Source organism: Ictidomys tridecemlineatus, chromosome X (genome assembly GCF_052094955.1).
Source record: "Ictidomys tridecemlineatus isolate mIctTri1 chromosome X, mIctTri1.hap1, whole genome shotgun sequence".
NCBI lineage: Eukaryota > Metazoa > Chordata > Mammalia > Rodentia > Sciuridae > Ictidomys > Ictidomys tridecemlineatus.
The window spans coordinates 61,299,358-61,443,536 of record NC_135493.1 but is presented as its reverse complement, the minus strand read 5'-3'; the positions used below and the strand labels follow the sequence as shown (position 1 = coordinate 61,443,536).

Here is a 144,179-nt window from a genome sequence, read left to right as displayed (position 1 = left end):
TAATTATCATTTCAATCTCATTGCTTGTTATTAATCTATTTAGGTTTTCTCTATCCTCATGTTTCAATTTGGATAGCTCATATGTTTTTAGAAATTTGTTAATATCTTCTACAGTTTCCAGTTTATTGGAGTTTAAATTTTTAAAAGATTTCCCAATGATTCTCTGGATTTCAAAATTTATCCATGGTGATGTCTCCTTCTTTATTTCAATTTTTGTTGAGCTTGGTCTTCTCTTTCTTTTGATTAGTTTGGCTAAGGATTTATCAATTGTGTTTATCTTTTCAAAGAACCAACTCTTTGTCACATGGATCCTTTATATTGATTTTTTTTATTATCAATTTCATTAACTATATAGCTCTGATATTAATTATTTTTTGTATTCTACTTATTTTAGAATTATTTGTTCTTGCTTTTCTAAGGCCTTGAATTATAACATTAGATTATATATTGAGAAATTTTTGTTTTTTTTAAATGTAGCCACGCAGTGCTCTAAACGTTCGTCATAGAACTGCCTTCATACTGTCTCAGTGTTATGTATATTGTATTCTCATTTGTTTCTAAGAATTTTTTATTTCTTCCTATGACTACAAATTTTTCTGTGACTCATTCATCATTCAAAAGTGTATTATTTAATCTCCAAGTGTTAAAATGTTTTCTATTTATCTTGTCAGTGATTTCTAATTTCATTAAGATCTGATCAGATACAAGAAATGATCTATATTTTTGGTATTGACTAAGACTTACTTTGTATCCTAAAATATGGTCTATTTTAGAAAATTTCCATGTGCAGCTGAAAAGAAAGACTGAATTCAGTTGCTGATATATGAAATTTTCACTAGATGCCTTGATCTGATATTTATTTTTCCTTTCTTCTATTTGAAATATTTTATTGAGTATGTTTGTAGTGCTAGCTTAGTGGTGTTGAATTCTTTTAGTTTCTGTTTATCATAGAAGGTTTATATTTCTTCTTTAAGGATAGTTTTTCTGGATATAGCAATCTTGGTTGGCACCTGTTTTGTTTCAGGGTGTGATATGTACTAATTCAAGTGCTCCTGAATTTTAGAGTATAGGCTGAGAAATCATTTGAAATATTAATTATTTTACATCTAAACGTAGCCAACCATTTTTATTTTGCAGCTTTCAAAATTCCATTCTTGCTCTGTATATTAGGCATTTTAAATAAAATGTGTCTTGGAGAGGATCTGTTATGATCTTACCTATTCATGATTCTTAATGCCTCTTTTGTTTGGATATCCGTCATATTCCTAAGGTTTGGAAAACTTTCTGACATTATTTCATTGAAAAGGTTGTGCATTCCTTTATTTTGTATATCCATGTTTCCATCTATGCCAATGATATTTAGATTTGATCTGTTAAAATTGTAACAGATTTCTTGACTATTCTGATCATGATCTCTTAACATCTTTTCTTTATTTTCAAATCATATACTTTTTCTTTGAGGCTGAGAATTTGTCTTCTTTATGTTCTAATCTAGTTTAATGCTTTCAACTGAATTTTTGATTTGATTTGCTGAGTCATGCCTTTCTAGGATTTCTGTTTGGTTACTTTTTGGAATCTTTCTTTATTGAAATGGTCTTTCCCTTCCTATATTTTCACTCTTATTTCATTTTTTACATCTGTTTTATTTCATTGAACATTTTAAATTTGAACTTTCTAAATTCTTTTTCCAACATTTCCTCCACAGTGATGTCAATGGGATCAGTTGTTGAGGTGTTGAGGGCTCTTTGGGGTGGCTTACACCCTTCTTTTTTGAAATATTATTTTGTATATCTACCCATCTGCTGTGATGATTATCTCTTCTATCTTTATGCAAGGGACTATTTAGTCTTAAGCTCCCCAGGCTGGGGAAATATTGGAGTATTGTTACTCCCACCCAATGTTTACCCTCTGTTAGGCCCAGGATCCAGCACCATTTTGAGAAACTAAAACCTATTAACTACAATTACTTCAGGTCAAAGCCATAGACTAAAAAACCTTAGGGGAAAATACTTATTAAAAATATTTTACATAAATCCTCTAAACCAGGTACAAAAGTGTAGTAATATTTATGAATAGGTTGAGAAAGAATGTATGAAATATAGTAGAGTTGCTGTTACAATATATATGGGTTCAAAAGGAGAGAATATAAAAATGGGCAAAGAAAAACTAGAAAAGAAAGCATAGAAAAAAAATGAGATACAATGAAGAAAAGGGGGAGGGGATGAGACAGGAGCAGGTAATGGAAGAGGAAAAACAGACTAAGATGAGCAAGTATAAACCTGAACTAGGAAATCAAAGGTAGAAAGAATGATACCAGTTATTTCTTTAAAACACTAGAAGAAATATTGGGATGAGGGATATATTATCAAATAATAAGGGAATATCCATTGATCCAATAAGAAAAGTAACATCTGTAAGATCCAAACTGACATTACAGCTAATTCTATTCCCTGCCAATATAAGGAGATTTCCTATTGAATCTTCCTGATTTAGATTTCATCAGAATTTGGACCTTTAGAAGATGCCCACTACTCTTTGGATTTACCTCTAAGTTTCCTTGGGTGTGGAGATAGTTTTTACACAGATTCACCTCTGATGCAATCTAGGAAGTACCCCTTAATCTTTGGCATGCTACACATCTCCTGGCTTTTTGGTAGATCAGAGGATATGGTCCCTTAATTGTCTGTGACTTATACTCCCTGTTGAGGAGGTATGGTCTTGTGTTCCTCTCTGAATAAAAGCTTCACATATCAAGCACTGACAAATCCACTGTGGTCTTCTCCATGTATATTTCAAAGCATGTGGGGTTGTGACAGTCTAAGTAGAGGTATTGTAGTCTGATGTGGTGCTGGGTGACTCCTGGGATAAATATAGGGCTACTGCCCTCTCAGGTGTGCACAGGCTGCAGGTAGGAGGGCTTGTTTCGTGGGCACACTGGGTGGTAGTTGGTGTCTGTGGGATCCTCCTTTGTAAGACTCTTTCAGAGGTGTACTATCATTGTGTATGCAGAAGGTTCTCTGCTGACTGCTTGGAAATAGTGTAATGCCAGATTCATGGGACCCTAATAGACCTACAGGAGCCAAATCCAATGCAATCACACCAGAGTCTTTATTGCAAGCTTGAGCCTGGACTCACAACTGTTTCCAATGTAGCAGTCCTGAGGAGTGAGTCCCCCGGTCCTTTGTTCAGTAAGATTTTATGGGTTTTGGGGGATCCTCTATGAGTCACAACATCACACAGCAAATCATTTCACACCGTGGGAAAATCAAACAACAACTCTTAATATTGATTAGCACATTCACTGGTGGGAACAATTTGGGCAAGGGTGATTGGTTAGTACAAGAGGAGGATTCCTTTGAACTGATTGGTTTAATCTGTGAGGGGGTGTATGTACTAAACTACATGGTTTCCTAACTTGTTACCAATCACCGAGACTACTGGGGCGGGGGCTCATGTGGCATCCCAGGTATTTTCCCTGTCTCATGCTGATTGGTGGTTGCTAGGGGATTGCTATGGGTCCTCACCTAGCAACTGAGTCAGGGACACCTGGCGTGCAGATCTCCCCTGTTATTTACAGACAAACAACTCAGCAGGGTTTGTATGTGCCTAAGAGCATTTTGTGGGTTTTTTCAAGGACAAGGGTCACCCTCCTCCCCTTGGACAGGCTTTGCTCTGAGGTAGAGGCTGGTTTCTCAAAAATGGAGTCACATCAGTCTCAATAGCCTGAGGAAATTATAGTTTTTTTTTAATTGGTTGTTCAAAACATTACAAAGCTTTTGACATATCCTGTTTCATACATTAGATTCAAGTTGGTTATGAACTCCCATTTTTACCCCAAATACAGATTGCAGAATCACATCTGTTACATATCCACATTTTTACATCATGCCCTATTAGTAACTGTTGTATTCTGCTCCCTTTGGAAATTATAGTTTTGGATGTGTTCATCTTAATCAGAAGTGAGTTAACTGGCAAATCTGAACCTTCCAACTGTGGACCCTCCTAGAGGTGGTTGGGCACAGGAGCTACGTCATGGTTACTGTGGTTTTCTTTCTAATTGGTGTTTATTAGTTCACCCAGAGGCTGAAGTTTGGAGGAAGTTGTATCTGTCTCTGTTGGGTATAGGAGTGTGAGGTATAGGGCTCAGGGTCTTCAGTGACTGCAGTTCAAAACTGAGTGCAGGCTCCCCTGCTGGGGCTTGTTAGTAATGGCCCTATTTAAGGGCTTGGTGCCTACCTACAACAGTGGAGCCAATGATTACGAGTTCTCTGGGCAGTCTGTGGCACAAAACCTCCACTCTGGCTGCTGCTGATCACTGGGTTTTACACATCACCATGATGAGGGCAGGATATCAGTTGGTCAGTCTTTACCTGAGCTCTTGTAGACACTGTGGGGAACACTGGGTTATGGACATCACTCACTGGTAATGATTTGCTCTTGGATAAGCTCCACCTGACACCCCTTGTCTGAGGTGAAGTGGAGGGGTTTTGGAAACCTTCAGCTAGAAGTACCCTCTAGAGGAGTTATTGAGAGAACCTGCTTCAGAAGCATTCTTTATTGTTGTATTTGTTACTATCTGTAGGTGGGTAGAAGCTGTATTGATTAAATTTCTTCTAGGGAGGTTGTTTAGCTGTGGACTCTACAAAGTGTTTACCCTACCTGGCATAGCTTTCTCCCAACAATTTCGGCTGAATTGTTTGATCTCCTGCACTGTCTTTTTTGTTCCTGTCCTATTTTAACTCGGTTTGCTTTTCTGTCCAACTGTTGTCAAGGAAATAAGCTTATGTGCTTTTCCTCTCCTTATTTTTATTTTTGTTATCTCTCACCCATGACCCCACACTGGTCAGAGTTCAGGGTCAAGGAATTCTGTCCCTTATTTTCTGTCCCAAGCATCAAATTCCAAGTCCTTCCAAGTCTCAAGCTGTCCAATATTCAGTTTTAGGGTGTTTACTCTGTTACCCATTTCTCTGGTCAGCTGTTTTTTGTTGTTTTATTTCTAGGTAGTGGAGGATTCAAGGGTTACATCCAAGATATGCTTGGCCATTTTCCGAGACCTTGACATATTTCTGAAAGTTTCCAAATGAATATATTGTTAAATGCACTTTCCACAAAAAATGAGTATGTGAGATAACTCATGTGTTAATTAGCTTAATTTAGCCATTCTATTTTTTATATATTTCAAAATGGAAGTTTTCTTACAATATTCAACAAATATTTGTTAAATACCGGTTGGTATTTAACAATATGCCAATATGCCACATTGTTCAAGGTGCTGTTGAACATTTATAAAGGGCCAAGCCTTATGGCAATCGTTTAATGTTCATGGTCCCATTTAGTACTCACAATGAGATAGACATAAAGATGCCAATACAATAGATAATAAAACTGAACCTTAGAGAAGTTAATCTTCCTATTATCTCACAACTTGTAAATAGGTGAGGATAAAAATATAGGACTAATGTGACCCCATAGCCCACTACTCAGAATCAGATCCTGAGTCACTTCATGGTTTAATTATTTGTTTTTATTTATTTATCCAATCCCACCTTTGATATATACTTTGTTTCCAGTTTCATGGTATCAATGTTCAAGTGAACATATTTATACAAAAGTATTTAAATAAATATCACTGTAAAGATTTATGGGAAATCCTGGAGACTTTTGGAAAAATAGAAGTTGCCAAAGTTCAGAGAAAAGACCTATTTAACATGTTTAAATAATTTGTATTTGCTATGTGGGATACTTTGATAAAAGACCTCCCTCTATCTGTAAATTTTAGCACACAACATGAGAGTTTCAAGTTAGAACATTCTTCTCTTATTTTAAAAATCTGTATTACTTCTAAAATACTTTAAAGGGAACTGGAGGAAATTAATACATAAGAGCTATTCTTACAAGGAGATTTATATATCATTAGTAGCAATTAATGATATTTTAAATTTCTAGGGTTTTTCCATTTTATGTTAATGATAAAAAGGTAAACTATGTTTAGTGTATGTTTTAATTAAGTGAATAAAGAACAAAAAGGAAAAAATTCAAGGTCTAGAATAGAGTAATTCAGAAACACTAATGAAATCATCCAGTTTGATTATTCATAAGAAAATGAATGTAATTTAAATACTATTCTTCCTCCTTCAAATCGTCTTCTTTCAAAATGGTCTTAAAACTCAGCTAGTATTATCATATTCTTGTTTTTATAGTCTCTTCAAATATCCCTATTCCAGTGTTCCAACTATAGGAAAGCTTGATTTACAGGGTATGGTCGAAGGGAGACAGGAGACAGATAATGTAGCTGTGACCAGATCGAAATTTTATATTCACTTCCCATTATTTCTACTCACTAATCTTACCAACATTTCGCCATTTATGTATTATTTTTCTGAAATATCAAAGCTCCACAAGGGGAATAATGCCAGTCTTTCTTTACCTCCTGTCAAAAAAGTATACTCTTGATGAAAATAAGCTCTTCAGAGGAACATAATTCTGGGAAAGGGAAGATTAAAAAGACTAACAAGGTTGACATTGAGTATGATTTACTTTGGGATTATCAGGAAATACCCAAGAATGAAGGAACCAAAGTTGTAGGAAGAACATTACCATAAGCTCAGTTTATGTCAATGGTATTGATGAGAGAGTTCTACTTCATTTGAACTTTGGAACTAAAAAAAATCATAGCAATAAACTAACTCCTGTAATATCTTGGACTGTTATGGAATAGGTTATTACCATGAATGTTGTGCTTATCTAACAAGTACTCACCAGAGGCTAGTAATTTTGCAATACAAACTTTAAGACAAGTTTTTCATTTTCTTCTATGAATCTATTACAAAAAATTTAGAGTTGTCCATCATACAGAGGGAATGACGACAAATGAGTTCTGTTTAAGTGGCCCATGGATCAATTACAGATTTGATGATGACACTCTCAACTTTGAGTGATCTGGAGTATACAGAACCTTGGAAGTGAATCTCACAATTCAAAATGCCCTTAAATATGGAAAAAGATAGTAGAAGAACACTGAATTGGACATTTTAAAAAGCAAACATAAAAAAATTCTACTTCAAGAATAAGTTCTGTGGCAAGTGAAATGGCAGATTAGAAGAGCACAGCATATTATAGATGCCTTCTGAGATCAAATCAAAAGAATAGACCTGGACACTTCCCACCAATCTTCCCCAGAACACAATCTGAAGCTCTTGGAAGAAGGAGTTTAGTGCAATCTGCATTGTTCCCAGGTTTTGTGAATGAGATGGCTGGCCAACAGCTCTGCCAAAGTTATATGCCTATCCCTGGTCACAATAAAATGGATGGAACGCTACTGGGAAAGGGACGATCTTCCCCCAATACTTGCTGCAAGAGCTCAGCATCTAGACTTCCTGACCAAGTCCCACAAACTTCTCACAAGTGAATAATTCTAAAATCAAAACAACACTGGAAAGAATGTCACCATTTTAAAAAAAACATCAGTGAGGGGGCTAGGGTTGTGGCTCAGTCGTAGTGTACTTGCCTGGCATGCATTAGGCACTGGGTTTGATTCACAGCACCACATACAAATAAATAAAATAAACGTCCATCAACCACTTTAAAATATTTTTAAAAAATCAGTGAGAAGAAAACTAAATGTATTCATAATTGTTGTTGGATTGACTGATCTATGTAAAGTCATTTCCGATTTTTCCCTAATTTTGTGCTTTTACAGAGTCCTGTATAATTATATGTGTCTTGTAAATTAATTGAATTATTTCCCAATACTTCTTTTCTTTACACCTGTCCCTAATCCTTTTCCCCTCCTTCATCCTTCTTTCTCTCCTCAATTTATCTCCTATTTTCCTCCCCTCCCTTACATTTTCCTTTTTTCTCTCTTTTAAATTTTAACCCATCTTCCAATTCAATTTAGCATACTATAATTAACCCTGAATGCTTACTATTCTCAGCCTATACTATTTTATTTCTCACCTACTTTTCTCATTAACTGAGTTGTAGTATAAGTTCATGTATGGTTTGCTTTTAAATTTGCTTTTAAACTGCCACTGTTACTGGGGATGGTTCTTCTTATTCAATGTGTAGCAGCTAACATATACATACAGCACAGAATTTATCATAAAAAGATAACTGGTCATTAAATGGCCTTCATATGAAAAAGGAAGAAGAGGAATCCACTGCATCAGATACACAAATATATAATCTCAGAAAACATAAGGAAACAAGAGAATAAGATACTCCCCAAAGTGTATAACCCTGCAATAATGATCCACAAGAAGGAAAGTGGATGAAATTTTGGATGGATAATTTAAAAAGTTGATTGTTAAATGATTAATCAATTTTAAAAAGATCTAAAGAATGAACTAAGGGAGAAAACACAGGATGTGAAAGAATATTTAAATAAAGAGATAAAGATACTAAAAAATAGAAATCTTGAAATGTAAGGCTTGATAATTAAGGCTTGGGGTTGTAGCTCAGTGGATGAGTGCTTGCCTAGCATGAGTGAGGCATTGGGTTCAATCTTCAGCGCTGCATAAAATAAAGAAAAAAAAGACTTGATAATCAATAATTTAATTCAAATCACTCCAATGGATTAGACCAAGTAAAAGAGAATATCAGAGGTTGAAGACAAGGTGGTTATTAATAATTTCTTTAATACTCTATGAATATTAATCATAGAGTATTAAAGAAAAAAGAAAATGAAACCATGATCAGAATATACAAGAACTGGTGGGGGAAAAAAGATCATGGACAAGACTCAAATAGAGACTCTTCTCTCTGAGGTGGATGACAAAGAGACTTCACTGGTACTCAATATTGGACAGAGAGCCTTGAGAGTTGTAAACTTTGGGTACATTAAACAAGGGAAAGGAACAAAATTGGAGCTGGGTTCCTGGCAGGAACATGGGGATTAGTACTCAGTGTTAGAAAAGGCTGAGAAGCATGGATAGTCTTGGTGTGGAGAATCCCAGGATCAGATGGAAGGGAAAACCTAAAGGATCACAAAAAGATCATAGATAGAAGCTCTGCTGCCTCAAATTCATTTAGATAGATGGGTAGACACACAAATAATATGAAAAAACTAGGGAACAAACCAGAATGACTCAACAATAGATTCCATCAATATCACAATTTAGAAAATGTCAGAGGAGGAATTTAGAAAGTTTATAGTAAAACTAACCTACAAGACAAAAGATGATGTAATTATAAAAATCAAATGAAAATTCAAGAAGTGAACAATTACTTCAATAAGGAGAGAAATTCTGAGGAATAATCAATTAGAAATTCTCAAAATGAAGGAATCAATGATCCAAATTAAAAACTCAATGGAAAACATCACCAATAGACTAGACCATATGGAATATGGATTTTCAGACAATGAAGACAAAGTGCATAATCTTGAATATAAAGTTGACCATGGAAAAATGATGTTAAGAAACCAGGAAAAGAATTTTCAAAAAATATGGAATAGCATTAAAAGGTCAAATCTAAGATTCATGGGGATACATGAAGGCTCTGAATAACAAAGTAAATGAATGCACAATCTTTCCAATGAAATAATAACAGTAAATTTCCCAAGTCTTAAGAATGAAATGGAAAATCAAATACAGGAGTCACAAAGGACTCCAAATATACAAAATTACAACAGACCCACTTTAATGCACTATTTTGTGAAAATAACTAACATACATAATAAGGGTAGAATTTTAAAAGTGGCTATAGAAAACAAAACTGGTCACATTTAGGGTAAACCAATTCAGATCTCAGCTGATTTTTCAACCTAGACTCTAAAAGCTAGGTAGTCCTGAAACAATATATACCAAGCTCTGAACTAAAATTTATGCCAACCAAGCATTCTAAACCCAGCAAGATATAGCTTCAGAATTAAAGATGAAATAAAAAAGTTCCACAATAAAGTAAAGTTAATAGAATTCACAACTAGAAAGCTGCCACTACAATACATACTCAGTAAAATATTTTATGAAAGAAATGGAAAGCACAAATGAAAATTGGCAGAGAATGAAAGTACACTAGAAATTTCTTGGACACTAATAAGGCAATTATAAGATCATCTGTAATTATGAGTGCCTACATGAAAAACTTAGAAAGATACAAATAAATAACCTAATGATACATCTCAACATCTTAGAAAAACTAAAACAAACTGTTTTGAAATCAGTAAAATAAAAGGAAATAATTGAGATCAAAGCCAAAATTAATGAAATAGAGAATAAAAGAATAAAAAGGCATCTAGATGCCCTTCAATAGATGAATGGATAAAAAAAATGTGGCATCTATACACAATGGTGTATTACACAGCACTAAAAAATGACAAAATCATAGAATTTGCAGGGAAATGGATGGCATTAGAACAGATTATGCTAAGCAAAGCTAGCCAATCCGTATAAAACAAATGCCAAATGTCTTCTTTGATATAAAGAGAGCAACTAAGAACAGAACAGGGAGGAAGAGCATGAGGAAAAGATTAACATTAATCAGAGATGAGTGGGGGGAGAGAAAGGGAGAGAGAAGGGAAAGCATATGGAAATGGTAGGAGACCCTCAATGTAACACAAAATTACATATAAGAGGTTGTGAGGGGAAAGGGGGGGGGACAAGGGAGAGACTTGAACAATAGCAGATGAGGTAGAGAGGGAAGAGGGGAGGGGAGGGGAGGGGGGATAGTAGGGGATAGGAAAGGCAGCAGAATACAACAGTCACTAATATGGCATTATGTAAAAATGTGGATGTGTAACTGATGTGATTCTGCAATCTGTATACGGGGTAAAAATGGGAGTTCATAACCCACTTCAATCTAATGTATGAAATATGATATATCAAGAGCTTTGTAATGGTTTGAACAACCAATAAAAAAAAGAATAAAAAGGATCAATGTGACAAATATTTGGTTCTTTGAAAAGAGATACAAGATTTATAATTCCGTAGCTAAACCATGAACTGAAAAAAGCGAGAGAAGAGCCAAATTTTTAAAATTAGAGATGAAAAAAGAAGATATCACAACAGATATCACTGAAATACAGAGGATAACTAGGAACAATTTTGAAAATTTATAATCCATTAATTTCTCAAATCTTGAAGAAATGGATAAATTTCTAGATACCCATAACCTATCAAAATTGAACCAAGAGGATGTAAATTATAAACAGACCAAGAACAATCAATGATATTAAAGCAGTAATATAAATCCTTCCACCAAAATAAGCCCCTGGACCAGATGGCATCTCAGTTGAATTATTCCAGACCTTTAAAGAAGAACTGAGGCCAATTCTCCTCAAATTATTCTATGAAATAGAAATGGATGGAACTTTTCCAAATTTATTTTACAAAGCCAGTATCACTGACACCAAACCCAGATAAGGATACCTCAATGAAAGAAAACTCCAATATCCTTGATAAAATCTTTGCAACAACCTTGCAAAATTCCTTAACAGAATATTATCAAATTGTATTTGACAACATAATAACAAGATTATACATAATGATCAAGTTGGCTTCATCCCAGCAATGCAAAACTGGTTCATCATATCCAAATCAATAAACATAACACACCACATGAAGACAATCAAGGGCAAGACTCACATGATCATCTCAATAGATGAGGTGAAAGCCTTCAATGAAATACAGCACCCTTTCATAAGAAGAACCCTGAAGAAACTGGGGATAGAAGGAATTTACCTCAATATAAAAAAACTATACATGGCAAATTAAAAGCCAATCTCATATTGAATAGGGAAAAATGAAAATAGTTCCTCTAAAATAGAGAATAAGACAAGAATGTGCATACTCACCACTCCTACTCAATACATATTTAAAATTTTATCCAGGAAATTAGTCAAGAGAAGGAAATAAATGGAATACAAGTGGGCAAGGAAGAAGACAAATTATTCCTATTTGCAGATGTTATCCTATACGTAGAAGATCCTAAACATTTCACCAGAAGACATGTAGACCTAATAAGCAAATTGAGTAAAGTGGTTAAGTTACAAAATCAAAATTTTTGTACATCAATAATGAACCCACAGTGAAATAAACTTAAAAATTCCATTTATAATACCATCAACCAAAAATACTTAGAAATAAAGTATAAAGAGGTAAAGGACCTCCACAATGAAAATTATAGAACAATGAAGAAAAACTTGGGATAGACCTTAGAATATGGAAAGACCTCCCATATTTCATGGATAGGTAGAATATTGTTAAAATGGCTTTATTACCAAAAGTGATCTACAGATTCAGTGCAATCCCCATCAAAACACAAATATCATTCTTCACAGAACTGAAAAGAAAGCTACCTAAAATTCATATGGAAGAATTAAATACCAACAATAGCCAAAGCAATTCTAAGAAAAACAATCAATACTGGAAATATAATGATACTCAACTTGAAATTATACTATAGAGGTATAGTAATGAAAATAGCATGATAGTGGTACAAAAGCAGATATGAAGACTAACGGAATAAAATAGAAGACATAGGGACAAATGTAGACATATACCTCAGATTTGTTGTGATGATCATTCAGATGACAAAAAACTATGAGAAAATACAAACAAAAGAGGCCATTAACATATTTAGTAACAATGATTATGTGTGTGTGTGTGTAAAACACGAAATATCTAATTGATCAAGAATATAACAGAAAACTGAATGGCCTTATTAATCATCTTAACCTTCTCACCTGAACCTTCCCTTAAATCTAATGATCCCTATGATTAACTGCTTTGGTTACTATCTGAAGTTACCCATTCCATGTTGGTGGTGTCTTATTCTCTTACCATTCCTTTACACATCTTAAACTACAAGGGAATGTTGATTAAGAGATACAAAATTTCAGTTAGACCAATTGCATAATTTCTAGAAATCTGTTGTACAACATGGTGACTATAATTATCTAAGGTGTGTAGTAATAATAATAGTGCATTTGAAATCACCAAGAAAGTAGATTTAAAATGTTGTCACCATGCAAAAAATAAGACATAGTTATATTATTTAATTAGATTTAATCAATGCATACATACATAAAACAACATGTATATCATAGGTGTACACAATTTGCATATATCAATTAAAAATAAATAACAAAAATAATAGATCTACTATTTAGACATATTAAAATTCTTTTACTTCCTAAATACAGACTTTCTCCTGCTCAAATTCAGTGAAGTCTCTCTTCTTGTTACTCTCTTACCCACATTCCGATGCCCAACTTCCACTAGCTTAGTTAATTCTCACTCATTGTTCAAGTATTAATCTAGACACATTTTTTTGCAGAAGTCATCATTGATCCCTTTAAATAAAATTTCCTTTAATTCACTATCCCATTGCACCTTTTTCTTTCTACATATTGCCAACAGAATACACCCATATCAACAAACTTGAGGAGCTTATTAAAATGGAGATTACTGGGATCATTCAGAGTCATCTGATTCAGTAAGTATTGTGTAAGGCCAGTCTACGGAATTTAGCAAGCATCCCAAATGATTTTGATCACACATTAAAGTTTAAGAACCACATTCTGGGGGCTGGGGTTGTGGCTCAGCGGTAGAACACTGGCCTAGCATGAGCAAGGCCCTGGGTTTGTTCCTCAGCACCACATAACAATAAATAAAGATTTTTTTTTTAAAAAAAGAACCACATTCTGGCATATGGTTCTTCAAAATGAGTTAAAATTGTGTGCTTATATTTCCCCTCTAACTTGCAATGAGATCTGGGACTATATGTTTCTCTTGCTCACCATTATATTTCCAGTGTCTTATATATGATAAGCACTCAGTTTTGGAATAGAGGGGGTGGAGAAGAAAAGAAGGAGAAAAGAAAAGCAAAAGATAAAAGGAAAGGAAAGAATTTCCCTAAAGTAAGAACCAATGAACTTTACATGGCCTTTGATCCTTGCATATCAATGATTAAAAAATTCATGCTTTCAAAATATACATATTAATACATAATGTTTATCTACCTATAATTTGACTTTCACAATAACTGCCAACTACTGTTTCATAATTTTAATAGAAATTGTAGGAAGTTTTTCAACATAGCAAACTGTTAACTCTAGTTACTACTGGATCATAGGACTCAGAGGAGGACAAATGATTTTTTAAAAAATTTCTATATATCTAAAAATAGGATTGTATATTACATTTGAAATTTTAAATATTATAAAAATATTGTTTTTAAAAGTCAAGGTCTATAATAGTAACTCCATGATTTATAAAAATGTTATTCTACAAATTTGTACTTAATATATTTTGCAATTCAACTTTCCCTGTGATGTTTAGATATTAGGGATTGATATAGACCTATTTATCTTTGAACTTAAATAAATTTTGCAATCCAATTTTCTTCTTCTTCTTTTTTCCCCTGGGGATTGAACTCGACCACTGAGCCACATCCACAGCCCTATTTTGCATTTTATTTAGAGACAGAGTCTCACTGACTTGTTTAGTGTCTCTGCTTTTGATGAGGCTGTGTTGAAGTCAAGATCCTCCTGCCTCAGCCTCCTGAGCCTCTGGGATTACAGGTGTGTGCCACCTCACCTGGCTGCAATCCAATTTTCTCTGTGATATCTAGATATTAGGGATTGATATGGACCTATTTATGTTTGAATATTTTTATTCACTTCTTCTGTCACTTTTCAATATGACCTCAGAGTACATTCTTTTTTTAAAATATTTTTTTATTTTTTTAGTTGGACACAATATCTTTATTTTATTTATTTATTTTTATGTGGTGCTGAGGATAGAACCCAGGGTCTCGCACAAGCTAGGCGAGTGCTCTACCACTGAGCCACAACCCCAGCCCCTCAGAGTACATTCTTTACCTCACAATGAAGTCACATTAAGCAGATACTGAAACAATGAGATAGAGTGAAGAACACTAGCTTTGAAGTTCAACAGTCATTAGTTTGAATTTTGGCACTGTCATTTAAAGATTCTGTAATGTTAAAACCATTTTTTCAATGTCTATGAAGTTCAGGTTCCTCATCTATAAAAAAGTGCTAGTAATACTTTCCTCACAGAACTGTTGTAAAGAATGAATGTAGTTTATGTGTAAAGTATCTAGCATGGAACTAGGTGTCAATTAATGCTAGTTAGTTCTCTTCATTACTTTTCTCATTAAACAAATATGTACTGAGCACCCGTGTGATGTAAAGAAGGTCCACTAATATCTGCCCTAAGAGAGCACTCCCACCATGTACAGGATAGCAAAAACAATGACCATGCAATCACCCATCAGGAATAGGAATCCAAACATTTCTACATACTTCATTTTGGGCCACACTTTTACCAATTGCCTGAATTGGTGAGACAGGACATACTCATATGCAACAAGTAATATTAAGTGGATTTATCATTTATGGATAGGCATCCAGGGACTGAAAGGGTATAAGATGCATTATGAGCCAGGATCCTGAGGCTCAATAAAACTATTTGATGGTTTCTTGACTGCCTTACTTTATTTGAATCACAGCTCAGGAACCCTGAAAAGCAGCTTGCCATGAGTTTTATAACTCAGGAGAAATGTTATTCACTGGGACAAGCTTTGAAGGGCTTACTGCTTCCAGGGGAGAGGGGAACAAAGCCTGGCCTAGCTTTCACAATATCTTCCTAACTCTAGATATTAACTTCCCTATAAGGGGCAGGAACAAAGCTGACTGTTTCAGGCAGTTCCACCATGTCTCAGGATATTGTATTTGCAGTACATTCTATAAATTATTCTGAGAATTACAGGCAAGAAGACAGGAAAGAGAATGGGTCATACAAGGCTACATGGAGACAATCCAGCATGTGTCAGATCCATCCATTGGAGATACACTGGTGCACAAAAATCAACACAGTAACACAATTAGAGGTAGGAGTACAAGGAGATGACAAATTATATCTTATCTACCTATTGAATGAAGAAAGGCATGATAAATACTATGAATAAGAACCATGAAATGCACTGGTGAATAAAATAGAGGTATCTAATTTGATTTTTTTGTTTTGTTTTAACGTGGAAATTTGGGTATCTTTTCTTTAGAAGTTACAAACTGAGAATCAAGGCAAAATATGAAGGTGAAAGCAAGAATACATTTTAATATTTTCTTTCTTATTTTTTATTTTGTGACAGGGTCTTGCAAAGTTACTGAGGCTAGTCTCAAACTTGAGATCTTCCTTTCTCAGCCTCCTGAGGCTCTGGGATTATAGATGTGTGTCACTGTACCCAGCTTCACTTTCACCTTGTCTCTTCTTGCAACTTGAAGGTAAAAAAAAAATCTAGGAAAATGTGTGTGTGTGTGTGTGTGTGTGTGTGTGTGTGTATACACACACATGTGAAGAGGAGTTGTAGGATAATTGTACACTGCTTTATATAAATGTATTTTATCACTTCTGAACATATCTCGATCAGTAAAAATACTATAGGATTTGGCTTAACCAAACATCCATAGTACCAAATTATTCACTGCACAGATTTCAGAGGAAAGCAACAATATTTTTTCTAAAATATAATATATATTGAAAATCAAATTAGATACCTCTGTTATATTTTCCCATAGCACTCCATGATTGGTCCTCACAGTATTTATTATATATTTTTGAATAGATATATTATATATATGTTATATATACATATATACTATCTAATATATAATATAGATTAGAAAAAAACTTGATTTCTCAAGACTTTAAAATATTTTATTAGCAAATTATTTTCTTTAAAGACATCAATGTCATGAAACTTGCAATAATAAAATTGTCCACCTGTAATACAGTTAGTTCATTTTTGAAGACCTCACCAAGTATGTAATTCTTTGCTAAGAAGTCTAATTCCAATGTCTATTTTTTTTTAATTGTGAATTGCCTATTTGGGTAAGTAATTGCCCCGTGATGGAGCTCAAGAGATTGAAATATGCCTCACATATTATTATCCTGTGTTACCTCTGGTCCAGAAGATCTCTTCAGGACCAAAAAAAGGTTTTGGTCTGTTTCAGTACAGAGAGCCAGAGAGCCCTAAGTGATTTCAAAAGTCCCAGAATTGACCTAACCTCCTAAGAGTTAATATAAGGATCAATCCATGATCATGGTAGATTTCAGGCTCTCTCTCCCCTTCATTATATCCAATCCCTCATCAAAGCATCCCAGTCTTTCAATTTTATATCTGTGAAAGTCCCCCCATCCTGTATCACCATAGCTTGGATTACTATAACAGCTTCCCATTTTGTCTCATTAGCTTCCGCCTTTCTCACTGTAGTCTACCCTTCCCACAAATCTAGGTTATTAATTATTTTATTCACGTATAAAGCATTGGATGTCTGGGATTATTCTAATAATTATAAATATATTAATTCATTTAACTCTACCAATCATAAGATACAGGTAACATTGCTATCTTCATTTTAATGGTGAGGACCTGTGGCATTATAAAGTTAATTTTTCTCAAAGTTACACAGAAAGTGGTGGAATTGGGACTGAAATTTAGACAGTCTAGATCCAGAGTCTATGCTATTACCCACTACCTTGTACTTCTGCTCTCAGTATATAGAGACTTTCTCTGACTATTCTGGTTTTACCATTCCTCTCTTCTGTGCATTATAAATGGCACCACATTAGAACTTGGATTTTATGTAAATTTTTATAAAGCCTATTGATTTGGACAGCCCAAAGAGGGTGTAAAATTCTCAAAGATCAGCAACCACATCTCATCTAGTTTCTAAAGCTCTCACAAATTCCTCAAGACTTGGACCAGCTTCCAGGAGTGGAACTACCCAACAGCGGCCTTTGTTCCTTTCATCACAAGTTCAATGTCATGTTTTAGATAAGATAATGTATACCATTATAAGAAATTTATTCACTGTAATTAAGATGACACATGAATCAAAGTTCAAAGTTATTTTGAAACATTGAAAAATGACTCAGAGAGTATTTTAAATTATCCACTCAACTTCCTCAAAATATTCTGTAATACATATTAATGAACTCTTTTGCAAAAGGGAAAAGATAAAATAAAATAAAAAGCCAAGCATTGTAACGCCCTTGGTGGTTCAGATTAGTACACAGCATATTTTGATTCAATATACAATTTAGAATCAGAAGAGTAGAATCCAATTCTCAGCTCTGAAACTGCTAGTTATATGACATTAGGGGTTTGTTTACTTAATATCTCTGAGCCCTGCCCACCTTCATCTCACCCTACCACCTGTAAATTAGGGATAATATTTACTTGATCTCAAAGATGATTTTGAGGATCAAAGAAGATAATGCATCTGTAAGTACTTTTTAAACTCTAAAGCAATATAAAAATGTAGTTTGCCATTATTATTTATATAACATGAGATCTTAGAACGGAGAGATATTAGATTTTAGATCTTTCACTAATCCAAACTGTGAGATCTCAGTGAAAGCATTAACTTATCTGAACTTCGTTTTCTCCATATGTAAAACAGAGGAGTTTACACTTTTAAAATTTTTTAATCCATTGACATTAATTTCCTCCAAATTCTGTTGGTAAATAACAAAAAATCTGATGAAGAATATGAATTGCTAATGATTTTTCAAACCAAATGATTACCAATGCTATGAAGCAAATTATTTTATATCATTGCCTTGTATTACCACTTAGGACTTACATAAATCTTTCACATTATTAAATTATTTAAATTCCTTCTGTTTTCTATTATTATAAATGATATGGAAAATGCTATACTCACATTTTCTAACATGGTTAAGAGTAAATTACTCTCTGAATTTTTCAAAAGTAAACAGAAAGAAATACATACTTAGAGAGCTCTTGAACTAAAGAAATTTTGTATCATGAGGCAGAGTATTTATTATCCATTCAGAAATAAAACTTAAAAAGTTTATGTACTCTAATGAGTATTTTTCCATTAATAATAGCATAAAGCATCTACAAGTATTCATCTTTATGTACACACACACACACACACACACACACACACACAACCTACACACTGTCAATGGAAAACTTCAATATGGAAGTCTTTAAGACACATTAAACTAAAAATGAGAAATATTTGAAACATGAGAAAGGGAAGCCTGAATGAAAGAGAACACAGACATTTGGAAATTGGGCTGAAGGAAGGGGAAAACATTCATTCAGTTAGGCATTCATTCAGAAAACTGTTCATCACCTACAATGGGGAGACTAAAATGAACAGATGAACTTCTGTTCTCAAAAATTTCAATGTCACACCAGTTATAATGGCAGATTAGAGAAAACATTCATCATTTTTTTTGAGATTGGCTAACTTCACTTAACATTATATTCTCAAACTCCATCCATTTACCTGCAAATGGGCCAAGGAACTGAACAGACACTTCTCAGAAGAGGATATACAATCAATCAACAAACATAAGAAAAAATATTCAACATCTCTAGCAATATAGAGAAATGCAAATCAAAACTACTCCAAGATTTCACCTCACTCCTGTCAGAATAGCAGCTTTCAAGAATACAGACAACAATAAATGTTGACAAGGATATGGGGGGAAAGGCACCTTTATACATTGCTGGAAGGACTACAAATCGGAGAAACCAATCTGGAAAGCAATATGGAGATTTCTTAGAAAATTTAGTATGGAACCACCTTTTGACCCAGCTATTCTACTCTTTAGTCTATACCCAAAGTACTTAAAATCAGCATACTAAAGTAATGCAGCCACATCAATTGTTCATAGCAGCTCAATTTGCAATAGCTAAACTGTAGAAGCAACCTAGATGCTCTTCAATAGATGAATGGATAAAGAAACTGTGGTATATATTCACAATGGAATATTACTATGCATTAAAAGAGAATAAAATTATGGCATTTGCAGGTAAATGGGTGGAGTTGGAGAATATCATGCTAAGTGAAGTAAGCCAATCCTAAAAAACCAAAGGCCAAATGTTATCTCTGATAAGTGGATGCTGATCCATAATGGGGGACGTGGGGAAAATGGAAGAGCTTCAATGGAGCAAAGGGGAGGGAGGGGTAGGGAGGGGCCATGGGGGCAGTAAAGATGGTGAAATGAGATGGACATCATTATCCTAGGTACATGTATGACGGCACGTATGGTATGATGCTACATCATGTACAACCAGAAAAAATGAAAAGTTGTGCTGAAATTGTGTACAATTAGTCAAAATGCATTCTGCTGTTATATATACCTAATTAAAATTAATTAATTAATCAATTTAAAATTTCAGTATCACTGGAGAGATGGTGTATGTATGAATATATTACAAGCAAAGTAAGTATTTTGATCCAAAGTTTGGTAAAGGAGCAGACAAAAAGAAAGTCTATCTTGAGCTGTAGGGTCAAGTAAAATTTTCTGGGAGAGGTGACAGTCTGAGCTGAGTTTAAAGTAGGAAAAAGGAGTTCCTCATGTAAAAGGGGAGTAAAGTATATTCAAGAAAAAAGAAAAAACTTTTATGAATGTCTGTAAATAACAAAATGCAAGGAGGATTCTAGTCATCTGTTAAGTTTATCAAATGCTTAGAATGTTAGTTAAGGAGTACTCATTAATGAAACTAAAGACGTAGACAGGAGCTAGATTTTGGAAGGACTTAGTATCCCATACTAAGGAGTTTGGATTTATCATAAAGGTGACTGAGAACCATCAGAGAAATCTAAGCAAAACAGTGACATGAGAAGTTTTTTTGTTGTTGTTGTTTTGTTTAGATAGATAAATTTAATGAATAGGAGAATATATAGGTAAATAATGATAATAGCTGAGCATGATGGTACACACTTATAATTCAGGCCACTCTGGAGATTGAGATGGAAGACCACTTGAACCCAGAATTTTGAGACAGCCTGGGCACAATAGTGAGACTCTTAGAAGAAGAAGGAGGAAGAAAAAACAGGAGAAAGAGGAGGTGATGGAGTGGAGTTAGGGAACAAAAGGGACACATTCAAGAATTATTTAGGAGGTGTAAGTGCAGATGTGTGGTGGCTGTCTACATTTAGGTTGAGAGAGATAGGTGGTAGGACATAGGAAAACTCTTAGATATTAAGTTTTAGGGGATAGAAAGATGAGTGCAATTTAATAAAACAACATATAAGAGAAAGATCAGGTAAGGAAGCAAGATTATGAGGTTAGTTTCAGTCACATAAAATTTGAGGTGGCTTTGAAATTTCCAAGCAAAGATGTTCATTGAGTTGTTGGATATCTGGACTGGAGACAGATTTAAGCATACTTTCATAGAGATGATAAATGACACAATCACTAAGAGGTTACTCAACAGAGAGAACAATAAGTAAGATCAGAACTGCCAAGGATAGAATCCTAATAAATACCAATGCTTGTGGAATAAATGGAAAAACAGGAGTAATTGAAGAAGACTGGAAAGCATTGCTCACAGCAATATTGAGAAAGTCAGAAAGAGAATCATGTCGAAGACAAGGGAGCAAAGTTTCAAGAAGGAAATGGTTACCAGTGTCAAATGCTGCAAATGTTTACTGAAGATAAAGGTGGAAAAGTGCCCAGTGAGTTTAAAAATTAACAAATTCTAGACAACCTTGTGAGCAGATTCAATTTCAGTTGAGTGAAGGAAATAGAATCAAACTGCTATAGGCTGAGGAATAGATAAGAAGTGAGGGACTCCAGGGATATTTCCTTGTGGCAGCCTCACAAATATTTTCTTTCATGAGCCCAAAGGAAATATTAGAGTATAACTGCATTATATATATATAATTTCTTACCATTGCTTTTATTAAAGGATTTCACCAAAAACAAATGAGAGAGGAGGCAATGAGTGAGTAATATTCTTCCAACTAGCGGTGCTATGAAGAAAGAAACAGTGCTAATCGAAGGGGCAGTGAGCTCAATGGAGGGGTTTGAATTTAGTTTGTCTCTCCACCCCCCCCCCCGCTTCTGAAAAATCTTAAACATGTTTAAATACTGATGGGAAAGACCAACAGAAGGGAAGACAATGAAGATTCAAGAGACAGAGAGAATAAAAAATGAAACAGAGACCATAAGGAGGCAAAAAGAACTGGATCAGCAACAGAAATGAAAGCATGAGATTTGTTAAGATTGAGAAACATCTCCCTACTGAAAAGAGAATGAAGGAAAGAAGGATGAAAGCCAATGCAGAGATGTTTATAGTGAGGACTGAGTGGTAAGGTCTAGGTAGTGGAGTAGTTCTAACATCATAATGCAATTTTATCTATGAAATTTTTTATTAATGTAAACAAAAAATTACAATTTGTTGTAGAAAACACAAATAGTTATAATGAAGAGAACCAAAATTATTTGTAAATATACCACACAGAAAAATCTGTTAAAATTGAATTGCACCTGTTAAAGTAAGGATAGAAATAGTAGTATGCTTTCTCCATTCAACATTATTTTGTTTCTATAAAAAATAAATCTAAATTATTTCTTCTATTTTTAAAATTTTTATTGGTTCTTTTTAGTTATACATGACAATAGAATATACTATGGCATAATTATAATTTTTTTTCATTTGGATTAGTGAATGTCTGAAATAGTAGGTAAAGATAATGGTTGAAGGAGACTATGGTTAAGAACCCTTGATGACTCTGATGTTAGGGGCCATGAATATATTATCCTCTTTACCTCTATTAACTCTTAATTCAATTTTCATTGCTTCAGAAATTTTTATAAAATTTATCTTCAAAATATACTTCAAAACCAACAATTTTTCTCCACCTCCATTGCCATTGGCCTAGTCTGAGCCATCATCATCTCTATATTTAATTATTTTAATAGCTCCCCTCCACTCCTACCCTACTCTGTCTTCTTTCATGATTTTTAAATTTTAATCCCCACAGTTTGAATATGAGATAGACCTAAATGTAGAGTTTTTGGTATTCACTCTACTTAGTGTTCTCTGAGATTCCTGGATTTGTGGCTTACTGTCTGCCATTAATCATGGAATATTCTCAGCCATTATTACTTCAAATAGTTATTTTACTCCTTTCTCTGTTCTCCTGATATTCCTCTTATACATATATTACATTTTTTATAATTATCTCATAATTCTTGGATATTCTTTCCAGGTTGTGTTTATTCTCTTTTTTCCTCTTTGTTTTTCATTTGGAAAAATTGCTGTAAATATATTTTTCAGCTTAGACTATTTCCTCAGCCATGTTCAATATAATAAGTTCACCAAAGACATTATTCATTTCTGTTCCATTGTTTTGATATGTAGAACCTCATTTTTTACTCTTTCTTAAGATTTTCATCTCTCTGCTTACATTACCCACCTGTGCCTTCATGTTGTCCACTTTGTCCATGAGAACCTTTGGTATATTAATCATAATTACTTTAAATTTTGAATCTGATAATTCTAAAATCTCTAACATATCTTAATCTTGTTCTGGTGATTTTTTTCCCTTTAAACTATTTTTTAAGCCTTTTAGCATGGCTTTTAAATTAGTGTTGAAATATGGACATGATGTGTCAGGTAAAAAGAGAAAGTGTGTGATTTTTTTGTTTATCTCTTTGGGGATTAGGTGTTTAATGTTTGCTGTTATGGTGGTGCCAAGAGTCAAAATTTCCTCTATTATTCTTGGCTCTTTCTCTTTCTCCTGTTATGAGTTTTCCTAAAGACTCCCTGAATAGAGTCTGTGTCTTTTATCTCTCTCTCTCTTAGTTTAGTCCATTTGATTATACATCAATATTCAGCACTTAGTAGATGCTGTTCAAGTATTATCTATTATAAACTCATGTTATTTTTACAATAACTCAGTGAGGTAAATGCTATTGTTATTCCCATTTTACAAATAAGGAAAGTGAGTTATACAGCTTATATATGGGAAAACCAAAATATGAAGCTAAAGTGTTGAATATTGTAGTCTACACAGCTCCCCCTGCCTTTTGAGAAAAAATTCACTTAAGGCACTGGTAACCATCTCAAAGTTCACAGAGCTTAATTCAGTAAGCTTAATTCAGTAAGCTCTGTAAAAAGAAGATATCAAGGTAAATTCCTTATTATAGTTTCTTGTACTCTTTTTGCAAATCTCAGAAAGACCTCTCAGATTATTTTTTTCTTATGACTTATTATTTATAAATTTACCTTTGTTCATAAATAAGTAAAGTCAAATGTGTACTACGTTTTTCATAGTAAAGGATCGGAATTTAATTTACATAAACGTGTACATTTTCCTTGAGCAACCTTAGCCCCCTTTTTAAAATGACATTTTATTGAAGTATTACATTGAGAAAACTAAATAAATCTTAAGAGTAAATCAAATTGTCACAAACTAAGAAACTGTTACCAAGCCACTTGTTAACTTTGTGACCTTGGGAAAGTTACCTAACCTCTCTGTGCTTAAGTTTCCTCTTGGTAGACTCAATTAAAAGTAGTTTAAACAATAGAGGTTTGTTAATAAATCTCACATAACAAGAAGTATGGAGTTAGGCAATGCCAGGGTTGATTAATTAGTTCAATGAGGTTTTCAAGGACTATTTTTTTCATCTTTTCACTCTGTACCCTCCAGGGTGTTAAGATGGTTTCACTCATGGTGATAAAATGACTACAGCTATACCATCATCACATAGCTGTATGCAAAGGCGGAAGAAAGGGAGATGCCAAAGGAAGCAGCCTTTTTCTTTTTATCAAGGACGGAAACTCTGAGAATCCCCACCAGATTTCTGATAGGTCTCATTAATGAAATTTGTGCCATATGGCAATGTTTAGATACAGGCAGTCTGACATAGTAATAACCAATACTTCTAGACTCTGTTTGGGGGGAAAAATTTGTTGGACTGGTGAGGGGCAATTTGTTTTTAAGAATGTACCCACCATTGTTTGCTTCATATAGGTAATTTATAGCTAACATTAGCGTCCTAAAAAGGATTAAATGAAGAAGGGAGATATTAACTACACCTGTAATAAATTTAGGTATGTGAGCTATAAATATTACTTTCCCATGACTTCTATATCTTATTAGCTTAATGCTGCTATGTTTCCAAAGTATACCTTATGGCAGGAGTTTCAAAGTGAGCCACAGTGGATTTGTTCCATATTTGCTAGATATTTCAGAAAAGTAGACTTTGGTTTATTAGAAGAAAGGATATTTCTGACAGCTATCAGATAACTTCTTACAGAGATCTGAATTACTTGTCACTAGAATATTTAAGCACAAGTTTAGTGACAACAATAACCTATCAATTCTAAATTAAGAGACATGAGAATCTCAAAATTCAGTGGAGTTTTGTAGAGGAAATTCATGTAGAAGTCAGGGAGAGATTTAGACATTGATTTATAATACTTTGTATCTTATTTATTGCTAAAACTCAAATAAAGTCTTGGCTATCCCCATAATGGAAACAAAGAAAAACTGCCAATTTTTCAAAAATATTATACTAATTTTGTATGCATATTTTCATAATATTGTGCTAATGCCATTAAGCATAAATTTCACTACTACATTCTAAAACAAGGAAACTATTTTTAAAATTAAATATGATTATTTAAAACTAATAAATTGGGGCTAGGGATGTGGCTCAAGCGGTAGTGCGTTCGCCTGGCATGCGTGCGGCCCGGGTTCGATCCTCAGTACGACATACAAACAGAGCTGTTGTGTCCACCAAAAACTAAAAAATAAATATTAAAAACTTCTCTCTAAATAAATAAATAAATAAATAAAACTAATAAATTATGCTAAGTCAAAGTGAGCCAGGTAGGGAAAAAAATTATCTGTATTAGCATGTGGTATGAAGGTTCAGCCTGGAATTCTCATGAAGTGAATTCTGCCATTTAATTGATGTCCATAAAGGAGTGGAGAAAAAAAATACAATAACAAATAATAATCAGGAAATAGGAACATAAAATATACTTGCCAGTAGGAGGGGAAATAGTGGATTTTGATATATACGAGGTGCACAAATTTAAACATGCCTTGTCAAGATGATCTAGGTGGAAAATGTATAGCAGATATGATTAGTATAATGTGAACTTACATTCTGACAAATGTGAACTTGAGGGGGGATTGAGAGATAAAAAACAAGAGTGAGGAAAATGCATGCATAAATGAAAATATCCTAGTAAAACAGATGAAAAGGTGTAATGTCCCAATTAAATTGCATCTTATTTGTTCTGACACTTTCCTCTTTATCGTCTCTTTATTTTCTCTTTCTGGAAACTGACCTTACTTCTGTTTTCTCCTTCTTCCATCTTCCACTTCTTTTTTACTTTATCTATTTTCCTTGCTAAGTATACCTAATGATGTCCTGAGATTATTTCTTAGCAACACTAGTTGTTGTAAGGTCAGAAATCTCTGTTTTTTTAGAGATCTCTGATTTTGAGCAGGGTTGAAAACTGTATTTGTAGCAGTATATTTCAAGCAATGATTTGTCTTCCTTTGACAAATAATAAAATATTATGAAAGCTGGTATAAATATAAATAATTAAAAGAAATACAAATAGCTATGACTAAATTCTAGCAATATATGATTCATAGATAAATCTTGCTTTCTATTTATGGGAACTCGGGATATGGGAAACTAACAAGTATATGACCCCAAATATTAACTAGTAATTTACACAGGTTGGAAGGGAAAAGTTCAAAATCCATTCTCACTTATCTCCTATATAAACCACTCAAACAATTTCAGCTCACCAGCTGCCTCTCATAAATGCAGTAGTCTTTAAGTGCAATTGGCAGACTGCATAGATTTCTACTTTCCTCACAAAATGGTGGATTGCATATTTATATTTACAAGAATTCTGTTCATCTCCTGCTGTTTTCTGACTATACATTGTGCACAACGTAAGAAACTCTTAATTGCTTTATTTTTATAGATATAAATGTAAAAATTAAGTAGATTCTGATTACAGAGTGAAGCAATGTTGTGGTCTTATGCAAATCAAAAGAAACATAATATTATAAGTAAAGTTTATGTTGTTAAAAATTAGCAAATTTTAATGTATCTGACTTTTTAGTTTATTTTTAGAGGGTTTCAGTAATTTTGTCTTGAATCTAACATGCTTGTTTCTGAACTCTAAAACAAACATGAAATATGAAAAGTTCTATGGACTACTAACTAAAATTTTACTTGTGCCAACATTAATGATTTTCAGCTATTTGCATTGAACACTTTGTTTTTCAGAATCTATAAAGATTGTTCTTTATTTTTCACAAAAATTTCAATATGCAATTTGTTCAATAAAAACATGTACTTACTTGATAGAATTGAAATTATGTGAATCCTTAGAGATAGGCAAAGAAATAAATGATATGATCATATCTGTTTATGAAAAGATAATAAAATATTTGCCAAGTTAAGAAGTCTAATTCTTTTTTTAAACATTGCCCATTGAAAATAGATTTCTTGGGTTGGGGTTATAGCTCAGTGGTAGAGCACTTGCCTAGCATGTGTGAGGCACTGGGTTCAATCCTCCACACCACATAAAAATAAATAAATAAAATAAAAGCATGATGTCCATCTACAGCTACAAAAAATATTTAAAAAACAGATTTGTCTTAAATTTTTCTAAGCAGCACCATTTGACCCAATAATTCTGGTGAGGGATATCTGTAATGTTGGATAGGGTAATCAATTAAGATGTAGTTTCCATGTTAGAAAATGAGAGAAACTTTTAAAGTACAGTATTGTGTTTTAACTTATAAAGTCCAGTATGTTTTGTTTCTTTTAGCAATATATTTATATAGTAAAATCAGTCTGTCATTTTTACATTAGGAAAAATATGATCTACCAAGGAAAATGGCTTCCTTTTAGGTTCTATATGCCTGACCTTATCACAGTTATTTATCCTTCTTGCCTGCCACCTCTAACACCAAACATACACAGATATTCAGGGGCCTGGGATTCCGATAATCTAAAATGTCACTCTATAAAATCTTTTCTTTTTATTTAGACTGGAAGACGCTCAAAATATTTCAGCTTTTCTTGGAATTATAGTTGCTCTGCATGCTTATGGGTCCTTTGAATCAGAAAACTTTTCTACTTATTAATTCTCAGAGTGTAGAGAACTTTTTCTCAGTTCAGACTGGGGAGGGGATACTGCGGTCATGTCATTGGCAAAATGACTGTCCATGGTAGCCCCAGAAATATAAAAAGTCATTAAGAGTTGTGATTGAAGTGCCTCTTATGCCAGTGGCCTACAACTGCTGTGACTATTTAAATTTACCTATCTAAATGAGTGCACTTGGGAGTGAATGGAGCACTATTAATAATTATTCCAGGATAATGGGCATAAAACAGAACTGTCCTAGCACAACAGTATTATATTTACTGTAGCTTTGGGTATATCGATTTGTTTTCTTTTAGTCAGAAGACAATACACAAATTTAGCCCCAAAGAACTTCTATGTTGCTGAGGGATTTTTGTTTCAAACATTAGATGTTCTTTTGACCATAATGCTATGTATTACTTTTTTAAAGCTATGATGTGAAAATCATCAGTTACAAAATAATAGAAAATTTGTTTGGATATTCATCTTCACTTTTTAAGCCTAATACATGATAATATGATATTTAAACATTCTCAAAGTACCATAAAGTTGTATCCATTGTCTTTTAAAAAATTTTATGGGTGCATAAAAATTACACAGAGCAGTGGGTTTCATTTTGACATGTATGTATATATACATAACATAGTTTGATCGATTTCATGATTGTTTTTCTAACATGCAGAACTTGTTGTATGTGCAGTATTCAAATTTGAAGCATTTGTTCTATGCTGTTAAGGTATTTTTGAATTTTGTTATTTACAGCCAACTGTACATCTGTGACTGACTTTGATGATTGTCCAGGGAATATAACAGATTTCTGTCCAGAGAATATTGTTTGTGCATGCAAAGATGGAGAGCCTTTTTGCAAGTAAGTGTAATATATGCTGTAAAAGCAGTGCAAACCTAATGTATTGTAAAAAGTAATTCATATTGTTTTCATTTGTTTGCTACATTTAATGATGAATGTTTATTTTAAAATTATATTTTATTTAGTAATGGCTCCTACACATGTGAAAAAAGTGTTGTGTCTTCCTAAATTATACTAATATGCTGTTTAAAAATAGTATACTAAAATTTTAATAATTAAAATTGAGATGATTTATATTAACTCCAAAATTAGCAACATTCAAAACTGCTTTCTACAGACAGACTTTTTTACAGCTAAGTTATATGAATTAGTAAATAAACTGTTTACCATTCTAACAAAGAAGAAGAATTTGAATGTGAATCATTTTATGCAATAGCTATAATCCAGACATGTGATATATGAATGAAATTTTTTGCAAATCAAGATATATTTTAAAAGCTCTGTGATTGTTATTCTTTATTTTCAGGTTCATTTTTTATAATACATGTGTTCTTTGAGCCATAAATAATTTTTCTTTTAAAACTTTTGTAGATATTTTATTTTTATAACCATATAAATGACAGTGGGTGTGTCAAAGATGAAAGAGGGAAAAAATATGGCATAAGAGTAAGGAAGAGAGAATTTGTGAGAAAATAAGTATATATGGGGAGTTTTCCAGCATCTATGTCTTTTGAACTGAATTTTAACAATTGATAGTAGCATAGGCAAGTGTAAGCAAAGCCATGGAGGCTTGAGATACAATGTTTTTGAATGTAGGGGATAGGTTTCCTTTTTGAGTGGACCACAAACATTAGAATTTAGTCTTATTTATCTCCAGCGTCTAGCACAACACCTGGCACACAAAATATGTTCTGTAAGAGTTTTTTAAATTCATCAATCATACACTGTGAGATGTTGTTCAGCAGTGCAAAGTACTGGAAGCATATTGAAGAGGATGAAAGTTATTTTTAAAAAGCCATTGAAGCTGGGTATGATGGTGCATGCCTCAAGCCCTATGTGGGAAGCTGAGGCAGGAGGATCATTTGAACCCATGCATTCACAACCACCCTGGGTAAACTAGTGAAACTGTGTCTCAAAAGAATAAAAAAAGTCCTTATTTAGCATTTAGCAGTTGTTGATGATAACCTTTAGAATATCATTCTAAGATTGCAGTGGAGATGAAAACCAGAAAACAAAATTACATCCAAGGTGTGAGAAGTAAATACAATACCACAATACAGAAACATATATGTCGATTGTATTTTATTTATTTATTTATTTCAGTTATATACAACACCAGGATATACCCAGGCATAAAGACAAAAGCATAGAACCCAGACCACTCCAATTCAGTCCCGAGCACTCCCCAATCCCCTCCACTCCACTGATCCCTCTTCAATCCCTTTATAGTTTACATTTTAAAAATTAGTGTCTGTTTCAGTCAGATTTTTTGCTGCTGTGACTAAAAGATCCAACAAGAACAATTATAGAGGAGGACAAGTTTATTTGGGGGCTCACATTTCATAGGTCTTGATCCATAGACAGCTGGCTCTATTCCTCAGGGGCTCCAGGTGAGGCTGAACATCACGGCAGAAGTGTGTGGTGGAGGGAAGCAGCTCAGAAAGTGATCAGAAAGGTGATCAGAAAGCAGAGAAAGAAACTCCACTCAATAGTTACAAAACATGTACCCCAAAGGTACACCACAAGATCTTTTTCCTCCAGCTACACCCTGCCTGCCTTTAGCTACCAGTTAATTCCATCAGGAAATTAATTTACTGATTGGGTTAAGAGTCTCATAACCCAATCATTTCTCCTATAAACCTTCTTCTATTGTCTCACACATGATCTTTTCAAGTACACCTCACATCCAAACCATAACAGTGTCTTGTGGATACACTCCAGGCTGGGACCCAATGTGCCACATACATACATGCACATACAAAAGTCTGATCAGATTCTTTTGATTGTTTCCTTTTCCTGTTCCTTCTTCCTCCTCCTCAATTTCCTTTTTCTCCTCTACAGAGCTTTCTATTATTCTGATGAAATTCCCTCTCCTTTTATCCATTTCTCTCTTGCTTTTCTAAAAGAAAGAAAGAAAGAAATGATAATTTTGTACTATTTTGTAAAGTCATATTTGGAGGAATTCTGGAGGCTACTAATCAATATTTTGGCTAAAAGCTAATTACCCTTTACCAGTCTTCCTATTTGGGGGAGGATACTGGAGATTGAACCCAGAAGAACTTTACCAGTGAATTACATCCCCAGCCCCTTTGTTATTTCTTATTTTGAAACAGAATCTCACTAATTTACATCAAGCCTCACTAAGTTGCTGAGGCTGGATTTGTTTTCTTTTTCTTTTTCTTTTTTTTTCTGGTTCTTCTTAGTTTTGCATGACAGTAGAATCCATTTTGACATAATTATAAAAGTATGGAATATATCTTGTTCTAATTCAGTCTCCAGTACCTCCCTTTCCCCCACTGCTCCCTTCTCTTTACTGATCTTTCTGCCATTTAAATTAATTTTTTAAATTAATTTCTTTTGGGTATACATGATGGTGAAGTATGAATATATATTGTGATATATTCATATATGTACATAGGAATGTTATGTCAGATTCATTCCACTGTCTGTCTTTATTTCATCTTTTCTCCCTCCCCTTCATTCCCCTTTGTCTACTACTTAGAACTTCTATTCTTTTTTTAATCCCCTACCTTATTGTGTTTTAGTTTTCCTCATATCAGAGAAAACATTCAACCTTTATCTTATGGGGACTGACTTTTTTCACTTAGCACGGTAGTCTCCAGATCCATCCATTTACTGGCAAATGCCATAAAGTCATTCTTCTTTTTAAGGCTGAGTAATATTCCATTGTGTATATATACCACTTTTTCTTTATGCATTCATCTGTTGAAGGGCACCTAGATTGGTTCCATAGCTTAGCTATCATGAATTGTGCTGCTATAAACATTGATGCAGATGCATCACGTAGTATGATGATTTTAATTCTTTAGGATAAATACCAAGGAGTGATATAGCTGGGTCATGTGGTGGTTCCATGCCTAGTATCTTGTGGAACCTCCATACTGATTTCCATAGTGGTTGTGCTAATTTACAATCTCACCAACAGTGTAAAAGTGTTCGTTTTTTTCTACATCCTCTCCAGTGCTTGTTATTTTTTGTATTCTTAATGAGTGCCATTCTAACTGTATGAAATTGTAGTGTAGTTTTTATTTGCATTTCCTAATTTTTTCATATATTTCTTGCCATTTGTATTTCTTCTTTTGAGAAATGTCTGTTTAATTCATTTGTCTATATATTAATTGGACTATCTGATTTTTTGATGTAAAGTTTTTTGAGTTCTTATACATTCTAGATATTAATCCTCTGTAAGAAGAATAATGAGCAAATATTTTTTCCCATTCTGTAGGTTCTCAGTTCATATTCCTATTTGTTTCCTTTCATTTACAGAAACATTTTAATTGATGCCATACCATTTCCTAACGCTTGGTATTGTTTCCTGAGCTTTAGGGGTCCTATTGAGGAAGTCATGCCTATGCCTATATGCTGGAGGGCTTACCCTGTGTTTTCTTTTGGGAGTTGCATAGTTTCTGTTCTAATTTCTTCTATTCTCTGAGTTCTTTCTTAATGCTCTTGACTGATTCCTTTGCTGTGAAGAAGCTTTTTAATTTGGTGTTATCACATTCATTAATTTTTTAAAACTTTTAATTCTTCTGCTTTAGGAGTCTTGTTAAAGAAATCATTTCCTGAGCTGATGTGTTGGGGTATTTGGCCTGCATTTTCTTCTAGTAGATTCAGGGTTTCTGGTCTAATATTAGGTCCTTGATTCACTTTGAGTTGAGTTTTGTGCAGTGTGAGAGGTAGGGGTTAAATTTCATTCTACTTCATATGGATTTCTAGTTTTTCCTGCACCATTTTTTTTTAAAAAGGCTACCTTTTCTCCAATGTATATTTTTGGAGCTTTTGTCAAGTATGAGGTAACTATATTTTTGTGAGTTTATCTATGTAATTTCTATTCTTTTCCATTAGTCTTCATACCTGTTCTGTTGCCAATACCATGCTGATTTTTTTTTTACCATTGCTCTGTTATATTTTGAAGTCTAGTATTGTGATGTGAGGCTATTCTTGAACTTGTAAACCTCCTGCCTCCACCTTCCAAGTCCCTGGGATTAACAGTGTGTGCCACCATGCCTGGCTCTAATTTTTATTATGATTATTTTCCTTATTTGTTTTAAAAGTCTACATTTATTAATTGCTGAATCATATTAACATGCCTAGTTTAAAGTTGTTCTCCACCCAAATTGTTTCAAACAAATTACTTCATCTTATTTTACTGGAAAATCTCAATGTGCAAAATACTTGTTCTGATCTTGAGGTGCCCCTGTACATAACTGTGTATGTGTCATGAGGTCTATGTTCTCGAACAACCTAGTTGTTTTGTGTGTGAATCAGCTTCAACGTGCCAGGAGACTAAATGTGAGGCAAGCAGATCTAGAATTGCATAGATTAAAGTTTACTGGGGAACTTACTGACAGAGGCATGGGCCTGGGTGGAAGTAAGCCCAGCTGGATCACCATAATTTGGTTTAGAAGGAAGGGGATACATATGGGTTAGGACAAAGGTGACTTCATCTTAACTGGAATGTACCTGATTTGTCTTAAGCTAATATCAAATAGGCACATTCCTAGAGTCACAATTCAGTTGTAAATCTCTCCATACAATTCTAACAGTTTTGCATGTTTACAACTTGCTGGAAAACTAAACAAAAATAACTCATTAGGGCTACTTTGGGGAAATCATAGTGATTATCAAGATGGCTGCAGTCATGTCAAATTGAATCCATGCATTCCACCCACTGTGATCAGCTTTTACCATCTCACATGCCCCCCTCTTCCTCAATGTGCTCTGAGCCTGTGGAGGGTATTAGTATTTTGTAGGTGGTATTTTGAGGCCATTTATGTAGCTCATATGCAGAATTTATAGCAGAAGTAGAGGCACCTGCACCAAATAAGAGACAAGTTAGGCAAATGAAAATAATTAATTTTGTAACCAGAATCCCAAGGAGCCAATGACTTGATATTTCTCCTATAGAAGGTACAAAATCAGAAAATGTATTAACTTCTGTTTCCACAGGTTCTAGGGAAAACATTGAAAATAGCAAAATCATAGCTATATATGGAAAAACAAATGTTTTGCAAAGACTTCTAAAGTTAAGCCTGTTCCATCCAGCAAGACAATACTAGTAGCATTATCTGTGTTAGACAATACAGCAGTTGCATCTGGGCATTGATGGGGTGGAATTAACAACACATGTTGGCCAACAGGATGAGTCCATGAGTGATTCCTAAAATGAATGACGAAATGGCATGCCCAACCAGGAGGCCAACTGTAGTGCCCTGAGGTATTTTCGTTAGACCACTAAAAGAATAAGCCTATGATCTGAGGTCCAGAGTTAAACAGGACCAATGGGGATAGAATTAGGAGGGCCAGAGTCACCTCACACTATAGCTCTAAACTGCCAACATATCCAGGAAGATCAAGCCACTGAATTATCTCCTCTCCTTGACTTAATATATCCTGTGTTTGAAATATCATCACTTTCTGTCCATGTGTCAACACTGGCAGTACTGCATATGAATGCAGAGATTGAACTCAGATTTTTTGGAATAGGAGCCTGAGCCTCCAGGTGCTTATAAGTGGCAGGTATGCCAGATGTATGGGTATTTAAATTTATTAATACTTTTTCAAGGATTTCAGCACAGCTGGCCAAGGTGGGATTTGCCTACTAAGGCCCATATATTTTGCTTTAGTGAACTATTCTTTCTTTCCACCAACACTGCTACTTGAGGATTAAATGGCATATAAAGTACCATGACACACGTTTGGGCCTAATTCTGGACACCATATCCTGTGAAATGAGTGCTCTGGCCGCTGTCAATCTGGGGCAGGTTCCTGTATATCATACTTCATTCTCAAGACCTTTGAAATAACAATTTGTTAAGGAATGCTTACATAAGGCCAGTAGACCATTGTTCACTTGCCATTGTGCAATCCACAATGTAAGGTCTTGGTACACTGCCCAATTATCAGTACAAACAACCAGTGGACATGGCTCATATGTTACTACCAGGCATACCACCAATAGCTCTGCCCATTTGTTATTCATATTTTGCTCCATCTCAAAGCAGATAGAATCAGTGGCAGGTTTACTGCAGCAAGAATTCAGAAAATTGAGTTTCCCCTACTAGACCCAACTGTATACCAAACATTCTCAGTTATAGAGCCCAAACCCTCTTTCACTTGTGAGATCATAGGCACTATAGTGACAAATTGGTTTAGCAGTTTTACAGGTAATCAGGCCCAACACCATCTACAGTGCAGGAGTCAATAAACTATTGTATGGTGCACAGCTTTGTTGTAAATACACATGCCATTATTTAGAGTAGGAATCTGGCACTATAGTGGGTTCAAGTCAGTAATGTAAGCCATCCAAAAGTTTTCTCTATCACCAGAGAAAATTTGATCAGTAGCTCCATCTGTAGTGGCATTGTGCACTGCTAGAAACTGCTGTTTTAAAGGTATACATCTAGTGTCAGCTCCTTTCCAGAGCTGTGACCAAAAACTTAGTGGTAGCTTTTATCTTTGTTGTCTTTGCCAGAGAGCCCAACTCATACCATCCACTATATAAATGATATCTAACTACATTGGCACATCTGGGTGTAGCCATTGAGATAGGTGAAGAATTGAGACAGGTGAGGTCTGCCAATAGTCCAGGAGTCTGACAAAAACCTGTACATTTTTGTCAGGGAATGGGGAGAGTCTGCACTTAATCTGCCATGGTGCTAATAGTAAAATTGGCCTTACCTCACCAGACCACCAACCCTACAAATTGCATGGATAGTCCAGGGCCTTGAATATTAAGATTGCCAGCCTATTTTCTCTGATATAGGTGAGTACACATTGTACTGTGTCCTGTGACAGACTGTAACCTTTAACACTTAATGTTTTAGTCAGCTTTTTCTCCACTGTGACCAAAAAGAGCTGACAAGAATAATTAGAGGAGAAAAAGTTTATTTCCAGGCTCATGGTTTCAGAAGACCATAGATAGGGCTCCATTCCTCGGGGCCCTAGATGAGGCAGAACACCATGGCAGAAGAGTTTCATGGAGCAAACTAACTCAAGAGATGACATTCAAGAAGCAGAGAGAAACTCCACTCACCTTATACAGAATATATGCACCAAGGGCATGGCCCCATTGACCAACCTCTTCCAGTCACAAGTACCTGCCTTCAGTTACACTCAGTTAATCCCTACAAGGGGATTAATTCACTGATTGTGTTAAGGTTTCTGTAACCCAATCATTTTACCTCTAAGCTTTTTTTCATTGTCTCACATATGAGCTTTTGGTGTATACCTAACATCCAAATCATAACATTCCACTCATAGCCCCCAAAAGCTCATGACCATCTCACAGTGCAAAATACATTTACTCCATTTTCAAGAGTCCCCACTAATGTCAACAGTTGCAAGATTTTCCAAAAGTCAAAGTCCAAAGATTCACTGAGATTCAAGGCAAACTCTCAGTGTGAGCCCTGTAAAAATCAAAAGTAAGTTACATATATCCTATATATAAAGGCACGTAGTAAACATTTCCATGCGACAAGGAGTTGTAGGAGCATAGAATTAAGGCATGGGACAAAGCAAGACCAAAATCCAGCTGAGCAAACAATTCCTGTATTTTCAAGTTCAGAATCTGGAGCACAAGGCACCTTAATGTTCTTTCCAAAGGACTTGTGTAGCTCTGCCCTTACTGCTTTACTTGTTTCCACATACAAGACCTTTCTGATGGCTTGTTTCTGATTGATTTCTGCAGCATTTCTTGGCAGATGTTCTACTGTACTACAATTTCTTAATCTTGGGGATTTCCACAGTTGCTTCAGCTTCCTCCTCATATTTCCACTCATCTCCCTATCTGCCTGCAGGGCTGCCTGCAGGAACTCTGACCCTGCTGCACTTTGCCTGGCCTCCCAGGCATTCCTTTGAAATCTCAGTGGAAGCCTTCATGACCCCTATCTCTAGCAACCCGCATCCTGCTGAACCAGCACTACATGGTTGCCACCAAAGTCTCTGGCCATTTCTAGCAGTAACCAGGCCTCCAGGAACTGTGACTTCAGTAGCCTCTGAGTGTCTGGATAGCTGAACATGGTGAAACAACTTCCTAGGCCATCCTGTGCAAGCCAGACACCCCAATGGTCTCTTGTCAAGAGAATTTTGTGTTCACTCCCTTGAGCCTGAGGTGGACTTGGTCTTGAGAATTCCTAAGATACACTCAAGACATCTTTCTTATTGTCTCTGGGCAAAGTCTTTAAAATTTCTTTAGTGGCAGTAATATCTCTAATAACTGCAACTTCCTTAGCCCCATTTTTCAAGTCCAATTATTCAAATCTTTCTGCTCCTGAATATCACAATAAACTTGGCTAAAAGCCACTAGCAATATCTATGCCATGCCTAAACACTATGCTGCTTAGAAGTTTCTTCTGCCATATTAAGAGTCTATCACTTTCAAAGTGAGCTTACGTCTTAAGAAAGTCTCAGGAAAAGGGCAAAACATAGACAAGTTTTTTTTTGTTTTGTTTTGTTTTGCCAGAACATAACATGAATGGCCTCTATCAATTACCAATAGGGTACTCCTTCTTTAATGTCAACACTTTTATTTATGTTCTAATCTGCTCAGCTCTAATCTCTGAGCATACCCCATAAAAGTCCCGACCCCCATGCCTGTTTTGCCCCTCTCATCTATAGAGAGATGTACTTTTATTTGTCAGAGGTGACAAATAAACTCTCATGTGTATCTCTGCCTGGTCTCCATCTTTCATTCCTCAATCGCCTGTCTCCCGGTTCCTTGCTTTACTTTCACATATAGAGCACAATGTTTTGTATCTCTGGTTGTATACTAAGTATATTCACACCATTCGTGTTTTCATACATGTACTTATTAGGGTAATGATGTCCATCTCATTCAACCATTTTTCTTCCCCCATGCCCCCTCCCTTCCCCTCCCACCCCTTTGTCCTATCTAGAGTTCATCTAATCCTCCCATGCTCCCCCTCCCAACCCCATTATCAATCAACCTCCTTACATCAGAGAAAACATTTGGCACTTGTTTTTTTTTTTTTTTGTTTTTGATTGACTAACTTCACTTAGCATTTTATTTTCCAACTCCTTCCACTCACTTACAAATACCATGATTTTATTATCTTTTATTGCTGAGTAATATTCCATTGTGTATATGTGCCACACTTTCTTTATCCATTCATCAACTGAAAGGCATATAGATTGGTTCCACAGTTTAGCTATTGTGAATTGTGCTGCTATAAACACTGATGTGGCTGTGTACCTATAGTATGCTGCTTTTAAGTCCTTTGGGTATAGACCTAGAAGTGGGATAGCTGGGTCAAAAGGTGGTGCAATTCCCGGTTTTCCAAGGAATATCCATATTTAGTCAGGTTTTTAACCACTGTGACCAGAAAGACTTGACAAGGTGAGGAGGAAAAGTTTATTTGGGGGCTCATGGTTTCAGAAATCTCAGTCCATGGAGAGCAAGTTGCATTCCTTGGAGTCTGAGATGAGGAAGAATATCATCGTGGAAGAGTGTGGTGGCAGTATTTCTCATTATCAAATTCATTTCCTGTCTGAGAAATGCTATACCCTTCTATGTTACAGTCTCATTTTCTGGGCAGTCACACACAATGTAGTGGTTTAGAAATGTTTGCAATATCTAGCAATTCTGTAGCATAGTATTATTCTGGACAGTTATAGTTTCTTGAATGGGAGATCCCCCCACCCCACAACTGCATATGCTATGCTTTTGCTTTGTGTTGCATTAATGGTCAAGAAAAAAGCAAAGCTCACAGGCAGGAGGAGGAGTACCTCTCCTCTTTTACTTCAAAGTCAGATTCTTCCTCAACTTCCTTCTCCCAGGGATTGGAATTCTTTGCATCTCCTTCTGATCTTGAGATAACATCTCTCACCTATTTACTATTCCAATTCTTCCTCCTATTACACAAGGGACAAGCTGGGGTTTCAATTTTTTTTTCCTTTTTCTCGGCCAGGTTATAGACTAAGAAGAAGAGAGATGCATTTCTCTTTCGTGTTGTAACTCGTCTATTTATATTTTATTCACTATCATCTGGCCAAACCATATATTAAATATATTTAGTAATAAAATATATTTATTTTATTACATGTATGAAAACACAAATGGTGTGAATATACTTTGTACACAACCAGAGATATGAAAAATTGAGCTCTATATAGATGGCCAAATGACTGCCCAAAATAATGACCATCCCACTGCAGTGGAAAGAAAGTACCCTTTCTTTTCAGGTTAGGATAAGTGACATTGAACAAACAAATGCTCTGAACCCAGTTGAGGTAACCCCTTACTCACGCAGAAGGCTGCAGATATTTAATATGAGATATTCCTCATCTAAAGGAATTATGTGACCAACTTGGAACTTCTCATACAGATGCTTCCATCCCCTTTCCCATTTCATACTCTTCCTCACTGGCTTGCCAATTCTTCCAAAATAACCCAGTTCTTATATGTGAATACTGGATACAAGGTGACCTGAGACTGAGGAAAGAGAGAAAAACAAATCTCAGATTGCATAAAGTGAAATGCATTGGGGGACTTAATGACAGAACCATGGACCTGGTCTGCAGCAAGACCAAGTGGATCCACTCAATTTGGATCAGAAGGAGGAGCATAGGTTAGACAAAAATGACCTTATTTGAATTGGATGTACATGGTTCATCTTAAGCTAATATACATACTCAGACACATTCCAGGAGTCAGACTTCAGTTGTAAAATTCACCATACCACTCTAACAGTTTTGCCTAATTATAGTTTACTAGGAAACTATGTAGGAAAAAATAAGATTAATCTGGAGCAATCATGGTGGCTGCTCAAGTTGGCTGCAATCTTGTCAAGCTAGACCCATACAGTCTACATAGTGACAAGGGATAATTTTTATTACGAAATATATTTAAAATATTGTTTGGATCAGTTGTTTTAACATTATCAATCAGAGTTAGACATTAATAATCAAACTATATGACATAATCATTTTAAAATCTTAAAATATTTTAATAACATTTCTTAAATTTACCAAAGACACATATACCACCACCACTATCCATGATATGACACACAGATCTCTCACACACACATACACACACGTACACACATGAACACACAGATGTTCCAAATAAAAAAGTAAAAAAAAAAAGCCAAATTGAAAGTATATTTGAAGATAGACAATAATCATTCTTCCTTTTTCATGCCTGGCCACTTACTGTTCCTCAGTAAATCCTATTGGTTATCTTTAAAAAGATAACAGAAATCAACCACTTCTCATCTCCATCTTCACTGTTCTCATCCTGCCCAAAGCTGTCATCATCTCTTGCCTAGATTACTGAATATCTTTGTGATCTTTCTCCTTGTTTCTCCATGGAAAAAGATCTTTTAGCCTACAGTCTACTTTCAATTCAAAATCCCAATGAAATTTCTCCCAGAAATATAAAAAATCTGAAATTCATATGGAAACATAATAGCCAAAGTAATCTTCAGCAAAAAAGAACAAAGCTGGAGATATCATACTACCTGACTTCAAAATTTACTACAAACCTATACCAATCAAAACGGCATAGTCAGATTAGAACCCAACTTCTTTAACAAGACTTCTAAAGTGCAAGAAATAAAATCAAGAATTAATAAATGGGATGGATTCAAACTAAAAAGCTGCTTCTCAGCAAAAGAAACAATAAGGTAAAGAGAGAACCTACATTTTGGGAGTAAATTTTTGCCACACTCACATCAGATAGAGCACTAGTCTCCAGAATATATAAAGAACTGGAAAAACTTAATACCAAACAAACAAACAACCCAATCAATAAATGGGCTAAAGAACTGAACAAATACTTCTCAGAAGAAGACATACATTCAATCAACATAAATGAAAAAATGTTCAACATCTCTAGCAATTAGAGAAATGCAAATCAAAACTACTCTAAGATTTCATCTCACTCCAGTCAGGAAGGGAGCTATTAAGAAAACAGACTACAATAACTGTTGGTGGGGATGTGGGGAAAAGGCACACTTATACATTTCTGTTGGGACTGCAAATCAGTGCAATTAATGTGGAAAGCAGTATGGAGATTCCTTAGAAAACTTGGAATGGAACCACCATTTGACCCAGCTATCCCACTCTTTGGTCTATACCCAAAGGACTTAAAAGCAATATTGTAATATTGTAACACACCCACATCAATGTTTATAGCAGCTCAATTCACAATAGCTAAACTGTAGAAGCAACCTAGATGCCCTTCAATAGATGAATGGATAAAGTAACTGTGATATATATATATACACACAATGGAATATTACTCAGCATTAAAAGAGAATAAAATTATGACATTTGCAGGTAAATAGATGGAGTTGGAGGATATCATGCTAATCAAAGTAAGCCAATTCCCAAAACCAAAGACTGAGTTTCGTCTCTGATAAGTGGATGCTGATCCATAGTAGTGGGGGACATGTGAAAAATGGAGGAGCTTTGATTGGGCAAAGGTGGGGAGGGGGCATGGGGGTAGTAAAGATGGTGGAATTAGATAGACATCATTATCCTAGGTACATGTATGACTGTACATATGATGTGACTCTACATTGTATACAGAGAAAAGAAAAGTTGTGCTGCAATTGTGTACAGTGAATCAAAATGCATTCTACTGTCATATATACCTAAGTAAAATAAATTAATTGATATAAGGAACAGCATAGTACTGGCAGGAAAATAGAAACATAGACTAGAACAATGAAAGGAATGGAAACCCCCAAAATAAATCCATGTGTTTGTGGTCAATTCACCTTCAACAATGGTGCCAAGAACACACAGTGGAGAAAGAACTATTGTTTCTTCAATAAATGAAGTTGGAAAAACTGGTTATTCATATGCAGAATAAATTTAGCTCTTATCTCAAACTATAAAAAAATTCAGTGCCTCCAATATTGTTGATTCCCTTTACGGTGTCCTAATTTTCTTTATGCCATAGCAATTCTAAATTTAGTCATTATGTATAAACTACTAATTATGCTTATTTTTGTTTGTCCTTCTCTATTGTATTGTAAACTAATTAACAATATGTACCATTGTTTTATCCAGTAGTTTATCATAAGTGCCTGGAATACTAATTGGTACATAGTAGTCAATAAATGTTGTTGAAGGGGTTAAATATTATTGCATAATAGACAATTTCTCTGTGACTCATTCCTAGAATAAATAAAAAAACATATGTTTTTCAAAGTCTTTTTCCAGGAAGAAATTCATGAGTATGGATAATCTATATTTGAAAACTATGGTTTCTCTCCTTAAATGAATGACAATTTGTTACATATTAAAAGTCAAATCATATTAAGTATATGACTACCTATTTGAAGCTGGTAGACGCCTTTTCTTAGAACATCCTAGACAATTAGGGTTATAAAAAAGATCATGTAATTAGTCCTTTCATGTCAGCCACAATAGTACTACTTGATGTATTGGAACAGCACAATCTAGAAATAGCTTACATAGGAACTGACATATATTCTTCAACTGGGTAATTCCATATGAATTCTGTAGGAGATAGTGAAGCAATCTCTAAACGGAGTACATGAGCAACCCTCTTCATTGGTCACTCCTATTGGTGATATGGAGAATTCATATTCTCCCACTTTAAAAATTATAGACATTTCTTTTTTACCTTTTTTAATTTGTTCTACTTAGTTGTACATGACAGCAGAATGCATTTTCAATTCATTGTACACAAATGGAGTATAACATTTCAATTCTCTGGTTGTAATGAGATAGAGATACACCATTTATGAAATGATACATGTACCTAGGAAAACTACAGAACGCTAAAGAAGGAAATTGAAGAAGACCTTAGAATATGGAAAGACATACCATGCTCTTAGACAAGCAAAGTTAATATTGTCAAAATGACCATACTCTCAAAAGTGTTGTACAAATTTAATGCAATCCCTATTAAAATCCCAATGGCATTCTTCATAGAACTAGAAAAAGCAATCATGAAATTCATTTGTAAAAATAAGAGACCCAGAATAACCAAAGAAATCCTTAGCAAGAAAAGTGAAGCAGGAGGCATCACAACACTAGACCTTAAACTATACTATAGAGCAACAGTAACAAAAACAGTATGCCATTGGCACCAAAATACATAGACCAATGGTACAAAATAGAAGTCACAGAGACCAACCCACATGAATACAGTTATCTCATACTAGACAGAGGTGCCAGAAACATACATTGGAGAAACGATAGCCTCTTCAATAAATGGTGTTGAGAAAACTAGAAATCCATATGTAGCAAAATGAAATTAAACCTCTATCTTTCACCATGCACAAAACTCAACTCAAAGTGGATCAAGGACATAGGAATTACAACCAGAGACCCTGAACCTAATATAAAAAAATGTAGGCCCAAATCTTTATCATGTCAGATTAGGCCCCAACTTCCTTAACAAAACTCTAAAAGCACAAGAAATAAATCAAGAATTAATAAATGAGATGGACTCAAACTAAAAAGCTTATTCTCAGCAAAAGAAACAATCATTGGGGTGAAGAGAGAGCTTTCAGTATGGGAGCAAATTTTTACCACATGCACATCAGATAGAGTGCTAATCTCCAGGATATATAAAGAACTGGAAAAACTTGATATCAAAAAAAAAAAGAATCCAATCAATAAATGGGCTAAGGAACTGAACAGACATTTACCAGAAGAAGACATATAAGCAATCATCAAACATATGAAAAATTTGCTCAATGACTTTAGTAATTAGAGAAATACAAATCAAAACTACTCTAAGATTTCATCTCACCTCACTCAGAATGGCAGTTTTCAAGAATATAAGCCATGGGCTGGGACTGAGGCTCAGGACTGGGGCTGTGGCTCAGTGGTAGCACACTTGCCTGGCACGTATGAGGCACTGGGTTTGATTCTCTGCACCACATATGAATAAATAAAATAAAGATCTATCAATAACTATTATATATTTAAAAATACAAGCCATAATAAGTATTGGAGGGGATGTGAGGAAAAAGATACACTCATACAAATTATAGAAATTTTTATGTGAATATACACCATGCCAGTTTTTAGTCTGTGTACCAGAGAAACAAATTGGCTTTATTTGGCAGAGTTCCATGGCTGTGTGTGTGTGTGTGTGTGTGTGTGTGTGTGTGTGTGTGTATTTTTTTCTGTGAAATAAAGGAGCAAAATCTGGAGTCATGACAAAAATGGGGGCAGTCATATTATCACCTTCTCATGTTTCTTCTTGCATTTGCTATAGAGTGGCAAGTAGTATGTAAACCTGCATTTATCTCTGTATGAATGGATGGGGGGTGACACTCAGCCTGCAATTATAGAACTGGTAGCTTAAGCTTCTTTGAACACTTTTCATAGCACCAATAATAGATATAGAACATCCACAGTGAATAAAGGTATAAGGTATAAGCAGTGGGTAAATGTGGATATTTTTTTAAAGTAGCCTTGAGAAAACCATCCTGGTTGAGAGTGTCTCTCTTTCTCTTCTCTCTCTCTCTCTCTCTCTCTCTCTCTCTCTCTCTCTCTCTCTCTCTCTCACACACACACACACACACACACACACACACACACACACCTCTTTTTCAGATGTAATTAAGTGCTACATCTTCATTAGCTAATGGTTGGAAAATCCTGACAGCTTTCAACATGCTGACTCAATGTGTTTAAAACTGTACTTTTAGAATGCTTGCTCAAGTGTAAAATGGGACAACAAATCTCTTGAGGGCCTTAAAGAGAAACCTCATGGTTGAATAACAATGAAATGTTGGATTCACTCAGAGGAGACAAAATGTGTTTCCCCCTAATTTGTAAGCTTTTTCTATTTCTATTATCTTTAGATGTCCAAACTTCAGAGGCCGGTGGGGAAACTATTGGTTCATGGGAGCTAAGTGTGACCAGCTCTGGAATACCCTGGATCTGATTTTAGTAGCAACATTGCCTGGAATAGGATTGGCTTTAATAGTTGGTGTGACAATCCAGACAATCCACTACTGTAAAAAGAAATCAAAGAAGAATTTAGATAATAACCGGTAAGAAATTTCCAAATACCACTGAAAATAATGGGAAATCTCTTGTGAGATCAGCAAATGAATCATTGACCAAGAAATAATATCAGAAATAATATCATTGACCAAGTATTCAAATGGTATGTTCTCTCATATTCATCAACATTTAACTAAATTCCAGCAAATTCAGATTAACACTGCCAAACTAGACATATTTTGTTCATGATATAGATATAGAGCAAAAACTGGGAAATCCTTTCCTGCAATAAAAACCTAAAAAACAAGTGTAATTCACAAAATAATTGTCCTATCTCAATGCTTTCCTTCCACCTAGGCAGTATGTGTGTACATACAGAATCAGGGTGAGGGGAGGGAGGCTGCTGTGCCTGTACTTCCTATTTAGTCCCAAATCCCAGCAGCAATGACAGAAATGGAAAGAGGAATCCAATAGATTTCTCTGTAATCTAATTCTATCTTGGGTAAGTCTCTTCACCTCACTGGGCTTTAATTTCTCCATCTATAAAGTAGGGATGGTTATAATTATGACTATTCACTTCACATAGAGGATGAGAATAATACTGAGAGCAGCAGGCATTTGTTGAGGGTTTATTATGTGTTTCAGTCTGGATTGCAAATGTTTTACATTTAACAATCGATGTATTTCTCTCAACAATACGACTAAATACTGATAAAAATTATTGAGGTCCAAAGAGATCTAAAATTTGGCCAAAGTCACAGGGATAAATCTAAACACTAGAACTAGGTCCATGGTATGCTATGAAATCTAATTAGATAAAACAGTGTTTTGAAAGCTGCAATGCCCTGCTTAATTCCCTTTATTTCTTTTTTTAAAAGTAAACTGTACTCTTTTTACTTTTCACTGCCTTAAAATGATAAAGATATGATGTGTAAGTACCAATAGAGTAAAATCTCCTAAATTTTATGTCAGTTAATTCAAATTGGCATCAAGTTTAAAGTAGTGACAAGATAATGTTACCGTCTATGTATTAAAAGAACAGGTTGAAATATTTATTTAAAATTTAAAGTGTCTGTTACTATTAGCTCCAAATGCCTGAGAATAGGCTTGCAATTTATAATAAAGTCATTAGTTTGAACAGCCTTAGATATTTGTCTCTAAGGGAAGAGAGAAAAACTCCATTTTGTCATTTCAAAATCATAATTCTTTCGCACCATTATTCCATGTTCTTTAAAGCACCATGATATATATATATATATATATATATATATATAATATTAATGCTAATACATTTAATTTTATATCTTTACATCAATTTGAAGAATTTTATATCACTATTTGACATAGATTGACAACCCCCCAAGACAGTAAAGAATCATCTTAATTAGAAAACATACTTGTAAACACTCTAAAACTAGTTTTTGTAGTTTTCCTATGGCAAAGTTTTCTTTTCCTTTTTTTAATTGCTTTTATTTTTTAAATGCATGTCAATGGAATGCATCACAATTCTTATTACACATATAGAACACGATTTTTCATATCTCTTTTTATATATAAATATGTTCACACCAATTCATGTCTTCATACGTGTACTTTGGATAATGATGTCCATCACATTCCACCATCATTGCTAACCCCCTGCCCTGTCTCTTCTCCTCCCACCCCTCTGCCCTATCTAGAGTTTGTCTGTTCCTCCCATGCTCCCTCTCCTTATCCCACTGAGAATCAGCCTCCTTATATCAAAGAAAACATTCAGCATTTGCTTTTTTGGAGTTGGATAACTTCACTTAGCATTATCTTCTCTAACCCTGTCCGTTTACCTGCAAATGCCATGATTTTATTCTCTTTTATTGCTGAGTAATATTCCACTGTGTATATATGCCACATTTTTTAATCCATTCATCTACTGAAGGGCATCTAGGTTGGTTCCTCATTTTAGTGATTGTGAATTGTAGTGCTATAAACATTGATGTGGCTGTACCCCTGTAGTATGCTGTTTTTAAGTCCTTTGGGTATAGACCGAGGAGAAGGATAGCTGGGTCAAATGATGGTTCCATTCCAAGTTTTCCAAGTACTCTCTATACTGCTTTCTATATTGGCTGCACCAATTTGCAGTCCCACCAGCAGTGTATGAGTGTACCTTTTTTCCCCAAATCCTCACCAGAACTTATTGTTGTTTGTCTTTATAATAGCTGCCATTTTTTTCTACAACAGTTTTTTTTTTATTCCAATTCTCTCACTTCTACTGACTTGCTGTGACTGAGTGGATCCATTAGGTAGTTTCCTTGTTAATAGAAAGTGGAGTAGACAAATGGGAATGAAGGGAAGGGAGGGGAGATGGGAAAAGGAAAGAGCAGAAAAAATCTGATAACTTTCCTATGTATATATATGAATATAACACAGTTAATCTTAACAACATGTACATTCACAATAAATTTTAAAAATAACTGGGTAAATAGCATAAATATTAGTAGAGGAAAAGGAGCAGGGGTTGGGGGAGGGAAGGGAAAGGAGAAATACAGGGGATTGAATTAGAATAAGATATATTCCTTGCTTGTATAAGTATACCAAAATTTATTCTACTGTCATGTACAATGAAAAGAACCAATAAAAAGAAAAAAAAAGAGGGCCTGAGGTTGTGGCTCAGAGGTAGAGTACTCACCTAGCATGTGCAAGGCCCTGGGTTCGATCCTCAGTACTACATTAAAAAAATAAAATAAAGCTATGTGTCCACCTATAAGTAAAAAATAAATATAAAAAAAAATTTTTAAAAGAGTGGTAATACATATTCTACTTTCTCATAGTTTTGAGATCCAAATGAAATAATTAATGGGAAAATGCATTAAGAAGCAAAGGTAAGGGCTGGGGTTGTGGCTCAGCGGTAGAGCTCTCATCTAGCATGTGCAAGGCCCTGGGTTCGATCCTCAGCACCACATAAAAATAAATAAAATAAAGGTATTGTTTCCAACTATAACCAAAAAATAAATATTATAAAAGAAGCAAAATGGGAAGCTTGATTATAAATCAGGATAATAGAAGTGTTCCCAAAATTTTGGGCTGATTTATACGCTTATTGAATAAAAATTGAGCTGCCTTATTTTATTTCAATTAAATACATTATAATTTGAGCTCCTTTGTATTTTCTCCATCATTCTATGAATTGTTGCTTGACAAAGTTAATCCAAACATACTCTGGGATATTGCTTAGTATAATGGATAAAGTAAAATTCATCAAACTATTAAGAGTGGGGCTCATGAATGTGTTTTATGGGAATTTTCTTAAAATTTCTCAGTCTCAGGTTTCTCATCTTCAAAATATAATTAACTCCTAGACTTTTTGTAAGTATTCAAAGAAGATAATGTAACTCTTTTGAAATAACCTGGTGTCTCAAATTAGCTTTCAATTGCATGAAAATAAGATGGATGGATCGAGGGTTGAATAGATGAACAGATACATTTTAAAACATGTATAGTAAAAATGGTGGAATATATATGAGCATTCACTGTAAAATTCTTTCAACTTTGATATATGCTTAAAAGTATTTTATAATAAAATTTTGGATAAAGTCAGTTCATGTTAAGTTTCCCACAAATTTTAACTATCGTTTTTGCTTTCTCATGGTTACAGTCTTAAAACTCAAACATCCTGTATTGTCAAAAAAGTTCATTAAACAAGTGATTTACAGACAATTAAGCAACTGCTCTATCTTTATTGTGTGTTTTATCCTTTTAATATTTCAGAGAACAGAAGAGTTTGTCTGGACTTCGACCTCAGCATAATTCTGCATATGCTTTCGAAACTAATTTGAGGCCTCCTCAACCTGATCAAGACCAGGTAAACACTGAAACCCATTTAACAAATGAACTAAATTTACAGAAGACATTAGAGAGAAAAATCTTGGATAAATAAAAAGAAACTTGGAGATTAAAGCAGTAGTCAGAATAACATGGAGTATTATCTGAAGATCAAATTACGCAAATATGGAATGGTTGATGTCAGGATATACACAAGAGTAGAGGCCAAGCCTAGGGCAATTACACTGTGAATGATCATTATCTCTCCTGCCCATTATTTGTTTCCAGGTAAGATCAAGTTAAAAGAGATATCAAAGGCAGCCTTGGTGAAAGTTAAACACATATCAAAGAGAAAATCCTTAAAAGAGGACCAGATATCTGAAGAAGAGGAAAAAAGAATTTGAATCCTTTGAATAGAGTAGCTCAGACCCTCCAAAGGAAAAATTCTTGTGGGGAATCTCTGTAATTCACTATACTTTAGAATCATCTCTGAATAGGGTGTAAAGGGTCTGGGTGTTATATTACACCACAAGTACCAGAAGCAGAAGCAACAGTAATTTAAATCAAACAAATCACAAACAAGGTAACACAAAACCATGTGTTATAGTTTATTAAGTTCTAGAATATGACCAATTATGATCTCTATATTTTAAGGAAGTAAGACCTCCATTGAGATTAAAGAATTCAAACCTAAGCATAATCTTACATGTTCTGTATATGGAACCATCTTAATAACGTCAAGGCAAGGTAAACATTGAAACATGTAAAGGTTAAAATAAAGAATTATTGAACTGATAGTGGTCAGATACTTTTTACCAGAAGTCAAAACAATAAATATTTTGACTTAAATTATAGTATGAAGGACCTGTAACACAGCATTTTTCAAGATGAAGATTAAAATATTCTGGGCAAATATCCTATGGTAAATATCATTCATTTCTCCAAAATTCAAATCACTAAGACTGTCAAATGGCTTTGGCTGCCTATTTTTTTCCCTTGAAATGACCCAGTGTTTTGTGATATGAGTTAGAGAAGCTATCATATAGGAAGTACCTTAATATTTTCAAGAATTCACTTATTCTTAGTTTCCATAGTTACTTCTGTCAACAATTTGTTTTTAAATCTCCAAGTCGACCTTCTCATCTTCTCTTCTCCCCTCTCATCATGTCCTTACTTAATGTTATATGCATTCTAATTGTGGATAAAATTTATGAAGAAAGCTATGTAAAATGTCCATCACTTGGAGTATGTTAACAAATGTTACTCTCCCTTTCGTCATTTCAGTCTTTCTGTGGCTAAATGTCTGCTGTAGTTCTTATTACATCTGTCTGAGTACTTCTACTATGGAAAATTTCTCTTCAGAGTTGTGACCATTTCCTTGATTGAGGAAGCCACATGTGAACCATCATGACTCTCCCAATCCACTGCATTCTTCTCTCGCAGATTATTTTCCAGAGTCTGGGGAATTAGAAAACAAAAATGCATTATAAGTTAGCAACTTAATAGAGAACTATGAGACTTTTGAATTAAACTATTTAGAAAGGTGTCCAGATGCACTGTGTTCTAAACATAAATTTAAAATATTGACTTTGGTAAGTAATGACTTCTTAGAAATCTCACATCAAGTTTCTACACAATTAAATTATGTTTATCATATAAGTTCATCAGTATTTTCTTTATTCAGCTTGCTCACATATATACACAGAACCAGGAACTAGTAAGGAGAGTGAATTCATTCTTGAGTAGTCAACATTAATCTTTCCTAATTGTCTTGACAATTAAATTTGAGTGGGCGGAGGTAAGACCACATATTTTCTACCTCTTCTTCTCATTCCTATTCTCACTTTTACATTTACCACAAATTAGTTTTCAAAGTTGTTACAGTCCTGATATGAGCATATAATTACACACTCCAATATATTCTGTGAGTCTTTGACAAGAAGGTGTGTTGTGTAGTTTATAGTCCTATGAGAAGAATTCACCACTGCCTATATTTGTCATTTTGGATTATTATCCTGATTATAAATACTTTCTACAAAGCATTTTACCTGCCTCTTAAACCAAATTTACATGGTCCAGCCCTTTCTACCAGGTATAACATGTTTGAACTATTTTTACTCATGAAAATACAAAGCAACTATATCAGAAGTGGGGGAATGTACATTTATCAGAGACTCAAGAAACAGGTATATTTTGATGAGTATAGAAATAAATACTGACATTGCTTGAAGAGAATAAAAAGGAAGATTAAACCATACAATAAGAGCAACAAATATGGAAAAATGATCACCAAAAGGAAAAAAAATACCTTGGCTAACAATCAGATTTTCTATATTTGACAGTAATAATCACAAACTTAGGAAATTGTTAACTTCATTATATTTTCAAATTGAATAAATTGAAAGTAGGAGCAGATGATGAGCTAAGTTTTAAATTATCCATTAACTATATAGGAAATTATTCTTCCTAGATAATAAATAAAAATAATATCTAATTAATTAAAGTATTCTTATATATAGTTAAGGCTATTAGCATGACAAATAATTTCTCATTATAAATATCATATTCAAATAGTTAAATCTTGTATATATTTCTACAATATATAAGAATATAAATTATGATAATCTCTAAATCATAGCTGCTTTTTCAATATGCAATATCACTAGGTATTTACATTAATTCTACCTTATAAGTAAATTTTAGTCACAGTTCGCAGTTTTATGAATTTAAAATAGATAAAGTCTTATGTCACTTATATAATTCATAAAATTAGTTTTTTTCAAAAGATAATTCATTATGCAAAGTGTATGGAAATCAGCAAGGTGAAATAATACTCTTTATTTATTTATTTACTTTGGAATCTGGAATTGAACCCAGCAGGATTAAAGACGGAGCCACATCCCTAACTTTTTTTTTTTTTTTAATTTTAGAGACAGGGTCTTGCTGAGTAACTGAGTTGCTTTGGGCCCCACTAAATTGTTGAGGTTGGCTTTGAACTTGCAATACTCCTTCCTCAGCCTCCCTAGCTGCTAGGATTACAGGTGTGTGCCACTGTGCCTGGCTGACAAGATATATTTTACTGTGACATTTTTGTAGTTGTAGATGGACAGAATGCCTTTTTTGTTTATTTTTATATGGTGCAAAGGATAGAACCCAGTGCCTTACATACACATGCTAAGCAAACACTCTGCTACTGAGAGCTACAGACCCAGCCCACCAAGACTGTTTTGATAGTCCAATATTTATTTCACTTTAAGAAAAATTTTGGCTAGATACATAAAAGGAACATTGGTAATTGGAAAGGGAAAATTATTCTGCAGTATTTTATCTTCGCCTTTTTCAGGTCAACAATGAAATATGGAAAACATTAGTTTAATCATTTTAAAAGAAATGATTGAAAGAAATATTATGCACTGATGAGTGAATCTGACACAACTTTTCTATGCACATATATGAACACACTACAGTGAACCTCAACATCATATATGGCCACAAGAAATTAATTTAAAAAATAACTATGGGTAAACTGCAGAGAGATCAGTAGGAGGAAGGGAGTAAGGCTAGGGGGAGGGCAAGGAGAGGTAATGGGGTCTGAATTAGAACAAGATATATTCTATGCTTTTATAATTATATCAAAATGGATTCTACTGTCATGTATAACTAAAAAGAATCAATAAAATTTTTAAAAAGAAAATTGGGAATTTCCACACAAAAGTCTTACCTGAGTTTGTATAATAGTGTTAAATGCAAAACCTATAAAAGTGAAACATTCATAAAATGCAAATGTACTTAAAATAATAGACTTTTAATAAATAAATAACATTTAAGATTAAAGGAAAGAGGTTACCTGTTATACCTGTTATAGAGGTCTAAGCAGAAGATTATTTGCAATTTTGTTGTTTTCCATTCTCTTGTCAACATTACTTGGTATTATCACTGGGAACATCAAAGAAACTAAATAAATCCTGGAGCACATGAGTTAATACACGAAAAATAAAGAATGAATACTCCCCATTAGTCTTATTTTACTATGTGTAAAACTTACATATTATCATGTGTTTCACATGTTGATGATCTAATCACCAAAGAGGGACCTATAGAATAAAGAAAATCTTTCATAACTGGTCATTTGAAATTAAAGAAATAATAAAATAATTAATAGATGCTTATGGTTATAATCCATAAAAGCAAGCCACTGATTACAAAAGGGCTAAAAATTAAAATCAGCATAAATCAAGGTAAGCCTATTCCCATTCCTGTGTTGTGATCACTAGAGAAAAGGCAGAATACTGTTTAAATATATATTAGCAATCTAGTTAGAACTAAACATTTCCTTATTATTTACATTTTTAACCTCATAAGACTAAGTCCATGGAGAATAATAAAGTTTAGTGATGAATATATATATATATATATATATATATATACACATATATATATATATATATATTTTACAATATCATCAACATATATTATTTGATGCCTGTAGTTTCTAATTTCAAGTATGCTATTAAATACACTTAATGGCTATATACTTGTAACTTGTAACATCATTGAAATGTTTTCATGTTTAGGAAATCTTTACCCTTTCAGTTATTTCGTTAAAATTATGACAAGAAAGTCTAGGTTTTCTTATCTATATATATAAGAGTTTTATGCCCTAAGCTTGAAAAAAGAAGAGAAAAAATGTCTTTAATATCAGGAATTTTTACCAGTATTAATGATTTCCTAATCAAAAGGATCATTAGGAAATATATCCCTCATTTTCTAGGCTCAAAATAAAATTTGTTAGACATGAATTAATAATAAGAGAAGTTTGAAAAATAAAAACTGCGTTATTAATGCCATACATGATATTACAATCTTTTTTCTATTTTAAATTTGTCTTCAAAACTTATCTAGTTATTTCCCCAATGCTATTTAAACACTTGAGTTTAGCAATCAGAGTTTATCTTCTGAGATAGTTCTTTGTAAAATTTCAACTAAAACACTGAGCAAAAGCAATCTGTTGATCTTCTGTTTCCTGGTATTTTATTGCATAACTTATTTTGCTCTGAGTTAGATAGGGGAGAGAAATTTATTTCACTTGGTGACACACAAATTTGGGGATGAATTAAAATTTGATATCCTAAACTGGGTGCAGGGACTCAGACTGTAATCCTAGCAGCTCAGGAGGCTGAGGGAGGAGGATCACAAGTTCAACACCAGCCTTATCAATTTAGCAAGACCTTGTCTCAAAATTTAAAAATAATAATAATAATAATAATAATAATAAAATAAAAAATCTGAGGATGTGGCTCAGTGGTAAAGAACCCCTGGGTTTAATCCCTGGTTCCAAAATAAAAAATAAAAATAAGTTGATGTCCTAGTCACAATTTTGATAATTCTTTTTCCCCCATCACACAAAAAAATGTTTTAATTTCCTCACTGTATTCAACCATATTGCTAACTGCCTTCAGAACTCTCACCAGCATTATGTTATTGCTGGCAAATGTCTTCTCACCCCTGGGTCTTTACACACCTGGCCTATGTTCACAATCTCAGTCTCAATATTCAGGTAACAACTGTGCTGCAGAAGAACCCTGCATTTCTTACAGTGCTCACCTTTCAGCTGTTAAGGTGAGGCTAGAGCCACTGACATTGCACATGTGAACTGCCTACTGTGTGCCTCTCTTCCCATGCCTCTAATATTCCCAGGACTTGAAAATTTCTCATTTAAAAGAGATTATTCTAAGCTCCCTTGCTTTGAGTTTTGTGGTTAACATCAGGGTACAGTTTTACAGGTAAACTTAGTTTTATTTCATAGTTTGCATTTCATAGAGCAAATGGTGTTATAGAAATATGAGCTATTGAGTCAGAGGCCTGGAACTGACCAGCTGTTGAATAGTTACTTAAACTCTCTCTCTGAAAACTCAGTTTTCAACTGAGATTAAAATTAGCTTGCTTTGTAAAGTTGTGAAATGATTAAATGTGTTATTATATACAAGGAACTTGGAGCAATGCCTGGAGTATAATTAATAGTCTAGAAATTATTTATGTTACTACTTATAGTAAGCAAGTAAAATCTATTCTATGTCCCCTGTCTATCAGGAGAAAAGCAGTGTTCTATACTGCTCTTTGCATTCCAGAAGCCTATTAGTGCATATAGAATAATCAAGTGCTCCATCAAGTGCCCTGAAAAAAACAACTTTATTCTGCCAATATGTGCTTTCTAACAATATGTTGTTGAAGAAACAAGGTTAATTGGTGGGCAAAGGGACAGTAGAGGGCAATGGAATTGTTGCCTGATTTGTCAAAATTTCAGCCTCTTGCTGGGCCACTATTACAGAATGAACCTGAACTGTTGTCCTAATTCCTGAAGGGCCTGTGGTGAAATAGAATACACTGAGACTTCAGACTTTTCAGAGCACAGATCTTTGTGCCCAGATAAAAGTTTAGCTTATATCCTACTCATATCTTCTTACTGCTTTGGCAAATTCCCTCATCCCTCTTGTATGAGCATGAACCCATCAAGCTAATTTTCTGTACCTATCTTTATTAAAGCCCTCAGAAATGGCATAGAACAAAAACAAATTACAAAAAAAAGCTTTATGCATGGTGAAAAGGTAGTTTACTGTGTGATATCTGGCCCATAGAATGTCCTTCTGAATGCTGGAAATAAACAATTACATTTCTGATCTTGACAGGCTAGGGTTAGGAATCAGCTGGACTTCATCAAAGATGGTCACTATCAGATGGAAGGAAAGGGGATTGATGTTCCATATCCTCTCTCTATGGAAAGAAGATGGCAGACATCTGACTCCAGATCCAAGGTATGGTAGGTCTAGGAACAAAAGGCAGCCTTATTAAGCAAGAACTAGTTTGGCAAGCCCCATAGATTATTTTATCAAAGCCTATCTGAAAATAGTTGCTGATAGGTGATCCCCCCCCCCGCCCACGGAGAATAGTTACTGAATTCCATGTAGGGAGGCATATGAACAGTCTAGTAATAGCTATTATCTCCTTGGTCTTCAATCTCTTCTTATTGTAGATCTTTGACCCCATCATTACCCATCTTTTTTTCCTCACATTTTTTATTGGTGCATTATATATAGTTGTACATATGATGTGATTTGTGCCATATTCATCCATGCACAAAATATAAGAATATAATTTGATCAATATCACTCCCCAAAACTTCCCAATCCCTCCCTACCTTCCACATTTAGTTACGTTTCTCTGTTGATCTCCCTTTGATTTTCATGGGATTTTCCCCCAACTTTCATTACCGTTTTCCTCTCTAGCTTCTTCATATGAGAGAAAAAATACAACCCTTCCCATTCTGTGTTTGACATATTTCACTTAACATGATATTTTCTAGTTCCATCCATTTTCCTGAAAATGACATAATTTCATTTTTATTTATGACTGAATAAAACTCTTGTGTGTATGTATATATATATAATCACATTTTCTTTATCCATCATCTGTTGATGGATTCTTCCATAGCTTGTTTATAATTGAATTGTGCTGCTATAAACATGGGTATGATTGTATCACTCTAGCATGATAATTTTAATTCTTTAGGATAAATACTGAGGAGTGGTATAGCTGGGTCATATGGTGGTTCCATACCTTATATTTTGGAGAACCTCTATACTGATTTCCATAGTGGTTATACTAATTTATAATCCAACTGACAGTGTAAAATATTCATTTTTCTCTATATCCTCTCCACCACTTATTATTGTTTGTAATCTTGATGACTGCCATTCTGACTGGTAGGAGACAAAATTGTAGTGTTTGGTTTGTATATCCTATTTGATAATTATGTTGAACATTTTCTTATATATTTATTGGACATTTGTAGTTCTTATTTTGAGAAATGTCTGTTTAATTAATTTACTCATTTATTAATTGAGTTATCTGATTTTTTTGGTTTAAAATTATTTGATTTCTTTATATATACTAGATATTAATCCTGTCAGAAGGATAGTAAGTAAATATTTTCTCCCATCCTCTGGATTCTCTCTTCATATTTCTAATTCTTTACTGTAATGTGCAGAAACATTTTAATCAATGCCATCCCATTTATTATCACTTGGCATGTTTTCCTGAGCTTTAGGGGTTCTATTGAGAAGTCATTGCCTGTGCCTATATGCTGGAGGGTTTACCCTATGTTTTCTTCTAGGAGTTGCATAGTTTGTTCTAATTCCTATGTCTTTCATCCATTTTGAGTCTAGTTTCCTTCTTCTACATATGGAGAACCAGTCTTCCTAGCACCATTTGTTTAAAAGGCTGTCTGTTCTCCAAAGTATGTTTTTGGTACCTTTTTCAAGGATCAGATGGCTGTAGACCATCATTACCCATTTCTAGATCAAAAATAATAATGACAGGAACAGCAACAGTAAAAGAGCCTTGAAAGCATGTCTTAACTTGAGTATACAGTGATTTTTTAATAACCTGAAAGAAAAACCTACTGTCTCTCAGTAATAATTGAATGATGTCAAATGAACTGATAGACTATTGGGTCTTTCATTTACCTAATGATATATTTATCTAATCATTATATTTGGCTTCTAGAAACTTTTAATCATATGGTCTTAGACTGTCCACATTTGACCAAACCCTGAAAACTATATTTGAGTGGCTGGAAGTGGAATTCCACTACTATGCAATATTTAGTCAAGGAATCCCCTTAGTACTAGACAGAATATTTGTGGTCCTGAATTCAGTGCATGTAAGACCATGAAGCAGCCAAGCTACCCCATTACAAGGAAATCCAGGTGCTGGTTTATCATCTCCTTGTTTCCTTTCCTAGGAAGTATTTTTCCACATTGGGTTAGAAATGTTGGTCGTCAATACTTAACTGAAATTTGAAGGAATTCCTTGGTGTGGCTTGGCACTATGTAGTGGTGCTTCCAAATGTGATAACCTAGAGCAGCCTGTGTCAAGAAAGTTGAGATACCTTATTCAACTGGCTAGTTTTATTCATTGTTTTCATACTAGGAAACTAAAATTATTAAGTAGCCTCTATGTTACATCAGTCAGATTTTGTAAAGGCAAAAAAGCCTGCCCTATCCTGAGAAATTCTGTGGCCTGAGAATTTTGCTGCAGATAAACATGCCCAGCATTTCGTGATTCTAATCTTCACAAGCAGGAGGATGTCTGTTCTGGCTTGTATACTATGAAATTTCTAAGATATTTCTGGAATGGGCTGCACTGCTAAAGTTTAGTTCATAGATAACAGATAATGAGAAGTTGGCCAACAGAAGAGCTTTGAGTCTCTGGCATACAGATGAGAGAGAAGGAGATTATATAGGGAGAGAATATTCAGTGAGAAGAGAAGAGGAACTCCAACATTTACTACCTGTATGTTCTTAACCCCACCAAGTTTCAATTTTAGCATTGAAATAATGGTACTTCCCACCCGTCTTTAGAGTTTAGGAGGAAAGCAATGTGTTGCTAAAGGAGTTCACATAATATGCATAATAGAATGAAAGGGAAATGTTTCCCTTTATCCTGTGCCCCAAATGTTCTGCCAGTATTTTATCTCTTCTTCTGTTTTATGTGCCCTAAGACTGACTGTCGTAAATTAGCACTTGTATAAGAGTGTATTACACAAAATAAATACATAAACACATGAATCAACAATAAAAATAATTAAAGGGCTGGGATTGTGGCTCAGAGGTAGAGCGCTTGCTTGCCTACCATGTGTGAGACACCGGGTTCAATCCTCAGCACCACATAAAAATAAAATAAAGATATTATGTCCACCTATAACTAAAAAATCAATGTAAAAATGATTAAAATAATACTTTCAACTGCCATCTTATGTTAAACTACTGTCATTATATTACTTATATTGTGCAGCACAATAGATGATGGTAGGTGTAACACCCTTGGTTACAGAAGTATTAGCTGGTTTTGAAGCAGCTAGATTAGATTAATTTTGTATATGTATAAGCTAAACATCTATATTGAAAAGAAAGCTAAGAGAAAGATCATTATAATGTGGCTAAAGTTCTAAGCTTCCTTAATTTTTTTCTTACTCTTCTTCCCATGTTAGTTAAGGTCATGATGTCCCCCAAACGTTCTGGAATTATTTTATAAATTATGTTTTTACAAACAATAATCACCCACTTTCTACCGTCTTGTCCATTCCCATTTCACTGACTGAAATTCTCTAAGTTCACCAGTAGATGGCAGTAATTAGCTTTTATATTGTCCATCTTCATTTTTGAGGAAAGGGCTCTTTGAAAATCCCAAAGCAGAAAATGGGTAGTTAAAGAATCTGGGCCAAGTTATTTACAGGATTGTACCATAAATATCAGATTATTCTGTTTTCATCAAATTTTAACTGATTTGTTTCACAAAAAGGCACTTTTTAAAAAAATTATATTTGTTCTTTTTAGTTATACATGACAGTAGAATGTATTTCAACGTATCATATATACATGGAGTATAACCTCTCATTTTTGTGGTTGTACATGAATTAGAGTTGCCCTGATCATGTGTTCATATATGAGCATAGAAAAGTTATGTCTGATTCTTTCTACTTTCTTACCCATTCCCATTTTCCTCTCTTCCCCAAACTCCAGCCTGTCCAATCAGTGAACCCTCCACTCCCCACCCCACCTATTGTGAGTCAGCATCCGCATGTCAGATAGAACACTCAGCTCCAAAGGCACTTTAAAACAACACCTAATCAAGTAAAAAATAGGAAAATATGAAACTGTAAATGCTAAAAGATCACAAACAACTATCATTTTTCCTAAATTTTCCAAAACAACAACATAAATTTACCAAGATGCTAACCACATTTTTCTTTAGGTGGATCAGTATAAGTGTTTTTGTCCCTCTTATTTCAAATTTTCCACTTTTTTTAAATTTCAAATTAAAAATCCTTTGCTTTCTTCAAATATACAAAATAATGATAAGGGAAAGAACTTCAAAAATGAAAAGAAGCATAAGAGACAACGTTGCTCAACTCTATACAGATAAACTTTAAAAGATGATTAAATAATTGTCCTCTGAAAACACAGTGAATTTAACAGACTGATTTCTCTGGAACTATACACACACATGCACACACACAAAAATATAGCACTAGGCTAGCAATTTCACAGAGGAATTCTAATGATATTTAAACTGTTTCAGATCAAAAAGAATATAACTTCTGAATTTTTAATGAAATGACTATAGCATTAGTACAAAAACAAAAAAAATGCATTTAAAAATAAAACTGTAATTTTGTCAAAATGGACTCTTCTGTCATGTATAAATCAAAGAACCAATAAATAAATAAATAAATACATCTGTAGACCAGTCTCTTCAACTCTTCAATGAGTATACATGCTTAATCCGGAATAAAATATTAGCCACCAGTATCTAGCGGCACATAAACAGTAACTTGTCATGACTAAATAGTATTATTCCAGAAATGAAAGTCTATATGATTCTTCATGTTAATAGATGAGGTGGAAGGTTTTATTATTATCCCAACAAATATCAAAAAGGTATTGACAAAAATTAATATACATTCATGGAAGGAGGCACTTGATAAAAGAAAAATGGATAAATGCTTCCTTGACTTAATAAAATGTATCTTTCCCAACTCTAAAATTCTCAGAGATCATAAGAAACATAGACATGATCTCTCTAAAGTAAGGACCAAGACAAGGATGTCCACCACACACCACTATTATCTAAAATGATTTGTGGTATCAACCAATACAATTAGGTAAAATAAAGACATTAAACTTAAGTAATTAGATAGATGAAGTCAAAACTATCATTACTTGTGGGTAGTAAAATCATGTATGTAGAAAAATCAATACAATTGTGTATAGAATTACTAGGTTTGACATGTACAAAAATAAGTTTAAAAAATAGAAACTACTCCATTCATTAATAGCAGTTAAAACGATGAAATAGTGACCTGATGGGCTCTGGGCAACTCTGTGACTTGATGAGGAAAAACAACTAAACTCGAGCAAAGGAGATCCTAAGAAGCCTAGAGGCAAAATGTTATCATATGCATTCTTTGTGCAAACTTGCCGGGAGGAGCACAAGAAGAAGCACCCAGATGCTTCAGTCAACTTCTCAGAGTTTTCTAAGAAGTGCTCAGAAATGTGGAAGACCATGTTTGCTAAAGAGAAAGGAAAACTTGAAGACATGGCAAAGGCGAACAAGGCCCATTAAGAAAGAGAAATTAAAAGCTGTATACCTACTAAAGGGGAATCAAAAAAGAAGTTTGAGGATCCCAATGTACTCAAGAGGTCTCCAATGCCTTCTTCTTGTTGTTCTTAGTATTGTCCCAAAATGAAAGGAGAACATCCTGGCCTATCCATTAATAATGTTGTAAAGAAACTGGGAGAGATGAAATAACACTGCTGCAGATGATAAGCAGCCTTATGAAAAGAAAGCTGCCAAGCTGAAGGAAAAATAGGAAAAGGATATGGTTTAGTTGGCTACTGTGTGCTCAGTGAGGCAGCAGCAAAGCTCAGTTCCCCCAAAATAATAAAAGCAAGAAAACTCAAGAAAAGGAAACCCAATAAGGCCAGTGATTTCAGCAATGTGGTAAACTGGCCAACACCAAGAGAATTAGTGAGTACTGGAAAAAAAAACTTTCTGCAGTCTCAGAGTGTTGTCAGGCAAGGAAATAAGAAGCCACAAATTAGGAAAGAAAAAGAAGAGAAGGTGTAAAGAGGAATAACGGTGAGAACAAAGAAAACTGGGAAACAAAATTAGACAGTCTTGTTGAAAATGTCACTGAGGATGAGGCCCAGTCAAGCAGTCAACAAAAGAGAGCCAATAAACACAAGTGGGTACCACTGCACTTAGATGATGTAAGGCCAGAGAGTCAGGAGAGACCTGTATCCTGGAACAGCTGTTGATGTCACTAAAGCAAATAAATCATCCCATAATAACAGGAGAAACAAAACATGAAGTTGGAGACAGAGAATAAAGAGATGATCAGGATGAAGCATCCAGTGTAAGGAGTGAAGGGGGTAATATCCTAGGTTCCTTCAGAGGCCAAGGAAGAGGACAAGGCAGAGGAAACCCTCCAGTGAATTTTGATTATTTGTATGTTACTGACAACATGGTGAAAGGAAGGATCAGCCATTTCAAAATAGAAATTAACACCAATATGATGTATTACTATGATGATGGTACAGGTGTACAGTGTATCTTGTGGAAGAATCATTGCTTAAAGTGTATATTGAGCATCAAGTTGAATATTACTTCAATATAGAAAACTTGGAATGTGACTTATTTCTTTGAAGAAAGATGGATGAGGAAGGTTTTTTGGGCCGGTTTCCCTAATTGCTAGATTTCACCAAATTCAGGCTCTCACCACATACCTTAATCTCATTTTAGAGGCCTTAAACAACAGCACAGAAGCAGAAGTTGTGAATGAGAAAATGAGCAAAATTTTGAACCAGAAAAATGGTCAATCCTGGGCTCTCCTCCCAGAAGTGTGCCACAAACAATCTCCTCTTGGCTGATTGATTGTCAGGAGTTTGTGCCAGGCCAAGCAAGTCAGGGTGATGATCTAGTGAAGCCCTGGAAGTCCATCTAATGGGAATGTGCAGTGGAACAGGTGACTCACTTAAGTGCATTGTAAATACTGGACCAAACCATGCTGCATATATATGAGTTCGTCCACTGCCAACCCCTGGGCAGCACAATGGTGGAGATAACCACCTCTGCCACAACGTGAGACAGAGCCAAGGGCTGCTGCTCGCATTCCAGTGACTGCTTGCCCCAGCTGGACTTAGGCTGTATGGCTACTTTTATTTGCAGGAGAAGCTAATTATTATCATTGTGGAAATACTGCAAGATTCTGTCTTTTGTTTCCAGGCATATGTACTTGTATTCAGGTAAATAAAACAGAGAAAGAAAGAGAGGACTGCCTAGAGTTTCCCAGCTTTCCAAGCCCTTGGCTCTTGATCTGCCCTTTGCTATGGTGAATATTTCATAATTCACATGTTAAGATATTTCACATAGAATGTAAGATTTATTAATGTAGACATTTAAGGGGTAAGAAATTGAAGAAATAAACAAGGTTTTTCCCATTACTCTTCAAAATGTATTTTTGTTATATCAGTATAAGTCCTGCCCAATGGAAAAGCATTAATGATGACAATTTCACAGAAATTTTTATCTCATATTTCTTTGTCAGTCCCAACAAGCAACACAGGCAAGTTTTTTAAAAGCTGAAGAAATGCAGGGGCTAGGGTTGTGGGTCAATGGTACAGCGCTCGCCTGGCATGTGCAGGACCCTGGGTTCGATCCTCAGCACGACATATAAATAAATAAGTGAAATAAAGGCATTGTGTTCAACTACAACTAAAAAAATAAATATTTTTTAAAAAGTTGAAGAAATATGACTTGTTTATTTGCTTGTTTTTTTTTAAAGATATAATGGCTGATTATAAAAGTTAGATATATTTATTGTGTAAACTTGGGTCAAAGATGACATTTTAACCAGCCTATGAACAATCATGGGTAAGTTGGATAATATAGAAAATACTTTTTCCACAGGATAGTTATTTTGGTCAATCAAGTTGGTGATGCCCATCCATTAACCACTTATGTATCATTAATAAAATTATAAGAATAAAATCATAAAAAAGATATTGCCGCCTATTGAACTAAAGGAAAACCTGATGAAGCAAAAAAAAAGGGGGGGGGAGTTTTCAATGCTGACAAAAGCAAGAAAAAGAAGGGAGAGAAGGAAGATGAGGAAGATGAAGAGGATGAGCAGGAAGAAGAAGATGAAGAAGATAATGAGTGAGTTGGTTCTAGTGCAGTTTTTTCCCTTGTCTATAAAGCATTTAACCCCACTGTACAAAAGTTACTCCTTTTATATGAAAAATTGAAATGAAAGGCTATTTAAGTTTTGTTTTTAAACTGTATCGTGTCTTTTTTTTTTTTTTTGTATAGTTAATACACTACCGAATGTGTCTTTAGATTGCCACATTAACTAGTGGTATTCTCAATAACCTTGCCTGGTACAGTATGGGGGTTGTAAACTGCCATGGAAATCATTAAATTAAAGTAGGGTCTTGTTGGTGCACAGCATAAATTAGTTATATGTGGGAATGATAATTTTTCATCTTCAGTAATCTCTGATGCAGCTTATCTGAAATAATTGTTGTCCTGTTAACTGAATACAATTCTAATCACAAAAAAATGTTGACATTCTGAATGCTTCTAAGTAAATACAATTTTTATTAGAAAAAATGATGAAATAACTAAGAATATACTTAATAATAAAGTTAAAATACCTATGTGAATAAAACTTTTAAAAGTTTTTTTTAGTACATTATAGTTGTGGTATTGGCATTAATGTTGACATAATAAAACATGAACAGAAAAAAATTTGCTTCACTTCATTCCCCAGCACTTCTCTTCTCCCCACTTTCTTCCCTTCTTCTGTTCCCCTTCCTCTACTTTACTATTTCTTCTATTTATTTATAGTTTTTTTAAATGGGTGATTTATAAATATACATAGAGGTTAAATTCACTGTGGTATATCCACATATGAACATAGCATGATGTGGTCAATTTCATTCTGCACTCCCTCCCATTTCCCATACCTCCTCCCTTGCCTTCTATGCCCTTCCTCTACTTTACTGACCTCCCTTCTATTTTCTTGGGATCCATCTAATTTCCCCTTGTTTTGCTCTAACTTCTGCATATACAAGAAAACATTTGACCCTTTACTTCATGAATCTGACTTATTTCACTTAGCATGATGTTCTCCAGTTCCATTAATTCACCAGCTCGTGCTCTACATTCAGTACTCCTTATGGCTGAGTAAAGCTCCACTGTGTGTGTGTGTGTGTGTGTGTGTGTGTGTGTGTGTGTATCACACTTTCTTTATCTAGTCATCTGTTGGCAGGCACTGGGCTTGTTCCATAACTTGGCTATTGTGAATTATGCTGCTATAAATACTGATATGCTTGTATCATTATAGTATGCTAATTTAATTCTTTTGGATAAATACCAAGGAGTGGGATATCTGGGTCACATGATGGTTCCATTTCTAGTCTTTTTTGTCTTTAAATGTGTTGTATTTGGTGGCATATAAAAATCTCTTTTATGTATAAGGAGTTCATATTTAAATTTTATCATTTCTTTCATGTACCTATTTAATTCATAATTCTTTTTTCTTTTTTTATTTGTTCTAATTAGTTATACATGATAGCAGAATGCATTTTTGATTCATTGTAAACTAATGGAGCACAACTTTTCATTACTCTGGTTGTAACAATATAGAGTCATACCCATATGCAGTCATACATGTGCCTAGGGTAATGGTGTCCATCTCATTCCACCATCGTTTCTGCCCTCATGCCCCAACCCCTTCATTCCTTCCCTTTTGTCCAACAAAATTTCCTCTATTCTCCCCACAATCCTCCCCCATTATTAATCAGCATCCTCTTATCAGAGAGAACATTTGGCCTTCCTTTGGTTTGGGGGGGTTGGCTTACTTCACTTAGCATGATATTCTCCAAATCCATCCATTTTATTCTCTTAATGTTGAGTAATATTCCATTGTGTATATGTACCACGTTTCTTTTGAGGAAGAGTAGAACAGCCACTACTTTACAAAGTGGTTCTACTAGTTTGCAGTCCCACCAACCCTATATGAGTGAAACTTTTAATGCACATCCTAGCCAGCATTTGTTATACTTTGTATTCTTGATGATTGCCATTTCAACTGGAGTGAGATAAAATCTTAGCATAGTTTTATTTTGAATTTCCCTGATTTCTAGAGTCGGTGAACATTTTTTCATATACTTGTTGGCCATTTTTATTTCTTCTTTTGAGAAATGTCTGCTAAGTTCCTTTGCCCATTTATCAATTTTTTATGCTTTTAGTTCTTCATAAATTCTGCATAATAATCCCCTGAGAAGGAGCACACAAAGGTATCCCATTCTATAGCCTCTCTTGTTTCCTTTGCATAAGCTTTGTAATTTAATGTTGTCACATTAAATTATTGATTCTTGGTTTTATTTTTTGAGCTTAAGGGTCCTGTAAATGAAGTCAATGCCTGCACAAATATGTTGGATTGTTGACCCTGTATTTTCTTCTAGCAGTTATGAAGTTTCTTATCTATTTCATAAGTCTTTGGTCCAGTTTGAGTTGACTTTCATGCAGAGGATTCAGACTTCTACATATGGATATCCAGTTTTCCCGGCACCACATTTTCTTTTCTTAAAAAAAAATATTTTTTTAGTTGTAGATGTACACAAAACCTTTATTTTATTTATTTTTATGTGGTGCTGAGGATCAAACCCAAGGCCTTGCATGTGTTAAGCAAACACTCTACCACTGAGCCACAACCCCAGTCCCCCCACCACCACTTTTTCAAAAGATATAGAAGGCTCTCCTTCCTCCAACCTATGTTTTGGGGACCATTGTCAAGTATCAGGTGACTGTACCTATGTGGATTTGTCTCTATACCTTCTTTCCTATTCCATTGGTCTTTATATCTACTTTTACACCAATACCACACTGTTTTTGTTACTCTAGCTCTGTAATACAATTTGAAATTAAGTATTTTGATGCCACTGGCATCATAGTGTTTACAATGTTGAGGTAAGTTCCCTCTATCTCTAGATTTTCAAGCATTTTATCATGAATGAGTGCTGAATTTTGTCAAATTCTTTTTCTGCATCTATTGAGATAATCATGTGATTCTTGTCTTTAACTCTGTGTGGTGAATTGCATTTATTGATTTGCATATGTTGAACCAACCTTGGATCTTTGGGGTGAAACTCACTGGATCATGATGTACTATCTTTTGAATGTGGTTTGCCAAAATTTTATTAAGGATTTTTTGTGTCAATGTTCATCAGGGATATTGGTCTGAAGTTATCTTTCCTTGATATGTCTTTATCTGCTTTTGGTATCAGGGTTATACTGGCTTCATAGAATAAAGTTGGGAGTGTTCCCTCTCAAATATCCCACTCCATGTATATCTTCTTGTGTTCCCAGTATCATCACGGCATTCAGAGAAGATACTGAACCCTATTAACTGAAATCATTGCATAGCAGAGCTGCTTACTAGTAAAACTTAGGGGGGAGAAGTTTTTAAAAATGTTCTCCACAGTTCTTATAATCTCGTTATAAAATTGAAGTAATTTTCTGGAATAGGTTGAAATATTAGTTATTATAAAGATATATGAATTATTATTTTACTACATACGGGCTAAAAAGGTGAGAAAATTTAGACAAAGGAACAAAAAAGAAAGAGAAAAGAGTAATAGGAATGAAGGTAAAAAGAAGAAAAAGATGGGTGGATGCATTTGAGGCAGAAACAGGTAATGCAAAAGGGGAATAAGTGTAAACCTGAACTATGAAAATAAAGAGAATGATTCCGGTTAAAGCTTTAAAATATTTGAAGAAATTCAATAAAATGGATTGAGGGTACAATAGCAAATAATAGAATATCTATCAATTCAATATGAAAAGTATTGAATTATGAAAAGTATTGATCTTCCACATTGAATATTGATAGGATGTCAATATTCATAGAGAATATTGATAAAGATCTCCATCAATTTCAATATGTAAGGTCAAATTGATGTTAGCGCTATTTAAGATAATTCATGCTGAGATAAAGAAATATTTTATTTAGTCTTCCTAGTTTGAATTTCATCAGTATTTGGGGCCTTTAGAAGATGTCCACTACTCTTCAGCTTTACCTCTGTGTTTCCCTGGGTATGGCTGTAGTTATCACACCAGCTCACCTCTGATACCATTCTTGGAGCCCCCCTCCAGTTCTTGTGTTTAGGTACCTACCAACTTTCTGTTGTATCAGTGGAGATGGTCCTTGTGACTCAGCAGTCCAGTTTTTCCCTCTTAGGGGGTGCAGACTTGTGTGCCCTCCTGAAGAAAAGCTTCAAGTATTCAGCATTATCAAATTCAAAATGGGGTATTCTGTGTACTAGTTCAGAGTTTGCAGGGTATGGTGGTCAAGGGTAGAGGAATTATAATCTGTTTCGTGTAGTGCTGTGTGGCCTGAGGGGAGGGTAGGACTGCTGCCTTCTCTAGAGTGCACAGGTTTCAGGTCAGTGGATTTGTATCTTGGCAAATACAAATGGGTTGTAGTTTGGGTTGTAGTTTGTGCTCATGAGGTACTACCTTGTAAAGCCCTTTGAGGTTTGTATGACCATTGTGTAGGTGTGAACTTGTATATTGGCTGCTTAGAGTTATCTTTAGGAATTTGCTTCTGTAGATCTCTGCAACGGAATGATAATTGAGTTAACTGGCAACTTTGGGATGTGCAGCTGTGAATTCTCCTAGAGCTGCAGAAGCATAGGAGGTACTTCTCTGATTGTCATGGTTTTCTGGCTAGGAAGTACTTGTTTCTTAGCCCAGAGGTCCCGAGTGGGTGTGGTGGATGCTGTGCTGCATCTGCTGACAGTTTCTGTTGGGTGTTGGGGCACAGAATTCAGGGCTCAGGGCTGTGATTGACTGCTGCAGGAGGCTGTGCACTCCTCCTCATATGGCCTTCTTTAAAATGGCATAGAGCTTAATGGCTACCTTCCAGTGTGGAAACTGTGATTGTGTACTCTCTGTAGGTGGTCTTTAGCAGAGAAATCTTCACTCTGGCTGATGTAGATCATTGGAGTGTTGTCCCTATGACTGAGGAAGAGTGTCAGTTGGCCCACCTAGTGTCTAAACTCCTGCTGCTGGTGTTTGAGCATCATTAGATGCATGCTTCTCCACTGGGACTTTACAGAGTGACACTGTTATGGTTTAGATATTATGTGTCCTCCAAAAGTTCATGTGCAAGAGAACAAAAGAAAGTTTATAGATGAAATGATTGGGTTACGAGAGACCTAACCTAATCAGTGCATTAATTCCCTGATAAGGATTAACAGCATGTTAACTATAGGCAGGTAGGATGTATCTACAGGAGGTGAGTTTTGGGGGGCATGCCTTTGGGGTATATATTTTATACTTGGTGAGTGGAGCAGTCTCTCTGTTTCCTGGTGCCATGTCCTGAGCTGGTTTCCTCTACCATTCTTTTACCATAGCATTCTGCCTAATTTGGGCCAGGGCAATAGTGCCAGCCATCTATGGACTGAGGCTTCTGAAACCATGAGCCCCAAATAAACTTTTCCTCTGCTAAAACTGTTCTTGCCAGGTCTTTCCGTCACATCAAGGAAAAAAACTAAGACATACACTATATAAATTCTTGGTGGCTATCTGCAACTGTGGGGCTTGTGAGTGTAGGTTCTCTATGGGTGTTCTAGGGTACTTAAGTCTTCACCCTGTCTAGTAAAGCTCAGCTGGGTTTTACATGTCACCATGATGGCAGTAAGATGTCAGTTGGCTCATCTTTCCCTGAGATCTTGCAGAGGCTGCCTGGAGCATTGGATAAGCACTACCTGGGAGTAATTAGGTTTCTTGTTACCTCCACCCACTTCCCTTGTCTGAGGTGATGGGGAGAAGTTTACAGTAACTTTCAGCCAATAGTGATCCCCCTAGAAGTTCCTTCTAGATAGACTACTGAGAAGACCCTTTTCAGAGGTATTCCCTCTGATTATATTTGTTACTTTCTGAAGATGGAAAGAAGCTGTATTGATTTAATTTCTTCTAAGGTGGCTGACTAGCTGTGGAATCTACAAAATGCATATGTGCATATGCTTAAGGGCAAAGCTTTCATCCACAATTGGTATTAAGCTGTGTGATCTCCTCTTCATTGTCTTTGCAGCACCTCTCTCCCTCTCTCCTGTTAACTTGTTTTGCATTTCATTCCAGCTTTAGTTAAGGAAATAAACTTACCACATTTCTTCTCCCTCTTTCTTTGTTTTTTAACTCTACTCTTGACCCCACCCTAATCAGGGTTCAAGGTCAATGACCTAAGGCCTTACTTTCTGCTTCGGTAACCAAAAGTCCCTCCAAGTCTCAAGCTGTCCAACAGTGAGTTTGGGGGTATTTACTCTGTCACCTACCTATATGGTCAGCTGTTCCCTCACTGCTTACTTTCTGAGCTATGGAGGGGTTGAGGGTTGTTGACTATATCAGATCTAATACTTCAATGTTCAAAAATTGTAAACACTGTAAAAATAAAAGAAAAAACTGAACAAGACCACACCACACACTGGAATCCCACTTCAGAGAGTTATTGGGAGAGCATGGAGCAAACTGACAAGGCTGTCCCTCCGAGGAGGGCAGCAACCTATCACCTGTCCTTACTTACAGTGCAGCTTTATAGCCCACAAGAGAATTTCACAAGCATGCTTAGGGGTTACCTCAAGGGCTGGGGTAGAGTCGACCTTTTATCAGGCACGTGTTCTTAAGGGAGGCTATGCAGCCTTGCCTCAGGATCGCTAGATAAAACAGCTCCAGGGAAGATGGGAGGGGAGGGGAGGGGGGATAGTAGGGGATTGGAAAGGTAGCAGAATACAACTGTCACTAATATGCCATTATGTAAAAATGTGGATGTATAACCCGATGTGATTCTGCACTTTGTATTTGGGGTAAAAATGGGAGTTCATAACCCACTTGAATCAAATGTATGAAAGATGATATGTCATGAGCTTTGTAATGTTTTGAACAACCCTTAAAAAAAATTTAAAAAAACAGCTCCTAAATTGAAACCTGGGAGTCCCTAGATAAAAATGGATCCTGAACTAAAATGGCAGATCTAATGCCAATATTGATCTGATACCAATATTTAGCATGCTAAAAACCTTAACATGATTCCAATAAAAATATAATACGTCTTTGGCATTTGTTTTAAATATACAAAGTGATTTTAAGTATATAAATAGATTTTAAATTTCATGTGCAGAATAAACAAACTCAAAAATGAACAAAGAGAAGACACTACCCTTATTAGTTATTAAAACTTAATATAAAGCCTTAATAGAAAAAAATTGTGTGATACTGAGGCATTAATAGAAAAAAATGGTCTAATAAAGCAGAATAGAAAGTCCAGATATTGTCCACATATTAGAATTTAATATATTGTATATATGAGGAAAAGAGAAAATAATTATTAAATAGCGTTGGGACAACCAGACAGCCACGCAGAAAACAGTGAAATTGGATCTATACTTTTCACCAGTGGTTTTTGAAGTATGGTTCAGACCACCAGGATAACCATCAACTTGTGAAATTGTTAAAAACAAAATTTTTTGAGTCCCTCTATAGATCTACTGAATTAGAAACTCTAGGTTGCAGATCAACAATCCATGTTTTTACAACTCTCTAGGTGATTCTGATACATGCTCAAATTTTAGATCTTACACTATGCGCCAGAGTGAATTCAAAATGGAACAAATATTTGCATATAAAGGACTGTGAAAAGAATTGAACTCCTATGACTACTAGACAAAACTATGAGAGAGATCTTTAATAACAGAGAAGTAAGGAAGTTCTTCCTACAATCAAATTATAGCAGCCATGAAAAATAACTAATGAAAGTTTACTGCATTAAAAACAAAACAAAATGTTCAAAAATTATCAAATCTCCATTTGCAAAGATATATGACAAAGCTAGGAAAAATTTGCAATTCATATTATATTTCTCACAGTCCCAAGAAGAAATAGCACATGAAAGTCAGGTTACTAAAGGTAGATAAGATGACCTCAAAGATAACGTATTACCTGAAAGCTACTAATACTAGAGCTTTCAGCACTTCTATGCATGAAAGAAAGAAGAGAGGGAATGGTGACTGGAACCTTGGATGAAAGAATTATGTGGAGCAGATCATTTTAGTTAAGGGATGCTATCATCTGAAGGCAACCCTATAGAGAAAGAACTAGAGAAATAAATATTTCAGTATCACTCTCTTCCCTCTCTCTTCTCTCCTGAGGGGATTTAACCAAAACTCAACTGAAAGCCAGAGGCCAAAGGAGGCCATTGATAATAAGGGGAAACATTCTGGGGGAAAATAGTAGGGAGGACAAAGGTGGAGAATAGAACTAAAGGGGCAAACAGAAGATCACAAAGGACCAATTTCCCTTAACATTTAAAGTTTTTCAAATAGTGAAGTATGAATAACCAATAAAAATGTGCAAATTTGTTTGAATATATAGTTCCCTGAAAAAGAAATTCAAATGGTCCCCTTTTAAATTTGTGAAAAGCTGTTCAACATCCCTCATAACAAAAGAAATGTCACTATGATTATACTAAATAATATTTTTGCCTATCATTTTGATAAAGATACAATATCTTGAGAATATTTTCTTCAGAAATTTCACCCTTATCTGAAGGGGATATATACCATGAACCTAGTGGTTGCCTGAAATTAAAGACAGTACCAAACTCTATTTATAATGTGTTTTTTTTTCCTATATGCCCCACAGCATTGCCACATAGTGCCAGAGTTAATTTGTACTTCTGTTTTATGACCTAGTGTCTCCTTTGCATCATTACTTTTGTGAGTTGGGGGCCATTAAAAAGTAAAATAAGGGTTACGTGAAACATAAGCACTGTGATAGCACAAGAATCAATCTGATAACTGAAACAGCTACTAAATGATTAACAGGCAGGTAGTGTATAGGGTGTGTATACATTGGACAAAAGGAAGATTCATGTTCAAGATAGGATGGAGTGAAATGGCACAAAAATTCATCACACTGGGCTGGGGATGTGGCTCAAGCGGTAGCCCGCTCGCCTGGCATGCATGCGGCCCGGGTTCGATCCTCAGCACCACATACAAAGATGTTGTGTCCGCTGAAAACTAAAAAAATAAATACTAAAAAATTTTCTCTCTCTCTCCTCTCTCACTCTCTCTTTAAAAAAAAATTCATCACACTGATATTGATGAAAATTTCTAAGTTTTAAGAATTGTTCATTTTTTTAATTTTCCACTTAATTTCTTCATACTATGGTTGATTGTACATAACTGAATCTGTGGAAAGTGAAACCATCAATAAGGGGCAACTTCTGCCTTGATAAATCTGTAAGAAAAACAGCTGGTAGAAAGTCAGTTTGGTGGGGCTGGGGTTGTGGCTCAGTGGTAGAGTGCTTAGCTAGCATGTGTGAGGCACTGGGTTTGATACTCAGCACCACATAAAATAAACATATAAAATAAAATAATTATTAAAACAATTTTAAAAAAAGACAGTTTGCCAATTACAAATGTATCATTTAACCAAATAGTATCACATCTGAGACAATCCTACAGGATATCTTCCCACAGGTGCAACCTAACTTATTCACAAGAATTATTATAGCATCAGTTGCAATGGGAAAGGATTTAAAAAAGGCAATTGAACTATCAAGAGGGCCTGGTTAAATAATCCATCATATACCCACACAATGGAACACTATGTAACATTACATAGGAATAAGAAGGATCTTTCTGCACTAATATGAAAAGCCCTCTAATACATGTTTAATGAAAATAAAAACAATGTGCTAAGTAATGTGTATAGTATGCTTCCTTTTGTGTATGAATGAGGAAGAAATTAGAACACATACACATATATATGCTTTTGTATGTACACATTTGCTACAAGTGTTTTTGAAAGTCTAAACTGGTTTTAACCATTTCAAATCCCTTACTCAAAATATTCAGAAAAACCCTAGTTGATTTAGTCACTTTGTTTCTCAGAGAAATCATGATATGTTTACCATGTAGTTTATGTTTTCTTAAACATTTGATGATCTTTATTAATCTATCGTCTTACCCACCATAATTGGATTCTATCCTTATGGGTTGGAATTAACCTAGAAGTCATTTATAACAAAATATAACATTTATTGGCCATTTATTTCATAATTTTAACTTTGAGCTCCTTCAAATTTTTAGGAGGTACTCTTCAGTCCTTAATATTTTGTAAATATTGACCAATGATTTTAAACAGAATTTGTTGCTGTAATGAAAACAATCTATAAATCATTGTCCAGTATGTTAACAATTACCCACATGTGGCTCTTGTGGGCTTGGAATGTGGCTAGTGTAATGTTAGTGTGATGAATCATTTGTGTTTTAATGCTTATATTTTATTTTAATTTATTTTTATATGCAAATAGTCACATGTGGCTAGTTGCTGTCATTTTGGGTAGAACAAATATAGACCCATCCTAATCATTTAAAATAATTTATTCAAAACCTCTGGTCTTTCTGATTTAATAGATACTTTGAGACAGGTGCTATTCTTTTAAAATGTTTTATTAATGTATTATAATTATACATAATAGCAGGGTTCATTTTGACATAATTATACATGAAAGGAATGTAACTTGCTTCATTTTAGTCCCCAGTACTTCCTCATTCCTTCCCCTTCTCCCTCCCCCTGTTCCCCTTCCTCTACTCTATGGTCTTCTGGTATTCTTTCTATTTATAGTTTTTTTTTAAATTGGTACTTTATAGATATACATAAAGGTGGGATTCACTGTGATATATTCATATACGTGCATAGATAATTTGGTCAATTTCATTCCTCAGTTCTTCCCTTTCCCATCTCCCTTCCCTCCCCCTCAATTCCCTTCCTCTAGTCCACTGATCTTCTATTTTATGGGATTCCCCCTTTCACATTTATTTCACTCTAGCTTCCACATATGAGAGAAATATTTGACTCTTGACTTTCTCAGTGTGGCTTATTTTACTTAGCATTATGTTCTCCAGTTCCATCTATTTACCATTCCACTTCCTTGGTATTTATGGAAAAGAACTAAAATAAGCATAATATAGATCACTACACTATGGCACATCATTGTTTATAGTAGTGCAATTCACAATAGCCATTTATGGATCCAGCCCAGCTGTTTGTCAACAGATGAATGGATAAAGTCCTATTCTTAATACTTTTCTCAGTGAAAACCAATGAAAATAATTTATGTAGTCTATTTTATAATCTTATTTCTTTAGGTAGTTTTTGTATTTGGCTTCTAATTTCCCTATGTTTGTTACAGTATAAAATCTCTGAGTTTGGAAGCATGTGATCAGAGTCTAAGATTCAATGGTTCCATGAACTATTTTTCACTTATTGAATTATTAAATACAAATTTGTGAATCATGGACATTGAATAGCTGCAATGCTTTCTTTAAGTCATCCCTCAATATCCATTAGCCTTTACTGTGAGGTAGATATTATGGGATATAATACGAGTTAGGTAAGGGAGTAAAGAAGAACTAACATCTTCCTAGGCAGGAAATATCTATAACACAGGATTTTTATTTTAATTTTCATGACTTCTCTGCATGGTCTTATTGCCCTATTTTTTAAAATGAGGTAATCAATGATAAGTAACAACACAGGACCGCAAGACTAAGCAACAAAGTCAGAATTCAAAACCAGGTATTTTTCTAAGTTCAATCTTCCTTCCAGTAAACCACAGTTACCTACTGAAAAATTAAAATAAAAAACAGTAATACATAGCATAGGTTGAGAACGCATGTGCCAAGACATATGCTAGATACTTTACATATATTTTATTGTAATTCTCACAACAACTTTTTGAGTTTCATAGATAAGAAATTATAAAACAGGGCTGGAGTTGTGGCTCAGCGATAGAGGGATCGCCTTGCACATGTGAGACCTGGGTTCGAGCCTCAACACCACATAAAAATAAGTGAAATAAAGGTATTGGGTCCAATTACAACTAAAAAATAAATATTATTAAAAAAAGAAATTATAAAACACAGGTAAAACTAAATTAGTAGGTTCAAAGGCTCTAGAGAAATCAAGGAGAATTTAATAAGTAAACTCTTCTAACACTCTCATTTTTCTTTAAGTATGGTTATTGACTGATTTGAGAACCACTTTATATTTCAATTTAAAAATATAACTTTAGTATCCATCATGTACAAATATTATATATTAGGCTGAGAGTAAGTATGCAGATTGGAAAAATATGTAAAACAAAATTCTTGTCTTCAAAAGCTTTTTGTTTTTCCATTTTCTTCATTGTTCTTTCCTTTCCCTATTTATATTAAATATAATTTATCTAAGAATGTTCAAAATGAAAGCCAAGTTAGTGATATGCAATTTTCATTTATTACCAATCTGATTCCTGATTCTAGGTGTGTTATTGTTATTATTTAAATATTTTTTAGTTGTAGTTGGACACAATACCTTTATTTTATTCATATATTTTTATGTGGTGCTCAGGATTGAACCCAGGGTCTCGCATGTGCAAAGCAAGTACTCTACCACTGAGCCACAACCCTACCCCATATTATTATTTTATTCATAGTAGGCAGGGCCAGGAGAGAAGGTGCTTGAGGTTGTTAGACTGTTACACTCAAAATTATTGTGAAGCAAGAGAATACTTCCTCTTTGCAAGTCTCTGATCCAGTTTCTCCTATCTTAGGTATTCTACCTTGTTTCACCAATTTCATTATCCTCCTTCCAGATTCTGAATTTTTTATCATAATGTTAAAAATGTAATTGTATATACTTGGGGGATGCTTATAGTAAATCTCTCTCTTCTCTTTATTTTAATTTCTCTTCTTTGCTCTATGAGACATTACATATAATCTAAATAGAAAGATTAGAATTGGTACTATCCATAATCATAAAGATCAATTTAACAAGAAATAATTAGTCATTTGATAAAATAGCTCAATTTTAAAAAATAAATATTGAAGAGTTTAAAAACATAAATATTCAACTTGAAACACTGCTGAGCATAATGTGTGTGGGGGGGTTAGTGTTAGAGTGAGAGAGAGCAAATATTGAGAAAAATTCTCAATTGAGTAAATGCTTAGAAAAACATTTTTTCATCCCTGTATTTCTTAGTAGTTCATTTCTAGTTTAGTCTAAGAAGGAATAAAAGTGTAATCTGAAGTATAGATTGGTTCAATATGTACACTTGAGACAGTTACCATATTAATATAGAATTTCAGTAATACTTTGTGGGGAACTGAAGGATTTAGTATAGATCAAGATGTCTGAGAGCATTCTTGATTGTGCCAGAGCATACTCAAATCCAGCTTGTTGGGGGTGAGAAAGTTAGGAGTCAAAGGGGTTTTTTTGTTTTGTTTTTAGTCACGAATTTTTCTCCTTTTACCTAAAACAACATCTGAATGTATATACAGAATTAAACTCTTAAATCATTTTAAATTCCCTGATCTCTAAGAAAGAGCAAAGAGCTATATGGGTTTCGTTATGTGACCTCAGACAAATCACATATCTATATGTTAGTTTCATCATCTATTTAAAAAGACAGGAACATATGCCATCTCTGTCTCATAAGAGAGATAATAAAGACACTATCATAGAGTGTCTCAATATTCACTGAGAGAGTAAACAAAGTGCTTCAAATACAAAATAAGTTGTTATACAAACTGATACATCAACTAGAAGGGAAGAAACAAAATTGCTGGTTTAGCATTATACACTAAGATAATGTGTACCTTTTTCTATTCATTTAAAATATATACTTCTTGGGGCTGGGGCTGTAACTTGATGGAAGAGTGCTTGCCTCACAGGTGTGAGGCACTGGATTTGATCTTCAGCACTACATAAAAGTAAACAAAGCTATGTTGTCCATCTACAAATACAAAAAAAAATTTTAAATGTATACTTCCTAATAAGACTCTTTTAAAAAAAATTCTAAACATATTATATTCTTCTAGATGCCTCTAACTCTATTCTGTTTTTTAATTTGAAATATTCTTATGCTGTATTTCCACAATCATGTTCTTACCTTTCAAGTCAAAGTCCTGATTGTTTCCATATTTTATTGGTGCATTATAATTACACAAAATAGTGAGCCTCACTGTTACATATTCATTTATACACACTGCTATATTTGTAAATGGAAACAAATTAGCTCAAAATTCAAATAATTTCTAGTTTATTCATCTAAAAATAATATTATTCTGTAAAAACTTATTGGTACATTTTTATCATATTCTATTAATTATTATCTCTTTGGAAATAAATTTTTACCTTTCTTGCATGCAAAAAACATGCCATATGTAAAAAGTTTTTTGGCCAAAGCAGACAGTACAAATTTTTAAAAGTTGTATTTTATTTGGGTGGAATATGGTATCTTGTTTTTAGTACTTGTTTATTATAAAATATTTGGAGAAAAGATCTTCATTAGTTTTCTACTTGAATTGCAGATTTATCAACAACCAGGATATGGCATTCTTCTTGAAATTCCTTCATGTTTATGATTGCTATGTATCTTGTGGATGCTTTGTTAATGTTATTTAATGATGATAAAGAGATATTTAGTAAATGTTGCTTTTTCCCCTTTTCATGTTTAATTCTCCTATTAAAGACAATACAATATGTGACTATAAAATTGGTCAGAGTACTCTCAAATTTTGGATTTGCTATCATTTGGACAAGTAAACACACTGGCCCATATGTGAAAGGCTTGGTCTCCTACCTGTAGTGCTAGAGAGAAGAGGTAAAACATTTAAGTGGAAGGGCCTAATGTGAGGAAGGTCACTGGTATGAACTTGAAGGGGATTTGGGGACCTCAGTCCTATCCTCTTTCTTTTGTGCTTCCTGGCTCTTGATGTGGTAAACAATTTTGCTTTGAGGCACACTCCTGTCATCTTGTGCTTCCATACTTCAGGTTTGAAAGCAAGGGGACAAGAACATAAAAGTTCTTGGAATGAGAACTTAAAAGTTGTTGACCAAAATGAACCCTTTATCTTTTTAAGTTGATTATCTCAGGTATTTTGTTACAGTAACAAAAAAGCTGGCTAACATATCAGTATTTTGAATAAATTTTTGATCATGCAATTACTTAATTCACTCATGCAAAAATATTATTTACCCATTAAATGATTAAAATATAACAAATTCTTTCATGTCCCAGTCTTTAAGTCATATATTCAAAACATGGAAACTGTGTAGTGTCATTTCTATTAGCTTCCCTAGAATTTTGTCTTTGAACATTTTTCACTGGTCCTATAGTCAGGACTTTCCAGAAAACTTGCAAAGGAGGTCACTTTTGGAAGCAAACAAGATATTTTTTCTCTTTTTGGTGATACTAATGATTGAAGCCAAGGTCTCTTGCATACTAGGCAAACACTGTACTTCTGAGCTATATTCTCAGCCCTCACACAATATTTTGATGTGGCAAGTTTCTTTTATTAAAAGGTCTTCATCCGGGTATGAGCATTTAAAACAGAATTCTGAATATGTTTGAAGCAGTTTTATGCTTCTCCACAGTTCAAGGCTTCAATGTAATGATCACACAAGATTTCTAAATAGTTACATGCACCCGAAATGGAGGGCCAAATTGCATCGGAAGATTATTTTCAGATAAAAGTTTTTTATGAAATTATGCTAATATCCACTTGAATCATATATGGAGTTTTCAGAAGAAGGCACAGCAAGACATCTGTAACACAAGACTGTGAATGCTACTTAGCAAGATTTGATATTCAATTTGTGTGTATCACTCTAATATGGATATTGCACAGTTGGAGCCAGGCAACTGCTAGCTATATAGCATGGTCAGAACAGCTAATGGCAACATTTGATAAGTGAATGTACAAAGAAAGAAACCTCTTGTCTTTTCCTTAATCATTTACTTGCTAATGAGTTCTAATTTATTCCCATACTAATCTATTACTAAATGGAAAAATATAATTGCCAAGGTCATTTTTAGAAATGTGAAAGCTTAAAATTTTTAATATTAATTTATTCATGCTCAAACATATTCCTTTATTAAATTAAAAATAAATATAATTTTTCAGTCTCAGCCTTTAAGCTATTGCAGTTTGGTCTTTAATAAAATTATTTTAAAATGTATTTATTCTGTAATTATGGTTATAATTCAGCTACATTTGACCTATGGTACCTATATTTATTTTAACAAACTAGTAATAAAATAGTCTAGGCTTGTAAGATACACAAAATTTAGAGATAACAAAGATAAAATTTAGTATCTCAAAAACTTTTTGTTTAACCAGAAAAATTGTATTTTAATAAACATTGACCTTATCCAATAGGATCTGTCCTATTTGAATGTTTAATGTTTAAGTCATAGTCATCTGAATTACAATGAAATAACAATAGTAGAAATATTAAAAGACTATCTACAGATAGTTAATCCACACTTTGGCATATAACTCAGCTGGATAAATATTACTGTCCTATTTTCAAAGGAACTCAGTCCAGCCTTCACTATTACACTAAGAGTCATAAGAATATGTTAAGATTAACCACTAGCAAACCTACTATAAAATAACTATCAAAAGAAGGGCATAATGTCTTAATACCAAATTGAAGACATATGTTAGAATGAGTATTTTGTTATTTAATAAATTAATAAAGAAACAGAGCTTACTCAGCAGTTTTACTTAATTTTGTTTGATCCAGTCATTCATTCAAAATATATACAAGTTCACAATTCTACTATGAAACAATGAGTCCAGTTTCATAAGCTAAAAATTAGACTCATTATATCAGTTTCAGAGTCCTATTATGTGTATGGTAGAAGAGGTGATTCAAATAATGTTAGGGCAATGTCAAATATATAAGCAACTGAGTAATTTCACATAACTCTAGAAGTTAATACTTCAACACATGATATTTCAGTCAACCAATCCAATATTTCAATGTCTCTCTGCTACAGATTGTATGGAATAGACAAGAAATAGAAGATGCATTTCCTCACTTCTGTAAGCTTATGATAAAGTTGGAAATAATAAAGCAACATATTTATATTTAAGTACAGGTGAGAGTTAACCTGACAATAATAACAATAGAATTTCTGAGAGAAACCAGTGTGAGCTAGAGTAACTTATTTAATATTGGTAAAGTTAGGACCTGGATTGTTTCTAGAAAATGTGTGGCAATAATCAATCATTATGATATACTTCTCAAAAGGTCTAAGTCAATTTATTAAACTTAAAATGACATATGCATGTATGTGGTTCTTTTTCTTTTCCTAAGTACATGAAAATTATAGTCTCAGCCTGAATAGAGTGCATCATTTGAACTTCCTCTGTTTTCATTTTACAGACTAATACAGTAGATTTAAAAGAAAGTCACAGGCTGAGGTTGTAGCACAGTGGTAGACAGTCTGCCTAGCATGTGTGAGGCATTTGGTTTGATCCTCAGCACTACATAAAATTTAAAAATAAGGTGTATCAACAACTAAAAAAAATTTTAAAAAAGAAGAAAGTCACTCTCCACCAAACAAGATAAAACCTGAATTTATATGATTTTAGGTCTGAAAGGAAAAAAATGGTGTATTAACTAACAGAATATATGCATTATCATGTAAATTTTTTTTAAATGTACATTATTTGACATGTGTTAACATCTGAACATAAGAGAATTGCTAAAGTATTTCAGTGAGGATCCAGGTCAGTATTACAACTATAGGGAGGTGATGCTATCGTTGTTTACTTTGCAATCATATTTTTCAGACTACAATAAAGTCACTTGTTCCTTTTAAAAATATGAATGTTAACACTTGAGGTTCAAATAATCGTAGCATGATGTTCTCCAGAATTGAAGCTGATGTTCTGGGCAAAATATTTTTGGGTTACTAAGTGGCCAAGCTTCAACTACAACAGAGGGTTATGACTTTGGAGAAAATACCTATAAAATATACAGCATGGTTTCTGAGGAAGAAATGTAACTGGGAACAATCAGTGCCAGTGTTCTTACCCAAAAGGTCAAGTCTTTGGCTCTTATTCAACTTTTGTGAGAGAATATGAAGAAAGAACAGTGATTTAGGAATTTGCTATTATGTTTTCTACATCTCCTAAAACAAGCTAATGGCACTGTTATCCTTTAAATCCTCTAGTTCAGTAGTCTTTCAGGATATGGTATCTTTACTATGAACACCTAACAGTGTGATCTATAGACAACTTCATCTGGTTCAGTAAAAGAGAGCAACATTCACCCAATTTACCTAAGCCAGAATCATGGACTTAATCTTTTGTCTATTCCCCCTTCCTCATTTGCCATGTCATTGATCATATCACACTTATTAGCTCTTTGTATTTCTTAATTTTGCCATGTGTCTCTATCTCTATTGTCATTGTGTTAGTTTAATCAATATTCATCATCTTTCACCTGTTCTATTACCTTAGTCCCCTAACTAGCCTATCAGCTTCCATTTTGCTCTATGCTTATCTATGACATCCAGTGTCCATACGGGATCTGGCTTGATCTTTCCAAAACATAAACACCTGTTACTTCAAATACTATAAACTTTTTAATGGTGTCCAGTAATCTACAGGATTAAAATTATATCCCTTGAAATAGCTCATAGCTTTTCAAGATTGGCTTCAGGTTTTCTTCACCAAACTCATTTCTGAATTTTCTTCCACTCATTGTCTTGTATTCTAAACACTTCATGGTATTTTGAGTTTTTCAAGCACTTCCTGCATTTTCACACTTTCCACAGTGCACATTATTTTCCTCTGCCTTTAATGGTCTCCTTTTTCTTTGACCCCTAATCTTACTTATCTGAAAACTCACACTCATTGTGTAAAAATTAGATCAAGGAGCTGGAGTTATGGCTCAGTGGTATAGCACTTGCCTCAAATGTGTGAAGCACTGGGTATAATCCTCAGCACCACATTAAAAAATCAATAAACAGAATAAACATATAAAAATCAGATAAAAAAACATGTTTTCAAAACACTGCACTAATGAAGTCAGTCATTAAATTTGCTTGTTTATTTTCAGACATTTCAAAGCGTCTCATATACACTGCCCCTATAATGCACAAAACATTGAATTATAAGGAAGTGCACCTATATTCCCCATTACATTTTTAGCTATTTAATGAGGTTTTTTTCTCTCTTTTGAAACTGGGGATAGCATCAGAGCTTTGCAGATGAGAGGCAAGCACTTTGCCACTGAGCTACATCACAGCCCTTTTTTAGTTATTTAAGAGAAGAAACTGTGTCATAACTTTATCCTTAATGCTTAGCAGAGTACCTAGCTCCTAATAAGCTCTCAATATTATGTGTTATATGACTTGTTTCACTACTTAAAGATAATATTTGGTTAAATGAGTTACAAAGAGTATACTATAAATAAAACACTTCTATGTATTTTATAACTCATGGACAGAAGTTTTACCTTAAGTAGGTGACCCCACTCTACAGGTGTTTTCCAATCTAAGAGAAAGGGGAAAATTAAAGCTAAAGGTAATATAAGAGTTTAAAGGTAAGCCATGATTATGACTTTAATTGGGAGTTTATAATTTTGTAAGATAAACAAATATAAGACAATGATACATTATATACTATAACATTCGTTTGATATTGGTTGAGGAGCTAATTGATTTCAGGCACTATAAAAGTGCTAGAGATAAAGATATGATTATAACATAGTACTCAAAATTACTTTCTAATGAGAAGAACAATGATAAAAATACAATGTGATCTGTAATAGATATACAAAGGACACTATGTAAACTTATATGTTCCTATCCCAGAGAATATTAAGGAATACTTCTCAGGGTTAAGTAAGAGCTCCTTAGACAAAGAAGCAGGATAGGTAATAAAGAAAAAGCAAAGGTCCATGAAAAGCCATGGAACTGAGAGAAAATGTGCTTTATTTGAAGAGCTATACACAATATATGCATGTTTCAATACATAGCTGGAACACATGAGGAGATGTTCCAACCAAAGACTTTTCTAAGTCATGGTAAGGAATTTTATTCTAAAGACAGTTCATGGAGTGGGGAATCAGTAAGGAAAACTAAAGATTTTAAATAAAAGAGTGCCATAAATCAGATCTGCATTTTTGAAATGTCACTCTGATTTGTTATTTTTAAATAAATTTAAACTAAGCAAATATCACTGTGGTTACTGTATGAACAATGGATAGGAATGAAGGAAACAGTAAACACGATTGGAAACAGAAACACCAGTTATAGTCAAGGCAAGAATCGATAAATGGCCCAAACAGCAGAAATGGAGTTGGAGTTGACAAAGATACTTAAAACATAGAATTGACAAGTCTGATAGGATATACAGAGGGAAAGTCCAGAATAAAGTCTTGGTTTCTGATTTGGGCTACTAGATTTGTGGTTCTCCATTCATTTAGATGAGAAGAACAGATTTGGAGTTAACAGTTGTAGCTCTGTTAAGTTTGAAGGATCTATTGATCATGGGGGTGGAGTCACAGAGTGGACAGTTAAATATATATGGCTGCAGCTTAGGATAAAAAGGTATTAGTTATAAATATTGATTTATAATTATAAATATGGTAGAACTATAGCAGTGTGTGACTTCCAAAACTTTGTGTTTCACCAAGAATTTTCTTTTGGCTTCAGATTCAGAGGCAGCACATATTTTCAGTTAAGTGGTGGAAGACAGAGGCACATAGTAGGAGATTAAGAAGATAGAGAGGGAGACAAAGAAATAAAGGCAGTAGAACATCTTTTATTAAAATTGAAGCTGGGTTTAGTGGCACACATTTTTAATCTCAGCAACCAAGGAGGATGAGGCAGGAAGATTGCAAGTTCGAGACCAGCCTCAGTAACTTAGCAAGACCTTCATAACTTAGTGAGAACCTGTCTCAAACTTTTAAAAAATAATAATAAAAAGGACTGGTAGGACTGCATGGTTAAGCACTCCTGGGTTCAATCCTCAGTACTCCCTCCACAGAAAAATAATTGAGTGTAACTCTTCTGTATTTATCCTGCCTATTATAGGGATATATGTATGTTCATGTGTATAGCTGTACAATTCACAATTACCAAATTATGAAACCAGCCTAGGTGTCCATCAATCAATGAATGGGTAAAGAAAATGTTGTTTGTATATATAATAGAATTTTATTTGCCCTAAATAAAAATGAAATTATAGCATTTTCAGAAAAATGGATGGAATTTGAGAACATTATCCTAAGTGAATAAGCTGAACTCAAATAGTCAATTGTATTTTTCTTTCATATGTGGAAGCTAAGGAGGATAAAGAAAAATGGGAAGGATCTCCATGAAAATCTAAGGGGGATCATTAAATTAGAGGAAAGGGATCAGGGAAGGGAAGAGGGGAGGGAAAGCGGAAACACTGGGGAATGATACTGGCCAAATTATATTTTTATATTGTGTGAATGCCTAGATATATAGCAATGAATTCCACCATTATGTAAATCTATAATGCACCAATAAAAATATGGGAAAAAAAGAAAATTGAGTGTGAAAAACTCAACAAGTAGTGTTATTCATAGAGAAAATTTAGGATCAAAGCATTGATGAAAGCAATAGAGCTCAGAAAGAAGGACATATTTGGGACTGAAATTGGAGACCAAAAATAAAGGACAAGTCTAGAACAAAGACAATTTTGTCTGTTGATGTTCAGAAGATTGAGGGAATGCTCAGAACTGTATTTTATAACAACAGTACAGCAACATATGAATATTGAATTGAAGGTAGTTGAATTATTGCATAAATGTATTTATTCCTCAAGGCTGGGAGGGGGGTCAGGGTTTTAGCTCTTAAAGAAAAAAATCATAGAATAACCTGTACATTCCTATAAACCCACTCTTGCCACAAGGTTGGATATAACTTCAGGTCTTTATTGACCCTACTATTGAAATAGAGCAGAATGCAAGACCGGTATATAAAATGAAATGTGTATCTATATAGGAGCAATGATTAATTTTTAAATAAATACCACCATCATATCCACCCATAAGAATGGGATTCTAATTATGATAAGATATATCCCATGCTTCTATAATTTTATCAAAATGGATTATACTGCCATGTATAACTAAGAAGAACTTAAAAAATTTAAAAATGAAATTAAGAAAATAGTTTTATTTACTATAGTATCAAAATCAAAAAAGAAAAACCTAGGAATACATTTAACAAAAGCAACATAAAACAATAAACACAAAGCATTGTTGAAAGAAAGCAAAGAAGACCTTAATGAACATCCTGTGTTCATGGATTAGAAGACTTAATATTGTTAAGATGACAATAATCCCCAAACTGACATGCAGATGCAAAGCAAGCCACATGAAAAATCAAACTGCTTTTTTCTCAGAAAGAAATATTAGGAGCCTAAAATTCACACGAAAAGAAAGGGACCCAGAGCAGCCAAAATAATTTTGAAAAAGATGAACAAAGTTGGAGAATTCACCAATAGTGTATAAGAATTCCCTTTTCTCCACATCCTTGCCAGCATTTGCTTTGTTTTTCTTTTTGATAAAAACCATTCTGAGTGAAAAAGATAATTCATTGTAGTTTTGATTTGCATTCCACTAATGACTAATGATATTGATCACTTATTTATAAACATTTTGGCCATTCAAATTTCTTACTTTGGAAAGTGCCTATTCTTATAATTTGCTTGCTTTTAAACTGTGTTATTTGTATTAGCATTATTGAGGTAATTTGGTTCTTTATATATCCTGGATATTAATTCTTTGTCATATAATCAGTTTATTAATTTTTCCCTTATTTCACTCTTTTAACTGTTTCCCTTGCAAAACAGTTGCTTCTTAGTTTGGTGTATTCCCATTTATCTATTTTTTCCTTCCATTGTTTTTTACTGTGCTTGTGAGATCTTATCCCCCCTACACACAGACACACACATGTCAACTATGCCAATGTCTTTATGTGTTTCCCTAATGTTTTCTTCTAGTAGTTGCATAGTGTCAGCTGTTACATTTGAGGTCTTTGATTCATTTTCAGTTGATTTTTTCTTTTTCTCTCTCTCTCTTTTTTTTTTTTTTTTTTGGTACTGGGGACTGAACCCAGGGGCACTCGACCACTGAGACACATCCCCAGCCCTGTTTTTTATTTCATGTAGAGATAGGGCCTCAATGAATTGCTTAGCCCCTTGCTTTTGCTGAGTCTGGTTTTGAACTAATAATTCTCCTGCCTCAGCCTCCTGTGCCACTGGGATTACAGGCATGTGCCACTATACCTGGCTCAAATTGATTTTTGAGTAGGGTGAGAGATAGGGACCTAGTTTCATTCTTCTGCATATTGACATCCAGTTTTTGTAATGCCACTTATTAAAGAGGTTTTGTTTCTTCAATGTATTTTTTGGTAACTTTGATAGGAATTAGTTGACTATAAATACATGGTGTTATTTCTAGGCACTCTGTTCTGTTACACTGGTCTATGTGTCTATTTTTATGCAAGTATCATACTGCTTTGATTACTATTGCATTGTAATATATTTTGAAGTCAGGTAGTGTGATGTTCCCAGATTTGTTCCTTTTGCTTAACACTGTTTGGGCTATTTGGGGTCTTTTGTGGTTCCATATGAATTTTAGGATTTTTCCCTATTCATGTGAAGAATATCATTGGTATTTTGATAGGAATTGCATCGACTCTGTGGATTGCTTTATGTAGTAAAAGCATTTTAACAATATTAAATCTTATAGTCCACAAATGTGGGAGATGTTTCCAATTTTGTGTTTGTCCTCTTCAATGTCTTTCATCAGAGTTTTGTAGTTTTTATTGTAGAGATAATTTAATTTAAATCCTGGGTATTTTTATAACTTTTGTGAATGGGATTACTTTCCTAATTTCTTTCTCAGCAATATTGTCATTGATGTATTAAAATGCTAATTATTTTTATGTTGATTTTGTATCTTGTGGTTTTGTAAATTAGTGTATCCACTATGGAGAATGGTATTGGTATTCTTAAAAAAAAAACACCTTAAAATAGATCTCCATATTATCTGGCTATCCCACTCAATACCTAAAGAAAATGAATCAATATATCAAAGCTATACTCCCATGTTTATTGCTGTACTATCCATAGTAGCTAATATATGGAATTAATCTCCAAACCCATTAATAAATAACTGGAAAAATAAATCATAGTATATATACACACAAAGGAATATTATTCAGCCATAAAAAATGATAAACTATAATTTGAAGTAGAATGGATGGAATAGGCCACTATATTAAGCCAAATAATCAGAAATAGAAAGCAAAATACTGCATATCCTCTCGTATGTAAATGCTAAGATTCAATCTGTATGTCGTGTAGTGATCACTAGAGGCTGGAAAATGAGACAAGGAAGTGGACTAAAGAAGGTTAGACAACTGTTTAGAACAAATAAATTTTAAAAAATTACTTCCAAAAAAAGTATCAAAACACGTAAGATAGAAGTGATGAGTTCTGGTGTTCTCAGAAATGGTGAGATGACTAGAGTTCATATTAATATATGTATTTTTCAAGTAAATCTAACAAAGTTTCCAAAAAGAATGAAATAATAGGGAAATGGAAATGGAAATTACCATATTTTAGTAAGTATATCTTTTATATATTTTGAAATATACCGTAACTACAAAATGTGGACAATTAAAACACCAATTAAAATGTTGGTAGACTCATATTTTTAAACAAATGTGTGATAATTAAGATGATAAGATATCGGATAAGGATGTATAGATCAATGGAATAAAATTGAGAGTTCAGAAATAAAGCTTCACTTTCACAATCAATTGATATCTGATAAGTTTATCAATAAAATTCAATGGAAGAAAGTTTTCTCAAAAAAACTTGCTGGGGCATTTGGATATCCATATGTATAATAATGAAGCTACACATACTTCACACCATACACAAAAAATAATTCAGAAAAGATCACAATGTAAAGCTAAAAGCTAAAATTATACAATTTTTAGAACATAACAGTTGTAAATCTTTGTGACTTTGGTATCATCAATGGTTTCTTAGATATAACACACACAACTGAAAACAATGCTATGTCCAAGGATTACATATTATATGACCACATCTATATTGATTGTCCAGAAGAAGAAATTTTTAAAAGTCAGAAAGTAGATTGATGGATGCCTAGATCAGTGGTCTTTGGGGAGAATTGATGAATGACTTCTATTGACTACAGATTTTCTTTTATGGAGGTGATGAGAATGTTATAAAGTTACAGCAATAGTTGGACAATTCTGAAAAACTAATGGGTTGTACATTTTATGTGGGTAAATTTTAAGGTATATGAATTATACCTTTGGGAGTTTTCATTTTTAATGGAAATTAAAAATTAATGGAAGTCACTGGGATATTTCTACACCTGCATACATCATACATTGATTGTGTTCACTCAGTCCTCTACCCTTTCCTTCCCTTCTGCACATTCCATTCCCTAATATTCCATTTTCTACTTTCAGGGCTTTTTAAAAGTTTCTACATATGAGCATGAACATATGATATTTGTCTTTATGCATCTGGCTTACTTGCTTACTGTAATGTCCTCCAGTTCAATCCATTTGCTGCAAATAACAGGATTAATTTCTCTGTGTGAAAATACTCCAATATTTATTTGTTCTTTATCCATTCATCTGTTTACAAGTACGTAACTTGGTTCCATATTTTGTGTATTGTGAATAGTGCCACAGTAAACATGGATATGAAGGTATCTCTTTTAAAAGCTAACTTCATTTTGTTTGGATTTATACCCAGGAGTGTGAGAGCTAGATCAGATAGTAGATAAAGAACATATATTACAAATAAATATTAGATCTTATCTTAAAAGGTATCAAGGCTGGGCATGTAGCTCAGTGTTAGAATGCTTATGTAGCATGGACCAGGACCAAGTACAAACCCCAGCATCACAAAAAGAAAAACAAAAAGAAAGAAAAAGCAAAAAAGAAAGGAAAAGTTATTTTCTTCTTTTATTTTCCATATGATAGAATGAATATCTCTACCATAATTGTTGGATGACCTTCTTAGTGACTTTACCTTGAAGTTTTGAATAGGGATTTTAGTTTCTTATGCAATGGTGACTTTATTTTTAGCTGGTTAATGTAGTGTAATCTCCCTGTACTTTTTTGGATGTGATTAATGAGTTTGAGTATAGTATGTACTGTATTAGACTTAGAGAAACCCACTGTTTCTGTGGATTGCACAAAATCAGGGACACTCTTAACAGTTTGGGAGTGTCCCAAAGGTATATTGTGTACAGCAGAATATACCCAGTGTGGTTACTCCTACAGTGGAAGTGGTTGCCACTATCCAGTGATGGGAGTTTCTTCATGTTGATATTGACTCTGTTCCTTGAATGGGTCTCTGGTATTGGCTACTCCAGTACTGGTGGGGGCCTGAAGCACTTTTCCTCAGAGTAGACACTGGTGTTTGTCCAGGTGATTCACAGAGAGAAGGAGGGAGAAATCACAGAACCTTTTGTGTAAAATTTACACCCAGTCTTGCCAGGAATTCATGATTGGATAAGGTGCAGAGGCAAATGACACAGGACCAGAGTAGGTATGCTATCAGAAAAAGTGTGTTATTCTTCTCAGCTGCTACAGTAGATGTGCATGCCAAGGACCAGTCTTGAGATCCCTCCAGGTATGCATGGTTGGAAATAAAAAGGTGACCCAACATTTTTACACTATATTGTCTGTCAAGGAGTGGGACACATTGGAAACCAGTACAATTTCTCTCAACTAGAGAGATCACAGGAATGAGAACCAACAAGAACACAACTATTGCCATGCAGTTTCTCTCAGGACCTTCCTGGGCTGTTTGCACCAAGGGTAGGGTGACAGCCTTGGGCTCATCCCCATCATCCTCTTAGATGTCTCATCCACCAAGGATCAAGCAGGTGTATGTAGTAGCTGGAGCTTTGATATCCTAATAAAATTATTTTTTTAAAAAAAATCAAATAAGTATAAGTGATGAGAAATTTCTTTCTTATGTGTTGCATGTCACATTTTAAAAAATATTTCATGCATCTTCTCCTAATTAATCCTCTCATTATCCTTTAGAGAGAGAAACTAGATTATTTTCTTGCCTGTTGTCCATTCCCTCTGAAGTACAATATCTGTGTCTTATCTATCTCTGTGTCCAGATTTTTAATACATAGAAGGTACTCAGTAAAAACTTATGGAATGAATAATTCAGATAGATATATTTCTACATTAAAGATATTTTTGAGGTAGACTCAATAAGAAGATATGCCTTGCCATATATGCACTGGACTCAGCTTTTTATCTACATTATTTCATTTAAAGTTCATGCAAAAACATATAAGGCAGATATTTTTATTATTCCTATTTTAAAATGAGGAAATTGCTAGGTGTGTTGCCACACACCTGCAATCCCAGCAACTTGGAAGGCTGAGGCAGGAGGATCACAAGTTTGAGGCTAGCTTTGGCAACTTAGAGAGATCTATTTCAAAATATAATAATAATAATAACAATAATAATAATAATAATTATTATTATTATTTTATTACTGGGGGATATTACTCACTGACAAAGTGCTCCTGAGTTCAACTCCTAGTACCAAAAAAAAGATTTTTAAAATAAAGAAATTAAGGCTCAAGAGATTAAATAGTGCAGAGCTGATGCTTGAATCTTGGAAATATATGTGATCACACTAGGAAAATACATGGATTTAAAAAAGGATAGATGATAGAAAATTGCCTACTATTTCTAGACCTATTCCAGTAAATTTTGTGTTCTCTTATTTGTTTCTAATTCATAACGTAATTTAAGAGGTAATACCTGAGTAGAAATTACATTTTCTGATATAAAAGTTAGGCCATTTATCATTTAAAAAGTGGTTTTAAATATCAGTGTATTTATTTACATAAAAAAGTTTTGCACAGGTTATAATTCCATTTTGCCTAATATATTTAGCAAATATCCATTATTGAAGAAAAATTATATGAAATCAAGGCTGTCCCTTTAAAAATTTAAGACATATGATCTCTCTATTAGGTGTAGTGCCAATGGAGGAAACTGAGAGTAACATGACTCATATTCTCTCAGGATTTATATTACTCAACAGTTGTAAAATGTACACCTTTGGTAGATGCATTCACTCTTTAGACTAGTCTGCAATACTTCAGTGTATTCTCTTAATGGTACTATATAAAACTCAAGGGAGGTGACTACATTTTAATGCAGCTTCCAGCATATTCACATAAATGTGTATTTGTGGGTGCATATGTGTGTGTGTGTGCATGCATGTGTGAGTGACATACATCAGAGTGAGAGAAAATATTTTACTCAGAGATTAAAATGCTTAATTTCATTAGATTTATGGACCTCTGTCTAGAAATAATTTCAACATAGCATAGGAGAGTGTTCATTAACATGAATTTTTTTAGGAAATTATGGCTTTAAATTTCTAGTTTTGAAAGACCATCTTTATAATAATATTGTGTCCCCACATACCCGAGCTGTGTTAAGTTGTACTCTTAATGAGTTATTTTTCTACATTTACGTATAATTTCTACTTATAAATTCATGATTTCTTTTTCTTTCTTTTTTTAACCTTATTTAGTTATTGTTATGTGGTGCTGAGGATCAAAACCAGTGCCTCACATGTGCTAGGCAAGTACTCTACCACTGAACTACAACTCCAGCCTCATGTTTTCTTTTTCAATGATAAATGAAAAACTTTTTTTCTGAGTTTCAAAGAGCCAATCTGAAATATAATAAAGGATACTGAGAAAGTTAAAATTCTTTTCACAATTGATCCAAAAGAGCTCAAAGGGGACTTAAACTCACTATTTCTGGCAAATAAGATTATTATTTGAAGCAGGATCAAGAAAAGAAATAATTTTTCATTGCTGGAGTACTCCTAGAATATAGGGTGAAAACTCTTTAGCTATTTCCCTTTCTTCTATTTCTTTTTTTCCCACTTATTCCCAGATTGGATGATCAACAATGCACCAGATATTAAATACACAGCACTTAATTATTAGCAAAGGAACTTGCATATTCAGTAGGTTGGTTCCTATTATGCCTATGTATTGCTCAGATGACTCCTATTTGTGCTTTAAATATCATAGATATTTAAAGTAGAAGATCCCAGCATAGTGATTGCAGACTTCATAAAAAAGTAATCAATGTTATTCCCTTTGGTCTTTAGCATAAAAATGCTTTCAATGGTTTTCATTATTCACTGATTCATTCAACAAAATATTAAATGCCTATTATATACCTAGAACTGTCTTATACACTGGAGATATAGCAATATCCAAGTTAAGTCTTATCCTCACAGAGCTTACATGCAAGAAGTGAGAGGAAGCATATAGTAAATAAATAAGCAAATAAAGAAGATTATTTCAGATTACGCTAAATTTTATGAATAAAATAAAATAGGGTGTTGTATGATGACTTTGGGGTGGGTAATATTAAGTGGAAAAGTTAGGGAAGCTGATTAAAGATTAAAGCTGATTAAATTTGAGTTGAAAGTAAAGGCTGAGAGAAACCATTTCATATATGAAAAGTTAGAGAAGGAAGTTTCTGCACAGAGAGAAAACCAAATTCATAAGGTTTTCTTATTTCAAGGAAAGTAATTCAGCATGTCTGAATGTTGATGAGGTACATGAATTATTTTGGACTTTGCAGGATATGGTAAGATATTTGTGTTTTGTTTGTTTTCAGTTGGAAAGTCACACTAGAGGATTTTCTCGATGGCAACGATTCAGAATGTTGTGCAGAGATTGTTTTGTAGGAAGCCACAACTGGAAGCAGGAAGAGGGGTTTGAAATCTGACAGAATTCTCAGAGAGACATAATGTCCTTGGAACAGGACAGTGTCAATGCAGAGAGAGGAAAGCAGACTTGGAACTCTATTTTAGAAATAGAACAAATAAAACACGCTGATAGATTGAACATAGAGCATGAAAGGAAAAGAGGAATCAAAGATGACTAAGGATTTTGGCTTGAGCAATTGGTACATGAGAAACATTGGAGGATGAACATGTCTAATCATAAACTTAAAACCTTACTTTCATCTGAGAAACTCAGATTTATTCCTCTGTGATTGAAAGTAATCCTGGTTACAGGTATTACTTTCCTAGGTATGGCTTTTATTCTGAAACATTTGGGAAAACTTCACTAGGATTCAAAAGAGTGAATAGGGCAAGTACTTGGCCCCTGACTCCCAATAAATGGGGCCCTGTTCTGGCTTTTCTAGATAGATTACACGTATTTGTGTCTTCCAGCATACCTTTTCTTTCTTCCTTCCTTTTTTTGTCTTTGTATTACCAGTGAATTCCAAAAACTTCTCTTGATTTCTTTAGTTTTCCAAAACTCACAGATGATGTTTTCCTTCTTTGATCATGAATTGAAATGGAAATCTGAAGTCTTTCCTAAATTGTGCCTTAACAAACCCCTCCCCATGGCTTTAAATTTATTCTTTGAAACTATCATATTGAACTATTGATGCTTTAATGCTATATTCAATTTATCTGTCTCACACTCTCATAGCATCAACCTTACTGTGGAACTAAAACAATAGAATCCCTGATTATGTTAATTAATACTGAATAGGATATAGCAAGAATTTCTGAAAAAAGATATAGAAGAGAAATTTCTTTTTATGAAATAAAGATTACATTGGTTATGTTTTTGAAGAACATGGGGAGGTTCAGTTTTGTGTCCAATAACAGTGACATCAAACTAGTGTGACCAGGACAGACCCAGTATCTGCCTATTGTTTCTATCTAAACATTAATAGCTCCCTGCCTTAGGAGTTCTGATTGAACAGTAAATGATATGGTGAGCCTACCTCAAAGATGTGATACAGTCACTAATTTTGGAGAAATTTGTCTTGTTGATTTGCTTTTGTCACTGTAACCAAAATATCTCACAAGAATGAGGAAGAAGAGTTTATTTTAGCCTCAAGTTTTCAAAGGATTCAGTCCATGTTTCACTGACTTGAATGATTTGGGCCTGAAGTGAGGCAGAATACCATGGTAGAAGGTAATAAGGGAAGAAAGATGCTCAGCTTCTTGGCATCCATAAAGCAGAGTCAGGGTGCAGGGGGAGAGAGAGGAGCCAGGGACAAGATATATAATCCCTAAGGTCATGTCCTCAGTGACCTACTTCCTCTAGCCTATGGTTACCACCCAGTAATTCATTCAAATTATTAATCCAATGCATGGATTAGTCCATTAGTTATGTTATAACTCTCAAAATCTAATCATTTACCTCTGAACATTCCTGCATTATCTAATATGAGCTTTTGGGGCACCTCACATCTAAACTATAGCAATTATTTCCATTTAAGTAACTGTAGTTTTTTTTTTTTAACCCTGATGTGCTCAAAAGAGTGGAATGCCACACGTATATCACAACTATTATCACCACCATCCTCAGGGTCGGATAAAAATACTACCCAAAAAACAAAAAAAGGAAGTAAGTTTTACTCTGGTCCTGCCTTTTATTCTATAATTACCCACTTTAAAATTTTGCCTAAAAAGACTTTTTCTTATATCTACATAGTTGTATTAACAGTTTGATCTGGATTAAAGATTTTAAATTTGACCAAGTAGGAGATACACACCAGTTCTACATGCTGAAACTTCTTCCTCTGGAATCCTTATCTTCAAAATATCCACATTGTTGAAGCTAAAGAACCTGCATTTATGGCCCCCAAATCCAAATTTTAGATAGGCTTCTTTTCATCACATCTGATATACCTACTACAGAAAGAAGCATGAACCAAAGAAATTAGATCTACCCTGAAAAAAAGGGTAGCCCCTTTAAGACTTGAGACATGGAATGATCAGGAACCCTTGATTCTACGCATTATGACATCATTGAGCAAATAACAGAGAGACTAGCTATAGATACAAGGGAGGCTTTCTTGCCAACCTTCATTGAAATCACACTTTCAATAGTAATGGTTTTCTTTTTTTGTTTTGTTGTGGTTTTTTATTTTATTTTAAAGAAGATTGCAAAAACAAAGCAGAAAAGGAAAGCTCAAAGACAAAAGAAAGATATCTAAACAATGGAGAAATATTGGGTCTGTCTCATTCTTCCTGATTGTATCAGTAGGTCTTTCCACATGAAAACTAACCTTTCTCTATCTCATCCCCTGATGATATTACCAATGCAAGATTCCCTATCCTCAAGGGTGATTGTGGATATGAGCTGAAATGTGAATTTCAATTTTTTTTTAAGTCAAAGTCTGGTGGATAATTTTATATGCTAAATCAAAATAACTATATCAAAATAGCTATGTAAAACTATCCTCAATTTTAAAAGGGCTCCATCAAAATAGCCATACCACAAATGTTATATACCTGCACATAACTAGTGTAGCTATAACAATACGCTTGGTATAGACCTGGATCCACTCTTATATGTCTCATATATGTGTTAAAAATGTCGATTTCTTGTTTCAATTGTCATATTACTACAATTCAGTCTCTACTCATGTTTACTTGAAGGATAGTCTTTGAATTCTAAGTTTTTAACAATTAATTAGCATAGACTTTTTTCTTACAAAACTATAGTATGCTGTGGCCCTTTGATGCTGTAGCTCTCTGGATTTGCCCTAAATTTTTATTTACAAGAGTTACTTTCTGTCAACTGTGTTTTCTATGGGAATTTGTTTCATAATGTAACAGTGGAAAACTGGATTTAAATTTAAACCTTTTGTGTGGAAGGGTCACTTACTGCTTAGAGTGTGACTTAAATGTATCATCTACTAGGAATTCCTCTTTAGGAAACCATTTTCCATTCCTAAAATGATGATTGATTGATAGGTAGAATAAAATAAATAGAGGCTTACAAAGTTGTCAGTATAATACATATGTTATCTGTTTCAGAAATTATATTTTTTATTTTTAGGAACAGGTCCGGAACTGTCTTAATATTTAGCTATAATCATGTAGAATCAAAATAGGCTCTTATATATTGTGTTTCAAATTTCTTTAAAACCCTAACATATTTTGTCTTTCTCTTTAAAAAAAATCTATGAGCAGAATCCTTGGAGCTTATCCCATGAGGGGGTGCTTCCTGGAAGTCCTGTATCTCTATCATCACAGTTCTCCGGAAGAAATTATAAGTAAGTTATTCCTTAAAATGGAAATTAACACATACAAATGCTGAAAAAAATAAACAGTATTTCCTCTGGGAAAAAGTTATTTGGTAGTTTTAATTTATGTATTTACTTTTTAGTAAGAGGTATGTTGCAGAGAGAAAGATGAATAGTCAATAATGTTTCCAACTGTGAATATGTACATAACTGTGCTTCTGCCCAAATAAAAGATAATCTTTTGAAACATTTCCTGAAAGAAAATTCAGTTGTGACAAATATTAATTTGTTAAGACTTTCTAAATTTTACATTTTTCATTTATCTAAGTACCAAAATAATTTCTCAAACATTCTGAGACAGACATAGGAGATATTCCCTAACAAAAGAATAAAAGGATAATGGTATAGTTCTTTCAGTTTCATAAGGATGTCATTATTTTATTATGCATGTTATAGCAGTCTAATGTGACTTCTGAATAACTTCATTTATTTGATTCATATAGAATATTTCACATAACAGTGTTCTAAAATCCTAAAATATTTTTTAAAATACTAAAATATTTTTCTTTAATTTAAAACAGCTTTAAGATTCATGAGCCCAAAGAGGACAATCATTACAACTATCCATCTCATAATTGGGATGACTCTCAGGGACCAGCTAAACCTGAAGCAGTTTATGGGAACAAATACTCTTCAAACATGCACATGAAGCCACTCTTTGTATGTATTATGCATCTCAATTTCTATATATGATTATTGCCATAATGCAAATTCATGTATCACAGTGAATGCTAAGACTTTATTATAAGAAAAGTGTGTGACAGAATTGATTCAAATATGGGTTTGGAATGTTTACTTTATATGACAAACTATAACTACTCTGTCATTTATTAAAATAAGATTCAAAAAATGAATCAAAGATATAATATATATATAAAATATGTATTAGTATATGTGTAGATATATGCAATATATTCATAAATGATTTATATAAAAGTATTATATAAAATACATTTACAATCTTTAAAAGGATATTTGAGATCAAAGGAAGAAAGACTACTTGAATCTCATGAGACTGACTCAGAGGTGAAACTGGTCTTATGCTACTATAGTTATTAAATTGTCATAATTTAATAACACAATTGTGGTTTTTTGTGTTTTAGTATAGTTTAGTATATCATGAAGTACATCACCCAAGTTAATGCTGGATACTAGCTAACTGCTGATCACCAGTTATACGACATATTAACACAAAGTACAAACTGGGTTTCTTTGTAGAAGTGTTTAAAAACAGCAATCAGAGAAAAACAGTAAGGTAGATAATTATCTGAAAATTATTTTTACAAATTTTCTTAACAAATGATACAAAATATAGAAAAAGAGAACTAGTTCACCAAAAATGAATACCTGATGTTTGTCAATATAATTAACTGGATTTTGAGGGGGGGAGGTTAATTTTTGGTTGACGATAGATAGCAAAGAAACATTCTCTGAAAAAAATTCATTGTAAATTGAAGAATAACCTCAGAGCAATAAATCATGAAAATGCAAATGTGGAGTTTTAATGATTTTAATTATTCAAGAAGATAAAAATGCTAAATGTATGATTGAACAAAAACTGTTTTACTACTGTGCTCTAGCACATTTTAGAATAGAATATGTGGAGCAGTGATGGAACTGGGCAAAAATCTGTGAATACTTAAGGGATATATTAAATTCTGAAAGAAAAGGAAATGAGAGACAATTGTACTGAATTCATTTAGGTCAGTATGTATGGAAATTCAAGAAGAGAAAGCCCAAGTAAGAAAAGAGGAAAGGTTAATATTGATAATACAGAGGGGAAACTGGCTGGGTTTGAATGTCCAAGGCTTCAGGATCAGTTTTGATTTGTGTATTAATTCTCTATTGCTGCATAACAAGTTCCCACACACTTAGCAATTTAAACACATTTATTTTCTCGGTTTCTATGGATCAGGAGTGAACATAGGTCCACTATTCAGGATCTCAAAAGGCTGCAGTCAAGGTATTAGACAGGCTTCCTTCTCATCTACAGTTGGATCCTCTTCCAGGTTCACATATTTGTTGGCAGCATCCACTTTCTTGCAGCTGCAGAATATTATTTCCTCTCCACCCACCCCACTATTCCTTGCTGTCAGCTTTGAGCAACTGTCAGTTCCTAGAGGCCACCTGCAGTTACCATGTGGCCCTCTGACAGACCTTCTCACAACATTGCCCCTTATTTTTTGAAGGCCAGCAGAATATCTAGCTCCATTCTTATAGGATGGAATCTTAAAGAATGGAACGTAGTCAAGAGAGTAGCTATCTCATTTATATTCTTTCTTCTGCTGCTAAAAGAAAGACACGGGTTCTTCTCACACTCAAGGAATGGAGGAAGTTATACAAGGATATAACTCCTGGGAGGGTCATTCATTAAGGTGTACCTAGATAATAGGAACTTACCTTTTAAAGGAAACTGAAATGGAATAATTGGGGATTTTATTAGAAGCCATGGTGAAGAGGGGAAAAATGATGATCCTTGAAGGTTATGGGATTATAGGAAGTCTGGGACAGACAGATTATTGACTAACATCACATTATCAATTATTCAACCAACTGGTTGAACCAAATGTGCCAGGCACTGTGGTAGTTAATGATAAAAAAATGGGTTCTGTCCCTACCCCCATGGAGCTATAATTTGGTGGGGAAAACAGATATTAAACAAGTAAACATGTATAGAATTACAAATTGTGATGAGTGCTATAAAATAAAAGCCCAGAAGGTACTGAGAATAAACAACAATCTTGAATAACAATTACATAGATTAGTGCAATTACCTGCAGTGTGTTGTCTATACTATCATTATCCTCAATTATAACTTCTAAGAGCAGCCTGGGAAGCTGAGGCAGGAGAATGACAGAGGAGTTCAAAGCCAGCCTCAGCAACTTAGAGAGGCCCTAAGAAACTCAGCGAGATCATGCCTCTAAATAAAATATACAAAAGGGGGCTGGGGGTATTGCTAAGTGGTTAGGGTCTCCTGGGATAATTCCCTGGTAACAAGAAAGGAAGGAAGGAAGGAAGGAAGGAAGGAAGGAAGGAAGGAAGGAAGGAAGGAAGGAAGGAAGGGAGTGAGTGAAAAGCAATGATGATAAAAGAGGTGGATACGAGACTCAAAAGGGATGACATCAGCCGTAGCTGTCTTTCTTGGCTATCTCAGTCAAAAAGTATTGGTAATAATTTCCAAGAAGTAGAGGAAGCATTAGCAGTGAAAAACAAGGAAAGAACAAAAGTTGAAGGGATGCAGATATTAATGAGGAGAAGATAGTGTGCACATGACAAGAAAGAATGTGGCCAGAACTCCTTAGAAAATATCTGAAGAAAAATTTCATCTCCCTCTCTGCTAATAACTTGAAAAACTTTCTTCTACTCAAGAAATCTCTCACTGTATTGTGGTTTAAAGATTATATGGAAAGCAGTCTCAGCATTCTTAAACCATATTATTAAAATTGGTGTCTGAGTGTACTATAGTTGTTAGATACAAAAACCTATATCAAGATTTTGCCACTCCTGACCTCAGCAGCAGCACTTGGTACTCACTGATTCTTGAACTCTTCCTTCATCTTCCAGGATACTTCTTTCCTGGTGATCTGCCTGCCTCTCTGACTATAATTCCCCAAACATTTTCAGAAACACTTCAACCCTGTTCACAACTTAAATGTTGTTATTTTCCAGGGTTCCATCTTGTTGGTAAATTTCAAATCTAATTTCACCTCATAAAAGTCTCTCTAGATATAGACCAGTGATTCTATTAGCCTAAGGGATAGCTGTTCATTTATATTTCTAGCAGGGCTCTTAAAGGCAGAAGCCATTATCCCTTCAACACCCCCCCCTTCATCCTCTGCCATACACTATTATCTCAGTGAATGGCATAATTTATCTACTCATTTAAGCCTGAACACAAGGAATCCCTTTTTTCCTTATCAGTCTCCCTAAATCTAACCATACACAAAGTCACATGGGATTTTTGTCCTAAATCTCAAGTGACCAACATATCACAGTTTGACTGGGATGATCTAGGTTTTAAAATTGAAAGTCCTACCTCCCAGGAATCTCCTCAATCCTGGAAAAATCCATTTCCTCTGCCACTGACATAATTCAGGTCTTCATTATCCCCCTTCTAAATTATTGCTAACTACTCTGACACCTGTCTCTTCTATTTCAGGCTTAAATATTACACTGTTGCCAACATGACCATCCTTAAAACAAGTCTGATCTTATCATGACAGCATAAAAGACCTTACTTGATCCTTACTGCTTATAGGTCAAAGTAAAAACTCCTGAAGAAAGCATAAAAGGCTGTTCATATTCTAGCCCCTCTTATCTTTACAGCTCTCCAGATGTATCTCTTGTTACTCTTGGGCTTATGCACTATTGATTTGGCCATACCTAACCTACTGTTTTCCAAGTATGTGGTTACTGAGCATTTATGATTCATTTTCTGAAAAAAAAACTGAGTCATCCTAAAATATCTACTTGAATATCATATTCTACATGAAGCCTTTCCCCAAATCTCTAATCAGAGGTAGTGCTCTCTCTTCTACCTTCCCATCAGTTCTGTGTTGTTGCCTTTATTCTTTTACTAAGGTGACATAATTATTTATCTTTTTTCTATTGATCTATGCCTCTCACTTGACTTTGAATTCCTCTAGATTAGGGAAAATATTTTATTTTTATTCTTGCATCCTGAATGTCATGCACAGTGCCTTACCACAAAGTGATTGTATGTGTATGGATGGATGTGTGTGTGTGTGTGTGTGTGAGTGTGTGTGTGTGTGCACATGCATGTGCACGCATATATATAATATTTGAGTTATTCTCGTACAGAGGAAGGTTACCAGAAAGTTTCCTAGTAAAAATAGAGAAGTCTCACAGTAAGAGCCTACAGTATTCATACTTTCTCAGTTCTGTCTTAAAATGATAATTTAGATGCTCAAGGGCACTTTCTTAGGGTCTCTGTAATAAAAAAAGTACATTCATGATTAGAGATTTTTAATTTTTAGAAAATAAGATGTTATGCTGAGGAAAATGAAGTTTGAGTATGAAACTATCATAAAATAATTCTATAGCAGTGATAAAATGTTGGTTGTATGATAGAAATAATAGGTGTTTTAAAAACAACCATATAATTAGAAATTTGTGTACAAAACTGTACAAAAAGGAAAAAATGTGATAATTCATAAAACAAAAAAATATTAGTTTTGACATAATACTATGCTCCTATTCATCCTTGTGCAGTATTTGACTATGAACTTTGGTAACATAATATTCAGAAAAAAAAGAAATAATTGTTTTTCTTATGTACATTTTCTCCTGTAATATTAATTTCGTACTTTAGTACTGAGAATTTGGATTACACAATATCTAAATCAGTCTGGAAAAATTGTGTTACAAGTGTAGTGTTTAACGGTTATTTAAAAGTAGCCAAGAATTCACTTAGTAAAGGAAAATATTTTATGTGTTATTTTAAATCACTACAAATTTCTAAAAATGATTAAAAAGATTTCTAAATTAACTCAAATAATATAAGCCTAATTTCCCAAAACATAATCATATCTAAACAAGAACAGGAATTTTATTAAATGTCTTTTAATTACATTTGATATTTTAAATTTTCTTGCAGGATTTTTCTACACCAGGAGTTCCAAAATCAAGCTACATTCAAAAAGAGAGACAACACATTGGTTATTCAAGTTCTGAAGAGCCAGGAATTCCTTATAGAATAGGACGTGTGCAGATGAAACCCAACTATTAAGTTCCCTGTAGAGAAAAATATATATGTACAATAAGATACATGATCATCTGATCATTTTTAAAGTATTCTTGTAACACCTTAAGAAAACATTATGATTTATCTGTGCTCTAAATACTTTACTTTTCTTTCTGCATCAGTGTTTCCCTTTATATCTTGAACATTTCCTACCTGTCCTCTGTTCACAGAGGAAAAATTTCATCTCCAATATCCAACTTTAATAACTTACCTGTTATAGCAGATCCATGTTACCTCCAAAATTTGACATAATATTTGTTTACTGATTCATGATATGTAACTTTGTAAAGTGCTCAGTGAGATGCATAATATATTGATTGCAAATTACAAAAAATACTGAGTACTTTTGTAAATTACAGTTATGGAAGAAATCTCAAGAACTGCATCAAAGCTTCAGTATACAATGAATGAATTATATTTGAAATATGCAATTTGATTATAAATTAATTCCTGAAAAATAAAATAAGAATGGATAAATGATTTCTATAAACTGAGTGTTTCAAAGAATGATCCCAAGATCTGAGTTCCTCCCTCCAATATTTCCTTTCTTCTTTTATTATTGTTGTCCCCTTTTATCCTTCCTTTCATTAGTTAGCACTTATCATGCCAACTAAGTACCAAGGACTGGTAAGTTACTAAGGTACAAAGATGAATCTGAAATAGTCCCTAGAGATTAGATTGGTAGAAGAGACAAAGACAAATATCAATTTTTGGTCACACAGTGTGACCAATGCAATGATAAAGATGTATATAAGAACCTAGGAAATCAAAGACTAACTAACTAATAATAGGAAGAAGTATAAAGATAAAGGTGGAGGAAGAAGACCATTTTAATTAAGTGATGCTTAAGCTGTTGCAAGAAAATGAGTAGGAGTTGTCTTTATGAGAGTTTTGAGACAAAGAGAGTGAGTACACAGAGAGAATAGAGGTGAAAAACAAAATGGAGTATGAAGGCAATTATAAAAACTATTGCAGCATAAAAGTGGAAAAGGGAATAAGATAAGCGGTGAGGCTGAGGAAGTGGCAAAGACTAGTTCTGGAGGGTCTTATATGCCATATTAAGGAAATTAGACTAAATATTAGTAGTTATAGAGTTCTGTAATAATCTGTTTTGTGACACTAGATACTTTATAAAGAAAAGAGGTTTATTTGGTCACAGTTGTGGAGGCTTTAGAGTATGGCCCCCTAATCTACTAAGCTCTGATAAAGATCTTCTAACATCACAACCTGTTTAATGCCATTGTGATGAAAGCATGTGCAAGAATGAGAAATCACATGGTGATGCAAGAATCCAGAGGCTGGGGAAGGGCCAGGCTTATAACAAATCATTCTTGAAGGACTAATCTACTCCATGAGAGTGGCACTAATCCCTTCTAAATATAATCTTATATGACCTACCACCTTCCACTGGACCCTACCTCTTAAAGATTCCACCACCTTTATACTACCACACTGAAGGTCAAACCTCCAGCATTGTTAAAAAATATTTTTTTTTAGTTGTCAATAGATCTTTAGTTTTTTAAAATTATTTTTATGTGGTGCTGAGAATCAAACCCAGAGCCTCACACATGCTAGGCAAGCACTCTACCACTGAGCCATGACCCCAGCACAAACCTCCAGCATTTTAATCTATGGAGGATACGCTCAGACCATAGAAAGATCCACTGAAAAGTTTTACACAATCATGGTCAGATATTATATTTTAGATGAACACTTTGATGACTGTGACAGTTGAAGGGAGACAATATGGGAGTCAGGAAACCAGTTAGAAGTCAGAGATAATGGACTCAATAACTGAACCAATGGATAAGAACTGAGAGAAAAGGACTATCAAAGTGATTTGGGGGAAGTATATTCAAAGAACATAGAGGCTCTTAAATGTCATAAACAAGAGGAAGAAATTATAGTTGAAAGTATTTTGTCACTATTCTGGGGCATAGGTCTTAACAGGTCAATAGGTCAATGATAAGGCTGGAAAAGAATAGGCTAATGAAAGAACTGTAAGGACAGGAGTAGATGAATAACACTGTAGATCCATGACTTTCTGGTCAAGTGGGCAATTAACACTCTCCAAAATCTGACAATGAAATAGCTACTCTCCAATTCCACATGGTACTTATTTGACACCTTTCATTGAAGTTTGTCCCATTCCAACTCACCTCCATTCTCGACAGATGACCTCACCTTGTAATGTAAATAACAAACAAAACCCTTCAAATGCAAACACACAAATCCACAAGTAGTCCCACATTCATCACTTGTTTCAATATATCTCACACCCAATCTAAGAGTAATACTTTTGCTTTTTGTGTAAATTTCATTCTCCCCAGCATTTGCATTGGCCTTACTCTTACATCATTTGACCCTGCTTTTAAAATTATCAACTCTAATAATTGCAAATTCTTTATATCCTGTACTAATTTGTCAACCACTGATCCTTTTCTTAAACCATCTCTCTTTAATCCCTTGGGTGGAGGGGGCAGGAAGTAGAAGAGACAAAGTAGTTATCAAGTCTCCGTTCCCATACAACATAATTTGTCACCAGTACCTGTCCCTTCTTACTTCCTAAATATATTTCAAATATGTCCAGTTTCACATCTTTATCTCTATCCACTCTGCCACTACCCTCATAAAAGACCTCACCATCATTCCCCTGGACAATTTTAACAGGCTTCTAGTTGATCTTCTCATATCCACACTTCCCTCTATCCAAACCTATTGCCACAGTGCAGCAAGCATAATATTTTAAAATGCAAACCTAATTTTGTTAAAAAAAACTCCTCCTTAGAACATTTTATATCTTCCATTTACCCTAGAAGAAAACTTCAAATCCTTATAATAGGTTACAAAGTTCTCAAAGACCCTACAGTATGGGGTTTCTGTCTCTTTCTGCCTTTTTCCATATATATATATATATATATATATATATATATATATATAAAATGTGTCTGTTTCTATGTGTTAGCGTATAATTTCCTATAATACAACTGCAAAATGCTTCATATGCATTATCTTATGACATGTTTATACCTTCCCTGTGAGTTGGGTACTATTATTTTCCCTAATAACTAATGAGGAAATTGAGGCTTTGAGTGATTTATTAACTCGTTCAAAGCCACAAAATTAGTATCAGAGCCAGAATTCAATCACAACTATCCTGACTACAAAGTTTATAGCTACTGCAGTATGTATTTTCCAGTTTATTAACATACCACTCTCAATCTTGCCAAATGTTCTAGTCATACTGGATCTGGAATTTTTCTTTTAGGGCTTTCATACATGTAGTATCCTCTATCTGGATAACCCAATGAGAAACACATTCCTGACATTCAGATGCTGCTTCTATGGAAGATGTGACCACCTAAGAGAAAATATCTAAATTGATCTGGCCCTGAAAGAGTTCATGGCTGGCTTAATGTTTTTCTATGAAAGTTATAGAGTCTGGAACATGAATAGATTTCAGGTTGTTAAAAGCTTCCTTTACTCATACTGAAAGACTTACAGGGCCAGACTTTGGGGGTAAGACTTCTGTAGGATTTTAATACTATACAAAAGCAGACTCTAACTGTATGTTTAATCAGAAATATACCTTGGGTGTTCAGAGTATCAGACTATTTCTCTCTCTCTCTCTCTCTCTCTCTCTCTCTCTCTCTCTGTGTGTGTGTGTGTGTGTGTGTGTGTGTGTGTGTGCTAGGGATTGAACATAGGGCCTTGTGCATGTGATGCAAGCACTCTTCCAACTGAGCTATATCCCAACCCCAGAGTATTGGTCTCTTAATGTTGATGCTGACATAACAACAGTGTCTGGGTTCTGTCTGTGTTCATTAAAGAGTTCTCAAATTGTCAAAGGATTCTACTGTTAAGTTCTGACATCATAATAAGAAAAGATCCAGGATAGTCAAAAGCATAGTCTATATGTAAGGTATGATCTAGCATGGTGGTTATCAGTGTAAAGGACTCTTTAGACAGCCTCCTGAATTAAAATCCCAGCTTCTCCACTTACTAGCTGTGTGACATTAGGCAAGTGATGAATACTTTATGCCTCAGTTTCATCCTCTCCACAGTGAGGAAAATACTATGTACTTCATAGGTTAGTTGTGAGGATTAAATTGACCAAGACATATAAAGCACTTAAAATAGCACTCAGAAAAAAAGTAACCAAAAATCATAGCTATTGGCTGCTACAAATTAATATGGGAATAAGTCTTACATGAACAAAGGCTTCTTCTGCTGGCACTCCAAGAAAGAAATTCCATGTTTGATCTTATAGTACATGCTTGATTATAGCTGCCTTAGCTGACTTTTCCAAACTTTTCTTCTACCTCTCTTTCTCTTTTTAAAATTCTGACTATTCTTCTGATATATGATACCTGGACTGCCTGTTTAATTAATTATGTGATCAGGCCTGCTTGTTGACTCCTACACCTATCTCATCATGACAAAGGCAATTTGGTTTACAACTCCTTCCTGTTAGGCACAAGGATGAGTTTGGTTTGACTTTCTGACATTACCAAACATTATCACAAGTCTTTGTTCCTCATGACTAAAGGAGAGAGACAAAATTAGCAAAGATAACGTATGTTTATGGACTAAGTACCTCCATAGTTTCTCAGCCAAGAAAGAATTTTTACTACACTCTTAAAAGAATGAACACTTCACTTTATATTACTTTTCTAGGCAGAAGTATCTAGTTAAGATTATTTTAATTTTATCCATAATAGTTCTTCTTTTAGCACTATCCTTGAAATAGCTACAACTTTATAGTCTTTTATACAAATTTGTTCATGCTGAATTCTGTAGGAATATTCATACCTTATGGGATTTTTAACAGTTTCAGAGGAATTTTCCCTTCCTCCTGTACTCTTAAACATTTATCTTAATAGATACTTTGAGCATACTGTATGCATAATTATGAATGGTTTATGCAGCATGTTTAAGGTTTGTGATTTCATATCTAATTGAGATACACAGTAAGAATATTTTCTAATTATGATAAAATAATATTTTATCTTAAGACTTAGCCCATTTCCTAGCCCCTGACATTTATGTTACTGACACTTATAATCTAGAAACATAGTAAGATTAGGTGAATGCTTGGATAAAATTTTATTAGAAAAAGGATATTTTGAGTAAGACATTCTAGGGATTGCAGAGATGTCATTAAAGGCCAAGAGAATCATATCTGTAAATATAGGACCAGAGAGAGAGGAGAGGTCAAGTTCTCAGTGTCCTCCTCTCTAAAATGAAGGGGAAAGATAAAATGACTTTTCAGTTCCCTTCTAAGACATATCTAAATCCTGAAGGATATGTCAAAAGTTTCTAGAACAAGGTCCAGAAAGTGGGTTAGATCTAGGAAGAATTTAGCAGAGATTAAGAACCCAGGCCTATTGACTGGGTAACAAAAATCCTAGAACAAAGAGTGAGAGCAACAAAATGTTACTAATTATTGGATCTAAGTGATAGACACAGGTCATCAATAATAAAAAAGAAGTTTGATACTGAGGCAAAATCTTTTTAGAAAGGAGCTTACAACAGGCTTCCTGCACAGGTGTCTTGGTCAGCTTTTTTGTTACTGTGACTAAAGGACCCTAACAGAACAACTGTAAAGGAGGAAAAGTTTATTTTGGAGCTCACAGTTTCAGAGGTCTTAGTCCATAGAGAGCTGGCTCCATTCCTCAGGGCTCCAGGTGAGGCACAACATAATGATGGAAGAGTGTGGCAGAGGGAAACAGCTCACATGATTATCAGAAAGCAGAGTGCAGGATACAAATATAGGACCCAAAGCCATCCCACAATTTCCACCTCCCCCAGCCACACCCTACTACTTCAATTACTGCTCATTTAATCCTTATCAGGGTATTAATGCACTGATTGGGTTAAGGCTCTTATAACCCAATCGTTTCTTCTCTGAGCCTCCTTGAATTATCTCGCACATGAAACTTTGGGGGACACCACTTATAAACCATAACATTCATCCTCTGGCAGGCAAAAGCTCATACTCATCTTACAATGCAAAATACATTTAGTCCATTTCCAAGAGTCCTCATAGTTTGAGCAGTTCCAAGATTGGTCAAAGTTCAAGTCCAAAGCTTTCTCTGAGGCTCAAGGCAATCTCGCATTTTGAGCTCCTGTAAAATTAAAGGAATTTACAAATATCCAATATAGAATGGTACAGAATAAACATTTCCATTCACAAAATTAGGGGCATAGAAAGAAGGTATGGGACCAAAGCAAGACTGAAATCCAGCTGTAGCTCCATGTCTGGCATCTGGGGTATATGGAATCATGATGCTCTCTCCAAAGGACTTGTGTAGCTCCTGTGGCCTTTTTGAGGCTGTCCAAGTGATCTTTCTGTTGGCTTGTCTCTGTTCAATTCCTGCAGCTTTCCTAAGATTATGTCCCATGTTACTGGCAGTTTTTAATCTTGGGGGTCTCCACTGCAGCTTTGGTTTCCTCCTTACATCTCCACATTTTGGCTTCTCAGGGGGTGCCCACAGGGACTCTGACCCTGCTGCACTTTGCCTGGCCTCCCAGGGCCTCCTTTGAAATCTTGGTGGAAGCCTCCAAGACCCCCTAACTCCAGCATCCTACATTCCTACAGAACCAGCACCACATGGTTGATGTCAAGGTTTGCCACTATCTGGAGCAGTAGCCAAGCCTCCAGAGATCTTTGCTGCAGCAACCTCTGAGTGCCTAGGTAGCTGAGCGCATTGAAAAAAAACTTCCTAGGCCCCTTGTGCAAGAGTGCCCCACGTATCTCTACACAGGAAGAGACTTGTATGCATATCCTTGAGCTAGAGACGAGTGTGGTCTTGTCAGTTCCTAAAATGCCCTCAAGCCATCTTTCTTGTCTCTAAGCAAAGTCTTTAGCATCTTTTCAATGGTGGTAAAGTCTTTAACAATTCTAACTCTTCCATCTTCAGACCTTTAAAGTCCAAGTTTTCCAAATCTTTCTGCTCTGCTTTCTGCTCCTGATTATCATAATAAATTTGGCTAAAAGCTTCCAGCAGTACCCATGCCACCTCCTTAATGCTATGCTAGGAAGTTGCTCAGCGCTTCAGCAACCCTCAGTTCAATTCCCAGTACCAACAAACAAACAGAAACATAAATAGGGAGACGACAGACTCTTTAACAGTGGTGGGAAATTGGATATTCATATAGAAAATAATGAAACTGAAACTTTTTTTACAGCAGGCACCAAAATAAAATTAAAATGAATTAAACATTTAATCATAAAATCTGAAACTGTAAAACTCATAGGAGGAAATAAGGGCAAAGTTCTGTGATATTTGTCCCAGCAATGATTTCTTAGATATGAGACCAAAAGCACAAGCAATAAAAGCCAAAATGAACAAGTGAGACTACATTGAACAAAAATGTTTCTGAACAACAAAGGAAACAATAAACAGAGTAGACAGTAAACCTACTGAGTGGGAGACAATATTCTCAGATCTACTAAGGTTAATCTTCAAAATATACAATGAACTATAACTCACTAGCAAAAAAAAATTAAAATGAAATAAAATGACCTAATTAAAAAGTGGGCAAAGAACTTGAATAAACTTTTTTTTCAAGAACTATATACAGAAGGTCAATAAATACATAAAAAGATGCTCAACAACACCAATCCTCGAGGAAATGCAAATCAAAACCAAAGTGAAAAATAATCCCACTTCTGCATCTGTTAGCATTGCTGTTATCAAAACATCAGAAGATAGCAAGTGCTGGCAAGGATGTGAGGAAGGACACTTATATGTTGTTAGTGAAAAGGTAAATTAGTACAACCATCATAGAAGGCAGTTTCCTCAGAAAATTAAAAATAAAACTACAGATGATCTACAATTCAAATTCTGAGTATATATCCAAAAGAATTGAAGGATCTGGAAGAGATATCCACACTACCATGCTTACTGCAGCACTGTTCACAATAGCCAAAATTTGAAAACAATTTGTAAGTCCAACTAATAATGAACGGGTAAAAAAGGTGATACATAGATACATTGGGATACTTTTTTAAAAAAATTTTTTAAAGAGAGAGAGAGAATTTTTTAATATTTATTTTTTAGTTTTTGGCAGACACAACATCTTTGTTTGTATGTGGTGCTGAGGATTGAACCCGGGCCACACGCATGCCAGGCGAGTGTGCTACCACTTGAGCCACATCCCCAGCCCCTACATTGGGATACTTGCTATTAAAATGAAGGCAATCCTGCAATTTGTGATAAGTGAGAAACATAGATTATATTATTCTAATTAAAATAAGACAGACACTTGAAAAATAATCTTTTGAGTCACTAGGATTGAAGGTATGTGCCATCACACATTGCTTTTTATTTATATATCATGGTAAACAAACTTAACATGAGGTCAACTCCCATAACATGTATTTAAATTTACAGTACAGTATATTAACTAAAGAAACAGTGCTGTAAAGAATATTTCTATGACTTAGTCATCTTGTGTAACTGAAATGTTATACCCATTCATCAACAACTCACCATTTCCCATTACTCTCACCCCCGCTTACCCTTGCTCTTTCAGTCCCCTTCTTCTACCCTAATTATCTCTCCTACATTTTCATAAGTGCACTTTCTTTTTTCTTTTTATTCTCTAACTTCATGCGTGATGGAAAATAGGTGATACTTGTATTTCTGAGCCTGGCTTATTTCAATTAACTTAATGCTTTTTAATTTTATTCATTTTCCTGCAAATGACATCATTTCATTCTTCTTTATGGCTGAATAAAACTCCATTCTCTCTCTCTCTCTCTGTGTGTGTGTGTGTGTGTGTGTGTATATATATATATATATATATATATATATATATAATATATGAATTTTCTCCATCTCTTCTTCTGTTGATGAACACCTAAACAGATTTAATAACTTGTCTATTGTAAATTGTGTTGCAATAAACACAGAAATGCATATATCTCTAGAGTATGCTGTCTTTAATTACTTTGAATAAATATGGAAGAACAATATGACTGGATCATATAGTAGTTCCATTTTTGGGGGGGTTGTTGATAGACCTTTATTTTATTTATTTATATGTGGTGCTGAGAATCGAACCCAGTGCCTCACATGTGCTGGGCAAGTGCGCTACCACTAAGCCACAACCCCAGACCTTCATTTTTAATTTTTTTGAAGAACTTCCATAATGTTTTCCATAGTATTTCATGTTTCATTCACTGATGATCTTGCTTGGGTCTGTTATTTCATTTGCGCTTGTAAAATGGCAATTGGCTATATTTATTAATGGTACTTCTTGAAAAACAAACAAAAAAGTTGTCTAATCCAACTAATCCTACTTTTTCATCTTGAAATTGTTTGTACAGGAAAAGCAGAATAAAATGGTGTGTACTTTACATTGTTAATTGTCGGAATATAGAGATGATGTTTTATATATAAAAGAAAAATGGCAAACATTGATGTTTTTCTTTGGGAATGGGAGGATTTCTCTAGTATTTATCCTTACTCAGCTCATAATTTTTTATATATTTGATATGTTGTTATAAAAATAACATTCCAAGGAACTGTTATTTTTATGCTTAAGTATACTTTGGCCATGATCACATTAGTCTTAATGATTTCTTTGCTCTCTGACAACAAAATGTCACACTCTCATCATATTTATTTCTTACCTGAATAATGGAATTAGTTATTTCCCCCAAAGAGTTCTGGTACTTTTTGCATGGGATGATATTTACAGGCTTTTGTGTGTCATTTTATACTTTTTATTATGGACTATTTTAAGGAAAAACTGTATTCTTCAGTGGTAACTTAAATTTTTTATACTTTTATTTAAACAAGAACAACAGTAGAGCAATGTAGATATGCTTTGGGCTTATGATGTTTTTACAATTATAAAACCAAACAATAAATAGCAAAACTAATAAATTAACAGTATTAATTTAATATTATATATTGTATTGTTTTGCTGAAACAAAAATGCAGTTCACCACATGAATATGACTCTGCAATAGCATATTGATTGTGGCTTTCCTTATTGTATGCTATGGGATGACTCACTTCCCCCACCACTCTATGAAGAAATTGTATTCTGTACAGCACACCTGGTGGAACAATATAATTTACAAATGAAGTCTGATGCCTTTATTTCAAATCATCCCAGGACAATTAAATCAGTACTGTCTGGTGATAGTGTGCCTGTAAATACAAATACAAATGTGAGTATTGGTACTGTAAAACTGTATTCAGTAATAAGGTGGTCTACATTTATTTTGGATTATCTTCTTAGGAGTTGTGAAGACTACAGAGAAAGCAAGAAGGAGGGAAAGTTTTCATAGAGGAAGCTGAGATAAAATTTAGTATAGTTGATGATAAACTGTGACTCCATAGTCATGTTAGAATAGGTGCCTAGATAGACATGAGTAAGGGAAGTGGGGAAAGGAAATTCAGGCTCTGTCCCTGGCTGGCACCCATCTGAATGTTGCACTTCTGAGGGACTGCTTTCTTGTGGCCAGATAGCTATTGGTCAACTTGGAGAAAATGGCTGAAGTCTATGCTGGAAATTTTACATTGTAGCGAAATTGGCACAGGTGCAGCACTAAGTCATGGCAGGAAACTACAATAACCCCACCCCAAATTCATAATGTATGGGGGAGGGTCCCAGACAAAATTTAAAGACCTGCCTGGCAGGAAACCCCATATCCCTTCCCCTCTTGGAGGAGGCCTGCTCTATGTCTGAGCTTATTTTCATCTCACTAAAAAAAACTCTTTATGTTTTTTCTAAGTGTGTCTCTTGACAAATCTTTGTTTCATAAAGACAGGAGTTGAGGAAAATCTCCATCTGGTAACAATATAAGGAGGAAGAGCTAACAGTATTTGGTGTCTAAATGTCCCATAATACACAACTTTTAGTTGGCTAAGATTCAAAAAGGGAAGTAGAGGGGATGAAGGTATCAAGTTACAAAACCAAGAAAACTATAAATTAAATTGATTTATAGCACCTTATTAATATTATTGGTCTTGTAGCTACTGTGCAACTGCAGAAATTCTAAAGCATGGATATAAAACAGCACTATTCTTAAAATAGCATAAACTGCCTTGCTTAATAGTTTTTCCACAAAGTAGTTAGTTTCCTATACATATTGAACAAATACCCAAAAGGCATGTGTGAATGGTCTTCCCCACTGTTGCTAGCTAGAATTATAACTATCCTGTCCTTACTTAGGTGCCATGAGATCTAATAGCAATTGACAGCAAAGTTTAAGCAGAGTAGTGAGATATTAATCTTGTTATACAAGTTAACTCTGTGTTGCTGTAGATTCTACACTGTAAAAGATATTAAGTGGAAAATGAATGGAGCTGCTAAGCAAGATAAGCCAAACCCCAAAAACCAAAGGCCTGGAATGTTTTCTCTGGTAAGCAGATGTTAATCCATAATGGAAGGAGTAGGGAAGAATGAAGGAACTTTGGATTGTGCAGAGGGGAGTTCAGGGAGGGGAGGGGTTGCCTTGATGGGAAGGACAGTGAAAGGAGATGGACATTATTAACATTATTATCCTATATACATGTATGATTATGCTACCAGTGTGATTCTGCACCATGTTCAGCCAAAGGAAGTAGAAGTTGTGCTCCATTTGTGTACAATGTGTCAAAATGCATTCTACTGTCATTTATAAGTAACTAAAACAAATTAAAAATTAAATTTAAAAAAGAAAAAGAGAGGCTGGGGTTGTAGCTCAGTGGTAGAGCACTTGCTTGGCATGTGTGAGGCACTGGTTTCAATTCTCAACACCATATGTAAATAAGTAAAGGGGTTCATCAACAACTAATAAAAATATTTTAAAAAGAAAAGAAAAAAAGAAAGAAAAGAAAAAAAAGAGATATCAAGTGGAGTAGAGAGACTTTTAGGAAAGATGAGTCAGAAGAGATTATAACAGTCAGATTTGTCCAGAGCCTCAACTGAAGTGAGAAAGGAATGAGGAAGCTCAATTTGAGATATTTTTTCTGATTTGGTGATATTTTTAAAATTTTGGCATTTTTTTAAAATATAGGAACACAGAGGGTTAGCAGAGTGCTATAATAATGAAGGTAAGAAAGAATGTGTGAAGGGAAAGCAAGAGATGGGTGAGCGAGAAATTAAAGATAATGAAAGACAGAGACCAGGCTGAGATACAAATAAAGATACAAATAAAGCTGACAAATAAAGGCGATCTCTCTATAGGAGAGAGAGGCCCCAAGATGTTCGGGTTTTCAACTTTTGTGGAGTAGGGTTTTGGAGTTGGAGTTGTGGTGTTATGGGATAGGCTGGGGTGCTTGCATCAGAGCTAGGCAGGTGGGGGTATAGCAAGGGATTTGCAATTTGCCTCAGGTGGATGGTACAGTAGGGCTTTCCAGAGCAAAGGGGTTGTGTCCTTTTGGGATTGGCTTAGGGTTATGGTACCATGGGGTAGGTCAATAATGGGGGTGGGGGTAGTTCGGTAAGCATAGGAAAAGGAAACATAAGATGGTGATTAACATTAAGATGGCTGCTTGAATGTTAAATCAATACCCTAAAATTCTTAGTGAATCTGAACAAAGTAATAATATTAGGAAGTGGGGGAAATGTTCAATCACACAGATTTTAGGGAGGTAGAATTCTCAGGATATTTTGAATGACCAGATGTTTGGAGAGAAAAAAGAGAAAGGATGATCTTCAAGTTTTAAAAATTATCTACCACAGTGTAAAATTCACAAAGATGATTGATATAAAAACTCTACAACTTTTTCAACTTTCTTTTCTTAGTTATCTGTTGGAATTGTCACTAGGAGTATAGGAACACAGAGGGACTACTTAGCAGAGTGATATAGGAGAAGACCATTAATTAAGTAGTGTTTGCCAGGATATAAATATGGAAATACATTTCATGCATGGGAATAAACTCATAAAATATCTTTCTTCATCTAGGAAGGAAAATAAAAGTATAAATGAACGACAGCTACTAGAATGGTAAAACTATGGTCCACACACCACATATGTACTGCTGCCTGGTTTGTTTGTTTGTTTCTTTTTTTTAATGGCCTGTAACAAAGAATGCTTTTTACAGTTTCAAATAGTTTAAAAAAAAACTTCAAGGAAGAATAATTTTAATGACACAAAAAATGAAATAAAATCCTAATGTTAGTGTTCATGAATAAAATTCTATTGTACAACAGCCATACTCACTTGTATATATCATCTATGGCTGCTTTGAGCCTACTATGGCAGAGTAGAGTAGTTGTAATAAGGATATTTTACTAGGATAGTAGTGGTATTTTACTAGGCTAGCCCAGCCGTAGAGCACTTATGCAGCGTGTGAGGTCCAGGATACTATCCTCGGCCCCCCCGCCCCCCCCCCCCCCCCGCGCCCATTTAAAAATTACTTGTTACTATATATTTACAAAATTAAAACATTTGCTGCCTGGCCATTTAAAGTTTATTACCTCCTGTACTGATATGAGACAGATCTTGTACTAGTGCTTTCACATCTTGTCTTCTAGATAATCCACAATAATAACATATTTTATTTATAAATATTCAAACTATTTATACACAGGTAATGAGTTCCTCTTAAAGGATTGTATCCTTTCCCCACTAAAATACTGCTATCAATTTCAATGATTCTAGAATTAAATATAAATTGTCAGAATAAAAGATAATTTACAAATGCAACCTAGTCCCTACCAACCTTTCAGTCATATCTCTTCACTCTTTTCTCCACCCCTCCCCCACACAATTTCTCACTGTTCTCCATATGTTGACAAAAACTGAAAGTGACACGTTCAAGAAATATTTAGTGTTCACTGCATTTAGGTCCCTCGTCCTCCTTTCCCTTCCTTGCTTTTAAGTCTACTTTCTTCATTACTGTCTACCATTAGGAAATATAAAAGGAATGAAGGGAAAGAGAGAGGGAAACAGCAAAACACAGTTTTCTTTTCTTTCTTTCTTTCTTTTTTTTTTTTTTGGTAGAGATGAACACCTCTTATCTCTGGTCTGGTCAGCCTGATTTGTCAAATCCTTGAGGGTTGGACCATTTTTTTTTAACGCCATCCAATATCTATTAAAGGTTCAAGGAGTGGTCATTCTGTCATTGATTTTCCCCTCCCCACCCTCTTTATCTCCCTTGGGAAACCTGGAAAACGGAAAATCCTGCCACAGAAACTCCTCAGGGGCGCGCCAAGATCTGGGCTTGCGCATTTGGATTCGACCAGCGCTGCATCCCCCACGGCAAGTCCGCGGGGTCTCCAAGCACAAACCAAGCGCGGGCTCTTCAATCTCCCGCGCGCGCGCCTGCGCGCGCTCCCTCCCTGGCCCCCTACCCTGCAGCAAGGGTAGCGTGACGTAATGCAACCTCAGCAGCGATATAAAGGAGAACAAGGCGACGCGCCTCCCAGTCGCAGAGTAGCTTGTGATTGGCTCAGGCTGCGGAACCTCGGAAACCTTAATGTGAGGACCTTACGGATCCACAGCTGCCGCCCCCCGCAGCAATCTACATCACGGTCCTAGTCCGACTGGCGGCGGCGTTGGCGGTGGCGGCAGCCGCAGGTAAGGAGACTACTGAGGAGAAACTAGAGGGACCCGGGTCCGCTGTGTTCAGTGCCTCTTGTGTGAGGGGAGGAGAAGCTCACACCCAGTATACAGTGTAGGGAGAAGGGAACAATGGAAGTGGCGTCTAGTCCCTGGGCTTTCCTCACCCTCAGGCGAGCAGTCTTCTCAGCGGCAGGCAGGCAGGGGCTGGAGAATTTGAAGAAAGCAGGGGTCCCCCCCAACCCCACGACACACATATAAACACACAGCCAATCTCTTCTTACCCTAGGCCAGAGCCTCAGAGAACTAAAGCCGTCGTTGAGGCCGTCGGTGGTTTAGGGTGACGGGAAAATGGCGGAAAACAAAACGATGAAGTGAAGAATGCGGCGTCCCCTTGACATTTTTCTCTCAGCGACCCCCCACCATGTTCCTTTCAGTCGCCCCCCCCCCCAGTGTCGCTTCTGTCCCCTGCCCAGGCTGCTGGTGACCTTTGGAATGCGTGAGGGATAGCAGCATTTGAGAGGAAGTGGCACTCAATCGGGCATTTTAGGGAATAGGGAGTAGAGAGCCTTCACAGCCTGCGAGGGGGGTGCTGTGTGCGGCAACTGTCGCCTCCACTAAAACACCACCATTTTGGTTCCCAGCGGTCTCCCACGTAGCAGGGCAGAGGGAGCGGGAGGAGGCTGAGGAGCTGGGCAGCACGGCGTGGGTAGTGTCGGTGGCGACCGCTGCACCAAGTGAGAAGAAGGAGGAGGGGAGGAAAAGATATTCTTGTCTCGTGGGTCTCTTCATTTCCAGTGCGAAGGTTCTCTCCTTCGGTTTAAGATCAAGACCGATGGGTAATATCCGAAAGGGCACGTGTATGCGTTCTGCTTGAAATGATTGAAACTTGGCATGGTCGTGGGAAAGGGAGACTTATGCGGGAAGAGGGCTGCGTCCAAAGCTGCAATACTGCTACTTGCCAGGGTTCCTTTGTCTCCTATCTGCAAATACTACTTTCGCATTCTCTTGCTCTGCCGCCTTATCATTTCTCTTCCGTGCTTCACCCTATTGACAACACTGAGAAGCTTGGTCCTGAATGAGCTATGTTTAGAGGAGACATATGGGAGTAAAATTCTATTTTCGTTCCTCAAGCATTGATGGAAAGATATTTACTTGAAGCATACTTGGTGTTACCTCCATACTGTGAGAATTTTGAGATACACTCTAGAGAAGACTGAGAAATCTAGCTATCTACTAGTTATTGAATGCTTAACAAACCTGCTGTTCGCTTGCTTCATTTATTATTGATCTAATTGAAACTTCCTATATGGGAAAAACGGTGCACTAATTTATTTAGTATTCATACAGTGTGATACTTCTCATAAGTAGTTGAATTATGTGTTGTGATTTTTACACTTCAATTGAGTACTAGGGTGGATATTTTTGTATGGATTTACAAGGATAAACCTTGCTCTTGGTTCTCTTTTCAAAATAATGTGTTCCTAGTGGTTTTTAAAATACATTTTGGAGAAGATATTGGTTTAATCAAGTGTTTAATCAATTTAATCAAATTCTAAGTGTAATAACAATGCACATGTTGCAGTAGATAGTTATTTCTGTTGGCATCTCTTTGATTGCTTTTTGGATAAACACAGATTTAAGCATATGAGCTCTTCCCAACCTCATCCTGAAAGTTGAAGTGTAAAGAAAAACATTCCTAAGTTGTGTAAGGGTTTTGGTTTAAAATGTTTTAAAATATCTAATTTTGAATATATCTTTACAATAGGTAAAAAGAACATTTTCCCAAAGAAAATAACATAGTTCAGAAGGAAAAATAAAAAGAAATTGCTGCAGATTTTACTTTACAATGTGATAAGAAAATCTACAGTTTCTTCAAGGCAATCGTATAAAGGTGATTAACAAATTATTTAATATTTTATTTAACAATTAAACTAAAATTTAAGGCATTTATAATTGTTCTGTTAGTTACGTATAAAGAGAGCAATTAATCAAATTAAAAACCAAATACTACACTGTTTTAAGTGTTAAAAACAAGTCATTATTGCATTTTAATTTATTTTATGAATGTACAGATAATTTATTCAGAACTCTCTTGGCCTCTTGACCTCATTTGCTTAGCAGAAAGGTTGAAAATGACTTGATGTTTGAAAAAAGAATTTTAAAAAGCTATGAATTTCTAAAATTAGGTAATTTTGTTCAAATATAGACAAAGTAATTTTATCTGAATCCTTTGATAAATAGAAATGTCACTCATTGCTGTAGCATATTTATACATACATTGTATATAACTCAAATGTTGCTAACCCAGAGAGGTTCTTCTACCTCTTTTGTATCTCTAGAGCCTTAACACAAAGGAAAAAAAAAAAAAGACAATTTAGCAATCTCTGAGGATCTAAGAAAAGATTTTGTTTTACAGGACAACTTTGTAAAACTTTGATTTTCCGTAACCTCATCTTTTGTGAAGTATATCCCAAAGTAGTGAATACGTCTAAATGAAAATGTGATAAATTCCTTATGAAATTGATATGTTTTGTTTGTTTTACTTAGGATCTTACATTTGAAAGGGAAATTCACATAAGTAATTATAAGAAATAGGTTGAGTGATGGCATTTGGCTTTCTGTTTCTTACTATCTGATGTTCTTAAATATATGATAAATTATTTGAAATGAAATAAGTTGAGCCTTTGGTTTCAAAACCACCATGTGGCTAGCATTATTTTATTAATCATTACTGAAAAAAATCAGTTGTATAATTACAAATGATATGCTGAAACACTTTGCTAAATGTTTGTATGTGATTGATCTTATGTTTACCATATTTAGGAAGCAGTCATGTTTCACGAGTCCTCAAAACTGAGACAAGAGAATGTAGTAGAGTGAGGCCAGAAGTCCTTACTGGTTCAAAGAACTCCAGGGAAACTGGGATAAAACATTTACATTATAAGTAGAACCCCAGGAGCCAGAGGTGAATACAATCTGCAGAGCTCCGCTCCAGGGCTGATCTGGGTCTGGAAGAAATGGATGAGAGCTACTGGATGAAATTCACTAATACTAGACATCTGAGTCCTCTAGTAATGTATAAATATCCCAACTATTGTCTGTTTTCATCTTGTTCTTTTTCTTCTTTTATAACCTATATTTTAACCTTAATCTCAGTGCTGCAGTTTTGTTCTTTTGGTTGCTTCTATCACTTCTCTCTGCCTCATCACCTTTACTGTCCTAATTCTCCATAATCTTTGGTTTACTTCACTACCTACCCCTTCTTTTAATTATGGTCATCACGTAAACCATCTAATCAGGTTTTGAGGATTTTTGTTTGGTTTTGTTTGTTTTGTAATAAGCTTTGCACACCTGGTTGAGAAGCATATTTTCAATTGCCTTTTTTTTTTTTGTCAGAACAACTGACTTGGGCTAAATGTATTTAAACTATTTTTAAAACCATTTCTTTTACAGATATTTTTGAGTGAACTTTGCTAAGTATGGATTCAGGTGGTGGAAGTCTTGGATTGCATACATCAGACTCTAGAATGGCCCATACCATGATTATGCAGGATTTTGGTAAAGCATTTTCTTTGTTGTATTTTTATATTTTTAAAAAGTAAGAACATACTAAATACCAAAAAAGAAATTAAAGAAGGGAAGAATTAACAATGAAAAATTATTCTCTTACTAGGAAAATAAAAGTATAGAGCTTATTGGCTTTAAATAAGCTATGTATCAGTGGTATATTTAAATCATTCTTGTAGTTTGTGGGAGTAAGGAAACTTGGAATATAGAGATAATATGTTACTGGAAATGAAAAGCTTAGGTTGCACATTAGTAAGTACATAATTATGTCATATTATGAATATGTGTGTGTATGTGTGAATACAAAAATTCCCACATGTAGGAAATTTTAAATTGGTTTTCTAACATATTTTAAGTTTCATTGTTAATAAAGCTGGAAAAGGAAGTATTTTCTTCAATTCAAAGTAGTTAGGTGCTTATAAAGTGATAGAGATAAAAATCATGGACTTGGTAATTATTTTTATTCTGATGCTTTTTCCTGAGAAAGTTGTTATTAATAGCATACTGTTTTCTTTTTTTAAATATTTCTTAGTTGTAGATTGACACAATATCTTTATTTTATTTATTTATTTTTATGTGGTGCTGAGGATCAAACTCAGTACTTCACATGTGCCAGCCAAGCAACCTACCACTGAGCCCCCACCCCAGCCCCACATTTTTCTTTTCTTTTTTTTTTTTAGAGAGAGAGAATTTTAATATTTATTTTTTAATTTTTGGCAGACACAACATCTTTGTTTGTATGTGGTGCTGAGGATCGAACCCGGGTCCCATGCATGCCAGGCGAGCGCGCTACCGCTTGAGCCACATCCCCAGCCCCACATTTTTCTTTTTAAAGAAAAAAACTCCCTACTTTTGTGGTTAAGTGTTTTAGTAACCTCTAAAAAGTAGTCATTTTGATAGAGATGCTAAAACTCTATTGATAGTCAACAAAAAATTGAATTCAGGCAGGGTTGGTCTGAATTACAGAGAAGATAGAAATATCTGAAATAGAAAAAGCAGGAAAGTAATCATGAAAACTCAAGATCTGAGTAAAAGCAGAAAAGACAAATGGTAAATCAGGATAATAGGTAAACAGAAAACATGTGATAACAGTTTTTAAAACTGAAATTACTGATAGAGAACTGGAACCCATGATACTTGGCTTAATTAAGAAAATGATACTACTATTTTTGGAAAATGTCATTGAATATGTCATTTGGTTCCATATTGAAAAGCCCAGAGTAATAAGTGGATTCTAGACATGGAGGTTCTGTTTATTAGATGTGTGAACTTGGCTAAATAACTGAATTCACTTTTAAGAGTGGGTTAGACTAAAGAACATTAAGATACTCTCTAGTTCTATGATTCTTTGACACTTCTGTAAGCCTGAGTAAACTTGGGTACATTAAGTTTGAATATGGTAAGGATTGGAAAAGCCTGTGTAGTTAATTGATGATATAGGAAGGAGTCATGAACTTATTCTCCTAAAAGATAAATGAATTGTGTTGAGTTAGAAATTATTTGGCATGGAAACATGTACAAAATAAATTGTACAAGAAATACAACATGGCTAAAAAATAAGAGATTATATGTGGCCTTATGAATTCTTGGCTCAAAAGGTGATAGTTTTCAGCACACTGTAAGACTTTAATTTCAATATAAGCAACTTTTGGTTGAAATGTCAACTCCACTTTTTTACTATTTAAAATGGATATTTTAAAAATGGAAGTTAATATAGTATTTTTCCTGTTTAATACAAAACATAACCTCATCTGTAACAATTGTTAAATTGCCATGACTCCCTTCACTCTTGAAGATGTTCCTTTTAGCAAGTAGAATGTGTTTCCTTCCAAAGAATGAAAATCATCTGATTGATGCTGGTGAATATTTACTTGGTGTTCCTCTTAATTTTCTTTTCCATTGTTCATCCTCAGTGCCTTGAAATATAATTAATCCATTATTTCATTAATACTTTATTTTACTTTAGTTTCTAGGGAAGTAAAACATGCTATTTAATATTTTATACATGTTTTTCCTTCTTTATTTTTATTGAGATATGATTCATACACCATACTACTCACCTCTCTTAAGATTTGCAGTTCAGTGGTTTTTAGTATATTCAGAGAATTGTGCAACCATCACCTTGGAGTAATTTTAGAATTTTGTGTTACCTAAAAAACAAATTAAAACCCCTCATACTCACCAGCAGTTATTCCCCATCTTCTCTCTCTTCACCACTACTAGGCATTCACTAATCTATGAATTTTCCTATTCTGAATATTTCATATGAATGAAATCATACAACATAGGGCCTTTTTGTCTGGCTTTCTTTTACTTAAAATAACTTCAAGTGTCATTCATGTTGTAACATGTTTTAGTACTTCATTCATTTGTATTCTCAAATTGTATTTCATAGTATAGGAAAACAACATTTTGTATATCCATTCATCTGTTGACAGAAAATTATGTTGTTGAAACACTTTTAGTGCATTAGAACAATGTTTTGTTAGACCTAAAGCTTTGCATCTTAGATGTGTGCCCTTGGAGGCATGTGGCAGTGTGCCAAGGCATACTTGAAACCACAGAGTGAACACATCTTTGTATCCCTTTCATTTGAACTGGGGTGAATACACATACAAAAATATATTTACACATAGTCATAGTCACATAAATGTTATGGCCTAGAAAACAAAGTTTTCTTTTATGACCCCTTGTTACTTTAAGAGTAATAAAATGGAAAATTTTGAGAACTCAAGTTTTTAATTGGAAATTTCAAAGTATAATTTGAAGCCCCTTCTTAACTGAATTTAAAAGAGAAATTAAGCTTATTTATTGCAGAAAAAAGTATGAAGCTACTGCTTTCTACTACTATTATACTCTGTGATTTAACTCTGTAATTGTATTTTTGGTTATTGGTTTTATGAAAGAATATGTTCTTTTAACTCCATTTTTAAATTCTTTTAATTCTTTTTTAATTCCATATTCATTAAATTTATGTATAAAAATCAATGCCAACTAAATTGTTTTTACATTTGTTATAATAATTATGTAATAAATAATTAATATATAATTGTTTTATATTTTTTCTTAATTCCCAATTAAATCAATAATAACTAATATTGGTAGAGCCCACTAATATGTGGTTAAGGATGATATTGATCTAATATGAAAGCATACATATTTGCTTGGAAAATAGATTCTAAGCTCTTAGAAGGCAAGAACTCTTATGTTTTTGATATACAGTTGTGACCACAATTTCATACATAGGTGTATGTTATTTTATGAAATGGAAAGGTGTCAAATGAGTATACTCATAAAGAGAATTTTGTTAGGAAGAATTTTGGAAATTTTGATTCTATTAATTTATATATATATATTAATATATATATATATATATATATATATATATATATATATATATATATATTTAAAGCAGCCCTCTGTGCTTTAGTTTACCAATCTGTTAAATTGTCTAAATTCTAACATTTTGTTTGGAATTAGACTTATTCACTTTGAATTTCTGTTAGCATCAAAACTTTGATATTTGCAACCCAATGAATTTAGTGATATTTGTGAAACATTAATATTGGCATATATAGGTAGAACTAGCCAAATAAATATACTACATATCAAGAACTCTAAATTCTATAATGTTCTTGGTTGGAAGTATGGAATAACTACTATAGAGAAAATCTGAACCATTAATCTAGAATTGTTAGACCAATTTTCTGAAAGGTAGTTGAGGTTTAAAATTTTAAACATTGTGATATTTTTATGGTATGTCAGTTTAATAATTGTTTTAAGATTTTAAAAAATATTTACTTTTTAGTTGTAGTTGTCAATACCTTTATTTTAAAATTTATTTTTATGTGGTGCTGAGGATATAACCCAGGGCCTCACATGTGCTAGGCAAGTGCTCTACCACTGAGCTACAACCCAGTCCCTGTTTTAACATTTTGATATTGCAAAATGTCTATATTGCTTTGGAAGTTAAAGAGAAAAATAGCCTTAGATAGTAGTATAAAACAGATCCAACAAATAACAAATTTTATTCCATCACACTGGTAAAACTCCAAATATTCACATTTATTTATTTTTTAATATTTTTTTAGTTGCCAATGGATTTTTAATTTTGTTTATTCATATGTGGTGCTGAGGATCGAACCCAGGGCCTCACATATGCTAGGCAAGCGCTGTACCACTGAGCCACAACCCCAGCCCCAGATATTCACATTTAAATTAAGTAACTGGAGTAAAATGGAAAATACTGTAAGTTAGATCTTTCTTGGTTATGGCATTCATTTCACACTTGTTTTTTCTTCTCATTTATATTTTCCTTACTAGTAAGGTAAATTCTTCATGTCAGTTATTGCTATTACTAAGTGTTTTAAAATTTAAATTAGTTTTTAGGTGATAGGTCTTTTTTACTTTTTCCCTCAAACTATTCTTCAGTAGTGCCCAACTTGCTTAATCCTATACATTTCTTTTAAAACAGTTTCTATATTAAGTAAATAAGCTTTATCTTCCTAGTTAAGTAAAAGAAAAAATAACTAGTCTGGAGTTACACAGTAAGTTCAGTTACTACACTGAACCTTGGGAAAGCGTACTTAGCCTCTCTAAACTGTAGATTCTCCATATTTAATATGAGGATAATAATATCCACCTTATTGTCTTGTTCTGAGAATTAAATGAAAAAATATATAAACTATTATCTGGTTGCTTTGCTCATCGTCAATAATGAATATATCTAGTGTATAGCTTAATAAATGACTTTATTTAGGTATACAATGAAATCTAACAGATAAACTGAAAAGAGGGAAGAGCAAAATTTAATAGAAGACATCTTTATCTGAGTAATATGCTAGAATCCTGTGATGGACTTATCAATTCTTGGTCTAAGATCCTTCAGATCATTTGGTTCAGGGTAAAAAAGCATATTTAGATTTAGTTTGGTTAAGATCTGATTTATTTTTACTTATAAGTTCCCACTAGAAGCTTGATGAACTTAATCCCAGCCACTCCGAAGGCTGAGGCAGGAGAATCACAAGTTCAAAGCCAGCCTGAGCAATTTAGCAGTATCATGTCTCAAAAAATAAAAAGGGCTGGGGATGTAGCTAAGTGGTAAAGTGTCCTTGGGTTCAATCTAAAATAACAACAACAAGATTAAAACAAAAGGCATTCATTATATCTCCTTAGAATCTACCCAGTGAAGTTAATCAGAACCCAGGTCAGCTTGAGCATTATTCTATGCTTCTTTGTATGTACTCTCAGGAACAAACTAATCTAGCAACCCTCTAAAATAAGTGACATTTCCTACATTTTAAATCTTTGGTTTGTAAAATGATTTTTATGAAATAGTAATTTTATTATCTATGTAAGAATTACAGTACTGTGAATTTTGTGTATATAATATTATTTTTTTCTTGCAAAAAGCCATCACATTTCCAGACTGAATGCTAAATTTGAAACTTCTCTCCCTCCCTGTATCTGAAACATGTAGTGGAATAATAAGTGAATAAAATTATTTGTTTTATACAAACTCCCTTTGTCTACCAGATTTGCAGGATCATGGTGTGTTCTTCTGAGGTAATTTGGTGGTTTAGGTGAGAGTTTGAGAGTAGTGACATGTATTCAAGAGAATAAAAAGATGCTCCCAAGAACTCAACATTCCTTTCTTACTTTATTATTTGATGGGCTGAGTTATCCATGGTATCAACTGTTCTCCATTCTTGTTAACTAAATTCCATAGTGGATTGATTAAAAATAGTGAACATTGTACAGCAAATAGCATTCTCTCATAGTTTATACAAAGTGATCATTAGGTATTATAATCAGATATACATAGTTTCATTATAACCAGATCAACAAACACTCTTGTGTACTGTACCACCTCTAAGGGGCAGAATGTAATGATTCCTCATGGATAGAGTTTACATTTATACAGTATTTACAAGGCAAGTGGAGTTGGTATTTACCCTGCTGCTCATGAAGAATATTTACGTTTTGATCCTGTTGTAGATTTACTATTATCAAGACAAAACTTAGTCTAAAATGCTTAGTTTTTTGATCCCCTAAATCAGGTGTTGAATAATGCCTCCCACTTCAGATATAATTCAGGAACTGTCATGTTTATAATACATATTTCATAATGTATTTGTTAACTTTTTTGAACATAGTAACATTTTTGTTCATGTCTTTTCATTTTCAGAAAACAAATATACACTCTCAGGAATTAGGGAAAAGTAGTACATATTATTTTTATTTTCCCTTTACTCATCTTTCTCCAATGTTGACATCTTATATAACCATAGTAGTATATCACAAGTAGAAAATTAACATTGGTACATTACTATTAACTAGAACTTCAGACTTCATTCATTTTTCACCATTTTTACATGAATGTGTGTGTGTAGTATCTATGCAGTTTTAGTCCGTATATAGGATATTGTAAACACCACCATGAATATGCAGAACTGTTCCATCACCATATATATGCTATTCTTGTTCTATTCACACACATATACCACATTTGGCAACTATTAATCTGTTCTTCATCCCTAAAGTTTTATTAACTTGAGACAGTTATATCAATTATTCCAGTTATTTCATTTATACCTTATATATGGAAATTTTAATGATTTTTTTAAAAAAAATTAGTTGTAAATGAACACAATAACATTATTTATTTTTATGTGGTGCTGAGAATGGAGCCCAGTGCATCACATGTGCTAGGCAAGCACTGTACTGCAGAGCCACAACCCTAGCCCATGATGGCTTTTTTCACTCAGAATCATTTTCTGGAAAATCATTCAGGTTGTAGAATGTATTATATTTTGCACCATTTTATTGTTGAGTAGCATTATGCAGAAAGGGTATGCCAGATTGGTTTAATCAGTCGTTTACCTGATAAATGATGATTGGGTTATTTCCAGCTTTTTGTACTATGAGTAATAGCTACTATAAGTTGTTAATTTTTATGTACAATTATTGAACAAGCATATGTTTTTTAAAGTTTTCTGGGGAAAAAAATGCCCTAGAATGCAATTTTTGGTGTGTATGGTAAGTGCATGTTTACTTTTGTATGAAACTATCCAACTATTTTCCAGAGTTGCTTTTACCATTTTACATTTCCACCAATAACATATGAGACATTGAGTTTCTCTACATCTTCACCAGCCTTTAGTTTTATCACTGTTTTTTATCTGTTTCATTGGAGTATAATGGTGTGTCATTATGACTTTTATGTTTTACTTAAAAATAAGGTATTTTATTTTTTAGATATTTATTTAGATTTTACTTACTTTTACTCCAATTCCTAGTTAGTGATATTTTTATTATAATTAAATTGTCAGTGATTTTTTAAATGATATATTTAGCAAGGATATTAATAAGTAATATTTTATAGCATTTGATATATTAAATACAGTACTTTTAATTAATAAAATAACTTTACCTTTTTTTGGATAATTGTTTGTATTATAGTGGCTGGAATGGCTGGTACTGCACATATCGATGGAGACCATATTGTTGTTTCAGTTCCTGAAGCTGTATTAGTTTCTGATGTTGTCACAGATGATGGGATAACTCTTGATCATGGCCTTGCTGCTGAAGTTGTCCATGGGCCTGATATCATCACAGAGACTGATGTAGTAACAGAAGGTGTGATTGTTCCTGAAGCTGTACTTGAAGCCGATGTTGCCATTGAAGAAGATTTAGAGGAAGATGAAGGGGATCATATCTTGACTTCTGAACTAATTACAGAAACCGTTAGGGTACCTGAGCAAGTTTTTGTGGCTGACCTTGTTACTGGTCCTGATGGACACTTAGAACATGTGGTCCAAGATTGTGTTTCAGGAGTTGACTCTCCCACAATGGTATCAGAGGAGGTTCTTGTAACAAATTCAGATACAGAAACTGTGATTCAAGCAGCTGGTGGTGTTCCTGGTTCTACAGTTACTATAAAAACTGAAGATGATGATGATGATGATGATGAAGATGATGACGATGATGTCAAAAGCACTTCTGAAGACTACTTAATGATATCTTGTAAGTGAAACAAAGTCGTCTTTCATTACTCAGGAGATTGATTTATATAATTTGGAAAGATTTTCTGGGAAGGAGGATATGTTCAGTAAAATTCATGGGGGAAACTTTTGAAAATTTAATTTTTTTCAAAGGTGTGTTCAGTTTTTTTTAATTTTTTTTAATGTTTTCAGTTTACTCAGTGAATTTTTATATCCAAAATAAAGTGCTATAGTGCATGTTTTAATATCAGAATAGGAACAGCTTGGGAAGGTATATAAGGATACTGATACAAATTTTTAATGGTAAAAATGTATATTTCAAAATTGGAAGTAACTTTTTTTTCCACTGTTGCTTTCTTTGTAACACAGCAAGCAGTGGACTTGTCAATGCGATTTTGCATAGGAATTTATGCATATTATTTTAAGAACTGTTGTATATATTTTTTAAATACTTGAAAATTAAATCACTCAGATTGTGTTCTATAGTTCTTTTTGTGTGTATTCCATTTGACTAAGTATGTGTGTGTATGATTTATGCAAAACTATTTAGCACATTTATTCAGACTTCTTTCTGAGATCCTTAAAACTTTCCATGTGAGGAAGGAGGATAGAAATATTTTGTTCTCATTTGAAGTGATAGGTTTGCCAGAAAAAAATAGTGATAATAAAAATCTCATGATGTTATCTTTGAAGCTTGAAAAAACAGTGGATCTTTATAAAATTTGAAGAAATTATGTTACAAGTAGTAAAGATTAAATAAAGACTTTTTACTTTTCTGAGGAAGGTTTTTGTTCTATTTAAAAATGCCAAAAAGATTAACTGGGAAGAGAATTACCATATACAGTGTGTATCTATGAATATAGTAATTGCATGTTATATGTGTATCAGTGAATTCAAAACAAACTAGATTTGTTTAATTTGTAATAAATATGATTTTAAAGTCTAGAATGTTAACATTCCTCTGTAAGCACTTTTGATGGTGAATATTTACATTGTTTTTAAGGGACTGATTTACATCATTAAAAATTGTGCAAATGTTATTATATATTCTTAAACAGATGTAGTTTACTATAGCAACTTGATATTTACATCTTAACATTATAATAACTTTGGTTATCATTTATAAAAGAATATGGCAAAAGTTGGTAGTTTCTTATTCATTAAATTGGTCTTAAAGTGACATAAAATTTAGATATCATGTATTGTAAATAGTCATACCTTACATTATCTTCTGATTTGATTCTGCAAAAGTTTTTTTAAACATTTCTGAAATATGTTAGATTCAAATAGTTATCTTAACAATTACCACATATGTCAAATGCAAGGACTTCTGTGCTTCTAGTCTAATATAATTAGACTGAAAATTAAGGAGAACATTATATAGCTCTAATGCTACTGAAACAACTGCAGGATAATTTTAGAGGGAGTGTAGGCTGAGGATTAATTCTTTTTTTTTTTTTTTGAGAGATAGAGAGAGACTTTTTTAGTATTTATTTTTTAGTTTTTGGTGGACACAACATCTTTATTTTATTTTGATGTGGTTCTGAGGATCGAACCCAGCGCCCCGCACATGCCAGGTGAGCGTGCTACCGCTTGAGCTACAACCCCAGCCCTGAGAATTAATTCTTAATCAGTAGAAAAGAAAAAAAAATATTTAAAATATTCATTTAAAACTAAATTCCTTTGTGTTGTAGAAAATGTATCTACAAACACATATACACTACATCACTCATTATCCCTACATCCTACATCACTCATTATCCCTCCATTCTTATCCTTGATTTTTTTTATAATTCTTCCTCTACTTCACCATTTTCTTTTCTCTTAATCTTTTCCTTAATTTTTGATTACTTTTCACTACCACTCAGTTTCTGTTGGCTGTTGTTATCTTTCAAAAATCAGAGATTAAATTACCTTCAAGTGGGACTGGGATTGTGGCTCAGCGGTAGTGTGCTCACCTAGCATGGGCGAGACCCTTGTTTAATTCTCAGTACCAGGTTAAAAAAAAAAAAAGGCATTGTGTTTTAAAAAATTACCTTCAAGTACCTTATTCAAGAAGTCATTTTCTCTCTTTTTCTCTGAAATACAGATTTTCAAAATATCTTAAAGCTGAGGACTTAAGTTAGAGCTTTGTCTTGTTCCAGAATCCCTAAGTATTCCTGTAAGGAAACCTAATCAATAGCTGTGTTTTAGCAGTAGGAAATTTATCTTCTCTTAATATCTTAGGTACATCTGAGTTTAATCTATGCTCAATCCAAACTTCACAAATTCTTTATCTTAGCAGATGGTTAGGATCTCCCACTTGTGCTAAGTAACTTTGAAATTAAGAGAATAACCATATCTTTCTAATAAGACATTTATGGGTGAATATTTTCTTCATGAAAAACTTCACTGGAACAGGGAGCCACTTTAATGCATTTCAATGGCTTTTTACTTAGAAGTGAATATAATTTTATATAAAACAAAAAGTTTGATCTTAAACTTCAGCAATTTCAGGGATAAAAGAAAAAAGTGATTTTAAAAGTAAAGAAAAGAAAAAAGTAATATTAAAAAGTAAAACCACTTTATTAAGATACTTAATTCACACACCATGCTATTCACCCATTTAATGTTTGTAAATTAATTGTTTTAGTATATTCAGAGTTGTATAGCCATTGCCCAATCAATTTCCCAATGTTTTCATTACCCACAACTGAAATTCTATACCCTTTAGAAGTTACTTGCCATGCCATTCACCCACAGGCAACTGTAAATTCAATTTTTAGGTTTTTCTATCCAAAATATTTCATATGTGTGGGATTTTCACATGTGTGGCCTTTTATATCTGGCTTTTTTTCACTCTGCATAATGTTTTCAAGGCATTCATGTCATAGTATGTATGGGACTTCATTATTTTTTATTACCAAGTAATATTCCATTGTATGGATATGCCGTATTTGGTTATCCATTCATCAGTTGATGGACATTTTGGTTATTTCCATTTTTGGCTATTATGAATAATACTGCTATAAACATTTGCATATGAGATTTGTGTGACTATGTTTTCAGTTCTGTTGGATATCTATTTGAGAGTGGCACACGTTGGAAATTTGAATGTGACTATTTTTGTTTTTTCTCCATTGTGAAATATAGATCCTTTGCACATTGCTTAACCCCACCCCTGTAGTATATCAGTATGCTGTATATTTGTATCATATACAGATATAATTATATGCTCCATATAATTTTTGTAGAAGCAGCTTAAAAGTGGTAAAGTTAAAAAGCTTACTTAGCTTTAAAAAGCAGTGTTATATTACACAGTTTGCTAAAATACAGTTTAATCAAATTGTGCTGATAGGTTATAGACAAACATTTAATATTACCAAATTTTGCAGTGTTGGCAAACAATGTGCTTTACTATTTTGTTTTATATTTAATGCTAGTAGAGTAGATTTCTGTGGTGTAAATACAATACCCTCTTATTGGTGATTTGAGAAATAACATTGTAGGACTTGAATATCATGTGCCTTACAATAAATAAAAATGTTAACCTTGAATTTTAGATACTTTAAGTTTTTTTTCCATGCTAGAAATTGAATCCAAGGGTTCTCTATAACAATCTAAACCCCAACCTTTTTTTTTTTTTTTTTTTTTTTTTTTTTTACTTTGAGACAAGGTCTGCTAATTGCAGAGCCTGGCCAATATCTTGAGATCCTCCTGCATTAGCCTCCATGTATCTGGAATTACAGTCATAAATCACTGTCCCCTGCTGGTATTTTAAATTTTATCTTCATTAACACATTTTGTCCTACTGTCCCATATGTGGAACACATATAAAAACATAAATTAAGCAATAAATATACCACTTATGGTAACTTTGAAATAATTATTGTGTTTTTAGAGGTCTATTATTTTGAGGAAAATTAATAGCCATATGATTAGAGCACTTGAAAATATTTTAGAATTCATTGTGAAAATGGCATAAATTTTGTTTTAGAAGTTACTTGTACTAATGTTCAACTCAACAAAATATTATGTGCATAATTGATATGTAATATAAGGAATGCATTCAAGAAAGTATTTTCTAGAACTAGGTTGTGATTTTTATTTTGAATAATGCATTGCATTTCAAATTATCAGATACTATATTTATCCAGTGTCCCATCAGTTGTCCGGTCTGTTTTCATTCTAATTAATAAATGATATATAAGCTCTAGAATATTTCCAACCTATTTTATGCACTTATGTCATTTTTATTGAAATATTTGCAAAATTGAAAACTTGGAACTTAACGGTTTAATAAGAATATTTGAAGATTTTTTTTTAAATCAAGTCTATCAACATGTTACTTTTAGTGACAAATTATAGAATAAATCTTGATTTACTTCAAACTGCACACCAACACCTTTAGTAGTTTTATCATCTATGGACTTAAAATACAGAACAAATTCACTCAGTATATTTCAAAATTGTTCATTCTGAGGAATCTAAATAAGAAATGATAGATGCATTAAACTTAAATCACGAACCTTAAAAATAGAAATAGTAATCTGAGAGAATAGCAACAATAATTACAAAACTTAAAGCTAAAATTATCTTATACATTTTAAATTTTGCCAAAAATGTGTATTTAATTTCATGAGCTTTAATGTAGTGAATGGCAGCTTTAATTCAGATTTTCCAGAGAGAACTGTGGTCACTTTAAACTATTCATATATAATAGAGCAGTGTTTATAAATAACTATAAGTTAGTCCAACTTTAGAGATTCATGTTTTGGACACATTTTAAGATTTTAGTCCTCTCTTTGTAAGAAAGTACTTTTTTTCCTGAAAACTTAATTTGTTTTAATTTTTCTTATAATATTGTTTTCTAGCATATTTTATGAGCTGTAAAACCAATAATATCTTGTACTTCATCATTTTTTCTTTCTTTTTAATTAGTTTTGTTGTCTCCTCAAAATTGCCAAAAATCTAGTAATATAATTAGTTGCTATGATAGAATAAAATATTTAGTACATTTGTTTTTATCATTTGAGTGCTTTCTTCCATAGAGAATGAAATATTCAAAATCTTAAGTGTGTGGAATCATGTGTATTTAGTCACAAAGTTAAAGTAGTTTTTGTAAAGAGAGTTTCTAAAATGTGATATTTTCCATTTTGAAAAGCCAAAATAATATTTTTAAAATTATATGAATCAAATTTGAAACTGAAGTAGGGAAAATGGAGAATTTGACCCATTTAGATCTTCCTGAAAAATTCTAAGAATACCAGGTTTATTGCTTTTTAGTGATAATTTGTTTCTCATAGTTCTGGAATTGTTATATATATTTAGAGCCTTCAGAATTTGATGTTTCTTATGTTTCATATGCAGTACTGTGATATGTGTATGCACATACATATATATGCATATATATCAGATTTTAAATTTAGCATACATTTTAGTTTTTATAGGAATAGTATCAAAATTAAAAATGGTAGGCATATAATAATTAGGGAGAACATATTGCTTGAATTCAATTACTTATGGCCATAGGAAAAAATTATTAATATAATCTATTTATTGCATAGTTCATATATTCTATTCATATGAAAATAATGTTATCCTTAAAAACTGTAGAGCAGAAAATAACATTTAGTATGTATACTTGAAATGTAAGTAGAAGTCTTAAATCTGTTGCTTTACCTTTGTATATTATTTATTTTTTTCATATGTACTGAATTATAAAGTTTTTAATAAGGAAAAGGAGGTGAAAGTACCAAATTTAGCTATTTCCTTTGCATGTGGCTTTGAAATAAAGCATACGTTGCTAAAATTAGACTTAACAAAAAATTTGTGATTTGTATCCCATTGACTCAGTAGAAATTAGAGTATTTACTAAGAATTTATTTTTATAAGGATTTATCAAAGCTTCTTTTATAAAATTTTTGATATGTTCTGTTTCTTCCCTTTTATAAAATCCTAGATTTCATATGCTATTTTATTTTATAAACAACTGCTCTTTAATTTGAGAGTTGTTTATGGGCCTTATTTTATGACTTATATGTTTAATAAATTTTTCTGTTACTGATTTTGGTGATAGAAGATTATTCAGTCTTTTCCACAAGCTATTTTAATTAAAGGTATATAGTTATGAAATATTTCCTTACATAAATTAATATCTGTGAATAGTTTTTTTTTTAAATATAATTGTGATCATGTAGTGTGTCCGATCTTGTGTACTATTTTCCTGTGAAAGAACACTTTGTGGCTGCAAAATAGGTCATCAAATGAATATAGTAGATACATGGTTAAAATACATTATTTAATGTTGCGTTTTGGCTTAGCACACCCTAAATATCAGTAGTACTTTTTGACTGAAATAATTTCCTCTTTATATTTTACAGTGGATGATGTTGGGGAGAAATTAGAGCATATGGGAAACACACCATTAAAAATCGGCAGTGATGGTTCACAAGAAGATGTTAAAGAAGATGGGTTTGGTTCAGAAGTTATAAAAGTATATATATTTAAAGCAGAAGCTGAAGATGATGTTGAAATAGGTACAAAGACTAATTTTAGATTATTGCTATTATATGAATTAGATTTATTCTTTTTATGTGGACTATTCTGAAATTGTCCTCAAAGGACAGATTTTAATAGTTTTCTTGGGTGGTGTATTTTAAAATAGTAAATATGAATATAAAGCAAGAATACAAAATATGTTCTTAGAGTTTCAAACATGAGTATTATAGCTGAAAATATCAAAATGAGTGATGAGAATTTAGAGTAAGAAATTAAAATGAGTATTTAATATCATGAATTCTATAGGCAGGATCTTTGGGATTTAATCTTAGTTCTGACATTTAGCTGAACCACCTTGAGTTACATAACCTCCATCTGACTCTTGTTTCCTTATTAAAATGGCCATAATGATAGGAACTACCTAATTGGGCTATTGTAAGGAATAAATAGGTAGGCAAATATATTTAAAAAAATAAATGATATTTGGAATATAAGTGTGATTTGTTAGTAATTGTTATTTCTCTGATAGCAGAAAATTAAAGTGTAATTTATGACAATTTTCTTCACACTTTGAAGTTTATTTTGGAATTAAAAAAAATGTATTTTTCTAAAGGTAAATAGTTCTTGTATATTCTCTTTATTAATTTAAGGAGTTATTCCCATGATACTTCTCTATTTGGATATATGTTTTAATTTTTAAGGTGGAACAGAAATTGTCACAGAAAGTGAGTACACCAGTGGACATTCTGTAGCCGGAGTGCTTGACCAGAGCCGAATGCAGCGGGAGAAGATGGTTTACATGGCAGTTAAAGATTCTTCTCAGGAAGAAGATGATATCAGTAAGAAAAAAGGGCACTGTAGTAACACATAAGTAGGGATCATGGATTAAAAAAAAAAAAACAAGCAATCTCAGAGATAGAAGCACTGTATAAGAACAAAATTTATTAAAATAAGCCTGACCCTTTGCTGAAAATACATGTATACATGTATCGTTCACATCCACAAACATGAAATATAATATCTAAGTTAATATACTAGAAATACAGAGATAAACAGTATACAGTTCCTGACTTAATGAAGCTCAAAAATACATAGAGAGTTGAATATCAATGTTATATGTTATTGAATATGTTACATATACATTTTCTCATTTTATTCTCATAACTCATCTCTGAGGTAGATGGTGTTATCTTTATTTTATGCAAGGAAGAAAGACTGAGGGAAAATAATTTGCCCAAGACCATTCCAATAGTAAGTTTAGAAGGTAGGATTTGAACTCCTGTCTATTTAATTGTACTACCAGTGTTCTTTCCATATGGCCTTGAGCACTATTGGTTTGTCTCTGGATTTAGCAGGGGAAGGGCTAACTGGTTGTTCTTTTTCTGTCACTGAGAGGTTAGCTATGTAAGTATTCGTCCAAGTTAATCTGCTAAGATCTTGATTTTTTAAATGATGTTGATGGTGTCTAAGAAGTTATTCCTTAAGATTTCTTGGGGCAAAGTACCACAGGATAAAAAAAAAAAAATCCTCAGGTTTCCTTTCCTGTCATGCTTTCTGAACACATTTTACTCTCTGCATACTTTATCCACACCTCAGTATACAGCCCTTCTCTAAGGCTACTTCTGTCTCTTTGACATGTTAAGAAAAAAAAACTATTGTTTTATTCGAGTAGGGCAAGATCCTTCATTTCACAGCATTACCCTGACAATGCTGGGTTTTTACCTAAGCTGCATTCTGATAGCTATTCCTTTCATTTCCTTCTCTAGAAGACATGAATTCTATCCTCTTACATGAATAGTATATCACAGCTGAAATATCAAAACAAATGAGTGGAGAAGATTTGTATAGAGATGAAAAGAGTTCAATGAAATAATTTCCATATGGTTTCTGAATCCTTTATTACTGTATTATTAACAAAGGGGTACAGTAGGAGGTGGGAGACTAAGGTTTAGGTTGGCTGATACCAGAGTGCCAGGGGGATGTGAGAAACAAACCAGAGTCTCTTTTCTGGTAAATGGAGAGAAGAGAAACTTGGAGAAGGAAGGACACTTTTCTAAAGTTATTTTCACATCCTTCTAAATAAAAGAAGATCCCAATGTGTGAATCAAAGAAAAGCATAAATTCAAGTCAGCTTTCTGTTTAACAGGTTACATGTAAACAGATGCTTTCACATAAAGTACATACAGTGGCTCTATATTTAAATATTTTTAACCACAATGTTTTTTTTAAATGAGCCTCAATCATTTTCCTCCTCAGTACTCTCTTAAAACTCAGCTTCTTGAAGTGTGTCCACATGTCTTTGAACAATAGCATTTAATAAATACATATGTATGCATTTACATATACATATATAACCATTTTTGTAGATGTTTTCAATTACCAGTATTTTGATTATTTTTTATTACATGTAATATTGAACATAGTATATGAGATAGTGTAAATTACTTTCTAATGTTGATTCTATGGGAAACTTAGTCTGAGTCTGAAGTACTATCAGGTAAATTTATTGGATACAATTCCTTTTATAAATTTGTAATTCCCAATGGGCCATAAAATCAGTCAAAAATTTCATGCACACATTTTATAAAATTAAAAAGCCATTTTCAGAAGACTTGGATCTGAGAGGAGAATAAGAATTTTTATAAATTATTGTCTCCTAGTGGCATTAGCCTCCAAAAGTGCCTAATATAAACCTACACTAAATTTATAAAATTTTAGATTAACCAAACTGAAATCTTGAAAGTTGAAAGGTTTAAATTGTTTAGAATTTTTACCCATTTATTAAATATATGGGGTTATAAACAAGGAATTATTTCTAAAATTTAGGTTGCGCTGAAATAGCAGATGAAGTTTACATGGAAGTCATTGTAGGGGAAGAGGAAGGAACTTCTCTCCCTGAGATTCAGCTTGAGGACTCTGATGTTAATAAAACAGTTGTCCCTGTTGTCTGGGCTGCGGCATATGGTAGGACACTGGCATTTTTTCACCTGATAAGTACATAACATATGTATTTAATCAGCCATTTGGCCATTAAATGTGCTGTGCTAATGCCACTGTGAGTTGGCTAATATAATAAAATGTTTTGTGTGGACTGATTCATCTCTAGTTACTTTTTGTAATTTTTTTTTTTTTAGTTTTTTTAGGTGGACACAATATCTTTATTTTATTTTTATGTGGTGCTCGAATCCAGTGCCTCATGCATGCTAAGCGAGCACTCTACCACTGAGCCACAGCCTCAGCCCCCTCTAGTTACTTTGTACATGTTTTTTTCTATCACATATTTTGTACTATTTGAAGTGAACTTTGCTTAATACATTTTCAGTACCATCTATTTTAAATACTACATGTATAAGTGCCATAAAACATTTTATTTTCCTAAAATAGGACTACCCTTTGAAAAATTAATCTTTTCCCTTTCGGAAAAATTCATTTCAGTTATTAACACCACAGATAAGATGTTGGGGTTCTGAAAAGCAACAAATTCAGGTGTGCTCTTTTAGAAGTATGTCATGGAAGGTAAATTTATCAAGTTATTTTCTTCCCCTTCTGTCTGTTTTATCTCATTCCTGTGTAATGTACAAGAAAGTCCAGGTATACTGTGTACTTTGAAAAATATTGGTGTTCAAATGCATTAATTTACCTAAACTTGGTTCACCCAAAGGTACATTCATTCTAGAGTCATTATTGAACATCTCCAGGGCTAGAAGTACTTTGAAGAAATAGTTACATAGTTTACATTTAAAAAGTAAAACTGTCCTAAGTATAAACAATTCCAAGAATGCTGACAGCAGCCTTTATTTTCAGTGTGCAAAATTACCTAATCCAAAAGAGTGGAAGAATTTAGCAAAATATTTTTTAATCCGAGGAATGATGGGCAAAGTAAGATTTTAATAGATTAAAATGTGATCTCTAGTAATCACTATAATCAGCATATTAGTTAGTAATTAGTCTTTTTCTTTTTCTTTTCTTTTTTTTTTTTAGGAGATGAAAGAAGAGTTTCCCGAAGGTATGAAGATTGTCAAGCATCAGGTGAGAGAACATTTTATATAAGATATAAGTTAAATATCTGGCTTTATATACTGCTTGGTAAGTAAAGAATAGTTTGAATCTGTAGAAACATTTGTTGGATTACTACTTGCCTGGTCATACCTAATATAGTTACATAGGAATTTGCTTCTTTGGGAAATTAATTTACATATAGATATAATGGGAGTTAATCAGTGAATGCATTTCATTCCCTCAAGATACAGAGTTTACCACACTGGCCATAAAAAGGCTGCTGTGGAAAAATTATAAAATACAAATTATTTGGGAAGAAAAGTAAAAGTGTTTTCATGATATCAGTCATTTGTTAATGTCTTTCTTGATTGGAACTGTTTTCTTAAGTTAGATGGCAAACAGAGAGAGCTAGAGAGATCAACTTATAACAGTTATATAAAATCCATGTGGCAGCACAGTATTTTTTCTTAGTTTTAATTCACTCTAAGTAGTATTTTGTGGTTCATTTTTTTTCTTTCTCAAGGTGGCTTTTCCTCATGACAAACTATTTCATTGTTCTGTTTCTACCTTTGGGAAGAATTTGACTATCTAAACTTAAATGTAGATTTCACAGAAATTGATGAGATTTGTATATTGCAGTACACAAGCTAACCTGAGAGTTTTATAGATCTACAGTTTTAAATTAAATTGCATAGCACTACAATAGATTTGTGAGAACTGAAGTTGTATTAAGGATTTTATTCCCTATGCACTGATTCCACTGAAATTGTGGCAAATTGCCTGCCACAGTTATTTAAATCTCTAAAACCTACCTTAATACCCATCACATCAAGTATAAGATTCTAAAGCACATATATAAGAGGTTTAATTTTTCATGCATTACATGTAGTTACCATGATTATATTCCTTCACTGATATATGTATATTTCTTGCTAAATCACTATGATTTTATTAGCTACCTTTGGTGAGAAATTGGTCTGATGACAAGCTTTTTAACAGGGTCCTAAAATTCAGTTTCTTATGTTACATGTATCTCATCAGTTTCTTCTTTTAGGAGGATTAAAGTGATAAATATTTTGACATTAATTTCATGTGATATCCTATTCAAAGTGTTTACATGTATACAACTGTGAAAGAGGAAAAAAAAAAAGAGAATGAGAATGTGAAATTCACTACTGCAAAGGCAACTTGGTACCATGTCATTTGTAGTAATTAATCTAACAAAACCAAAAAAGTGTATGCTATGTGTTTTAACAGTGTATTGATTTTTTCCAGGAAATACTTTGGATTCAACATTAGAAAACAGAAGTAGTACAGCAGCACAGTACCTTCAAATTTGTGATAGCATTAATACAAACAAAGTACTTAAACAGAAATCCAAGAAGAGGAGAAAGGGAGAAACAAGGCAGTGGCAAACAGGTAAATACTCCGCTTTATGAATATCATAATAATTGGAGATGTGCAATTATTTTTTATAACCAAAGAAAAAAATCTGTTGCTTACAGGTAGTCATACTTCCCACGTACCTGTTTGAGTATTATATAGATAATTGTTTTTTACAGTGTGAGACTGATATGTAATAAAACTATGCTTGTCTGCTCCTTTTAAAGATAATTTTCAAGTTGATTTAATTAAAGGTTGTCAAATTCTGGTTTTCAAAATATATATATGATGGTAGCATTTTGACAGGTGAGTGGTCTATAGTAAAATGTGCCACTCATTTCTTTCCAGTGAACTACTTTACCATAAATTTCTTTTCATTTGCATTTTATCTTGTAGGATTTTATTCAACTAATAGAGTTTTCACATAGTGAATACTAGCTAGTTTTGTCACCTTTGTTGTAAAATCCTTTAAAACAGTCTGACCAAATGTCAAATTTCCTTTGTTTTTTTTTTACCTAGCTGTTATAATAGGTCCTGATGGACAGCCCCTGACAGTATACCCTTGCCATATTTGCACAAAAAAGTTTAAATCCAGGGGATTCTTAAAAAGACACATGAAGAATCATCCTGATCATTTGATGAGAAAAAAATATCAGTGTACAGATTGTGACTTTACAACTAACAAGAAAGTAAGTTTCCATAACCACTTAGAAAGCCATAAGCTTATAAATAAAGTTGACAAAACACATGAATTTACAGAATACACGAGAAGATACAGAGAGGCTAGTCCACTGAGTTCAAATAAGCTTATTTTAAGAGACAAGGAGCCGAAGATGCACAAGTGCAAATACTGTGACTATGAAACTGCCGAACAAGGACTGTTGAACAGACATTTGCTGGCTGTTCACAGCAAGAATTTTCCTCATGTTTGTGTTGAATGCGGGAAGGGTTTTCGCCATCCTTCTGAACTCAAGAAACATATGAGAACCCATACTGGTGAGAAGCCATATCAATGTCAGTATTGTGTCTTCAGGTGTGCAGATCAATCAAATCTGAAAACTCACATTAAGTCTAAACATGGAAACAATTTGCCATATAAATGTGAGCATTGTCCCCAAGCATTTGGTGATGAAAGGGAGCTTCAACGCCATCTGGATTTGTTTCAAGGACATAAGACACACCAGTGTCCTCATTGTGATCATAAGAGCACCAACTCAAGTGACCTTAAGCGGCACATCATATCTGTCCATACCAAGGATTTTCCTCACAAATGTGAGGTCTGTGATAAAGGTTTTCATCGTCCTTCTGAGCTCAAAAAGCATAGTGATATTCATAAGGGTAGGAAGATTCATCAGTGTAGGCACTGTGACTTTAAGACATCAGATCCATTCATTCTTAGTGGTCATATCCTTTCAGTTCATACTAAGGATCAGTCATTGAAATGTAAAAGGTGCAAGAGAGGGTTCAGACAGCAAAATGAGCTCAAAAAGCATATGAAGACCCATACTGGAAGGAAGATTTACCAATGTGAGTATTGTGAATACAGCACTACAGATGCATCTGGCTTTAAACGACATGTGATCTCAATTCATACAAAAGACTATCCACACAGGTGTGAATTCTGCAAGAAAGGATTTCGAAGACCATCAGAAAAAAATCAGCATATTATGAGGCACCACAAAGAGGCTCTTATATAATTATATCAATATAAAGAAAGAAGCTATTTACAAAATAAGATATGCCACTTTGGAGGAAAATCTGTTTTATCTGGTTTCAAAGCTTGATATTAAACCACAACTTTACATTCTTTGTATTAAAGATCTTAAAATATTTGAATTGACAGGGGAATCTCATAGCCCTTTGAAAATTACATAATAAATTTAGAATTGTTTTAGCAAAAACTTAAATGTCTATTTAATAGTATTATATGCATAATTAAATTACAAAGGGGAAAAGTAAAGACAAATACCTTATTGGCTGATCATACTGAGACAAATGTTTCTGAAAAGAGAATACATATTTGAGGAGTTTTAGCAATGCTTTGCTTTAGCAAGCAAGCCTCACTTTTATGCAATTTTAGAAATGGGGTAGGGAAATAAAATACAGTCATCCATCAGTCATTTAGTCATTGAGCCTTTTATATTGTACCTGGAAATTGAATTCCAGAAAAGGAAAAAGTTTTGTGTATTCATTCAAATAAATTTCACTGAAAAACAGGATAGATTGATTCAGTACTATTAAAAGAATTTCAGAGCAGCTAATATTTTATCACAGGATAGGATGTTTAAAATACAGCATTCTGTGCTGAAATCTAGGGTAAAGTCTAAGGACTAAACTTCCCTTTTTTTCTGATGTTCAAGTTTATTGTTCTGTATGACATATATGACAAAAGTATATTTGAGTCAAATGTGGCTTTCTAAAATGGATGCAACTGTAGTGTTGCAAACAAAATCAGCACTATATTTCTTAATGATCTAAAGATTAAACTGAGAGAACACTTTTCTTAAATATAATGTTTAGAGGTTTTTTTAGGGCGTCTTAGCAAGTATGATTATTCTAGTCTTACTTGCTTTAATGTTTAAAGGTGCAATTTTATGCCATTATTGAAATTTTTGATTTAAAAAAACTATATACCATGTTATTAACATGCATTTTCAATATGAGGCAGTATTTGTGTGGTATTTAACAGAACAATATGCTGCCAATAGAGTTTGGAGGTGGATATTCAGTTTACAGTGTATAAATTTAAAATATGCATCCCTTTAACAACGCTTTGTGTTAGCATGCTGCAAATCAAAATGGCGCTTATATTAAAAGCTGGTTTAGGGAAATTTTAATGAAAACCCTGTTCATAAATGTAATGCATATGATGTGTACTTTTAAGTTTTAGTTGCTTCATGTTTACATTCAGCTCTTCAACATAATTAAAATGTAATTTTACTTCATGCTATATTGTGGCTTTGTGTTTCAAATAATGTTCACTTTTCTTTTTTTTTTTTTGCACCAGATAAGAATCAGTTACTTGAGAATATTTTTGTTAATCTTTCTTAACTTCAGAATATTAAATTTGGAAAATCTAAAATTGTGTGTTATGTGGCTGTAAATGATGTACACGCTGTAAAATAAGATTGTCACTGTTATGTGGGATTATTATTTCTAAATGTTACTCATTGAAATGAGCATACAATAAAAAGCATTTATTGCACTTTTAGGTTTTTATGAGCTTATTTAAAATTGAGTTGTAATGTTCATTCCTTATTAAAAGTCTTTTAGCTTAATATTTATCTTAGGCAATTTGGACTTTTTAATCATCTTATTGAGTTTTGTGAATTAATAATAGTTTGAGCTAGGAATTTAAACAATTCTGGTGGCAGGTTTATTCCTGAAGAATGTATGTTATTTGTTAAAATCATAATGAAGTGCTATATAGTTGCCCATTTTAGAGTCTTGAGATTTAGTAGAAACTAAAGATTCTTAACCTGTTTACATGACATAGTTCTGAGATAAGAATATATCTATTTATATTCCTAATGTACATGGGAAAAAGAAAGTATTGATTCAAGTATTTAAGAATAATTTCTGAAAATGAGTACAAAATTACTTGCTGTGTTCTAACTAGGCCAAAGTTAATAGAATGCTAATAATTCTAGATATATCACTCTTAGTTGTAACTGTCAATTGGATTATTATTCTTTAATAACCATTAACTGAAAGGAAGAAATCATTTACTTTTACATGTTACACCAGTGTTCTCAATTTTTATATATTGATTCACCTAGGTAGCTTATTAAAATTCATATTGTAGTTTAATTGTGGGACCTACAATTGTGAAATTCTAGAAAGCTCCTTTACGTTGCCACCAAATGAAAAATAAGGTATTAGAAAACCATCCAATATAATTGATTACTATGGGTGAGTGGACAGAGGCATTCCTTACTGAGTACATGTCATTTGAGTAGCAAGAGGTAAGCTGTCACATGAAGATCTTATTGAAGAGCAAGGCAGAGATAAAAAAAAAATGCAAATCAT

The 144,179-nt window shown here is 33.9% G+C and overlaps 2 protein-coding genes and 1 pseudogene across 8 annotated transcripts; all 3 read left to right on the top strand.

Moving 5' to 3' along the window:
• The first annotated feature begins 26,517 nt into the window (after positions 1–26,517).
• LOC120889045 (uncharacterized) lies at positions 26,518–102,681 on the top strand. 2 transcript variants are annotated; one of them, XM_040282739.2, is made up of 8 exons: positions 26,518–26,725; positions 28,693–28,798; positions 44,800–44,991; positions 48,686–48,779; positions 55,426–55,551; positions 96,325–96,407; positions 96,959–97,097; positions 102,055–102,681. In XM_040282739.2, the coding sequence occupies exons 1-8, from the start codon at positions 26,650–26,652 to the stop codon at positions 102,184–102,186; spliced, it is 948 nt and encodes a 315-aa protein (XP_040138673.2). In that variant the 5' UTR covers positions 26,518–26,649; the 3' UTR covers positions 102,187–102,681. The 2 variants fall into 2 exon arrangements, with proteins under 2 accessions (XP_040138673.2, XP_040138679.2); XM_040282745.2 differs by lacking the exon at positions 55,426–55,551.
• LOC106144986 (la-related protein 1B pseudogene) lies at positions 60,746–62,303 on the top strand (annotated as a pseudogene).
• Positions 102,682–116,546: 13,865 nt separating the features above from the next.
• On the top strand, positions 116,547–143,355 carry Znf711 (zinc finger protein 711). 6 transcript variants are annotated; one of them, XM_040282777.2, is made up of 11 exons: positions 116,547–116,733; positions 118,484–118,609; positions 119,542–119,683; positions 120,172–120,276; positions 127,747–128,310; positions 134,651–134,806; positions 135,470–135,607; positions 137,595–137,732; positions 138,750–138,797; positions 140,043–140,186; positions 140,670–143,355. In XM_040282777.2, the coding sequence occupies exons 4-11, from the start codon at positions 120,198–120,200 to the stop codon at positions 141,845–141,847; spliced, it is 2,445 nt and encodes an 814-aa protein (XP_040138711.1). In that variant the 5' UTR covers positions 116,547–116,733; positions 118,484–118,609; positions 119,542–119,683; positions 120,172–120,197; the 3' UTR covers positions 141,848–143,355. The 6 variants fall into 6 exon arrangements, with proteins under 6 accessions (XP_040138711.1, XP_021584447.1, XP_040138707.1 ...); XM_021728772.3 differs by having other exon boundaries at positions 119,542–119,789; XM_040282773.2 differs by having other exon boundaries at positions 119,542–119,794.
• The last annotated feature ends 824 nt before the right edge of the window (positions 143,356–144,179 follow it).

Bases quoted from the DNA above. Each gene is read 5' to 3' on its own strand.
- LOC120889045 (XM_040282739.2), top strand. From the start codon at position 26,650: ATGGTGGATTGCATATTTATATTTACAAGAATTCTGTTCATCTCCTGC. The intron at 26,726-28,692 runs GTAAGAAACTCT...TGTTATTTACAG, and splicing joins GACTATACATTGTGCACAAC to CCAACTGTACATCTGTGACT. The intron at 48,780-55,425 runs GTAAACACTGAA...TGATCTTGACAG, and splicing joins CTCAACCTGATCAAGACCAG to GCTAGGGTTAGGAATCAGCT.
- Znf711 (XM_078034582.1), top strand. From the start codon at position 120,198: ATGGATTCAGGTGGTGGAAGTCTTGGATTGCATACATCAGACTCTAGA. The intron at 128,311-134,650 runs GTAAGTGAAACA...TATATTTTACAG, and splicing joins AGACTACTTAATGATATCTT to TGGATGATGTTGGGGAGAAA. The intron at 135,608-137,594 runs GTAAGAAAAAAG...TCTAAAATTTAG, and splicing joins TCAGGAAGAAGATGATATCA to GTTGCGCTGAAATAGCAGAT.